This window comes from Motacilla alba, chromosome 8, assembly GCF_015832195.1.
Source record: "Motacilla alba alba isolate MOTALB_02 chromosome 8, Motacilla_alba_V1.0_pri, whole genome shotgun sequence".
Taxonomy (NCBI): domain Eukaryota; kingdom Metazoa; phylum Chordata; class Aves; order Passeriformes; family Motacillidae; genus Motacilla; species Motacilla alba.
Genome location: NC_052023.1, coordinates 12,103,318 through 12,247,496, shown reverse-complemented (window position 1 = coordinate 12,247,496; position 144,179 = coordinate 12,103,318). Strand labels below are relative to the sequence as shown.

The window sequence follows — 144,179 nt, the reverse complement described above, 5'->3', positions numbered from 1 at the left end:
GCTGCTTGCTGACAGTGCATGACAGTTCTGCAGACCATAACACTTTCCCAAATGCTCTGAGGCAGGCAATATATATTTTATTTTTTTGCTTGTGTAGTTTGAATTAACATGAGTTTGTCTGAGAGAAGTCCAGATGGCTGGATTGTTATTAGTCACCCACACACACTGTTCTCTTGTAGAATGAAAATTTAAGTTCTGAAAAAATAAGGACGAGGTTGTTTTGTGTTCAAGTCTTTTATTGGTGAAAATTACATCAATTCCTTGATGAATATGTTATCTTTCTTTAATTTGAATGAAATATTAGAGAAGCTGCTCTAGATTTATTCAGTAGAGGACCAGTCCCCTTCCTCATAAATGGTCATATGTCTACTCTCCTCAGCTGCCTTTAGATGTTTTTTGAATAAGTTCCATATTTTGATATTCCCTTAACCCTTAAAGGTTAGAGTGAATTTGCCAAGGAGCCTCTTGCTTGTTTTCCTGCCCTCAGGCAATGGTCTGCCTCTGACACCTTTATCATCTTCCTGCATCACCACCTGGGACAACATGAAGTGGCCTTGTTTCCTTAAAGCATGGAATAAATACCAATGATGGATTTTTCTCTCTGAATCCCACCAGTGTCCTCTGAGGCTGCCTTCTTCCCTCAGGTCTATTTCATCCCTTTTTTTCCTCTTTTTCAAGTCTATAGTCAGATTTTTTTTTTCTATTTTTAGGGTGTTTTAGGTGTTTTTTTGAGTTTTAAACATTATTATGGGGTCAAACAGGACAGTCAGCTGCAGCTGCTGGCTGCCCCTGCAGTCAAATCAAGTCTTCTGCCATCACATATTCCATTTTTTTTTTCTTTGATCCCAGTATTTGAATTCAGAGTTTATTTTGTAGTTTTTTAGTGTTGATGAGATTATGGAAGAGATTTTTCAAAGGCATAAACAAGACTTCTGTGCCCAAGCCCTTTGGCTTTCAGCAGGACTAGCTGGTGCCAGAAGCATTTTGTGCCCTTGACAATCTTTCCCTGTTTCTCAAACGAAGATGGTACAGATAAAAGGTTCTGTCATTTTAAAGGCATTTGTAGAGATCATAAATTGAGACTTAGATAGATAAACAATTTAAATCCAATATGCTTTGTGGTGCAGCTATGCCCCAAAGACCCAGAGCACGTTGGCTGCAGCAGCAGTTGGGACCTTTGCTGGGTGCATGCCCGAGGTGCAAGCCCCATGAGGATCTCCAAAGGCAGGCACTGGGGTGAGAGAGGAGCTTACTGGGGTGGGACAGTGGGAACCAGTGAGGGACTGGGAGGAGGGAGGTGTTCAGTGAGAGGAAATGGAGTATTTACAGAGAAACCAGACAGAGTAAGGATCTCTATTCCTATCTTGCTTCTCTCTTAATTTGGGGAGGTCTCTCACTGCAATACCTCATGACACAAAATGTGGCATTTGTGGTGACTACTGAAGGAGGAAACTGCTAATAATATCAAGTTTCCAGCAGATGAAAAAGCAATTGGACATGAGCTGCTTTCTCCACCTCTCACCTCCATGGATCGAAGTACTTAACTGTATACTATTCATTAAGTAAAATCCCACTGCTGAATTCTGTTTACCTGGTAAAGAGACTTTTTTGTCACTGTTCCAATTAATCAGTGTTTCCTGTGCACATGGAAAGAATCTCTAAGATCTGATTCATCTAGTGAGTCCCCTGCTGTTGCAGATAATAGCAGGGTGTGGGTGGGCATGGCTGAATAATATGCCTTAAAATTGCTTTTGGGTTATAAGCTCTTGAGGCATAATGACTTTTTAGGTACTCTGTCATATGTCACAATGTCACATCATATAATGTAAATATGACTCATGTAATCCAGTTTGATACATTGCCATTAGAATATGCTGAAGGGTTTTTATGCAGTGAAATAATCCACACAAAGTGTTTTCCCCCCTGCATTTTACTGTTTCAGGTGGCGATGTTTGCAGGAATCCAACCAATCCTTTCCGTTTACCCTAAGACAGAGGAATCTCAAGAGCCTTTTCAGAGTCTCTTGACACAGCAGAGTATGGCACAGTGAAAAAACTTACTGAAAACGGTGTAGAAGTGGCAAGTTTTGACCCTCAGGAAGAGAAAAATATGGCTATTTTAAGAGACAGAAACTCTTAAATCCCTCTGGTAAACAGCAGGAGATGCAGTCTGTCAGTGTCTCGAAGTCTCTGAAATCTGCTGAACCATTTGGCAGTGCCTTATAGTTGAAAATGTTTTTTCTTCTTCTTATAGTAGGAAAAGGAGAGATTTTATTGGGTTTCTTTGGTTTTGTTTTGTGTTTGGTTTTATTTGTTTTGTATGTAACATCAAGGACACACCTCAGAGTAGTAAAAAACTGTCCCAAACAGATTTTTTTTCCTACATTTACTTGCCAGGTAATCACAGCAGTGATTTGGCATTCTAGCTAACAATAGGTAAACACAGAAATAAGGAAGCATTTCAGCAAGCAGCTCACTGCTATCTCTTAAAAGTAGTGGCTAAAATAAATTTTAAAAAAGTTCTTCCATAAACCCCTAGAACAATAGATCATTATTTTCTCTCCCGTTTCTGTGGGGGTGGAGCTGCTGAGATGGAGCTGATTACCCCAGCTGCAGGGCAGTGTGGCATTGCACAAACAGCAGAGCACAGGCTGTGCTTTCCAAGGAGAGCCTTTGGATTGTTTGGAGTCCACCAGGAAGTCAACTCTGCCCTGGTTTCCGATGCGATTCAATAGGTTATTTTCCAAAGATGTCTGGAGCCAGAATAAAACCCGTCTAACAGGGCCATCAAGAATATTCCCATGATTATAAAACCACAGGGGGACAACTTGTTTTGGGAGGTGTACTGACAACGAACAACAAAACAGTGGATCCATTATCAAGCAGATATTGTGTTCTTGAATAAAAGACTGATAATGCCTGGGCACACAGGGCTGCTTTCTGCTCACAGCTATAAACAGACTACTCCTACTGACTTCAGACAGCTGCGTGTAACTTGGAGGAGAAACTCAAAGTTTTTCCTTTGAGGTGTACTTTATTTATTATTTATTTTGTCTGGGTCCTCCACATTTCAAAACTCACTTCTGCAGTGCACTCACTTCTTTGATCTGGGCTGTAGCCTCATGCACCATCCAGAAGGGGAGCACAGTGTGAGGAGCTTTGGCTTCTGAACTGTTAATTAATCTAGTCACAGGATAGACAGTGCTATTGTCCTTCTGGCACTGGTTTTCCCCTTCCTACATACTTCCCCTAAAGTAGTGACACAACTTAGTGAGGCATCACTGCCTCCACCCCACCCTGCTCACAGATGCCTTTGTCACACAGGGTGGTCACAGTCTCTCTTCTCACTTGCTGTCCTACCCTTTAAATTCATTCTAACCTCAGAATATCTGGGATGCTGGGGACTGTGCTTTTTCTTTTTCTACTGGTGTTTATTTCTTTTTCTTAGGATGCTTCCTGCCAGGTCCATGCCATTGCAGTCAAAAGGGCCGTGCAGATATGAGCATGTAGCCCTTGTCTGGAGTGAACTTTTGCTACAGAGTCATTGTCACAGAGGCACCTGTGACAGATGTACACAGATCCATCTGACTCAAGTGTAGCAGTCGTAGTCCCTTTTACTTTGTTTGCCTACTCAGCACCACTGAGTGATGCTTGTCAAGGGCTCCTCCTTTGAGCTGAGGCTGAATGAGTCCAAGTGTGTAACACATTTCCCTTGTTGGAGGTATTAATGTATCCTGAAATCCTTCTCCTTCCCCTTTGGGCACAAAAGGACTTAACAACTGCAGATTCTTCTGTGTATGATGGCCAGAGACACAATGATACCGGAACACTTAGGAATAGTATTCAGTGTCACTTTGTAATGATGCTGAATGGGAAGAACAAGGGTGTTCAGTTCATCTTGTAATTTGGAGACAGACTTCCTTACAGTGGGATGGACCAGGATTGCTTAAACAGCTGGAATATTAATTAGTGTCCATGAAACAACTTGAGAAAATAATGGTTAACAAGTGAAAGTGTTCTGAATTTCAATTTTTGTCAAGGACATACACACAACTCCCACTCTGAATAGTGGCTGTGGAAATAAAGAAGGATCTAGACCATTCATGTCCTTTATTGTGCATGGTGCTGAACACAGAGCAAAGTAAGACTCCTGCACCAGCTAAAGGCAAATGATGCAATTCTGATAGACTTGCTGGAGATACCGTACTCACTGTTTAATATTTCCCCATCTAATATCCTTTTTTACCAAATACCTTTGCGGCAAAATGTTAGACTGTTTCACTCTGTCAGTTTTTTAATTGGGAGAATGTGTTCTGTACTAATATCAGTTCTAAGAAGCACAGATAGGAGTTTAAGAACTTGTCTGTTGCTTCTGCCAAGTACTGCTTTCAGAGAGGAGAGAGAAGATATTTCATCTCTCACTGAAAGCAGTGGGAATCAGAGCAGCTCTCCTGAAATCACCTTCCTGTCTGTTGCAATGATGAGCAGAAGAGCAAGAGTGGCTTTTTAAAAGACTGCTGGCATATGGGCAACACAAAGGAAGCTGCACATTGTGACACTCCTAAAGAAAGAGGCAAGAGGTTCAATGGTTGCTTTATGAATCTCCAGCTGGATCACTAAGGTAGGAAACATAAGCAAGCTATCATGTCACTCTTGCAGGAATGGAGAAAAGATGCTCCTCTCGCTGCCTAGAGAAGCTGAGATGCTGCAGTACTTTTTCTAATCAATGCAGGTCATAAACAGTATTTCTGAGCTTCAGCTTTAAAAAATGAAACCACAAAAACGCAGTGTGCTGCAGCATGTGTGAGATTGTGCTTGGATTACAAAAGAATTTTGGATGAGTTTTTTTCTGCTAGCACACAACCTTGCTGTTGTGCATCTAGACTGATTTGGGAGCATTTAAAGAAGAAAAAATAAAAAAACTGCTTAAGGGTTTAAAGATTAATAAGCATGCAAAAGTTTCCATAACTAGGCAAGTTTCAGGTCTTGGTTCTCACATGTGTTTTCCGATTCTTTTTTCTAATCCTATTTCACTGCAGATGGATGTGGAGTGGAACAACGGTGTAAGATGTCAGGACAGAAATTATCAGTAGAAATTAGTTAAACTTTCAGTGTCCGCACTGAGCAATCCTTTCCATTCTCCAACACAAGACTCCCTTGCTGTTTTTCCCAAGGCAGGATAATGAGCATTACCAGCTGCACAGTTCTAAGTGATGGAGATATACAAACTCTAGGAGAGATATATCAGTATATTTTTTCAGGAGATTTCAGACTAAGCAGTGTTTTCCAAGTAATATGCCTCACTAAAGCCTTTGGATTTCGTGTTACTTGAGTACAGAAAAGACTCCTCTTTCCCTGTATGACTTGTATCTATGGGCTTGCACACAAACACGCTTCTCTCTCTTACACTTGCCAACCAGTAATATACTCGACAATTAAAATGTTTCACCCTCAAATTACTGGATGGCACTTTGATAGTCTTCCAGTATCTCTCTATTTTCATTCAGAAGAGCAGTGATGGCTTAGAATGTGCAAAGAAACAAAGTTGGCAGTTTTGATTTTTGTGTTATGAAGGAGATACTGTTTTATTAAAATTCAGACGTGGGGTTTTTTTTCCCCCATGAAAATACAAAACTTGTAAAGTGGAAAAATTATTTTAAACATTGTCTTAAACCATTCCTCATGACATGGTTCAGAGTTTTGTACCTAATAGCTTTGCTTTTATTAAAAAAGTGCAAAAAGCCCCATTGAAGAGTCATAATAGTAGTACTCAGCTTGTGTCTCTGAATGCTGTAATTAATTCTGTTCAGGATTTAGCAAATATCCGCCTCCAAAGAAATCAGTCTGTTTGAACTCAATTTAGACTACAGTTGATTTAGAGGGCTAATGCAAGGGAAGAAAAGGCTATGCTTCTCCACATCTAAAATTGTATAATATGTAAAGGCCCAGAGGCTTTTATGTTGGCCAATATTTCTGAAATATTCAATTGCCAATCAAAAATGTCAAAGAAATCATCTCCTAGAGAGATGTAAATATCTGTAGTCAGTTAAACTTAAGATACTGAGTGGGAGGCAGAGTTTCTGGATCTGGTCAGAGTTAGGTATGTGTTCATGTTGGGAATATGTACACTAAAGTGCTCACACAGAGAAATAAGAGTAAAAATACAGCTCGAAGGTTAAATGAAAAGTGATGGTGTTGACTTCTCTGACTGACCTTAAAATTCTGTGAGAAGGATATATAAAGTCTCCTAATGTAGGGAATGGTTGGACAGGGAGATGAGAAGGAGGTTAATGATGATGTGGAAAGGTGAAATGATGTGGAAGGAAATGCCAAACAGTGATTTTTAAGAGTATTTATAATTTTCCAGAACATGTTTTTTAGAATTCCTGAGGATTAATGAATTTGCAACATCAATGCAAACTGAGTCTGCTCAAACAAAATAATACTATGGAGGTAGTTTCTGTTGGGCTTTTTCTTGTTTGGGTTGTTTTTTTTATTCAGGGTGGTTAAACCAGATCCTAAGACTGACTCATTCAGAGGAGTTCTGGTTGGGGTGGTAGAAAAATGCATTGGAGTACATATTATGATGTCATTTTTTTGTGTTAGGCCACCTATCTGGCACAGTCACTGAAAATTTCGTGCAGGAGAGAGAAAACAGATATGATTTCCTGAGGAAGGTGGGATGAAAGTAATGTTTTCTGCAGAAGTTATGGAAACAAATCTTATGTGGGAATGGTGCCCAGGAGAAGGTGGGGTAGGGAGCAGGGCTGCAGGCAGGGGCAGGATGTTCTGCAGACAGTGCCCAACTTCCCAAAGGTCCCATGGCAGTGCAAGGGGATTCCAGAGCAGCCTGGGCAATTTTTGCAACCTCTTCCACAAGCTGCCCATTTAACAAAAGATTGTTTTACATAGGGATTTTTACCAGCTCTTTTCATGCAACTTATATACCTATTAGATGAGGTTCAAGTTTCACTTGCATTATGCTGCATCCAGACAACATGGGTAAACTGCCCAGGCCTACAGGCTGTTCTGCACATTAACTAAGATCCATAGCAGCCTAACAGAGCATGCTGGCTGCCTGGCTCCTACTTCCTATCACTTTCTCAGATCACCATGTAGCTATAAAGGGGAATGAATCTGTAAAAGGTACGTTTTTCTAATTGAGGGTGAAGTGTCCTGGCCACAAAGGAAGGATGCTACTGTGCAGAGGCTCTGTCTCCAGAGACAGATTATTCAGTAGAGCATTAATCCCTGGGTTGTTATTTTTTCTTAAACTTTGAATTCCTGCACTCAGTCAAGAAATTCAAAGTGTTAGGAACATGCTTCATGTTTCAGCAAATGTACAAGAGGTTCAGGGAACTGGCTACCACATTAAATAGTTATCCTGTGGCCTGCACTGTAAATGAGGAGGAATAACAGAGGTTATTGAAAGTTGTTCTACTTTGTCACAAACTACTGGAGCTGCCTGAGAAGCATTGCTTGCTTTTTGGAAACCCTAGAGGAGAATATGACCTAGGAACAATCACACCTTTGTAGTCCAATTGTTCCCATGCTTAAAAAAAAAAAAAAAAAAAAAAAAAAGTGAAAGGAAAAAGTGATCAGGGTAGCAATATTGTACAATGTGGCTATGTTTTAAAGTTACTCAGAAAGTCTATATATCGTTACATTGCTTTCAGACACAATAAAAGACCAGTTATTAACCCTGCAATTATCCAGCCTTATCCCTGTTATCCACACAGGCTGACTGAGGCTGGAGTTCTAGATGATATTGTTTTCATTACAGTGACCAAAGTAAAATTTAACTAGAGACCCATCTCTCAAATGGACAATTGAAAAATTTAAGGATTAGTAAATTAATCCTAATGCTTAATTACAATAAGCTATTTTGCCATTCTGGATGGGGGGTTTTTGATAGTCTGGGTAGCTCTTCTGTCAATTCACTCTTTAGTGGCTGTAAAACATGATTATGGAGATGGGGGGAAATGGTGTTCATGACATTAAAAAGCATATCCTTCCTGTCAGCTCTGAGCATGGAACAGGAATATCTAATCAAAAGGTTTTGCACTGGATCATATCAGTTCCTGACAGCAAACTCTAAATCCACATTGTAGGAGCAAGACAAAATGATCTACAGGTAACAGAAATGGAAAAAATGAATTGATAGGGAGATCAGACTGTGACTAAATGGAAGCAGGGAGGCTGAAAGGCAGCATTTTAATAAGGAAGGCTTTTGTATGGTTTTCAGGTACAATTGGGCAGATTTGTATGAAACAAAATTTCATCCTGGAGACCATTTAAATTTCATTGATAAGAATGCACTTCATTGCTTCATTTAAAAACTTCCACTGTGGCTTTTCCCCCCTTATTTCTTTGTATAAAAATAAGAACCATCTGTAGGAAGAAAAAATAAAAAACCCACACAACTTGTTTGTGTGACTACTTTGCTGTTGTTGTTTAGATTTCTAGGAAACAGATGCATGTTTCTCATTTGGGGAAAGCATACATCTGTTCTGCCAAATTCTCTCCAGAAATTCTTATTTTTCCAGTAAGAGCTCATTCAGCTACATTTGAAAATAAGAAACTCTCCCTCCATCATCTGTGTACACACAGATATGTTACAAGGAAAGATGGTCATTTTGACACAGTGAGGAATTGTTTTCTCAGCAAATCCATAAGTGTTTGCAAAATGCTATACAATAATTTAGGTGAGAAGGAAAAAAGAGAAGGTAGCAACAAATTTGCTTCTGTAATATGTGAAAGAATATTTGCACAGTTGGAGCTCTTAGAGTCTCATATTGAAGAGTGGCATACAATTTAACAAGGCTGAAACCAATAAGATTGTATAGAAATTTATGTGTAAGGTTTAATAAAAATGTAATTCTGTCTACAAATTACTTAAACCACTGAGTGGAATTCTATAGTAGGTGTATTATTCTCTTTCATGGTTTAAGTATTTTGTAGGGAGGTTATCATTATGTTCCATTTACAGGGCTTCTCCAGAAGGGGAGCAGGGGAAATAACTTCATGAGTTCTAAATGCTGGTCTACTTTTGGATCTACTTCAAAACATTACTTTGGATATTTTTCCATTTCTTCTTGTTTTGAAAAGAAACAAGAACTACAATGTAACTGGTAATAGCACATGACTCTTGTTCCTATGTGCCCATTTCAGGGTTTGGATTAAAGTAACTTGCATTAAGGTATCTTCTTTTGCCTAGGGGATTTTTATCTTCAGTTTAGAAATAGAGGATGAAAAAAAGCATAATCAGTAGTCAAATCCCAGTGCAGAAGGAATCTATGAGTAAATCAAGTAGAGCAAACCTATTAACTTGTTCACCTTCAGGGAGAAGATTCTACAGTACCAATGCATTTTGGAAATAAATTCTAAGCAGGTGGACAGAGCAGCAGGAGGGCAGTATCAGGCTAATACAGCAGGAGGGCAACAGCAGCCAGTTAGAAATATGGACTGTGGGGAGCTGCATATTAGAATTGCCAAACTGACTATTTCCAACTGTAGGTCTTAAATAAATTAGACCTGCACAGAAATGTGGGCAATGATATCTCCCCACATGGCACAAATAACAATGGAAATGAAAGCTGCCCGTGTGTGCTCCAGTTAAGCTCTGAATGCTCAGGTGAGGTGCTGCTTCAGTCCTGTTTAAGATTGTCACTGTAAGTGAAGCCTGTGGCTGGATGTAAATGTGCCCATAGGTATTTCTTAATGCTGCTGGTATTGTCTACATAGCAGTGAATTTCTTTCAGTGCAACAAATACAGCTCCTTCTGCTTTATATTCCTCCCTAAATCCAGCACTGATGCCATCAGGTGGTGGTGGTGTGGGACTGGTAGGAGATGAGAGCTCAGCAGGGAAGTCACGGCTTCCTGAAGGAATGACAGGAAGGGAGAGACATCCCTGAATATATTAGAGAGTGAGAAAGCTGTGGTAAGCTCCTGCTGCAGCCTGTCCAGTCGAGGCACCCTGCAGCCTCCAGACATCCTTTTCCAGGTCACAACAGGGACTCTGTTTTCCTTTGAGCAGCAGATATAAACAGCTGCCTTGAGTTAAAAGTGAGCCCCAAGTGGCAATACAGGGATGGAGACTTCTGCGCAGTGCCAGCCTAACCACTAACCCTTCAGAAAGGGGTGGAAGGGGTGGCTTTGTTCAGACACTCTACTAATGGACTAAAAATGGGCCTTGAGTGTACTACCTGGGATGCTGCTTGAAGCAGGAGCAATCCACTCATCCTCAACCTGTATCTGTCCAGAAGAGTCCCTGACTCCCTTGATTTGTCACGCTAGCTAATGTGTGGCTGCTTGCACTGAAGTGCCTCAGTTTGTTCATGTATCCACACCTCTGCTGCTCTGCTTCTGGAGATCTGGGCTGTTGGCTGGTGCTCCTTGGGCAGCTGTCGGCAGTGGCTCTGCCTGGATGTGGCCACCTGCTCATCTGTCCAGAGATGGCTGATATTCCGCCTGCTGTCACTCTGGCTGTAGCTTTTATATTTTTGTCTGTGGCAGCTGGCCTGGTTGTGGGTTGATTTGTTGCATGCAGTGTTTTTTCTCCCCTGACTGCATACCTTAGGCTACAAATTATACTCTGAATTTTCCATCCCACAAGGGTGCAATGGAAAGCCAGTTGAATGCAGAAGAAATCTCCCGCTGACTTCAATGGGACACTAATCATATTCCAAATCACTGATGCTACAGGGTTCATCATGAAGTTTAGCTCTTTGCTCAAAATACTGCACATTTGAGAGTAGTTTCCAGCAAATTATATTCTTTTGGAAATGTCCCTGCTCCCTTATTAAGGCTTCTTAGCATTTGTGCTTCTAGGCCTCACCTCTTCTTAAGAGCTACTCTTGAGAATGTATCTTTAGTAATTTCAGTCTGAAGAAAATTCTTCCTCCTAAAGTGTCCTGGTCTGCATTTCATTCCATTTAAGCAGTGAAAAAGGTTTCTCCCTGCGGAAGAAATTGTTCTTTCAAGGCAGACATCCTCCCTTTAGTATCCTGAGAATGGAGCTGAATTTTTGAAAGACCAAATTTCTCTGCTGCACTTTTTGAGAGTTGCTGGAGTTTCCCTGGGGTTCCTCTCTGTCCTCCCCCTAGATTACACATATTAGTGAGACACTCAGCATTTGTAACTCCATCCTCTTTATTTCACCACTTCACAGAGAAGCTTGAGATACTGGGAGTGTCTGCCCATGGCTGAGTCCCCATCAAGCTGGGGTCCCTTAACAGTATTTCACAGTTATGGGATTTGGTTATGCAATGTTGTACCATGGGCACATTTGCTATGACCTTCTTGTAAAATTCTTTCCACTCTAATTAGAGGAGCATTGGTATTTGGCTTCTAATGTGGATTTAGTAGAGGTTTAACACTCATAAATCATCATCTGAAAGCTGACAAGTATTTTAGTGCAGAAACATGCTTCTAAAACTTTGGTGTGATGAGTTTGCTGTGATTAGGTTATGGCAATAAAGAAATCAAACACATTTAGATAGGGATTTTTTCTATATTAATAAATAATAGAACTTAAAATCACAGTTAATTCATAATGCTAACCTTGGATCTTTAAAAAGGAAAAAAAAAGGAAGATCTCCTTTGCAAATAATTTTAATTAGGTTTGAGACTTTCAGTTGTTACAAGTAAAAGGTACATAGTGATTGAACAGAACAAAGGTGATCTATGCTAAATCAATTTTATTTTCATAAAAGCCATTCATGGATGGTCATTGTTAATCTTCCAGCAAAAAATGGCATGGGCTTTTGGCTTCTGCTCCCTGACCTGCTTTATTTTTTGGGGTAAACACAGTGTCTCAAGGTCATGAGTTTTAAAAGCTTTCAAGGGGCTTGTGCTGAGTGTTCTTCACAAGGTCTGGTTGCAAAAATATATTGACTGTGTCAACATTAGTTTATTTCCTATCATGGTAAGGTTTAGTTTGGGGCTTTTTTGCTTGACAGTTGGGGTTGCAGATTTTTTGCACTGCAAGGTTTTGCTGATGCATTTGCTAATTAAAAAAAAAGTGTGGTAGTGACTATGGCGTTAGGTAAAAGTCTCAACTCACATCCATTTTTTAAGATGGGAAGCACATTAAAAAATTAAGCTTCTACAATTGGTCTATTCTGAAGCTGATCTGGAGAATAAAGTTACCCATGGAACTGACCTACAGATGTCAAAAATTCCTGGAGGTTCTGCAGAGTGTGTGACTTCTTTGGCAGTTCCACAGTTTGAATGTGTTACCTCAGGAGAAAAGGGTCAGCTCTGCCACTTCTGTGAGAGACATTGGCTGGGAATCCTGTGGACACAAGCTCTAGTTCATCCATGCCAGTCAAGAGAAAAATTTGGTGGTATGCTCCTCAGACTAGACTAAGGAAATAGGATGAAGAAATTAAAAACGGAATTTACTGAGTTGAAAAAAAACAAAACCCCAAAACAGTTTAAGTGGAACCTGTTCTTTTTCATAGAGCTCCTAAAATCTAATGGGTGGCTGAAGGATAGAAAAACAAATTCCCTTTCTTCAGCAACAGGTTGACTTTATCGCTTAAAAAATACACAAAGTTCAGTGTAATCAGAGTCAGGTTTAAACTAGTTAATGTGCGTGTGCTAATAGAAAAATCAAACTTCCTGAAATTGCTCTTTTTCAAAAGCAAACTGCCTCCAAAATATTGATTCAATACTTAAGGGAAAATATGGAATTCTGAAAAGCTGAACATGTTCACAGGCTGTTTTAACCAAAGGGGTTAGGTATTCCCCTTATTTTCTAGCTATTCCCACAATGAAAGAGTAGAGAACAAAGGTGCACTACCATCATTGATGAATGAGAAAGAAAATCAAAAGTAGGGCAAGAAGTCTCCTACACAATTGATAAAAAATTTACCTGCTTCACCCAGCACTTCAGTGTTGATTTTACATAATGTGGAAAACAATCATAACAGAAATAGTCATATACACTAGCAGTAACAGAAAACAGCACAAATTGAGTGCAAACAACATGAAAAAAGAAAGTCACCAGTCCAGTTAGTCAATAAAGATCACAATTTTCAAGGACCATGCTCGAATCCCTGTTATTAATCAGGCTCCCAATTTACAACAGATGATATTGTGCAGCTGGTGATTGATAATCCTTCCAGGCATAATGTCAGTTCTTCCTTGAACCATGAAGACACAGCTTGTGTGTGTTTGAGATCTCATAGATTGGTGAGCTCCACAGTTCACCAGCTGCCCAAATTACTTTCTATTGAAAAATATGCTTTTATTTGGGGGGAGGGGGGGAACAAATTCATAATATTCCTCTGTTCTTTTATTTTCTTTTTTTTTTTTTTGCAGATATGGAGGCAAATTTGCAACACGTTGAACATAAAAGCGAAAGCTATTAGAAGCAATAATGTTGCTAGAACACAAACATCTGTCACTCATGCAGACATCATCCTGTAAACCCATCTAACTCTATCCAGTTTCCTTTCTGATTGTATCAGGGTAGCTTCTGGCAAGACAGTGATTTGAGTGACAGACGTCCAACCTGGAACAGAGCTATGCATATTTATATTTGTTTACAGGGCTTCATCGCTCCTGAAAGATGTAAATTTTAAAATTTTCTTTTATTGAGGAAAGAAATTATGAGGAAAAGCTTGTTACCTTGGAACACAGAGTCAAAGTTATTATGGGACTCTGGCTTTCATAAAAATTTTACCAAGTTTTTAAATTGTCTAATGAAAAAAGAGCATGAATAATTTAAATGGAGACCGCATTTTCTATATTAGAACCATACTATACCAACAGAAGAGACAACACTTGAGACAGCTTAACTTAATCCTCTTCCTCCCAGACTTTGATTACAATCTACAAAACTGCTGCAGAACCCCTATATTAAAGGCAGATTTCCCCCTATCTTCCTATTAAATTATTGTTAGATTATTGGAATGCAACCTTAATAATTTTAATCAATGATATTTTAACTTTTGTATGTGACCTCGGCAATATTATGAAAATTGGATAATTGTTTAAATTTTTAGATATAGACCACTGGAGAATTTTGCATTCCAAGATATTGAACCCTTTCTATGTAATTTTTTAAAACTTTTTTTTTCATCAATTATAACAAATTAATTCCCAATTCTGTCAGGTCTGTGAAGAATCAGAAAGTTTTGTTTGTGTTAAGGGCATGACAATCTAAATACTTACACTTTTAGTCCTATTTGACCATATCTATATTTTCTTTACAGTGTACCAGACGTAACAGGTCACATATCCCCTATAAACAAAGCTTTCTGCCCAGAGATCTGCAACGAAGGCAAAATATGATCCTCTGCCAACAAAACCGTGCTCTCTCTTGAATGATACCTATCTGTGAGTTGGCATTTTGCATTTTGTGCTTATTTGTCAAGCAGTAAATTGATTTGTTCAAGAGAGAATGAGAATAATGTGCAGCCTAATAATCCTGAACTACTGTAGGATATGACAGAAAGGTTTAGGTGCTTCTTTTCCAAAGGCCATGCTCTCATTTTAAATCAGTGCTCTTTGACCTGAAATAAAAAAGAAGGGGAAAAAAAGGTAATTTCTACCTGATCAGTGTTTCCCTATCCTGGGCCCTCTAATCTGGTGCCTATCATGTAACCAGCCTGATCAGATGACTTCTTTCAAAACTTCATCCATTTTCTCTTTCTTGCTTGTGGGTTTTTGCAGAGGTAGCCTGAGAAGAGCAGACAGAAGGTGAAGTGCAGGTGAATATCTTGGGAAGGATCTCTGGATGGAGTTTTTTACAGGGCAGGAGAGAAAGATGCCTCAATTTAAATTACTAGGAAAAAAAATTAACTAAATGAAAGTAATGCTTAATCAATTTAATTAGTCTTAATATAGAGATGTAATCTTTATACAGTGAACCAGAATATATCATAAGTATTTGCCCAAGATACTGGACCAACAAATATTCATAACTATAGCTGGCTATACCTTTTGTGATAACCACTGATACTGTGATAACAATGCTTGTTTTCATAGAAATGAAAAGTTTCTGTCTTAAACAGTTTGTCATTTTGAAGCCTGTGTTACCTTAAATCAGGTACTAAATGACTAGTGTCTGATTTTCCCATAGTAATAATAAAGCAGCCTCCTCCAGTGGCTTCCTTCTCCCCAGACCTCACTGATTTATCACCAGTTCTGGAGCACCAGTTTCTGTCATGTCTATTGCTTATTTTATTTCTTTTAAATTATTGTTCCTGTTGTGATAGAGCACAGAGTATCTTGTTGCAAACCCTATGGGCACTGGTTGGAAAAATAGAAGTGTTCCCTTTCCTTATAAAGTTTAAATTTATTCCATCTGAAGATAGAAACTGTGTGAGAAAAACTAAAGCTATTGCAAGAAATAATAGCATAATAGTGAAATGATTATGCTTCCCATCAGAGAGGTGGTCCAAAATGTGAAAATGTCATCAAGTATCTTGGGAAAGACATTTTTTGAAATTACAGCCAGATCTACACTCCAGCCAACAGAACAGGCAAAATGAGATGTACTCTGACTCTTTATACAGAGAAAAATGGACTTCTCTTAAATATCTGCTAGTCTGAGGTAGAAATTTTGGAACTGCAATTTTGTGATTGAATTAAACTGTTCCCATTCCTAATTTTATTACAGGCTTTGTCAGAGGATTGGCTGAATGTCTGCTTGTTAGTCCTCATCTCAATCTTTATCTCAGGAGACTTTTATCATAATTAGTGTTAATTCTATTAAATTAATTGAGATGTTGTTATTTTCATCTATGAATGGTGTGTATTTTTGATTGACTGGTCAATGACAAGTCTCTTTTCATTTTCTACTATAATAAGGCTATGAAAAAGAAAAGTGGAATAGTTGGCCAATTAAGTTATACAATAATGACAAGGTCAGGGCAAAGTACATTGTGGTAGTTTACAAGTTACTAATGCATTTGAGTTTTTCATGTTCCTTACAGAAATTGTAATGAAAATAAAAAGTGACACATGAATCCATTAACATGACAGGACAATAAAAGGGAGGAGAAATAATTTTAAGCATACAAGTATACATCAAAATAGTTTGACGGGATCAGAGACAAACCCACAAGAGAATTCTGACTCTTTCCAAAATAAGACAATACACCACAGAATATATACATTCCCCATTCCCTCCTAAACCCATGTCGTTCCCAGTTGATTTCCTGTATTTCAGGAATGTTTTTCCTTGCTTTATCTCTTCGATCTGCCCTACCTCTGAGTAAGACTTCTGAGTCATGCAAAGATGGCTCTATTCATTGAAGTCTTGATGTTGGTGTAATGACTGTGCTGCTTTGCCAAGAAAAGAGCAGCTCTCATTAAAAAAATGTGTGAAGCTGTGCCAGTAAAAAGTGACACATTTATAAATATGGAACAATGTAGTTGTATTAAACCTATGCCTGCAAACATCCTGCATATTGCATCACTCTGGCTGAACTGCTTTACCCAATAGACTTATGGAATTCATTTGCTGAAAAAGAAAGAGCTGGGCTCCTGTCTTAAAGTTTAGCAGAGACAAAAAAGTTTGGAGGAGGAGAGTTGTACCACTAGCTGTTTGCAGCATTTTTTGTGGCTAAGGTGGCAAGCACATTGTGTTACAAAACAATCATTTGTTCTGTTTTACTTTATAAAATAAGATAAAAATATTACTTCACCTGAACATGTCATTAAATGATGTCTATGACCTCTTCAAACACCTGGGGAACTCTAGGCTTTCTAACACAAAAAAATTTGTATTGTCATCATTTATCTTGCACAGTATCTGCACAGGAAACTCATGTGAATGGATGACAAAGATCCCTCCTAAATGTATTAAGAGCATGGTCAAAAAAAGATAAAAGGTGGGCTTCATGCTGACTTTCCCTGAGAATTTTACTTCGAATGAAGGTGATCCCTAAAATACATACGGAAGTTAAGAGCTCTTCTAAAGCCTGCTGGATGGGTAAGATCCTTCTGAGTCTGCTGTGCCCCACCAGCACAGCTCACTCTGCACCTGGCCAGAGCCTTTCTTTTGGGCCCACCCTACAATGTTCCCAATGACTGTGGGTGGCACAGCACTGCCTACAGCAAAGAAATCTCCAGCTGTCCTGTTAAAATAGCTCTTCATTCTCTTGGCACTTACGGCAGAGTACAAAGGAGACAGTCAGGGTCAAACTTCAACACTTCATTGCAGAATATTCTCACAGTGATGCTCAGTTTATGCAGGTACAGCAGGTTCACCTGGGGACCTTAGATTATTTTGCAAATCTAGAGCAAAACAAACTGTTCTATTTGCAGATCTTGACTCCATCTGATGCAGATAGGTTCTGCTTCAGGTGAAGCTCCCAAAGGGATCTTGTGTCTGCTTTTGCCAGGGACCTTGTGCTCTTGCACACTGCATGGTAAATGCTCCAAACAACCGTTGTTCTACCAATACTCTGGGCAAATATAATAATTTTCCCAGCACCATTCCTCTTTGGATGCCTTATGTAAATGTAACAAATTAGCCTTGCTGCTACTGTTGCAATGTTTTAATTTAACAGAATGCACAGCTTTCTGCAAGCTGAGTCTGTAACACGTCCCATCCAAGCTGACACATTAGGGTGTCAGGTTTCAGACTGTTCAGTTATCTCCTGTTCTTGCAATAGCAAATTTTGTGGGATTTTGACACCTTGTCTTTCAGTCTCTCTCTCACTCATCCTTTCTTGCCTTTTGGGAATGAAGAAGAAATTTTCCATCCTGTGTCTCTTCACAGATCAGAGCGGATCTCTGAGTGATTCCCTCAAGACAGCTCATGAGTTCTCTGACAAATAAAGAATGAATTAATGTGGATTTTTTTCCCTGGCCTAATATTAAAAGGAGAAAATACATCTATTTATGTTTCATCAGCAAAATTCATTGATTTCATCCAGATTTTGTGTGTCTTTTCACTGAACACAGCTGCTATCTCCAAATAGTATTTGATAAGTCTGTTCTTTAAGTAGATGGTATTATCTCTTAGAAAATGATATTAATGCACTGTCTTTGTCACTCATTATGAAGTTGAGAACCTTATAAGGGTAAAGATCATCAAACATCAAAGCTGCAATAAATCCTTTTTTTTTTAATCACCTAAGAAATTTCTGTGAGGTTTTTAAAAATGCATGGTAAGCTCTGGCCCCTTGATCACAGAAGAGCTGAGGTGGGCAGAGATGCCCCTCTAGAGATCACCTACTGCAAATACCTGCCCAAAGCAGGGTCAGTGAGAGCATGTTGCTCTGGGCATGGTCAGGTGGCTTTTAAATATCTGCACAGATAGAGAGTCTTAACCTTCTCTGTTTAACTTGTTCCTACTTTTGATCATCTGCACAGGAAAAAATAATATTTTTGCTTATATTTGAAAGGAATTTCCAGTATTTTAGTTCATTTGTCCTGTAGGCACAATGAAGACTCTGACTACATCTCCTTTACTCCCTCCCATCAGGTATTTTTACCCATTGATGAGATCCCCTTGAGCCACTTGTTCTCTAGGCTGAAGATTTCAAATGTCTCTTTACACAGTGGATGCCCCATTTCATCTGTCATCGTCATGGCTCCTTGCTAATATTTATTAATGTTAGGGATCTATGTGTCACCAAATGAGATACTGGTTACGATCACATCCTAGACAAGCTTACGTCTTCTCTGCAGAGAAAGGGGCATCCCTGGAGCTTTTTAGATTGCAGAGGACGGAATTTCTAAATTGAAATAGGTAAGTTTTCTCCTAACAACTTCCATGTAAATGTTATTCTTAGAAAACTATGATCTGTAATCTGATAAATGAATTAATCCTGTGTTTTCCTTGGTGTAAGCCTGGGCCTCATTAGGTAGTATTTTTACGTGTACCTTATTTGATTGTGCTTATAGAAGAGCATAAATAGTTTTTCCTCCAAACACTGTAAGAATAAGAGATGGATGGTAAAGTCAGCTTGCTGGGTTAAAATATGATTCAGCTGACAAAAGAGTTGGTTTGCAGTGTTCCTATCTAAATCATATACTGATGGCAATAATGATCTGTCAAAACATATATCTTCACAGTCATTTTCCCCCTACTCATTCAGATGTCAGGAACCTAACTCAGAAAGAGAAGGTATGAGTAGAACAGGAGGTGACAGAATCACTTACACAGCCCAAGTTTTCTGACCCTTAGTCTTCCAGATGGACACTGTCTTCTTGTAAACATTCTTTGAGTTATTTTTTCATAAATAATGTCAGGTAGATGCTTACTGAATACTCAAGTGTGTTTTCACAGCTACTGGACTGCAGTGAAGAATATTCTTTCTCCCAGGCAAGGAAGATAAAGAATGCAAAAAGGCAGCACATCTCAATTCTCTGTCACTGCTGGCATCTTGAGCATGAGCTGACACACACCATGGACTTTGAAGATACAATGATTGAATCTGTGCAGAGTGGAGGGAAAAGACATTTGAATTCTATAACCTAACATTCTCTTTAGCAGGGACTAATACAGGACATTAAAATTCACCACGGATGAGAATGCATGGTTGAATGTGTTGAAGCTTTTTTTCTCTAAAATAGCTTTTATAGGATCTTTTTCATAAATAATAACAGAATACAGCATAAAACAATGTTGCAAGGCAATGTCACTGTATGGTGTGAAGTATAATTGATGCATTGTGACAGAGAAGGCAAAAAGTATGCCCAAGGATAAGTTTCTCACTAAACTGACTAAAGGACAGCAAAAGCCATGGGAAAAGGAAGCTGGAAACATTGTTTATGAGAAATATTTTATTTATATTCAAATATGCAGCCACTTTTGTACTCTCACTAAGCCTACCATGCACAATATTTGCAAAAAACATCTGTTTCTCCCATACTTTAGCTCAATATTCTTTATTGCTATTTTCTTGTCCCCCATCCAATCAGTAATTTTAATTATTTCCATTATCATGTACTTAGCTAAGAGTTTAGTTTCAGTAGATTAGACTGAATCAGTTTGCTTTCATTACTTTCTATTTGTTCCACTTACTGCAAATTGTTCTCTTTGGCTGTTATTATTTTTCATTAAGTTCTTTGAATTCTTCAAATCCTTTCTTGAAACACCCAGCAACGCACATATTTAAACTAAATCTGTTTTCAAAAGTTATTTTATACTTTTAGTTTTCACTGCAAAAAATCCAGAAACCAAATCACAACATGGTCTAATTCCTCTATTCTAAAATCTAACATCCGGTATCCCTGGGGGCAGAGAGTCACTTTCCTTCCTCATGGAACTGTTTCACCATAATTATTTTTTCTTCTCCTCTGCTACAACATGATTTCTCAGTATTGGAGTAGCTGTCTTCCCTTTTAGCCTCCTGATGCAAACTTTATGTATGTATTACCTATCTTCTTCTTACAATGTGAAGTGACCCTCAAGATATTTATTTGGTTTTCTCAGCAGGGAAAAGTACATGTGAGGCTCAGCCAAAGGCAACAAAAAGGCAACAGAAGTCCCTCAAGAAAAGCAATACCCCTTCTGAGCACATGACATGTCCAACAAAAAAAGTAAAAAAAGCCATGTATATTCCACCTTTTCCCTTTTACCTGTGCAAGATACACAAATCTCCGTGGCTGTTGTGACTGTCCTCCTCCTATAGGTGACTGCCCTCTGAGCTCTGGAAGCCAAGTGGCTCTGCCTCTGCAGCCTCCTGCTGCTTCTGGAGTACAGGAGGCCTCTGCAAAGGTCTCTGTCCCAGCAGACTGATTTCCAGAGCTTGATGTCCCACCTTGTTGAACTATTTCAGGACAAGGGTGCTGAATCCCCTGCACTGTGGGATGCAGGCATAACTCACCACCCAAGGAGGAGTCTCTCCAGACTAGGCTGCATTCACATGAGAATCAGTTCCTGAAATCAGATATCTGTACACAAATTACTCTGCTAACTATTGCAACTCCCTTGCACATCTTATAAAAGATCAAGATTCCTAGCTTAGCTGGCAGGGTTTTTTCTCAGCACAATCAATTTCTTTCAGTCTGTTTTATCACAAATTTTACATCTACTATTTACGAGAGAATTTACACTACACAGGTTATTTGCATATAAAATACATTTTGCAAAGATGGATCCAGTTAGGTTTTTGGAGATAAATACTGAATCATTCCTTATTCTCATTCTCCAAGCACTGAAATTTTCTGTGAAGTACAAAACTCATTGCCACAGTTGTCATGGATTTCTGGTATCCCATACAATGGTAATTTAATATCTGTAACAAGAAATAAGAGGCAAAGATGCACTGAATGAACGTGTAGTGAAAAACACCTCAGAAATAATTGATTTAAGTGATTAAAGAAGTTGAAAGTGTACAATAGAAGTGCACAGCTTTGCCTGGCTTTAGAGCAGAGGCAATATTGACTGGCACAGCACAAGTCATCTCAGGTATATAAATAATGTATGTCACTGTTAAAAAATTATTTTCTGTGACAGTCAACAAAGTACAAAAGAAAAGAGAAGAGAGCAGATTCAGTAGCAGAGAGGCATTTTGAGGCAGAAATTACTAATGTTTTGATGTGAGGTAATTTCAAGCAACAGGTCCTGGGTATGTCTGTAATGATTCAGCCCAGTACTTTCCCTATCACACTGAAAAAACTGTGACAAGGAATGAGCAAATGACGGAACTTCCCTGCAAACACCAGTGAATCTTGGTTGTATTTTCATCTCACAGCACAGGTGAACCTGTGAATGGAGCAAGTCCTTGTAGCAGGCACATGCAGAACTAACTGCCCAGGAGCTTCTGTGAGGTGACTGGGGGAAGGACTAAATTCCACACATGTTGGCATTCTATTAATGTACACACAGAGGAAATATGAGATATCTTAACATTACAATGATATTCAGTACTTAATATTAAGAAGAATCTAAAATTTGGGAATAGGGTGCTTTTTCAAACATAATACTTCCTTTTCTTAAGCACAAGGCTGTCTTTTTCTCTGATCCCGTTCTTCCTCCTTGAAGGTCAGCTGCTACTTTTTCATTTTTCATTACCTTTTTAATTGTCTTCATCTATTGAGTCAAAAGCTGAGACTGTAAAACAATGGTCTTTAAATGTACAATACCTAACAGGAAAATTCATAGTAATTGCAACAGAAAAATCATGTGCTCATGGCGTAGCAAGAACTAGCAAATTTGCAACAATCGAATCAGGTCAGTTCTGCATAGCTGCATACAACACATACAACTTGCATCTCTTCTCCCAAGAATTATTACTTTGTTTGCAGCAACATGCACACAAGAAAACCTGATGGGCATGTGCTTGCTTTAGGCAGGTGTGCATCACACTTCAACAGTGTGCTGCTGAGGAGCATTGGATGGGTCAGTACTGTCCTGAAGGACCAGGCATAAAAATTAACCCACACATTTCCTAAGTGAGAAAAAAATAGATTGTGATGTACTAATTTACAAATGTGAGTTTTTGACAAGGCTTTCAACCTTGCCAAAAAAATAAGCTGTGCCATTAGGCAAGAAGAGAAACAGATGAGAAAGGGCAGGAGGGAGTGTTTAAGTTTCCATGACTCCACAAAGGGGAGGAAAGGGCAATTTAACTTTCAGAGTGCGCTAAGAGGGTTAATTCAGGAGAAGTTCTGCAATTTATTCTTCTTCTCCATAACGTTGGACCTTAGAGCTTAATGTAATGGAATGTGATTTAGAGTTCTGAATGTGCTAATTTTGTAATTCAGGTGTCCTGTGGAGAGGCTGTGTTCATGCCAGCTGTCTGGGGAATTAAATGCAGCTGATTTGTGTTGGGGAAAATGTGAGGTTTGCTTCAGGCCAAAACTGTTGTAAAATTTAAACCAGTGTATATTTCTCTCTCCTTAATTTAAAGTATAGGATACAGGTGGGCCTGGGGGGAATTACCAAGGGTTCCCACATACTTCCTGATGTTCAGTATAGAAAATTCTCATATTGTTAAATTACATCACTTGATAACCAACATAAACCAGTTTTATTTATAACACTGCTCTTCTGTTTTCCTTGTGCTCTGCTTTGGGTGTTCCATCTTCACCAAACACTAATTAAACTAGGATTTTGAGTCTCATGCTCTCTGTAAGGATGAGATGTCTATCTATGGCCAATTTCTTCAGAAGAAACTCTTGTGCTAAGTAGCAATTTGATATTCCTTCATGACAGAGATCTGGGGTGGGAAAGTGGTTTCCATAATATTCTTGAGTCAAACTGGGTATTTGTGGATATTGCTGTGAAATTGTGAGCTAACGGCGCCTGTCAGCCGTAAGGGCTGTGCTCGAGTCTTGGCTCAGCACAGCAAGTCAAGCTTGCCAGGTGGATAACACAGCCCTGAATTATTTATTTATTTCAAAACATATCCTCAGGATATTACAAAATGTGGTTCTGGAAACACAGGACCATGTTTCTGGTTTATGTAAATCAGAGTTGCTCCATTTAGTTCAGTGCAACTGTGCTGATTTATGCCAGCTAAAGAGCTGGGCCACTGCTCCTTGGGCTATGAAAATGCTTGTTGCTCTAGAAATGGCTCTGCATCTAAATGGCATTATCATACCACAACACCTGACCTGAGAGGTGAAACTGGTTACTTTTATTGAAATCAAAACAATTATATGTCTATCTTTACTGCTTTCCTTGAGCTGCCTCGGGAAAACATTTTAGGAAAGCAGAAAGACAAAGTTGTCTATGTTTTTGCAAGTGTACTGCTTTTTGGAAATACAGCAAAGACCTCTCACATAGGAATGTTGGTGAACAGAAAATAAAAGGTGTCTGCTTTCTTTTTTTTCTCTTCCTCCATCTTAGTCCCTTTGCAACACCTTTGTGCAGATAAGCATGAGTACAATCTCTTAAAATTATAAGCAAAATGCTTGGAAAACAGAAAACTAAAAGATGCTAATAGCAAAGCGCAGTGAATGAAAAGATCTACCCAAACCAGCATCTGGAAGTATGGCAATTCAGACATTCAGCATGTGATACTTATGTCCATCAGACACATATTACGATGTGCTTTTAAGCAGCAATGTTTTATATTTGTTGATTTTGCTAGAGGGGAGATGGAGTTTGCAGAAAATACAAAGGAAGCAGTATGCAGAAGTGATGTATATGCTCCAAAGTAATGTTAAAATCAATTTCTGTTATACAGAGAAGATGTATGAGGTGATTTTATTTTGTTCTGTTTAAGCATGACTTAAAATATCTTCTTCACAAAATCCTTTTAAGATGCCAGTGTGTGAGAATGTGGGCACATACTAATATTCCACTAATATCTGACAGATAAAATTTCATTTCTAAAAGGGCAAAGCCTGACACCATGGTGTGCACCTTATTTCAGAGTGGATAATAGAAGATGAAAGTTGTCCTTAACAGAAAACAAAATTACTTAAAATAGCAAAAAGATTGCACTCTGACTTGACCATGTTTCAAACTTCTGCATGTTGATACATTTAGTCCCTGCCTTTATATTTATTCAAAGTTCAAGAATTTTGTGATAATTCATCCACTTCCTCTTATATTGCCAATGACTGTTGAACTTGGTTTTACGTATCCTGGATGTAATTCTCTTGTTGTCACTTCCTAGTTAAATAATCCAGTCAGTAGCTAATAGGTTTCTTCCTGTGTCACTTTTGTAATGAACACCTTTCCCGGTTTTTTCATTGTCAATGAAATGGTTCCCCAGAAGTGAAAAGTCAGTCACTATTGAATAAAACCTTATCTGCATCACTACCAGAAAATTAATCTGAATTGGTCATTTAAATAGTGGAGCTAAATCACTTTAAGACCACTTGTATTCAAAATTAAATTAGTGTTAATTTGATTTTATTTCCTTCACTTCACAATATGATAACACTTTGTTGCACCACTTTCTACTATAAGTCTATCAGACTTTTTAAATGGGCAGAACAATAGGCTGTAGGAAGGGGCACCAGTTATTCAATACACATCATTTCAGCAACCAGTTGTAATTAAATTAAAGATGAAGAAAAGTATATGGGGTAATAAGCTACTGAATGTGAAAATGCAAAATGTGAAATTGAGGTCTTGACCACTTTGCATAAATGTCCATACTGCATCTCCGACGTGCTGTTGCTGTTTCCAGTGGAGAATGTATTCTTCCCACCTGATTAAACTTTTTTGGATTGTTTTTGAGTTTCACACCAGGGCAGTTTTATTTCAGTCTGTAATTACCCATTCTCCATTGTTTGCATAAGTGAAGTGATGCTTGTAAGTCATTCTGGTTTCTTCAGAAAAAGTAGCTACAGAAGTAGAAACTCTTACTTACCTCATCCAAGACAGACACTGGGCATCATGACAAAATATTCTGGCCTGTTTCTGACATGTGAGTTTATCAGAATATAATTGTGTTAGATGCTTCATCCGCAAATCATAAATTTAATCCAAGCCTTTTTTATTAGAGCTAACTTATTCTGCCTTCAGTCAGAAATTTGCTGTTACTACCACTGGTTATGCCCTAGGATTATTAATATTTGGTGTCAAGTTCAATTTTATTTGGTGACTGTAACAGAGATCAACCTTGTTTGATCCCTTGCTTTTTCTTTAGGGAAATTAATTCCAAATGATGCAGCCGAATTGAAGAACTGAGAATTTAAATTTCTCTTCTCTGCCGGGTGAAGGAGGATGCATATTTATTACAAGGATAGCAAACTCTACATCTTGGCTTTCCATATTTTATTACTTGCCACCGGTAGCAAAACTTCAATGCTCTCAGCACCAGCATTTCTAGTAGCTTCTTTGGGGGTTTTGAAAACTCTCATATCTAAGAATTAATAGTTCCACTCCAGAATTTGATAAAGGAATATTCTTCTGCTTTTATTAATTTAATTTAATCTTTCTCTTGAATTTTGTCATAGATGGGTGAAAAAGAAATTTGTCTTCTGTTCCCCATTATTTCTATCCGTTCTCCCTGCGTGGCTCTTCAAGTGTAGTTCATGTACTGTTTCTTCGCTTTGTCTATATGTCAGATATTGACACAGAATTCATTTGTAGATCTCTTTGAAGGCTACTAATGGAAAAAGACAACACTAAAAATTAGTTGACAGTGTTAATATTGCCTTATTTAGCCTGAGATATAAAAAAAATTTTGTTCAAGGGTTTTTACAATCTCCCCCAGAAAAGAACATTGTCTTCTTGTGAGCTGCAGCAGTTGCCTTTGGGTTAGAGACTGATGGGCTCTTCCACTAATCGCCTTCTTCAACCCCAGAGAGCCACCAACTTCTCTCTTGCCTGTCAGACTGAGCCATACAGAGCAGACATATGGTCTCACTTTCCAACACTAACTTTCCAAGTTAATTAACTTTAATTAACTTGGGTGTTTTGTATCTCCTCCATAACTTTTTCCCTTCGTCCCCTCAACCAAGATAAGGCATATAGTAAAAATCACTGTTTTACCTTCCTGGCACTTCTACTAACACAGCTTCTGTCAAAATTCCTGGGAATGTGTCTAGTGAGAAAAATGAGCCTAGTCAAAAAAGGCCTTCCTTCTAGCCTGTCTAGACTTGTGTTTTCTTTCCCACAATGACTCCCATGTTGAAAGCAGGATTAGCCACAGAGGTTAGAGGCCGAGTTCCCGAGCACAGCAGGGCAGGGGTGCCTCGAGCTTCTCCCAGGTGTGACGGTTCTGCACAAATCCCCTGCCCACGGGTGATCAGAGCTGTAGCTGGTAGAGATGGTGCATGACCCCTACAGAAAAGTTCTTCCATGCAAGAGGAAGAGGAGAGCCAGCAGCCTGGTGTGTGCTAGATGTTGGTGAAGGAATTTTGTTTAATGACAGCTCCCTTAGCACGCTCCTTGTTTTCATTTTAAATTCAGTAAATGCAACAATCTGTCCTGTCCTGACTCATCATAATTAGCTGGGCTAGCAATGGATACCAGGAATGAATTGTTACCAATGATTAGAATACTTTCTGCCACCTCCCCTCTCTTGGCAGCATCACAGGGAGAAATGTATGGTTATTTCAAGGCCTTTTGACATGGGGCTTCTGCAAGACATTCAAGCATTCTGAACAACTGACCCTCATCGTGCTTTTTTTCCACTTACAGAGCCAGTTTTGGTCATAACTAAAAAAACATTTTAAATGCCTATAAAATTGATAGGACATTAAAATGACATGTTTCCAAGGTGTCTTTTTATTATTGCCCTGTGTAGGCCATGGCCATGCCCACTGTGTTATAGAACTATTCAGCAGATCTGCCCAGATGATGATGATGCTTTTTCAAAAAGCACTGTGGATTTGGAATAATAACAACAATCTGCTACAAGACAAATGTTGATGAAAAGAGGATGCCAGCAACAGAAAATGTGACAGAGCTGGAATTTCTGTTAGCAAAGCTGTGTGTGCAGCAGTGTTATTCACACTTAGAAATGCAATCTCCTTCAGATAGCACTGCCTTCTGATATGCAGTGTGGGCCTGATCTAAAGCCTATTTAATTCAGTGGACTGATTCCCAATGACTTTAATGGGCTTTGGATTACACTCTAATTGCACTGATGTTCCTTTTAGTAAAGCTCTTAGTTATAATGAAGCTCAACAATGCTGTTTGTTTTTCCCTCATTTCCAGGTGCTAATATTTTCACTCCCACCATCTAAGCAAAGCCTCAATTATCAGGGAGGAGAAGGAAAAACCCACTTTTTTCACCGACTGCAGTGATCTGCTGCACATAGATCACTAATGCTCAGCGCTGAGTCACAGCAAGCAAGGTGATGATTATCATGTAAAGGTGGTTAATAAAAGCAAAAGTGCAGTGGCATTTCAAGCCTGATTTGACAAGAAATGTCTCCATGCGTGAATGGCCCACTCTATTGAGAGAACCCAGAGTACCTGTGAAATAGGAAATGACCAAATATGAAATGGGACCAGAGTTCAGGGGGAGGAAAGATCTTAAGAGAATCAATAAGGGAATTTCTCCTTTGCCTGTAAAAACATAAAGAAAACAGCACATAGTTCAGAGGGGCACTGACAGTTCCTAGAACTTTTCTCTAAAAAGTATAAAGAACAAAAATCCTGCCTCAGTACGCCTGTTTTGAACTGGTCCTCTAAATGCTGGGGTAAATTGCCCTTCCCTCCCTGGTGGGCAGCTCCCATGAGGGCAGGGCTGTATCCTTCCACTATAAACAAAAGGTAGATAAGATGTCATGTGTCTATTCCCATGATGTAAAGCAGGATTTTTGACAAAATACCAACATTTACATCATTAAATTCTCATCTGACAATTAAAATCATCTTCCCACTAGTGAGATGGGATACTCCTGTGGCAGCTACTTGCTAACTAAACATATTGACACAAGTTGCCTATAAATTAATTAACTGCTTAAGCAAATAAAACAGATGGAAAATGGGAATCAGCTGTGAGAGGGGGAGGGAGGAATGGACAGTCAGGGACACACATAGGCACACTGCTGATGACAGCATTCCCTTTCTCTTATTGTGGTCTTTTCCTTTCTAAATGGAGAATATCAAGTTTTGTTCATTTAATGAACACTGTGGTCCAGCTGAAGTCAAGTGTTAGAGACCAATGAAAGTGGATGAACCATAGCATTTGTTATAGGTTCTGACTACAAGCAGCAGATTTAAACAAACTGAAAATTAGAGAAAAAGTATAGGTCCACAAATAATGAAAACTGGAAAATGTTCCTTTTATGTGTTTTCTTCAAGATAAGGAATTTTTTTTTTATTTTACCTTGAGCAGAGTATTCTTCCTCATTTAAAGCATATTTAATTTTTTGAGCCTGTTTCAAATGAAAAATTAATTTCAAAATAAAAATTCAGAAATGTTCTCTTAGAAAATGTCAAAGTGAAAGATTTTGGTATTTCCATAAAGGAATATTTCAATTTCAAAAGATGTCAAAACAAAATGTTTCATTTTTTGAGTAAAAATATTTTCAGAAGTCAGCCTGAATTTGCTAATAAGTCTTCTTCTCCCATTTAAAAAGGAAGGGGCGGTTGTTTGTTTTGCTGAGTTTTTCAGCAAATTTGTTATTCAGAATTTTCTTTTTAGCTCCAGCCTTTATTCCATGTGTATAGTTCTTTTGATATGGAAAATATTATTTTACTTAAGGAAAAGTACACTTTCTACACTAAGGTAGAAAGCTTGATGTGAAAAAGAAAACGGATGAGATGGACCAACGGAACAATTTAATTATTAAAGTTTGAGCAGAAAACATCTTATGTACTCTGGCAGGTAACAAACTCTTTGAAGAGTTTGAATTTCTGTGTTCAGTATTTCAAAGCTTGCCCAGAAAAGGGATGTGCATTCTGTATACTATTTCTACTCACAGATTGTAAAACATGTTATTATTTCTGTGTACAGAAAAAAAAAAAAGAAATTTCAGAATCTGAAAACCTTAAAAAATGAAAAAGAAATTCCTTAAAGTACAAATTACTTAAAAATCTCCAAAATTAAAAAGTTTAATGAAGACTTATATCTTCAAAACCTTTATGGGACCAAAATTACCAGTAAAGGATGTTTCAGCAGCTAAGCATCTCTCTGCACAACTCTGAATCACTGCTGTTATTGTTCTTACAGCAGGAAGACACAGTATCTGATGGCAAAACCTTTCTGTTATTTTTGTGTTCCAGATAGCTGTTTTTAGCTGTGTGAAATGCCTGTATTAAGCTGTTATTCTGATTCAACTAAGGAATTGTATGATTTAGTAACAGGTTGTTTAATACTAAGTTTTTCAGCTTACAGCGTAGCCCAGTTATTCTCATAAAACAAATTAAAAATTTATTCATCAGTAATATTGTATAAAACTACAATAAACAATGTCTAAAAATTTGTTTCATTTTTACGCAGTTTAGAAAAGACACTGACTATCCTGTTTTTCATAGGGAATTTTCTATCTCCTGCTTTTTTTGCTGTATGTACTATGCAGTAGCTGTGTAAGCCATGCCCATCTCAGGGAAAGGTACTTCAAACTTAAAATCCCTCCGATAACACCTTGATATCTTAGATTTGCATTACTTACCTACTTGGGTATGCCACACCCTTCATGCACCTAATCCTTCAAACATTAAGACAACATGCAGTAGTTACTCATTTTAGCTGTCTCTTTGGCATATGATGCTGGACAGGAATTAAAATGTGAACCCTAGCCTAAATAAAGGCTTCAAGAAAAACCTATAGTTCAATTTCTGTTGCAGCCATAATAATTTTCAAATGTTTCCACCAAAAAAAAAAAATTAAATTAAATCACTATGGAAATCTTTGTTTTCAGTCCTATATCTAAATATTCATCACTTCAGTTGTCTCCTACTTTGCCTATACTGCATCACCGGGCTGCTTTCTGACAGTCACTTGCTTTCCCTTCCATGACCTGCAGCACTTTATTGTCATTTGCACTCACTTGAAGTGCACCGGTGGTGTCTCTTTTGCAGCCAGTTAGGGCTTCTGAATAGATAATTTATATGTTCCTTTGGTCTATGCTTGGCCTGGCAGCTTTTCTCTTTAAATACTGCTGTGTCAGTGGAAGCTGCAAGAAATAATCAAAGGCTTCCTACAAAGGGATAACTGAAATCTTAAAATTTCCATTTGCTTTTAAAAGCATGAAAATATTTAGGTTAGTAAACATTGATAAGCTATATTTCCAGTAACACTGAAATCAGTAAAGGGCCCATGGTGCATCAGGCACTGTTAGTATGGGTTTTGTTTGATCTTGGTCATAGATGTATTATTTTCTTCTGAAGTCTGAGTGTAATTTACTTGTCAGGTTGAATGGTCAGAGAGAAAGTTGTTCATTGACCCAAAGAAATGTATGGTGTCTTCATGATGATGAAGAACATAAAAGAGTCTCCTTCTTGGGAAATATTAGAGTTGATAGGGAGTGTTTGAAGAATAATGTGTCAAAGAGACTGACAGCAACATGGACAAAAGGAGGAAGGGAAATAGAAGATGAGAAGCTGAATTTGCTCTCTTTGGGATTTCACATTTAGGAATTTTAACAAAGAAAGGGTCATTATCTGGGCAGCATAACTTCCTGGACCCATCTTTTATCTCTTTTTGTCCTTTTATGTAATGGAAAAAAAGGGGTCTTTCACACAGACAAACAGTGGAGGAACTGGAGGAAATACGATGGACAGAGGAGAAAATCCCTGTGGCAGCTTTTCAGTGCTTCTCATGGGGTGGGATGTGGCAACCTCTCACTTGCACCCAAGGTTCACTGCTCTTTAGAGTCTCACTGCCCTTCTGAAGCAAGGAACTTTTTGTTGCACTCTTTTAACATTCTTCTCTCTCTTTTTTCCATTTTTGCTAGTTGCTAGGCTTCTCAAGAACTGTGCTAATTCTTTCCACAAGCTGTTTGATCTGAGGCTACTTGTTTCCTAATCCAGCACTACTTAATCAAAGAGAAATTCAACCCATTATTCATAACCCAATTGTAATATTATACATTTAACCTGATATTTGCTACACTGTGTGAAGTCCATACAGGTTAGTTGTTTGCTTTCTTTTCCATGGATGGGGTTATTGGATTGTACATCCCAGTAATACCAGCTATGAAAGGCAAATAAGCTCTGAAGTTACCTGATATTCTGCTGGCATTTGATTTATTATTTCTTTCCTTGGCCTCTTCCTTAACCCTACCCACCTTAAACTTAGTCTAATTCAAATCCTCACCTCTTGCCTGTCTTCAGTCTGGTGAATTTCTTCTGGCTTAGTACAAAAGAAACATCTCACATCCAAATGGTGAAGCACCTTGGATTGAGGTTGTCCTGCAGAGGGGATTTTGGCTGTTGGAATAAAAAAGGTGAGAAAGCGGAGGAGTTATGGGGCTAACAGGACATTTGCAATGAAAAGATTCAAAGCAGGAATGAAGAACTACATTATTCACTCAGATCCTATCCAATTTCACAACCTGATTTTCCGGTCCTTATGATTAGCTTTGGGTAAGTTCTCTAATTCTATCACCTTGTTATGCATCTCCGTAAGAAAACAGTGTTATTTTCCCATTACATTTATGATTGTGTCCTTTTTATGGATCAAAGTATAAATCATAAAATTCCACGATTGTAACAAGCACTAATACAAGCAGTATTAACAAGCAGTAATGATTTATATATGTGATGGGCTGCCAAGCTCCAGACAGGAAAAAAGGACAAGTGAACCCAAGGAACAAAATACTTGTTTTAAACAAAACAAGAGCCTGGACTAAGGGTCTCCTCTACATGCAGCTCCAGTAGGCTGGTTGGCTGGTCTAGCAAAACAGCATTTTGTTCTTCATTCAGAATTTCCAGAGTGTCTATGTTGGCAGTAATTTACCAGGTAAAAAATACCTGAAGGACTGTAAGGTGTGCACATACACATACATGCACTTAGGTGTTTGTGAAGTTTGCTGGACTTGAGGACTGTAAAATCCAAGAAAATGAGACACAAAAAGAAAGTTGTTTCCTTTGCAACTTTCATTTGCAAATATTTAATAACTGTGTAGTAAATATTTACTAAAGAAAGCAACTAGCAAAATTCTACTCTGAAGTTTACTGTGCCAAATTTAGGGACTACTCAACCATTAAAGTGTGAAATAAGGCTGTTTCAGCCTTGATTTAAATGCAAATCTCAACCCAATCTTAACTAGGGAGTCATTAGTAATATACCATTATAAAAGAAATCATTCAGTGTATTTACAGTGTTCAGTTTTCATGCCATCCTCTCTCCCTTAGGGTGCCATTCACCAGGAAGGAGAGTTTTCTACCTGATAAGGCACTGGAAAAGAGATGTTACTGGCCAAAATCCAACCCTCCTGTTTGTAAAGGTTTTACATTCAATTCTCCTGTTTCTTCCAGATAAATTTGTAACTGCTACATAGGACTGATAACATAACTCATGTTTAAAAGTATGTAACATTTATACCACCTGTGTACCTTTGGAATGGCTGATATTCATGCAAAAAGTAATTCACTTTTTAAGTGTGTGTGAGAAATATACAGCAGTTTTGCTACAACATGTTAATTCAGAAATGCTCATGACAGATGCTGAGCCCTTTCTTTTGTCTGAGGTTCTGGATACAAATTGTTTAGGGTAGTATTTTGGTTTGCTGAACCTTAAAATTCAGCTCCACAGTATTAAGGAATCCAGGCATTTTAGTTTCTGGTCCAGGTAAACGAGATGTGTTAGAACTCCCCTTATTTTCAGACTTGCTCTTACAGATCTTTTTTCTCATCTTAGCTGATCAATTAAGTGCAAACTCTTCTGACTGACTGCAAGTTTCCATTTATACAGAGATCCCTCATACCATTTCTGATGGTCTTGACTATTTGCAGTAGGTCAGTCCAGTTGTAAAGCCAGCTTGCATGAAGGCAAGGCTTTAAACATAGATTTTTCAGTTTAATGCCCAATCAATTTCATATGACACCTTAATTGGCTCTAGTATGTTTTTTAGTGGATAGAGGAGCAATTTCAAGGACTGTTCATGAAATAAAAAAGAAATACTTTGATCTTATGAGAGAAAGGGTCTTGATCAGCAATCTACAGATTCCAGCCCTGATCTGATGTACATGAATGCTCAAAGGTCTTCCATGAAAGTGGTTTTGGGGCTTAATTATCTCTTACAAGGAGATCAAAATGGTATCAAAGCAGGAGGGTCCAGGCAAGACAGATGTAAGCACTTAACACCTCTCTCAGTTTAATACCTGGGATTCAGCTCTTGTGAGCACAGAAATACCATTCATTGAAAACTCTGGGATGATGTAATTCCATCTCCCAGGCTGCAGGGCTGAGCCCTTAATCCAAGTGAAGTTTATAGAAGAAATGCCAGTACTAGTATGTATCTATGTGTCATAACACACACATACATATATTTATATATGCACATATGTAAAGGAAAGAGAATGAAAGGTGTGTCACCCAGTGTCACTGGGAATAGCTCTCAGTAGAGTTAAATAGAAACTTAAGGTAAGCATGTTGTCATCCTCAGACATTGCCTGCATTGGAATGTGGGTTTTGGCTTTTTTTATAGTCTTTCATTATTTGAACTTATTTATTCATTTTTAATCAGTGTGCTTCCCTTTAGAATAGCTTTGTACTTTCCCTCCATGCCAACACTTTGTACTTTATTTAAAAGTGCCTGATAGAAGTGAATATCTGATTATGGAAACCCACTGCAAAACACTGCCTGCTTACTCATTGTAAAAACAAATCAAACATCCAAACATGATTTTTAATACAAGCTTGAGATCAAAGGACAAAGTGGTTATGTTCTTCAGAATACAGCAAAGAATCCTTATTTTAATGTATTTGAATAGGGCAGGTGGCACCAGCAAATTACATTACAGTCCCTGGGTAATGCAACAAGGAAAACAAGCAATAAAATACACCTTATTGGAGCCCACAGCTACAGCGAATAGTTGGGTTTGTTTTAAAAAGCTGTGTCCCTGTCAGTGTACTGTCATTAAAGACAAAAGTTTCTTGGGACTTGCTCGCATCTTGCAACCTTTTCTTTTCAAGTAAGGATCCTACAAAGCTGTATCTTAGCTAAATCTTACTTAAAGATTTATTAGCAAGGCTTTCAGGTAGCAAGTAGATCACAGGTAGTGGTTTCTTATGGGCCCCCCAATTTGTTTTAGGTGTGAATTTTGACAGGTAGGGCTCCATGAGAGTTTGTAATAATTCCAATGGGATGTGTGATCTGCAGCAGCAGTGGTCAGAGACAGTGCACCACCTGCACTCCCAGAAATTTGGAGTCCACAAGAGTGACCAGATTTCAGAGAAGGAGACAGGAAGGCAAAGCATCCACCAGGTCAAAAATAGTCTGAATTGTTGGTCTTGATAGCATGGAAGTAGGAAGTCTGGGGAAAGGACAGAAGCTAGGGTGGTGTCTACAGAGGCATAAACTTACCTGGGTTTAGGTTCATCAAAGGAAATTATGTTCAATTTGTTGTAGGAAGAGTTCTGCTGGGAGACTGAAATAAAGACTAAATTATATCTGATCATTGTTTTTGCCATAACTCAAAATTCTTCATGCGTGGGAGAGACAATGGGTCCAAATAACTGCCAGAAATTACTGTTCTCTGGGGGAGAAGTGGGAATGATAGGAGGGCATGTCAATTTCATAACGTTTCTATAGCTTTTACTGGAAATGTCAATGTATGCTGCTCTGCTCCTGATCTAAAATTCATTCAGGTATACAAGACGTGCTATAAAAGACTGAGCTATTGAAATAGATAAATAAATAAATAAAAGGCATTGAAACTGCACTTGATAAAAATGGACTAAATCCAGAAAAATTTAACTTGACTCAGAGCCAAAACACTCGTATTCTTTGGATTTGGCTCTAATTGAAGATGAAAATAAAACAGATGCTAGAAATGTCAGTTAAACACATTTTTCAATGTTTTTTATAGTTTTTAGCTCTTTATACATGGATAGACTGCTGCTTTCAAATCATTACTAGAATTTTATTTTATTTTTATTTTTAAGTAATTTTGTTTCTCTCATGGAGCATGACTCAGTGTATACATGATTACTATGCCCTCACAAGACTCTTTTGCACATCATTTTCCAGCATTGAATAATTTCTTTTTTTTAATCTTATGTGTCCGTTAGAGCCATGATTTGTAAGTATTTCCAAGAGGGCTAGTGCAAATTACTTCTACCTCTACTGCTCACCTGCTTGCTGCTGTATTGTAAATATGAATTATAGAGTTAGACCCTGTAATAGTTGCTCTGAAGACTTATTGTAAGATGAGAACCTGAAGAAAATATACATAAGAGACTTCAAAATTTTCATTCAATTTTCACTTCTTATGCTATTTGAACTAAACAGTATGACCTGAGAAGTCTGGTTTATGTCTACTTGTTACATGTGTCTTGTGAGGAAGATTTGCCAGAGTTTTCTACAGAATTAGTAGAACAAAACCTTAGAAAATATATACAAATTGCTATTTTGATTTCTGGGGCTTGTTTTGAAGAAAAACTCTTGCAAAGTGTCAATCAGGGTCTGTATTTGATCTTTCCATTTTTCTGAAGGCAAAGTTTTCTTCTTTGGTAGGGTGGTTTGAAAGGTTTGATGTTCAAAATGTTTACAGTCTGGCAGCTTGCTGTGTAAAGACACAGCTGAATCAGGTGCTGAATTTTTGTGCATGGTCTGTAGTGCTATAGAGAGGGAAGAAGAGGCTGCACCTCCTTCCTTACACCACTCCTGTGGGCAAAAAGCACTGCAGTCACACAGCAATCCACCACACTGCCTTGAAGCTCTGGGGAGAATTGGCCTGGAACCTCACACTGTTATTTACAACACACCTGTTCACAGTTGGAATAGCTGTAGGTTGGTAAAGTATCCATGGATTTCACCACAAGCCTTTCTAGCAACCTTGGAGCATCTGTGAGTCCAGCTGCTCCCAGGTGTTGGTCGCGCATCCGCGGCCGCTCCGTCTCTGCCGCGGGTAACGCTGGCAGTGGCACGGCGCTCTCGGAGCGCTCCCGCGCACAGCTCTGCTCATTCCCAGCGGGAAGGATGGTCTTATTGGTCCCAGTAAAAACTCCCTACCAATGGTTTGGCTCCTTGCCAGTGTTCGCTGGCAGCTATTGATGTTTCAGTGTCAGCCATTGTTTCAGTCTAGTCTTTGCAAGCCACTCTGAAGCACACAAGGTGATTTTCTACCTTAAAAAAAGAAGAAGAAGAAGAAGAAGAAGAAGAAGAAGAAGAAGAAGAAGAAGAAGAAGAAGAAGAAGAAGAAAAACGAAGAAGAAGAAGAAAAACGAAGAAAGAAGAAGAAGAAACTACAGTGTTTCCGTTAGGAAGAAGGGAATGAACAAAGGCTGTGGAGAATTGAATGAATATCCAACAAATGTTGTTCAAAGCTTATCTTCAAATGAGCAAATCAGCTCCAAAGTCCTTAATAAATGGCCTTATCAATAAAACTCAGAAGTTACAATTTCTTTTTACGATGTGGATATATTTTAGGTTTTATTTAAAAGCTTTTACTGATAACTAAATCATAGTAATCACTTATTGTTAAGAAACACATCACATTCACAGACTGGTAAAAACTGTTTGAAGCTTTATTTAGTTGGTTCATTGTTAGACAAGGGCAATGGAAAAAAAGATCAGAGTGGAAAATGCGGGAGTGACTTCACACTCAGAATTCCATGACTTTTCAAGAGTACCTGCTGTTGTTTTCATTTACTAGCACAGGATATCTGAAGACTGTCATGTTCAGATAGGAATTCAGAAACTTAGGTGCTTTTCGAGGTTTCATTGGAGTCTGCCTAAGATCAAATCTGACCATTAATTTTTTAGGGTCCTGCAAGACACAGGGGAGTATTTCTGTTTCAGAAAACTTAAACAAAATTAATTAGTCTGTGCTGTTGATCAGAGAAATACGTGGTCTTCCTCTGTGTGGTGGAGAAGTTCTAGTTTCTCCTTGCACTGGAACAGAAACTTGTAATTTTATGATAAGAACTGCCAGGCCTGAAGTGTGATGGATTCTTACTTCTTCTTTAAGGGATTTTGCATTTGATGATGATGGAGTCATCATTTTCTTTATTTCCAAGAGATCTGCAGATTTTTTCCAAGGGAGGAGGTCACAGCCTAAATGTTAGTTCATTATTTAAGATGCCTTAAACTTCTCAAGTGGCAGTGACAGTGTAAAAGCAATTAGTGCATTAAAAGGTGGGATTAGATTTTCATATTTTTTTAAATCTCATTTTTCTATGGGTAATTTTATCATGGGAGGTGGCAGAATTCTCTTGTTATTCTTCTGTCTCCAGGGCAGGGGGTAGAAGAATAGGACACATACATCTTGTCTGATACAGCTTTTGAAAAGAGCCATCAAACACTGTGACATGCACCCTCTGTGAGACATATATTCCTTGAAACTGTAGCAAAATGGGAATGATATTTGACCAAACACTTAGCTAGGAAAGAGCTTTTTGCTCTGTTGGACAGAGACACTGTGCCACTGAAGTGAAGAGTTAGAATTTCCTATGTGTAACTTCTCTTTCCATATGTGACCAAATGTATCATTTTTTATTAGTAGTAGTAGCAGCAGTATTATATTCTTATTTGTGCAGGACAAGTTTACAAAAATATTGTGCTATTCATTTCATTCTGGACAGTGATCATCAAGTTCTTGTTGAGGGAATGATTACACTGAATGCATTGGTTCTTTACTTCTGAACATACATACCAAGTATCTTCTCTGTAAATATTTGGTATCAGCAGGAAGCACCACTGCTTAAAAAGAAAAATTCACTGTCACACATTTTTGGAACTCTGTTCCTGGTGCACATGACCCAAGAAGTGGCTTCTGTCCTTAAAGTTCAGAGAGAAGAAAATGACCAGCTGAGTAAAACCTGCCATGGTTTCATTTTTTTTAAATAAAAAAATAATAATAATAATAATTAAAAAACAAATAAACAAAAACAACAAAAAAAAACCACCAGAAACCCTCAGTCAGTGTTTACTGTTTTATTCTAGTTTTGCTGTAATTTATCTTTGATATTAGTATAACTAGATTGATTGGATCATCTCGGATCATCTAACAGGGAAGGGGATCTATTTATTTATTTTGAAGTGGTCATTTATTTCCTTTTCTATTCTTCGGGTTTATGTTCTGACCTTTCTCACCTAAAGGTTTTGCATGGTTTAGCTTAAGTCCTCTGAGGATTTCTTTTATATCAGTTTCTGTATCAAAGACAATGCTGGAGAATTTAAATCACTTTTATTTCCAAGACCTAGCTAAAACAATACGTTAGGCATATGAGAACACGTGCACTTGTGTGTTTCTCCCTCCCCTCCACCCTCCCCAGGTAATATTTCTTTTATACTGATATAAATGAAGATACTCTGTAAACATATAAAGGTATATTTTTTCACCATTATCTTGCAATGCGCTTTAGCGCGTGGGTTTAGCAGAGAAAATGGGAGCAGAATAGCTGGGTAGTGCTCGTGCTTTCTGCCATTAGCAGAGTCCTTCTGAGCAGGTGACACGCTGCCTGACACCCAGCTGGGGGCTGCAGCCCGATCCCCACCCTGCTGCTGGAGCAGCTGCGAGTGCTGCAGCAGCCCAAGCCCAGGGCAAAGCCCAAGCCCAGGGCAAAGCCCTGTCCAGGCTCAGCCCACAGTCATTCATGACCGTGCACAGCTGCAGCACTGCAGCTCTTGTCTCAAGACAGTATCTGGGAGAAGATTTTCATTTTTCTCAATGAATTAGCGAGCAGTTCTGTTCCATCCATTTAGAAGATGAGGATTAAGGGGAACATCATACCACAGGTATTATGAGACAAAAAACAATGAATATTAAGCCATTATTTGTGCATTAGCAAGTTTTCCCCAGGTAGGCTTTATCATTTCCAGACATTTTGGTTTGTGTTGTTCTTCTTTTTTTTGCCTAATCACCTCTAAAATTATGAACAGTCCAAGAATAAAACATCCTGAATAGTAAAGCAGCTTGAAATATTCATAACTAAGAATGCAACTGGTAAGGCTCATAAACAAAGTTGTTTGGAGACCCCTTTATTAATTTTTAATTTATTTTCAGTCAATTCCTTATTACTTCCAAATTCCTGTAGGGGATTCTGTTAATTAGTCATGTGTAAAATATTCATTAAAAACAGCTTCCTATTTTCTTCTTTTATTGCAAATTTACATTTCTAATCTTATAACCAAAATAAATGCCATTGGGTAGAGAGACCACATTAATTTTGATCAAACCCTTGAAATAGAAACCCAGAGAACAAAAGATATGGCAATAAAATCGTAGTTACATTGTGCTTTCAACTCACTAGAAGCAGGTATGCATATTTTAAACTATTGTCTTCCTCAGATATAAACAACAGATATTTTAGATTATTTTAGGAATTCTTGTTAGGGGAGAAAAAAATATACAACAAGCAAATGGGAAATCAGTCTCCCACTGGCACTTTCTGTGGGAACTTACCCTTCTGAATTTGATAAAGGTACTGGTTTTGAAATCTAGTCCCAAAATGGAGGAAAAAACGTTTCCAAACAAATTGAAGTTTTTCTTCAACCTCACTTTTTATCTAATGATTAAATAGAGGAAATGTGCTCTTGTGATTTAGTTGGATCTCAGAGGTCTGAATTCAATTTTTCCTCTGATATATTGTCACTTCCTGGCAACTGCATCCCTCTGGACCTCAATACTCTCCACGTAAACCCTGACTCATATTTCTGTCCCTGTGAGATCTTAGATCTTATACTCAGCTTTAAATATGTGATGTGGCCAGTGGAAAGGTTTGATTACTATTGGTAGTGTGCACAAATGTTTATAAGCCAGAATCTTTGTGTTCTCTATTTCAATGGGTAGGAAAAGGAGAAGTGTATCTATAAACTGAATCAAGATACGTGAACTGTGGTCCGCTGTGTTTGGACCACAATCTTGTAATACTGTGTTTATTATTATTATTATTGCATTTATATTATGGTATGCTATAAGTCCCTTCTGTGGAAGTAAGGCTAAAAGAATATTTCTTCTTTTCCCCATCTACTTTGGTCTCTGTCAGCATAAGCATAGAGGACTAATTCCAACAAACCTGTAAGCATCAATAAATGTTGTGTGTGCAGACCAGAAACCAAGCCCACAGCCTGGCATAGATCTCCATAAAATCAAGGGTGATTATTTCCTCTCAATGGGGCACATCTCCCACTGATATAAGACATATGGTTAATTTGCTAAAATAAAGCCAACTTGGTTTCTTTGTCTTTTTTTGTCAGGATGGTTGACACCTCCCAAATGTTATTATTTTCCTTCATTTCCCAGAGAATAGACACTAAAAAATCAGGGAAATACTCTGAAAATAGTACCTACTGTTGAGAATAAAATTCTGTGAAATAAATAATGGCAAAATATTGTCCTAAGTCGCCATCTTGACTCTTTTATCTCTTTTTACACTAAATACAGAGAGGCTGATCCAGTTTCCTGCCAGGAAGAGGAGCCAGGAAAAAGTAAAAACACATCCTGTTAGAGGTATGGGAATACAAACTTTTGTATGCAGAAAGGAAAAATCAAGAAAACATTGAACAACAAAGACTGTTATTCCAATCCCAGCAGATCTGAACTGGAACTGGAATGACTGATTTCTGAATGAACATAGTTAGGCAAATCAGCATAGCTTTGCTACTACCAGCATTTCTGGGTTTGAAATCTTTCTTCCCCCATCAAACCAATCTAGTTGTAATAAAGTAGGGCTGGCACAGAGCATTCATAAGGTGATCAGTTCTCTTATGAGCTGGTATCTGTCCTTCTACAATATCCTGAACACCAGAATAGTGACCAGCATGGGAAATAGTAAGACAAAGAGTCCAGAGGCTGTTCCATACCTGGAGAGAAGCAGCTAAGTCTCAGTCCAGAAGAAAAAATGACAGGGCTGTTGAATGTTCCCCTACTCAAGCGCAAATTAATTATTTCAATCTCCAAAGTAATGTACTTAGCTCTTCTCTAAATCCCAGCCTGGGCATTAACATGGAGGACGAAGAATAGGGCTATGTGGAATGGTGCTGCTGGCAGGGAAAGTAGAGCCTTTGTAAGACTGTTGTGGAGATGGAGGCTCAGTGGCATCGTGACCAGGGAAATTTCCATTTCAGGAACCACTTTTCCCTTTGTGATGTCATTAACAAAAAATCCACTGGACATAAAATGCATATTTTGTGGTATTCTAAATGTAATTTAGGCCATTTAGAATTGCTTTGAAGCTTCTCTCTGAATTGGGAACGCTGCTGACCTGAATTCTCCACTCAGTACCACACACAGCCTGTCACACTCCTGGAAGCAGTGAGAAACTGCAAGTGCTTCTGCTTGGTGGTCCTTTGTACTCAGCTCGAGCTGAATACACATTACTATGCAATAAGCATAGCTTATGTCCCCCTGTATTCATCCCAGGAGAAAACTGCCTTTTCAATGGCTATTTTATGTGTATTCTTCCCCTTCTTTACTCACTACTTTTCCCATATCACTATATTTGTAATCATTTTCTAAGTAACACTTAAAAATTGTTTTATAAATTGTGACTCACTATCTCTTCCATTCCTTGACATAAGAGCTCATAACTGCTGCTCCATCAATACCCAGAGTCCCCCTCAGATGCTTTTAATGTATATAGCAGTAACTCTAAGAAAATATTTATTGCTGCTTCCAATTCCAACAATAGATTTGGCCAAGACCAAATTAATCACTGCCTTAAAATCACTAGAGATTATGTAGTATAGTGCTGGCTGAGCTGAACCATGACTCAGCCTGATAATACTCTATCTGAAAACTAATCACCACCCACCATATCATCATCTTGAGCCAGCAATTCATCTCCATTATCTCAGTGGCTCTTCTGATTGCAACTAGATCAAAACATCTTGCTGCAGTCCAGATTAATTTTACCTCATCCTTTTTTGCCCAGCTCAGTATGTGGAAAAAGTCGATCGGTGATGTTAGCCTGAGTTCAGCAAACGCAAGCTGACTCTGCTGAGATGCTTTCCACTCCATCAGTTCTCATAAATTAATTCCTCTGTGATCCTTTCAGGTTCCTCACCTGGAACAAAAGCCAGGTTAAAAGTTTACATATCCTGGCCACTCATTCCTTCCTCTCTGTGTAAACTCGAGCGCTACGTTTTGTTTAATATTTGGGTGGTGGAGACTGATCTGCAAAATCAGTCAGATGCCCCCTGCTATTATCTCTGCTCGTCCCCAAGTAGCAAAACCTTCAGATCCTGAAGTATTCTTTGGTTAACTTAAGTACATGTTTACATTCCCTTCACTGAAGATCAGTTTAACATTTTCCCTTTGGTTTTTTTGCATTTTGTATCCAATACATTTTTTTCTTCTGTTTAATTCCTATTATAAGCATGAAGAAAAGTGTTTACACAGTAGTTTTGCCATGCCTAAGTCCTTAGTGATTGTTTCTCCTTCTCTGCTATTCAAAAATCTTACTCAGTCTTTTGTTTTTCTTTCCCCTGGACATTTTTGAAAATTCTGTTCTTTTTTCTTTACTATTACAGCACAGAAGTTGATAATATTTTGAAGAATTTCATTTTCATCCTTCAGTTCTTGACTGCTAGCAGGTATTTTAGATGTTGTAGGGGCATTTTTAATCATGCTCTCTCTCTTAAGAAGCCTTATGCAAATCTGTTCTGTACTTAATAGGCTTCTGTTCTGAAGAAGGTTTTTAATGTTCCAGTTAAAATTCTTCAAATACAAAACTCACAATACAAAAATGTTAGATAATAAAAAGTGTGACTTCGCATCACAGCAAAAGTTTTAACAAGGGACTTCCATAGGTCTCAATGAAATAATTAAGGAGCCATGGAATATATTATTCCTTTGGCAAAGTAGCAAAGTACATCTCTTTGGAGACATTGTGTAGGTATTTGCACAGAAACTGAGACAAGTTCCAGTTAGGCTCACATTTTGATTCCTTTGCCCTTTTAATCTGGTCAGCCAGTACAGGGACAAGTAGGGTTGAGGATGTAGGGTTAAGAATGTCTGCTTCAGCTCTCTGTTTGGAGTTTGGTGGCGATTTTCCATTTTTTCCATTTCTCAATGTTTTCTGTGTTTTGCTGTTTTCTTTTACCTACCTCTCTACTCTTGATTTCATACTAGTGTGCTAGGACGATAATTGTGCTGGGAATTTTATACAAAACACATGCTAATTTTTTTTCAATGATATTGTGCATATGCTGTAGGCTATAATTGTTTTGGAAGAATGCACTGAATTAGAAAGAGTACTTCGATTCAAAATGAGACAATATTGTGCCCTCTAGGACTCTCAAGATGTATATTTAGATCCTGCCTTGACAAAGACTTTGTACATAACCTTGCCATGTCCCCTCATCTCTCTGTTCTTCATGTTTCCAACGACCCAGCCGAGACAGAAATACTCCCCATCTCTCATCTCTTTGGGGTAGACTGTAGCATGCTCTGCACAATTTTTTCCGCAGAACAATCGCTTCGATTTTAGTGGCATGTCTTTGATACATGAAAACTGTGCCAAAGACAATTTTTTTTTCTAGCACTGGGCCTCATTAGATGCTTAAGAGGTTTATAAAGCTTTAGCCAAAATAATTTCAGTGCAATATGACATACGTTGTCTCCAACAAAACACTACATAAATTTGCAACTAATATGTCCTAATTAAAAGCTGTAATTGAATGATGTTACACTCTGAAATGAAAACTATCCAATAATTTTCTTATGAAAAGGCATAAATTTTGAGCTTTTCCCCTGTAAGCTTGGATCCTTTCCTTTAGCTCATGAGCTCACTGTCCAGTTGTTTTCTTTCACAAGTGTAGATCCCTGTTATGAAAAGGCATGTTATTTCTATCCAAAGTGCTTAATATACCATATTGTAAATACTTTCCCAAAAGAATCAATCTTCAGCCTTAAAGGTTATCTCACTTTAGTGTGCAATATACCACAATTTCTGCTGTTTGATCCATTTGAGCCAGGGAGTTGCTAAGATTATACATGGTTTATACTGCATGGATTTTTAATGTTTCACACATTAGCTTTTAAAAATTGCCTTCATATTCCCTATATTGATTTTTGTGGCTCCCAACATACAACACCCGCTGAGTGGCTTTGCCAAAACTCTCCTGATGAAAAGATGATATAGGAATCCTCAGCAGGGGCAAAGACAATCATAGATTAAAAAGTCTAGCATCCAGTTGACCATTTTTCTGAAGCCTCATTGTAAGATTTCTTCTTTTTTTTTTCTTCTTTCTATGATGGCATGCACAGTATAACTGCCTAAGGGCATGCTTATTATAGACTATATTTTAAAGCTGATTAAAAATAAATTCTCCATGCTTGCCTGAAACTTATTCCACAGAGAATCTTGTTTCATATCAGACAAGTAAAAGGATCTGTTGCTTATGTTCACCTTTTACCTCAGCCCACATTTAAAAACTCATATCAAATTTCCATTACACTTCATTTATTATCCAGTCTTTCTACTTTCATCAGAGGAAGCATTATAATGACTGTGACTTTGAAAACTTTTATAATTAATGTGTGCATGTGTACATATATATTTATATATTATTATATTTTATTTATACTCCATATAAAAATTAGGCTATCAAGTCTGACAGAATGATCTTGGTACCATAATAAACAGACCTCTCTTCACAATCATTCTGCAGCACACAGGACTTGGCAAACTGTCAGATGGCAGGATGAAGAGGTAAAGAGCAGAATCTGCAAATTCTGGCTGTGCACATGGGAATAGGATCTGGGCTTTCCAAGAACTTGTGGAGAAAATGAAACTTGGCAGGATCCATTCGGAAATTCATTTCATCTGTTTTCATTTTGCACTGTCTGTCATCTAGTTTTTGATCACTAAATGAAAAAGAAAAATGAAGTTCTGCCATATGCATTCTATAAATTTCAATTTAGCTATCAGGTGTCACACCTGCCACAATTTTGCTTTTTGCTGCATTTCAGACAACAGACATAATCATTTGTTTGTGTTACCGATGTTGGTTCAGGAAAGTTTATTTATGGTGGTATTTGCAGTAAATCTGCTCATTTCCAACCATTGCTGTCTAAACCTACCACTTGAAATATAGACAGTTATGTCAGCCTGTATAGGAAACATAATGTACAGTGTTAATGAAAGGGCACTATTTGTGATCTCTGCTCCTCCACTGAAGTGCCCTGAACCCTGAAACTGGATGCTAGGACATCTTGACCAAAGCCACACTCTACAGGTCTCAGGCCCTTCTCCTCTGCATGGGAGGACAGGTTTGCACGCCCTGTGTCTGCTCTGCTGCTCTGAGCAGGCATCGCCCCGCAAGGACAGGTGACGGCTGTGTTCGCTGCCCTCACCTCCCCGGGGACTCCTTTTCCCTGACCTCTCAGGGCTGGTTTGGATGAGGTCGATGATGGGCTCTTGGGGGTGTGGCCATTCCAAATTTCTCTTGCTGCTGTTTCTCTGGCCATGAAAGGCTGGCTGGAGCCTTCCCACATCAGCTAGCCGCAGGCGCCACAGCCCCAGCACGGCTTTGGGCTTTGCTCCTTTGCTGCTCCCACACCCAGGCAGCCCCAATGCACCTGCACTGTGACAAGTCACCCACTTCTCATTTAATATCTCCCAACTGCAGTGCTCGTACCTTAGAAGGAGGATTCTGTGCAGGGTAAATTTATGTTGTTATTAGCCAGCAGGATTAAAAGCAGCAAGTTATCTCTCCATGAGCTGTCAAATATATTTATGCTGGAACGTCTTCCCCAGTTGTGTTTATTTTTTTTCTATAGAAAAATATAAAAAGTAAAGTTGAAAAAATCATAAATAATCTCCTTGCCAAGTACCAGGAGAAAGTAGGGGTAGGTCAAGTTTTTTGGAAAACACTGATTGGGTGGTGGCAATGAATTTTTCCTTGGCTCCATTTCAATTTTTCTGAATTATTTGGGTCAAGAAGAGATTGATGGAAATTTAATAAAAACTGAAATAGAAGTCAAAGTGCTTTGCTCTGATTCAATATCTTGATATTCCAGTATTCCAAATTGAAAGGATTTTTCTACTTGAAGGTCTTTTTTCTTTACCATTTTAATTTTTAAACTGCTATCTTATGTTTTCAGGTAGTTCATGCTTTCTCAGTCTGACTCAGGTGGTTTGGAACTGTTTCAGACTTTTTGGAATTGCTGGAAAATCAGAAAAGGCTCATGTGGTTCTACACAGAGTAGAAATATAAGCCTATTGAATTAATTTTTTTATTTCCTCTTTTCATATTCTCTTCCTTAAAGACTAAATATTTGACCCACAAATGTGAGACCAGGTATGCAATGCAAAGTGCAAGAACTATCTATTAAATACTATTGCAGTAATAAAACACAAGCCATATATAGCAATCTTACTAATGAAACAGCATGATACTTTGTGGGTATTGTTATTTTGGATCATGGGAACATGGGTATTGTTATTTTGGATCATAGATTCATGAAGTCTTTTTCATTTTTTAAAGTTTGGGGGCAGGATGGAAGATTAACAAAAGTATTCTAGTTTGGCTTTAATTTATACCCTAATATTTAGTGGCATTTAATTTTAGGGTTTTATCCTTGCGTTTGGATAGGTAAGGAATTCACAGACTCTCATTTAATTACAGAGATTTTAAAAAGTGCCGATATATGTTCTGATAAATGTTGGTGCAGGATTTGAGAAAAATATAATTCACATTGAGGGAATAAGGTAGAGGATTCATAGGGTGACAGTGAACATCTGTAGAGTGACTTACTGGATGTATAATTTTGAAACTAACCTACTTGAGTTATAATGAGAAAGCAGCTGTGGGGGAAGTTGTCACGTTAAGCATTAAGCTTGAGCATCCTGATAAGCAGAGAGGCTGATACCCTCCTCACACACATACACCCATGCACTCTGTCATACTTATCTAAAGGGGGGCACATATCTCACTGCAGGATTCATACTTTTGTTAGCTTCTTAGAGCAGAAATTTGGAAAAATGGCGATGAAATTTAAACAGCAATTAGCCGGACTTCGTTTTTTTTTTTCTCTTATTCTTTCTCTTTGATTTCCTGGAATTTTACAGCCTGTGTTTGCTACAATTTATTGTAATTTCTTTCATGGAGCAATGGCAAACCTCTACATCTGCCTGGTCTTCAGTGACTGCCAGCCTCACTCCTGCTGCTGTAGAGCTCCGCAGTCTCGGCAGTTCAGCTGTGCCAGCAGAGCCAGCTCCCACTGATAGGCACACTCCTGCTCACCTTGTGAGTCACACTCTGTTGTGTGCCTTTCATAGGAAATCTACTGAAGTGTAAAAATATACAGTGTTTTATACCTGCATCTCTATGGAAGCTGAAGCACCATATAGCTATTAATAAAACTGTTGGGAGTCAAGTATATCAGAACGTGTATCTGGCTTTTTTTAGAAACTGACAGATTTAATCAATTAAACTCCAATGCTCTATTGATAGGTCGGGTTTTTTATGGTACAAAGATTTGCATTCCAATTAGTGCTTGCAAAAAATTTTCATGTTAACCTGATCAGTAGTATTTCCCCCTCCTTGGTGTCTATCTTATTCCATTGAGACTGAAGCAATGTGTCAGGAAGAGCATCTCTGTTACCTTCTGATTGAACAAAACTCTCTTAGGGTTCCTTTGAAATCTTGAGGGCTTGTCACTTGAGGCATTATTTTTTTAAGCATGAACAAATCTTGTCAGCCTAAGCTGAGAAATCAGCTGTATTTTATCAGCATTTTGGGATCAAACTTCATGTTCAGTATTCAGCACTGGGTGCTATGTGTGAGACAAATCTAGAGGTTGCACTATGCTTTAGGAAGACCACCTCTGGTGATAGGGGATGAGTTTATTACTGTTTCCAGAATATGTTTACAAAAAAAAAAAAAAAACTCAGATAGTTTTGCTAGTGTGCTATATAAAGTGCTTAATATCTTTCAACACTTGCTTATCTATGTAGGCATATTATGTTGAATTAAGTACAGCTTCTTTGACTCAAAGTGCCTTGAATACACACACAACTTTTTAAAGAGAATTAATTGGCATCATAGGTCTTTTGTAATTAATCCTCCTTAAGGCTGAGGTAATGCTGCTTTGCAGCAGGTCTATCACTTACCCAATTACTCACTGATTGCTGTGCACTCTAGTCTTCCATCTGGACATCTGTAGAACTCTGGGACTCAAATAGCTGCATGCTCAGTCCCATCTGGAAGGGTGTCACAAAAGCAAATGTCTACAAGATGTTGGAATAAATAAAACTGAGATGGTAATTCCTGCTCCTACTCTCTGTGCCAAGTCAAAGGAAAAATATTCTGTGGTAGTGACTGAAGACAAGAGAGGACTAAGCCTCAGTCAGTGCTCTCAATACCTTCCTGTTTTCTTGGAAAACAGAGAGCACTTTGGCAAGATGTTCTGTCACTGCACACTTCCAGTGTGCTTACCAACACACTGAAAAGTTTCTCAGAAATTGTTGAAGCCAAACAAGAACCCAAGAAAAGGTGAAAAATTCCCATGATGCCATAATGAGAGAAAAACAACCTTTCTACATAAATACTGAGATCTTACCAGAAGGAGACTTTTAACAGTGCTCATAAACTATATGACCTTGCAGACAATGAGAGCTCTTCATGCACATCATTTCTGTGCACATCATTTCTGTGTATGTGTTGTGGAATTTGTAAAAGTCGGGGCTGGAATTTCGCTCCCAAGACTGAACAGCGCATCTGTGCTATAGCACAGACAGAGAGCACTGGATCAGAAACACTGCATTGATGGGATAATGTTCAAAGTAGGAGGACTTGTAAAGAAATTTTAATGATTTTAAAACATTCTTTATACTGTGGGTGCAAAGCGAGATGTGTGGGAGTGAGTGTGATAAAGGACAGCTCATGGCAAAACAGACGGTCTGTTTTAGCATGCTCATTTCAAGACTGGCTTTATCTTCTGAATTGTCCAGGTCTTCTTCCATTTCTGAGGCAGTCATTTCTCACCCAGGGGAAGCACAGTATGTTACAGACCTAGGCAAATGTCCTTAATGTCTGTAGGGAACATTCATAATATCCAGTACATTCCCCACTTGTTGCTGCTGCCTTTCAGGCTTTTACTTCTTCAGTATTTTAGGCATGAAGGGTATTAAACTATAGGGAGAAAAAGGTTTTCGTGTGGATATTCTGTACCTTCAAATGAGCACCAAAATCTCAGTAGGATCATCACCTTTTCTGGCATAAAATTCTTCAGCAGTGCTTTTCCTCCCAGGAATTCATCCTACCAGACATTGCCAGCTTGCCAAGAAAAGCAGCAATGTCGCACTTTTTAAGTGCACTTGCAGAGAGAGGTCTTCAAAGAAAAATAAAACAAAACAAACAAACACAAAATAACAAATAAAAAAAAAACCACAAAACCAAAACTACCAAAAACACAACAACCCACACACTGCTTTTTATTTCACCCCAGATTTCTTTCTTCTGAAATCATAATATTGCTCCTCCAAAGCTACATGGGCAAATCCATCTGACTGCATGAGTGCCAATGCAAGGTATTATCCTGTTCATTTTAAAGACTGCTGGAAGTGAGCAGTGTGTCTTCCAGGCTGCTCTCATGGCAGTTTAGAAATGGAACTGGCAAAACACAGCTGAGTTATGGGAAAAGCATCGTGGCAGTTTAACACAGCCAGTCTCAGGCCTACTGCCAGTTGTAGGAGGCAGCTCATAAAGCACGGTGAGAAAAATCGCAAAGCTGACACGCAAAAATTTGCACTTGGTTCCTTACCAAAATTGCCAACTATGAAGTAAAAAAACCCAGAATCTGTAAATGAAATGGTTAACATAGGAATTTCTTTAAACCAGCTCTAGGTAGTGGAGTGGAAGCTCCTTCTTCTGTTTAACATAATCTAGGACCGACTTCTTTGCCTTATTCTAAAATTGCCATATAGACAAACCTAATATGCTAAAAAAAACCAAGATATCTTAAAGTATAGAAGGCATTATTTTTATGTAGAGTAGCATACTTTTTATTTAGAGAATATGTAGAATCTCTACATATTTTTTATGTAGAGATTAAGTCAGTTTCTTTTGGCCTTTCCTACCTTACATCAAAGGGCAAAATAATAAAAAAAAATATTTTATGTATCTTGAGCACACAGATAAAAACATATTTTAAAGAAATGCTTAAAACATTTTTTGTTTTAATGTAGACCAGTGTGAGAACCCTGAAAAAAGAATAAATTACAAGCATGTATAACAACCACATGTCAGTTTAAAAACCATGCAATAGCCAAGCATGAAGAGGGGAGTTAAAGGATTATATGTGGAAGAAGTAACTCTAAAATTTATATTATTTTAGGTTTAAGTCCCACCCTTATAATTGTTTTTAGTGGTGTTTTTATATGCTGTTGAATAATAGTTTGTCCACACCCTGGCTTTTATCGAAGGAACTGCTTGCACAGAGATTGTGCTGACAATAACCTCTAATAGAGCTATGGTCACTTAATTAAACAATTTGGAAGCTTAATTTACGTGACATTTAAAATTGAAATTTCAAGTATGTTATTCTGTCATGTTCTCTCTTGCTATTGTTCAGTAAAATACTGTATTCAAGGAAATCCATGAAATTACAATTCAAAGACTGTGATAAGAATGGATTATTTTTGTACCATTTTTAGCTCTCATTACAATTTTTGTTGCAAGACTAGGTCTGCAGATTGAATATAAAGTATATCAAGCTTTAAATTCGGTGATAAGTCATTGTTAGGACAGAGAATTTTGTGATAACACAGGCAGTAGATTAATCCTCTCTGATGACAGCCCTGCAAGTCTATGAGGAACAGAACACAGAGCAAGATTTATCCGTTGCATTGACAAGGACGGTGAGGGGAATGGGAATGGAACAAAATTAGTCCATTTGCATGACAGCCTAAGACTATAATCATATGGTTCCACTCAAATCCTACAGTAATGGAACATACAGAAAAAAGCATGAATAAGGCACGTCATTTAAAACTATATTGTACTCATCAACCTTTCCAGTGTCTGTAGAAAACATAATCAGAGAGGAAAAATTAATTTCAGCCTGCTAAATTGCACTGTAAATACAGAGGGGATACAACAGAATTGTTCAAACAAACTAAGTTTGTATAAATTCAATCTTCTCTGTATTCACTAAGATGAGACTATCAGACTAAATCTGCAGCTCACGTAAAGTAGCATAGTTCCCTTGACTTCAGTGAACCTGGAATCTCAAGATCTCCAAGGAAACCCTCCTCTTGATAGGGAAGCTTCAAAAATATTGAAATAAAAGATAATTCAAGATAGCTAGAGGAGAATTTTTTTAAATGAAGATTGACAAACGATGTTAAATACAGACTAGCAAATGTACACATTAATCTTCTGCATCCCTGTAGTTCCCTGAAACACACTGGAATTTCTCACCAGCATCCATTTGTGCACCCAGATGTTTCTAGGATCATGGCAATGAGGCTATAGGGAAGGGCTTTGTGAGCTGAAATCCAGCATATCATCAATTGAATTAATTAAAGCAACTGTGATTAGTGTAAGGGTTATAACATATCTACTGTGTAATGCATATACTATAAATGTGTAGTTGGTTTATTCTTTAAGTAATTAAACTGCAAACTAAGGCATAGGCACTAAGTAAATATGATGTCATTATTGGAAAGCTCTTGAATGCTTTGTCCAAAGGTCAAATTCAGAATTACATTAATTTTGTTGTGAACCTTTGCACTTTTTCATCTAAACAATGGAATCTCATTTTAATTTCCTTTCTTTTTCCACTTTAAATACAGGCATTTCTGTGAAGGAAGTTGCATATGACTATCTGCACGTCTCCTTTCCTGCAATCTTATGAAAAAAGCTGTATCATATGGTATAATAAGCACTGACTGGGCCACAGAAATACGACAGCAGTGTGTTTTGAAAATGTTTTAAATATTTAATTTGAAAACATCTGATTTAGTAAGTGAAGATTTCAGCGTACTTGTGATAGCCATTCATGAACAGACTTATTTTGCACCAGTTCTTTTAAAAAACAAGTCCTATAGCTACACATGAGCAAAATTTCCACTAAATTTAGTTTGCAGGCAGGAGTCTATTCAGGAAATGCCTGCCACACCTGGGTGTTCACAGACAGAACTACCTATGACTGAGGCAAGCACATATTTCTTGATGCTTTGTAAGTTCTGCAAACCATTCTGTCCTGTTTTTGTCATTATACTAATGCATGGAGCAGACCTTAAAACAATTTCGGCTAATCACCCAAAAGGCCAAATTGTCCACTATGAGTATGTGTGTGTGACATTGTGTTCACGTGGAGCTAAATGTGGAGCATAGATTTGAATTTACAGAAGCAACTGAAGGGGTTCTTTTCCTTATATGCACACTTAACAGAGTATACCATTTTTAAAAAATAAGTAATAAAGTATGGGGGCAATCAAATCAAACTGCTCACCAGCCACCTTCATTCAACCTCTTCTTGCCATTTGGAAGACAAATCAATTTAGTCACTTGGCTTCAATGATGTTTCTCATGCACGGTGTCACAGTATCACAGATTGCCTGCCTCTTCTGCAAGCCCTGCTTCTCTTTCTCTCTTTTCAGCATCTACATGGATTCCAAAGATAACCTTCATCTAGGTTAGCACTGCTGTGCAACTCATAACAGAATTGCTAACAGACTGGATGGGTTCTTAACTGCTGTTATAAAAATAGCTCATTCCTTTATGGTCTTCATTTATGACACATCTCATTATGTAGTTTCAGAAATGCATAGGGTAATGTTTAAAAAGGAGCTGTGCTTGGGGTAACCAAGCAGTGCAACCTCTGCTGTACAGGTGAGGGAGGCTTCTGGAAATGGCAAAGGTGGCCAGGGACCCACGAGGTGCAGTGACCTTCCCAAAGCTTGGTCTGTGTGTGCAGCTGCAGAGCAGAGCAGGGCCAGGGCCAGCAGCCTGTGAACGGCTCAGCTGACCATGGCCAGGCAGTACCACACTGGCAGGGAGCCCATGATGCCCTACCAGGCAGGACTGGACCAGAGTGCCAGGATGCATGGAATAGCCAATCCATAAGCCAAACCAGCTGGAAATATGGTCAGGAGCCCATGCAGATGGCAACAGAAGGCTGCAGGTCTCTGCCTGGCGTTGGGCGAACGCAGGTGCAGATGTTGAATGGGATGTGTCAGAAATGCAGTTCTCTCCTCACTTGTCTCGTGTCAAATTGTCTCTACATGAGAAAGGAATAGGTCTTTCAAATATACTCTTAGCTTCTGGGATTCTGTCCCCTTTCTAGAGATATCTCCTCTACTCCTGAAATGTGAATTTTGTCTAGAAACATGCAGGTGGAAATTTTTGGAGGGATTATTTGTCTACAGGAATAAAATGTGAATCTTCTGCATGCATTTACACGAGTAAATCTTTAGCACTCAGTTGTTTGCAGAAAGTGAACAAGGGCTGGTCACGAATGCTGTGAAAATGGGATTTGCTTTTAACTTTAAATGAATATTCATGAATAATTTCCTCCGCTATTTGCTCACCACTCATATTTAATGATATGGGAAATGGAATGAATAACAAGGTGCTGAAATTTGCTGACAATACACAATTATTTAAGTTAATATAAACCAAGGAGTAAAGTAAGGAATTTCAGGAGGAGCTAATAAAACCCGAGTGACTGACTAACAAGATACCAGATGAAGCTCACTGCAGACAGGTACAAGATAATGAACACTGTAAGAAATCATTTAAACTGCTTGTGCGTATTGATGGGGTGTGAATTAGCCCTAACCTCTGGGTTAGGATGGATGTACTATCCAGGAGCAGAGAGGAAGGAAAAGTGCTGTAAGCCAGGGGGGAGGGTAAGTCCAGAGCAGAAATCTCTCTTCAGTCCTACTCCAGCCATGAGCAGGGCTAAAGTAAAATAGAAATAGTAACCTCTAGACCTGTAAGAAGGAGTCCAAGCTGGGAAACAATAATCACTAGATTTATTTATTCATAATTAATTTCTCTTTTGGGGGAAAAAATTACATTAATTTAAGCTAAAAGGCAACTCTGAAAGGACAGAGTCAAACAATTCCAGGTGAGATGGCCACTACATGTGAGAAGATGTCTGAAGGATGCAAGTTAAACTTGCAAGTTTACTTTCAAAGTGAAGACAGCATCAAGAGCACCAGCACCATACAAAACATGCAACTCTGTGAGAGGCATATTTTGAGTTTCTTCAAGACATGCCACAATCCAATGCCTAACATGAAGGAACAGACAGAAAGTTTGAGCAATGAGTTTATAGGCTTGAATAAGGATGCTAACCATTTCAGCACACTCTAAGGCTCTAAGTCACTGGCCCAAACAAAAAATCTGAACTTTTCTGTAGCTGGTATGAACTCTCTGCTTTGTTGTACTGGGGTCCAGAGAAAGCCCTTTCTGGAGTCAGTGCACATGAAGAACATGCTTTACCAAGTGACTGGTGTGGTAGAAAAGCAATTGGACCATAGCAGGGTTGCCTGAGGACCTGTCCCTCCTGTCCATGCTCTCTCTCAAAGCATTATCCATCTGTCATTGAATGGAGAGGCTTCACTTACACTCTGTGTGCTACAGCCAACTTTTCTCCAAACATTTCAACTTCCCAGAAAATTCTCATGTTCCTGAAATCTTCAAGGAAGGAGATGATATCACAGAGAAGGAATATTACAGAATAATTGTTTTGCTGGCCCATGCACCACAGAGTACTTTCTGCCTGAGAAGGGATAATGCAAGAAGTCAGTGATTATATGATTGTTGTTTGTAATGCAGATGTTTGGGTTTGACTTAAAGCACTCTTGGCAGTTCATACTATGAACTTTCCACTCTCAGTCTTAAACGATCATTCATTATTTTCCTCCTCTGAGTATTATTTTGTTTCCTGTCATGGTCCTCAAGTATTTTTCCTTCTGCTAGAGTTCTCAGATAGGAAATGTATAAATTCTTGAGGAGTCACTGGGAGAAAGGATGAAGGGGTAAGGCAGTAAGGAAGGAAAGAGGGCAGGGGGAAGAGGGCTCTGGCCTTGGCAGGACTGTGAGAAGTGAGGCAGAACACGGCAGCAGCAGAGAGCCAGCAGTTCTCTGAACTGTTATCCAGGACATCTGTAATTGTGTGGGACTGAGAGGAATTGTGTGGGACTGAGAGGATGGAAAAGAGCATCTTCTTTTCCAGTGTTGTGCACACCTCATTCTGACCACAGTTCTGTCCATTCCTGTGGATAAATCTAGCTGGTCACACCTCCTCCTCTGCTCCCTTTGACCCTCATTTCTGCAAGATACACCCCCATGGCACATCAAGGTTCCTGGGAATGCAGGACCAAATCCCCATGTCCTAGCTTAGGATCATGTCATTCTTCAAAAAACATTGAAGTTAATTGGTAAGACCCCAAACCTATGGCCTAATTTAACCAGTTTTCACAGTGTTACCTGAGGACAAAAAAATTCAAGATGGCTTTTGTGGGGTATTGCTCTGCTGAGAGGTTGACTGTGGCATTGAGAAGGTGAACACCTGGACAGGTCAGGACAGGGACTGCCAGTCTGGGACTCTGTGGTAGGCAAACAAGAAGTGTCAGAACTCCTTTCCCATGTGAAAACCACAAAGATCATGGGCCTGTAGGACCCAGTCTGGTCATCTGGTGGTTCAGATGTTGGCCCTGCATTGTAAGAGCCCTTTGCTCCTGCTGCTCTGGGATAAAACGAGTGTATTAAAAGAAACTGGTAGTCTGGCACTTCACTGGTGTAATTATTCATGGAGTTCACTCTATTTCTCCTGCAGAAATGAGACTATTGTTACAATTTCACTGTTGCATGACCAGGAGAACACAAACAGACATGGAAACTGAATTACTTTATCCCTTTTAGCTGTGGGGAACTTTATACTCAATCTGTACATCTCTGCTGTATTATAGCAGATGCAGAAACAGAGCCCAATTTCTGGGCAGTTAATCTGGCTTTCAGAAACATTGAATTCACTTTAAATTCCCTTATTTCATGACTTCATCCGAGGTAAAACAAAGAGAAGAAAGGAACTGGCTCTGAGCACTGAAATGTGCCATTTCCTTCAGATGGACATAGCTACGCAGATTTAGGAGGATGTGTGCATGCATATGTTTATGTGAGTTTGTGTGTTTATTGCTTCAGAATTGCCTAGAGTTACATCATCCCAAGAGATCTATTCAGGCCTGTATGCTCAGATGGAATATGATGTTTGCACATAAAATGATAAGGATTTGTAAAGCACTCAGACAGGAAGGTGAGGTGAGACAGTTATAAAACAGATGCTGACACTTCTTTTGAGCTAGAGCCCTCTGAGATAGGCTGCCCTGTGATTGAGTGGCCTGTGTTTGAAAAATACTTTCCATGGATTTTTTTTATTTGAAAATAATTTTAACCAATAATGGAAATTCATTATTTTGATCTGACATTTAAGTACATTTTCAATTGTATCCAGATTTCAGTGACTAGAGGAAAAAACCCTATAATTGTCCTAGTGACAAGCATAAATGAAACATTTCTGTAGTATTATAATACCATCTAAATTTTTGAAGTGATAGGACTTGATTTGAAACCAATAAATAAATTTGATATTAAAAAACACAGCAAGCATCAGAGAAAAAGCTTTATGCAATGCATTTGTACATCTTCTGTCTGGTTTACATCATATTTTCTTTTTGGCAAGAAACTGGGTGACTCAACAGTCATTTGTCAAAAAATAAAAGCAAAGAATGAAAGATCATGATCATAATGATCATAATTTTATTCTTTGCATTAAATATTTATTATCCCAATTCAGTAACTGATACATGTATGTACTTATGTGATAGAGATAAATGCTTGTGTTGCATGCACATGCCTTTGGCTGTTCTGCACATACAGGTTGGATTATACTGGAGCACACTGTGACGGGTTAGATATTGGCATTTGAGGGGGCTGAAAATACACAGATCTCAACACCAAGGAGGGTGAAGATTTATAAACAATACCTGGGGCATTCAGGATCTCTCAATCTGGTACACCCTCTCACCATCTCCTTTGAGGATGACCTGCTGTAGTCTGAAAGTGGGGTCTGCAACCTATAGCAAACTGCAAGTTTGGTGAGATTCTTGTATATTCAGCTAGTGGATCAAATTTGATCACACCAAACAATGTCTTTAATACAGCAGATCATGCTTCTGCTCATTTAAAAAACACACCTAATGCTAGCTCTGTTCAGTTTTCGCTCCTTTGTTGGCACTATAGGCAATTTCTGGAATGAAAGCACTGCTCTGTATTTATCTATATTTATCTTTTGAAAGCTACATAAGATTGAGCTCTAGAAAGCCATCAGCTGTGCGTGTTATTTTCACAGCATTGTCTGCACAATCAGCATTCCAATTACCTTTAAAACAACTATGAATAAATAGGTTTTTTCATGATACAAAGCTTGGAAAGTACCCAGTAATTTATAAAAGCAGGCTGATGTCTTCCCATCAGTTCACCAGCAAAAAACAACAGCTTGAGAATTCTACAGTCACGTGTAAGATGTTATAATCACAGTGATCAGTAATCAGAAATGTGTGGTTTGAAGTCAAGCATGTTAACCTGTGTATATTCATTTACTTATGCCTTCCCAACTCAGTCTTGCAAAGATAAATGAGCCCATTTATAAAATGAGCAACACAGTTAAGTATAGAACTGGGGCTTCGCTCTCCATGGATAAGAATGGAAAGACTGACTTTTGAAATATTTCCACAAACCATTTATTTTTAATGTTTCTTAATGATGGATTCTGCAGTACTGGCATTCCACATTCTTGTACCCATTTTATTTAACTTAGACGTATGCTCCACTCTTTCAGGAATATGTACATTTGTGCGTGTCCCTCCTCCCTGCCTGTAAAGACAGGTACCCATCAATACTTCAGTTTTGTGACACCTCAATATTTTTTTCTCAGCATTTTTTGAAATTTTTGACAGCACAAATTTGAAAGTGTCTCCTTTTCATGTGTTCACTTGCTCATCTCCACTTGTTTAACTCCTGTCCCTGTATGCCAATAGATATTATCAGTAAATCCTTCTGGTTTAATCTCCAAAATGTCTCAGAAATCTCTTCTTTCCTCCTCATTCTCCCCATAAAATCTTTGTCAAGTCCATCCTTCTCCACATCCATTCCTATTGTGACCTTGCTGTCTTCAGCCTCTAAATGACACTCACATTAGCCAGTTTTTAAAGCAGTGTAATGCAAAAGTAATCCACTGCTCCCAGTATTGAGATCTCATTAAGATATTCCTAAATCCCTCTTCTTCACTGTCTCCCTATTGCCTTCTAAATCTGATCGAAGCTCCTTTTATCATCGAGTTGCTCTTGACCTAGCCTACCTTCTTCTGTCCTTGCTCTGTTCTTCCCCATCTTTCTTCTTTATGTGCTGCCTCCTCACCCAGTGGGAGTCACAGTGTAAACCCTGGCCAGCTGGACCTGTGCCCTGCCTTTGATGTCACCCAGGTACCTGTGAGTGCAGCGAGTTGGTCAGCAGCCCTATTCCAGCTGGAAACATCCTGACCTGATTGGCATAGTCCCCCTGGTAGGTTGGAATCATTGACACGTGCCTTTTTAGCAAAAAGAAAGAGAGGTATTTGTCTCCCAATTAATTGTAAGATTATGGGGTATTTTTCTGAGTCATCCACAATTTCTCCTGTATCCTTAGACCTTGAATCAAAAAAGGGAATTAAAGTTTTTTACTATAAATTTATTATCACTGGGGTTATGAAATTGCTCTCCAGTCAGTCCATCTGGACACCCCTTGCAGAATGTTGGTGTCTAGACAAAATTGAATACCACCCTGAGTGGTAAAAATGTGTTTCCAGCTCTTAAGGCCTGAATTTTTGGTTATAACTTCTTGCTTCCTGTTAAAATCTTTTAGCTTGATTTTGGGGAGTAATAAGACACAGAACAATAACATTTATTTTCTGCATTATGGGTTTTCATCTCCTCTTATTCCACTGAAGTTTAGCAGCAGGATTTGTAAGTTAGTACAGACCAGCTGAGCTTACAGTACATCCCAGCACAAGGGACAGGACAGGACGTGCAGATCAAAGCTGTCCTCAGGTCATCTGATTTTGTGTTCCTCTCTGGCTCCATGCATTAGATTATGGGAGAACTTAAGAAAACAAACAAATTCCTAGTCCCTTCCTCTCATACCCTTTAAGTCTTCCCCCAATCACAAAATCAAACAGGAGGAAGAAAGCCTTCCTACACCTGGACCCTTTGTTCATTATTCTGAAGTTCATCAGAAAGTAACATCCGGTTCCTGGAGCTTCCTCTCTGTTTACCAAGGTGCTCCAGAAGTATTTTGTACCAACCAGACACCTACGTGCTATTTCTACATGCCTCACACCTCCGTGGCCTGAGTAGAATTCTACCCACTGAACTCCAGCCAGCAGTGATCATGAGGCTGGAAAATGGTGGTGAGAAAATAATTCCCAAAATTTTAGAAAAAAATATTGCCAGTTCTAGAAACAATTCCCAAGAGCAGACTGACGCTCTCCCATCAGGTACTTACCAAAGTCCCAGCCTCTAGTCAGACATGATATATTTTGTCACAGCGACCTTCCACAGCCTCTTGTGTTTTATTTACCTTAGAGAGGTTCTCCATTCTCCCAGCTGCATGGCTGTTTGTGCACATCCCTCAGCTTGCATCTATAAGGACAGGCATATGTCATTGCTTCAGTTTTACAGGGCTTCAACATGAGAGTCATCATCTCCAGAAAGCTGGGAAATTACTGTCGGCACATTGTCCCTGGCAAGATTAGAGAAAATATTGGCATATCAATACATGATACAAGTACATGCTGAAGTCTCTTCAGGATGCTATAATGAGAACAGAGCTGCTCTCGAGTTAAACACAAAGACATGCCAAATGCTGTATTGAACATGTCTTATTACACAACCCATGAACTCATAGAAATTTGGTCTCCTTCAGTTCCTGAGTTTCCTGCCTCTTTCCTCCCTGCCTATGTCTTTGTTTTCCCCACAAAGCAGAGTTCAGTGATTTCCTGTACCTCCCTTACATCCCATTACCCTTAAAGCAACATTGCTTGACTGCAGTAAAGATCCATCTCAAAACTGAAGAGAGCAGTAAGAACAACAGCAGTTAGCCAAGACTGATTCCAAACAGAAAAATCTCGGGGCTCGCATGTACTCATGTCAGCAGGAAAAGGTGGAAGGAAGCTTGTAGACCGTTACCTCTGAGATCGTAAGCACCAAGCAAGTTACTATTCTCCCCCACCTCTTCCTCACCCTCCCTCCTCTGCTCCACCTGCTGCTCCTGTACTGCCAGCAGGCTGCAGTCACCCCTTCCAGCTTCACCCTCCCCCTGCCCCAGCCACTCTCCCAAACAGCTCCATGCTCCTCTAACCTCCTCACCCTGGATCCTCTCTGATATCCTCTGCAAGGCGCAGCCTCTTGTTTCCCTTTTGCTTTTTCATTGCTTTCCTACTTGCCAGAAGGCCAGGTCCTCAGCCCCTCCTGACCCTTCCTGTCCTGCCTGAGAGCCTCAGGAACTTTTGGAAGCGTGAGGCTTGGGACAAAGGGCAGTGTCAGGGCTGTGCCTGTACGGGACGTCGCTCTCCCCATAGTCATATGTGCGTATTTTGCACATGGTCAGATATTTTAAAGCAGGGAGGTTTTTTTCTCTGACACAGGGGCTCAGCACCAGGCACTGCACAGCAACGGCATCACCAATGAAACTGCTTCCATTCCTAGGTAGGTGAAACCTCTGTCTCCGGGGCGTGTGTGGCATGTGAGAAGGGAGTGGGATCTGACAAGGAGAAATTATTATATTGGGGGTGGCTGAAAGCTGCTGGGTACACAGGACTGTAAATCCCAGTAGTTTTGATCAGTACTGCTGCTGGATTTGGTAATTGCATGGTTAGTATCATCCCACAACCAAAGCCCAGAACGCCTGTCTTTATCACACTGTGGCTTCTGTACTGAAAAAAAAACCCAAAAAACAACAGAAACATTGTGAGTTTCTGTGCGTTTGATTTGGGTTTTTTTCTTTCTCTCTCTCCATCTGCTTAGGAAGTTTTTAGATTTCACATGCTGAAAACAGTAAAATGATAACAGAATCAACAGGTTTCTGTTTTAATCCCTATAGGAGAGTCTCCTCTCAGAACCACAGAGAAAATGTGAAATTTGTTGGTATCTAAATTGACTTGGATTACATATAATTATTTTTAAATTGTGAGTAATTTTAAGTCTTTTGAATTTTTCGTGAAGTCTTAATTTTTCCAAGAAAACAACATCTCTGTGAGATTTCATGCGGCAATGAAACTGTAACATTAGGCCAGCAAATATCCAGAATGACATTTAGGTAGGGAAAAGCAGAACTGCAGGGAAAGACAGCACCCAGAAGGATCTTTGTGTTCTGCACCTTTCACTATGTCCTGCTAACAATTTGTAAACTACAAAGTAAAAAACTTACTTTCCTTTCTGAGCTAAATGCCTTAAATCTACCAGTTGTAGGGTGTGTGTGATAGTACAGTGATCTGTAAGTTCTCTCAAAAGAAGAGATTCCTTTTTTTCTTTGTGTTGAAAACCATATGCATTCAAACAATGGGAAAGTAGTTATGGTGTTTTGAGAGATTAAATTTACATAATTTGCCCCACTGTAAATAACTTTTAAACCCTGTTATCATAATGATGTAAATATGTGACATTTCATTTTAATCTACCAAACCATGCCTCTGTGTTAGCTTCAGAAGAATGGGAGTGCTTATAAGAATAAAAAAGTGTGATCAGGGGAACCCTCTTTGGTATTTTTCCCTGTAGGCAGACATGTAGGGCAGTTTGGATTATGCTCCATGCATAATTCAGAGTGCAAATAAATGCCTGGGCTTTACTGGAAACTACTAGAGAGCTCTGAAAGCCATTGAAATGTTTCCCCCCAGTCACTGAGTGACTTCTATGCCATTTACCAATTTTATACTGGTTGAGCACACATTTAAGTTGTTTATCTGTGGTGTCTGCTGTTTTACCAAAGATGCCCCTGTAGCTGGTGGCCCTTGCCCTATCCTGCAGTACAACAGAGTCTGTGATGGTGTTTACTGGAATACACCCATTTTGTGGAAACCTTTGGCCCAGATCTCATTTTAGAGCTCAGAATAAAGGTATTAGATAATGAAACAAGACTGATTTTCCTTTGTTCCAGTTTTGATTTCCAGTCTGCTGGACTATGGCTGCACTTCTCCAAGCTGCAACATGACATGCCACAAAGATGCCAGGTGTGAAGTTCAGGGTGGGACAACAGGCTGCTACTGCTTCCAAGGATACACAGGAAATGGCATAACAGTCTGTAAAGGTAAACAGACTTTACCTATATGGGGTTTTTTTTGGTTTTCTCACTTGAAAAACTTACCCAAGAGCCCAATAGCTCAAGGATTAAACTTTATGTCACAGCAGTGTCCTACAATAACATGTCTTCAAAGCCAAAAACTTTAATATTTTCTGAGAAACTGTACAAATTATGCTCAGCTTGGTGTTTTGATACAGCTTCCCACGTATCTCAGTTGAGTACGACCTGTTTTCCAGCTTTTCTTTTCCGAGAGCTTCTTTGCTGATTTACCTTCAGCAATTTCCCTCGTGACTCAGGATTTCTGAAGTTAGGGCTGGTGTGGTGGCTACTGCACAGCCCTCAGCTCCCTGCCTCACACACACACAGCATTTGGCCACTCTTCCCAGCAGCTGATCACCGTCAAGTAACAGCTCCTGGGCTGCTCTAGGAAGACAAGGAAGTGTGCATGCCACAGAGACATGCCAGTGTTGATTTCTCTACTAGAGCTTCTTGCCAGGAAAATATGCCAGAAATCCTATTAAGCAATCTACTTTAAGATGACTCTGTCTTTCATCTACAGAAAAGGATATTTTCCACACCTTGATATTTGAGTTTTCTTCAACTATTAATAGCTCTAGTATTTATTGTCACTGTTAGTATGGCTATGTCCAGCTGCAGATAGGCTGAAATGAATCTTGTCAGTTTTCAGTATCCTGAGAAGTACTTAGGAGAAGTAACCATTTACCAGGTCAGTTTTTGTGTTTCGAGTATCTTGGGAAATTTAGCAGTTACTACTTAGTAGTAACCCTCTGGTTTGGTATGAGTGTAGGAAAGCAGCTCACAGTATTTTGGAGTTTTATAGTTTATTTGCCACGCTGTGCTTGGAAATATGTTTATTTAAGAAGATTTAGAATGCAAAAGTCTTTTTTCTAAGGCCTTCTTTTTTTTTGTTTTTAAGTTAGAAATGTTTAAAGAGAAATACAGATGTATAAAATAATAAAAAATGAGGAATCACAAAATCATCGAATAATTTATTTTGGAAGAGACTTCTGTAGGTCATCTGGTCCAGCTCCCCACTCAGAGCAGGTTCAGCTTAGAGCAGGCAGCTTAGGGCTTTGGCCAGCTGAGTTTTGAGTGTCTCCAGCAATGAAACCTGTGCTTCTCTGGGCCCTTGTTTCAGCATATGACCAATTGTGATTTTTTTTTTTTTTCTGATAGCTGCTTGAGGTTTCTCTGGTTGCAGCTTGTAACTTTTCCTTCCCATGTGCACTTACCACTGTACATTTCTAATAATAGTTTAGCTTCATCTCCTCCATAAGCCCTCATGACCTTCCATTAAGTACTGTGGGCAGCATTATTATTTGTCCTTTGCCTTCCCTTCTAAAGTCTGAACAAACACTGTTCTGTCAGTCTCTTCTTTGCATCAAGTTTTCATGTAGTTTCTAAATATATTGCTTGAATTTAATGCTAACCTTGCTGTGATAGGTTAATCATTATTTTTCTATCAAGCTGGTCAAAATAAAGTAAGAAATGGCCTTCACAACACTGGTTTTGTTCTTGCACTAGTTCAATTGTAGTACCATGAAAGTCAGCTGGTTTGAATAATAAGTGCACATCATCTTTGCAGAGTCAAGGGCCTACACTTGTGAATAATGCAGAGAAAGAAGAAAAAACAAGTCAATTTTAGCAAAACTGCCTGGTATACATCAAACTAGCATTTACTTTACCTAGCATCATCTGGTACCCACTGCATTGTCTGTACTGGTCTCGAAAGTCTGCAATTATGAACAATCAATTAAATTTGCAGTAAGGATACCTGTTTTTCTCACTGCCATAATTGATGTTCTTAAACCCATCCATTATCTTTGCACCTATTATAATGTTATTAAATCTGAATTTGTGAGGACAGATTTATCTTGCCTTCCATGCTCTTTTTTTTTCTCATACAATATCTTTTTCTTACTTTCCCTTTTACCTGTATTTTCTTAGAGAAATCAGCATTCAAATTTCATAAAAACATTCATTGAGCACTTAAAGAAATTTCAGTACAGTGAAATATACATTCGCAACCCTTGTGAATCCATTAATTGTTTATTAGAATTATACTCAGTGTTTGAAAACTCAGTCTTTTAGATAAAATTTCCAAAGTCAGTCCAGGCAAACAAGATGCTAGATGTATTTGTGGTGCATTGCAGTCAAGTGGCAATGGTTTGAAGCAAGTCTCATGTCTGGAGACCAACATTTTCTCTGGTAAAATACCTCAACACCCACCAAAGTCACTTACCCTCCAGCAAAGCAGCAAAGCTTATATCAGAACGGTGTGGCTGCCGGCCCTGAAAGTGAGACAATGTTTCTCTAGGGCAGTATGTAACAGGGTGCATTACTAATATTGTGCAGTAGTCCTCTAATAGCATAAAAAATTAACCAGAATTTTAATTGGGTAGGTTCTATAAAGGATTAGAAATGTAGGCTACACCCTATCATGAATAGTTTAAAGCAGTGAAGATGTAAAGCAAAGCCTCAGTTGTTTAATGATGTATGAGATCTTGCTGTTCTGTGTGGCAAAAGCAGCAGGTGTATCTGCTGTTCTAGAGATAGCTACCCATTTTTATTCAGTTAATAATCTTAGGCTTTTACAATGATAGTGCAGTCACCTTCAAAGGAGATCATCAATTATGTGTTAATACAGGCATTTTCGAAAGAGCCTATGTAGTACATTGTGTTTACATATTTGCCCTTTTTGTTATTTGGATAGGCTGTGAGATCATAATTACTGTCAACAACATTAGTAATTTTGCATAATGTAGAACTAACTTCTTCATTGTGGTTATCCTGGTAGACAATTAGACCAGAACAGTCATTGTTTTGAGATTTTCTTCTGAAACAAGCAATTCAAATTCTTCCTCCTTATAAACATGTTGAACAGAAAATGTTAGTTTTCAGGTTAGTCCTCTTAAGCTTTCATAGCTGAGAAACTCTTCATTATTATTTATAGGTACATTCTTACAGTGAAAGGTTTACATTTGTTTCTCTACTTTCACTTGCTTGTAACACCTCTTAAATACTTGTAAAAGTTATTTCTTGGCTAGCCCTGTCTTTTCACTGTGACACACTTAGACATTTTCCCTTGAGGTTTTTTTGTGCTGCAAAAGGCAATAATGTCCTCTTACATTTATTTCCTAGCACCATTATTGATGAATCATGAATCACTGATGTCAACATACCTTAGGAATGGGGTTTGTTAGTTTTGACTTTGCTCCCTCTGCCAGCTGGCTAAGTGACTGCAGAGAGCTCAAGATTATTGGATTTGCTGTGTATAGATAAAGACACATAGATATGAATTTAATTTCCTGGTGTCAAAGTCATGGCTTTTAAAATAATTATCCTTTTACAATCTTTCCCACAAGGTTTCAACCACTTTAAATTAGGTCATGTTTTGGACTTTCTGAAGGCATACTTTGGCCACTCTAACAAAAAGCTAATCCTCTTCATAATCTCATTGTCTTCAGCAAGAATATAAGCAGGAATGCACATAGTCAGGAGAATAACTGATTGTGGTATCTGGCTTCTTTTATATATTGGAATTATAACTTGCAGAGCAATAAATTCCCTCTGTACAGTATCTTCCAGAAAGCCATAAATGAGTCACCTTGTCAAGCTTTACACTTCTTAGGTACAAAATACTATCCCAGTTGCCTTACCTTTTCTTTTGTATTTATATTCCTTGCTTTATGTAGTATTAAATAAGAGAGAATGATCTCTGATAGTACATCTATTTGCTTTTTAGGACTGTTCTTGGGCAGATGTGTATTCTGCTTGTAATGCACAAGGCTTTAGCTTCACAATCTTACACACATAATTGAAGTAACATGGGCTAAAGCTCTTGGCATAAAAAATAAAGATATACCCAGAAACAACTGATTTATAGACGAGTTAACTTCCTCTGATGCAAAAATGCCACAGATTTTTTGCAGATAAATAGAATATATTTGCCATTTGTAAATGTATTTCCTTATATAAGAAGAGTTGGACATATAAATTAGGTGTTGTTCATAATTCCAGCTTTCTTCTGAAAGAAAATTAAAGGAAATGAACAAAATGTTTGATCTTTTAAAGAAGATAAGGGTAGAAGTAAAACTTCATAGAAGCCAATATTTTATTTTTAAAACAAAGGGGAAAATGAGTTGGCATCAGTGATGCTTTCCTAAGCAGCTCTGCTATTTCAAATGCTGGCTGCTTCTTGATTGCTGACTGCCAATTTGCTGCTTTGCTGGCACACTGCAGGAAATTAAAGTAAACAGTGTGATCACAGTGTTTACTTTAACTTTGTAAAATACGGAAGGAAAATGAAGCAGTGCTGTTTGTTCCAGGAGGGTAGGCAGGCAAGCAGGAAAAGCCTGAACACAATATCCCTCCCAGATATCCCTACACAATATTCTCTTGTAAATGTCACTTGCAAATTATACTGCAAGATTAATCAGTGTTACTTGTAAAATACTTACAGCTCTTCTAGAAATATTGAGCAAGGACTTAGGCTGTCGGAGAAACTTTCTATGGGGGCAAGGCAGTAACTCTGTTTCAGAAGTGCACTGTAGGAGGATTTATCATTTTACAGAGGTAAAAAGTACATCAGTGCAAAGTGGTATTTGGTATCAAAATACAGAATCCCTGTTAGAACACAGGGCAATTTGTATAAATCCAGCTGAATCAAATTGAAAGCACGGTCAATATCTGAACACAAACATATTTTCTTGTTTTATGGAGGGTCAAAATACCAACTCTCTGGCTTTTGCCAGCTATAAAAAGAAGTTTTCTTGTGAGACCTCAGTTCCTTTTTCTAAGATGATGTTGCTGAGACCCGCCATTGACTTTTATTGCAGTCACTGAATTTGTTTGGATTCACTGGTGTCTTTGTTGCCATTCTGCAGCACCCAATTTGTGTATAGTTTTTATGGAGGGAATTTTTACTTTCAAATCAAAATGACCCTGTAAAACCACTGTGTACAATCATTTTATTCTATCCAAAATTGTTCTTCAACAGTAAATTATTTAATTCAAATGTTGATTCACCAAAGGAGAATTTTTTTTTTTTTAACAGCAGGCATACATCACTGGATGTCACTTCTGTGTTTACCAAATAGTCTGAAATCACTGATATGGAAGATCCAATCCACACACTTCCTAAATTCGTTTCACTGCTATCAGTTACCACAAGCTATAAAAAGGCAAATTGCAGCTGCTCTAACATAGCACAGCAGGAGAAAGATATGCCTTAGCCAAACACTAACAGGGCTCAACTCAGCGTGTGACAGCTTGGAAAACTTGGGATGTGCTATACAGGGGGCCAAAGAAGATCACTAATTTCTAGGCCTTTTGACATTCTCTTTACCCTTTTTCCTTTCTCCTTCTCTTCCTGCACCTCCTAATCTCTACTTCTTTGCCTCTGTATTCTGCTGGAGCTTTCACATGGTTTCAGGGAAGAAGCAGGAGTCACCTTCAAATTCAGAATTCCTACTGCAGATTGAGGTAGTGGGCATTTTGGTGATCCCAAGATTTGTTGAGAGGCACCATTCTGCTTGTTGCACATTTAGATATTATATTTAACTTAGCCCATGGTTCAGGGTTCCTCTCCAGAGGACAGAAAATTTTCTTCCCTTGTGTCTTTTTTGGTAATAACACAGCTGAATGGTTTTTTACTTTTCCTAAAGTGCAGAGGTTGATTGCTGAGCTGTGAGATGTTACCCAGCTGAGGTATCTTGATTTCATATTCCAGATTAAACCTGTAGGCAGATCATGGAACTGAAAAGTCTGGATAAATTACTTGATTTTCTGCTGCATAACAGTCCACATGCCTAGGAAAGTGCTGGTGTTAATGTTAACATGGCAGGCTCCTGGCCTTTTGGGGACCTACAGCTTTATGTGTGTCTTTGCCTTTTCTTGTGCAAGATGTCACACTTTCTGTGAATTTGGGAAGGGCTTGATGGCTGTGATGTCCCTAGGCTGCTGGGGAGTAACCAGCTGTTGTATGGTTGCCTTCCAGCCACAAAGGATGGAGTTATGTTTATGTTCCTGAAAATAGCCATACCCTTGGCTAACAGTATTATTCAAAACAGCTTCTGCAGCCTTGAATTTATTTTTTATAGCTATATTCAAATTATGCTTTAGTTGAATTTTTTAAGAGTAGGTCAGGAATTTACAAAGGGAGCATGTGTTACAACAGTGTCTGGTGATGCATGAGAACATGAGTCAGGAAGAAAGCAGTGCAGGATGTCTGGAGTAACAATGCAACCCTGCTGAATAAGGCAAGGTGGAGGCTGTCTTACTCCAATTGTCTTACCTCTGTAAATGGCTGAGTGTGGAATCACATATCCTCTGAAGAGAGAGAGACATGGTTCTCCCAGGAAAATCTTGGGAAGCTGTGTAGAAGCTGTGGGAAACTTAGAGGAAAGAATTCAAACAATTATTATCTCTCTTTCTGTAACCATTGTCCATAGATATGACTCTCCAGAGTGTGCTATTCATAGTCCACCAATAGTGTGAGAGAAGATTCCTAAAGGCCAATCAGGTCTTAGGTCTACCATTGTTTCTATAAGAACTGTAGGTTTCTAATAATAAAGTGTCTTTTCATGCCTTCTGATTGTGGAGTCTCTGTATCACCTTTGGCGGTCCCCAATACCCCTTTGGTGAAAGCTGAGTCCGTAAGGTTTTGACTCAAAGTGTTTTACACATCCAAAATGTCAAATCCAAAAATGAAGAAATCCCTCCCAGTTTCCCACTCAAATGAGAGACAGAGGATCTTCAGAGAGTTAGCTCTTCTTCCTACTGCCAGAAAACACAGTTCACCTAGTCCAAAGCACAGTCCACAATAACTGTTTTTAAGATTGACCCTAACTTTTAGAAGCCTTGGACAAAGTCCATTTTAGGGACTTTTTAGATAGATTAATTACATTCACAGATTTGAGCCAAAAAAAAAAAAAAAGACCCTTCTATTTTTTTAATGTGTTTTGTTTACATTTTCTTGAAATGGTACTTTGAGCATGACTAAAATACAGTAATGCATTTTTGAAAGGCCCAGAAAGACACAAAACTTCCTCTTGTTATATCTTTAATCATAACCAGACTCTCTTTTAAATTAGTCCTGTTTGCATCTAAAAAGAGTTTTTACAATGTGTGTAGATTATGAGGTAGAAAAGAGTTATTTGTCTCTCTCAAAAATTTACTCAAACTTTTAGGCTGATCATCTGCACTTGGATGGTTTCTTACTTGTTTAATTCAAAATGTGTTTTAACCCTTGCCAAATAACGCTAATTTCCTTTCTTGAGAAAATACTCCTTTCATCCTACTTTATGGTACTAAGAATCAATATGTTACACATTCAGAGGACGTGGGAAAATTCATTTAAGGAGCTATAAACTTGTTATTTCAGAGTTTGCTTACTTTGTGTTTACCAGAGATATGATTCCCTTCCTGTGTGTCTAACATCTGAAGTAGTCCCAGGAGGTCCAACGTTAACAATATGTTCTTCTCACTTGCTGTCTTGAAGTAAAAGGATGAAAAGTATTTCCTAAACATGTATACTCATACATGTATATTAAATGCACATAAACATGTACACAGGGACCTGTGTATAAGTAGGCATGTGAATAAAAGCAGAATTTTCTATGAAAAAAAAAAAAGGGATTATGTCAAAATTGTCCGTTTTACTCATTCTGTGACTGTATAGTCAAAATTAGTTTTTGTTCAGGAAAGAACAGGATTTATTGTAAAGAAATTGCTTCCATACATTCCACTTCCTTGAGACTTCTCAACCTAGACTTGCCCATGGTAGAAGCTGCTGCAGCCATCAGACTGTGCAGCTTCCTTTGGGCTATGAAGTCAGTGTCACCCCCAGAACAAGGGATGCATCATCAGGAATTACACCCATGAGATGATGTCAGTTCTGCACAGCTCCATTGATTTACATATAATAATAGCCCACTAATCTCCTATACTCATTTTACTTTTTTGTTTGTAACTCTATATTGAACTCACAGAGTTCAATTGCAGAAAAGAGTTTTCTTCGGGATTTTTTTGCCTTTTTTTAATTGTTGTTTTTTATTTTCTTCTGCCAAAATATGCTGGCCAGGAGTGGTGAAGTTGTATGTAACCACATTTGAAATGTGTCATTTATCTAGGATGATATGCTGGTGCACAATTTCTCTGTGTATGACTGTGAAAAATTGCCGACTGAGCTGTTGGCAGAGGGAATATCAAACCCAGCTCAGCCCTGTGTGTATGAAAGAGTTTAAGAAGGTAATTGACACTTTGGACCTCTATTTGCCAAAGAAAGAGATAATGACGTTCTCCAAGAAGATTAGAATCTAACCAAACATTGTGCTCTAAATATAGAGCACAAAGCCAGGTGATGTTTGTGAAAACGCTGCTGGGCTGCAAGAGAGGGAGGGGGCTGAAGGACTGCAATTTTGCACTGTATATTTTTTAGATACACAGATTTAATTTAGAGATTATGGCTTGAAAATGAAATTTACAGTATGTGTGTTTTTCGGCGATAAGAAATTGATTTTGTGACCTTGGTGCACACTAATTGAAATATCTGGCACGGTGTTTTGCTGAGGTTAAAGGAAGCCATATATGCCTGGAGCCGCATTCTTCTTTCACCTTGAACTGCGTGGTTAATCACAGCCCCAATCACGGGCAGGAAGGAAGCTGCTGTTGCACTGGGGTACAAGGAAGCTGAATAATCTCTGCTCATTGTCTAAGGGATAGCTTGTTGTGTGATTACTTCTGGCTGGGCTCAGGAGATTCACGATTCCTTTAAAATGGAGAATTCTGGTGCAATTACCGTTCAGGGAGCGTCAGAGGCCAGAGTCTCAGCAGCTGCGCTGCCACAGCCGGAGCAAACACGGTGAGGGGCAGGGGGTTCTCCTTCCACCTGCCCACCACAAACCTGGCTGCTCCTTTGGGGCTGAGACACCTCTGTCCTGTGCTCTCTGGCTCTGTGCCAGGACAGGAAACAGGGAAAAGGTTCTCTGGCTGTGTCCTGCTGTGCGCTGTTCCAGTGGCATGGAGCACTCTGCCCCTGGACGGTTCCTCCTGTGTATCCTCCCGCTCTAAAGGCTGGTTGCAGCACTGAGGAACAGCAGCCACATCCCAAGGGACTCTGCTGGTGGGGGTTTGACTGAATATGCTTAATTTAACTGGGTTTCTGCCTTAGCTTGGACGTGTACAACTGTGACACTCTAAGATTGTCCACAAAATAGTGTGGTAGGGTGTCCCATTATTTTGCTTATTATTTAATGTTACACATTTGGTAGGTTGGCACAGGATCTTGTTTTTCAAAAAGGAAAATGAAAGCTCCTGAAAAGCCTTGACAATAAATGGTTATTTGTTCAGAACAGCCAAGTCTAATCTTTGTTTATGTTACTATGCTTCATGTAATGGTATTGCAATAAAGAAAAACAGTTCTTCAGGATATGCACTGGCTTTTATGTTTTATTTGTAATGAAAGCTAGGCACATAGGCAGCAATCTACATAAGTTACAGTAAGGGAGAACATAAGCTTGGATGGTGACTTGCATGTTTATTTACTTTTTATTTGTTGCAAAGTGCCTGAATCTCAATTTTTAAAAATGTGAAATTAGCCTGAGGTATTGCAGATTTTATGCCCAGAATTTTACCAGTGGAAGACAAAGAGAAAAGGTAAATTCATCCTATGCTAAGAGACCACTGCTTCTCTCTGCCCCGTCTGTGCACATGAGCTGTGGGTCTGTTCCCACCATTGTCCTGTCTTATGTTCAGTCCCCCAGCTGGGACAGAGTACAGCCATCTTCACTGCCCCCCTAATGTTCTAGTGAGTTTTGGGTACCCCTGAAGCTCAAAAGGGCTGAGGGTAACTCAGCCTTGGCTCACAGCTTGCACCAGAGTGTCATGGCAGGCAGGGAGATCTTGCAGCAATAATCTCTGCATCGCATGACAGCATTCATCACTGATCCCTGTAACACCAGAGGCCCTAAAGAAACACCAGAGAAGCTTCAGGGTGTTGTCATGGGCTGAAAGAGAAATTCAGTTAAGCTCTGCAGGCCTGAATAGGAGCTCTGAGTCCTGCATTTTTTCCTTGTGGTGATGGGAAAGGAGTAGGTGGAAAATTGTATTACAATGAAGGCTTTGCCTTACTTTTTCTCTTGAATAAATCATTTTCATGGGTAACATTGATCCTGAGGAAGCTCTACCTTTCCAAAATCAGCCTGTAAGGAGTTCAGAAGGGAGAGGAAACTGGAGGTACTCAGACAGTTTCAGGCCCTTTGTTCCTTTTCAAAATGTTCCATTATTTAGAGCTATGATGAAGCATGCATCAATTCATAAATATGACCCACTGTGCAATATAAAAAATATCAATATTTCTCTCCCATTGTGTCAGGGATATCTGGTGCATACAGAAAGACTTTCATCTCCTTAGCTACCACAGAGAAAATGGGAAAGGCAAGCAGCCTTCAAAAGTGACTCAAAAGCAGAGATGAGGAAAAGTTTCTAAAACTTAACACAGCTTTTCATCTGAGCAGACCAAAATAAAAACTGTGTAGGGCAGCAGTTGTAAACTATGCAGAACTACAATTTGGCTTCTTTTTCAGTGTTGTCATGCAAATCTTGGTATGGTGATTCCACAGCTCCTTCATCATACTCAGCTTTATGGTTAAAACCTAGGAAACTCATAGTAAAGCTGCCTTTAGAAAATGAGGTCACTTCAGGGATGCATCATACTGCATCACTGGTCTCACAGAAGTCAAATATTCAGTCCTAGGTGTGTTGGGACACAGCAGTGGGTTACACAAGTGTTGAGCTCCATTTATACCATTTTGCACACCAGGTCTGGGGTTTAGGTGGATGTCAGAGAGACTGGAATAATATTTACACAGCTGTAGATTGAAGAAAAAAAGAACTGTTAACTGAACTTTTTTATTTCCTATTGAACAAACAGGTAGTATGTTAGTACCACCAAATGCTTCTTGTTTGAGCAGGGATGTGCTATAAAACCTTTGAGCTTTATTCTCTGTTCTTAGAGAAAGCTACTGCAGCTTTCATTAGCTGTAAACTGCTCTTGAATTATTATTTAAGTTTTGGCCTTAGACTGATCACCCTACAGGAAACTTTTAACCTGGCAATGGCACATTACCCTCAAGGAATGCTGTGCAGACAGCAACATTCCATTTTGAGCTTGATATTCAAGCTAGTAAGAAGTCTGTGCTGCAATATGGACACCTGGCTTTGAGAGCTGCAAGGGAAATCCAAGAGCAGGGCTATTGCTGCCTCCACTGGCAGTGTGGTAAAAATAGACCTGCTGCCTCTGTTCTTGTAGCAGCAAGAAGTGGCAGGAGCACGGACGAGTACAGTCAGGTGTTTTATCAGAGTTTCCTGCAGGAGGGGTGATGCTGATGGCATTCCTCCAGCAGGGAGGTAGGTGGCTTACAATTGAGTCTTACTAGCCACAATGGCTGTTGGACAAAAAGCCACAGTTAGGGAAGGATTTTCCAAAGAAATATATGTTGAGGATTTTTGAACTCTCTGGCTCTATCTGAGGTGCCTAAAGGAGGACTGAGTTGTTTCAAAAGAATACTCCCAGTTGTGGATGCCAGGCAATTGAAAATCTGTCCCTGAAGTGCCTTTTATTTTCCTACCATCTGATGGCAGTTTGGGTTTTTGATTGATTTATTTCTTTATTTTTAACTGTAAAGACCTTTTAATTAGGGAGAGGAACTGTGTGAATGATCTGGAGCTGCTGGTGGTAGCAGCTCCTTGCCATTAGAGATTGGGTCATTAAATAAGTAGATAATATCCTCCTTATTGAGGAGATTTAGAAAATCATAAGGACATTGCATTATTACAGTGTTTAGCATTCACAAATAGAGTAAAAAACCCCATAATGGCAATTTTCATTAGCTGCCATGGATGCGGAGGGCTCCTTTCTTTGAACAGCCAAGCACTAAACAATTCCTAAATCCCTCCTTGTTACTTATGTTTTCTTCTTGGTGGTTAAAAACCCCATAAAGCAGAAATTGAAGACTTGCTATTAAAACACTTGCTGACAACTCCATTCAAAACATCCTTTCAAATAGTGCTATATCACATTGTGATTCATCTGCTATTCTGATGGAGTTGCTTTAACAAGTACCTTCCTTCTTGGTTAGCGCCCATCTCTTTTTACTGGAAAATTCTTCCTTTAAACACTTTACTGAACCTCTGCTGTAAACAAGCCTTTCTTTCTCTGGTGCTGTACCGTTTGTGCTGCAGAACACATGTAATGCCTAAAAAGCACAGTGACAAGCTTATATGGCATGGAAAAGGGAAAACTGCAAGAGAAATAAGTTTTTTTCCCCTCCTCACCTGTGTTGTATGGGCGCAAGCATCCTGTGAAATTAGCCCAAGACAGGGTTTCTGGCTCAGCATTGTGTCCCCAGGAGGGAACACTGCCCTGCAGGGCTGCCACACCCCCTGGCACCGCTGGGCAGTAGCTCTGCCAGGGCCAGACCCTGCAAAGCAGCACCACTGCAGCACCAGTGTGCAGCTTGCACCAGCTGAAGAGCAAACCCAGGAACATCCTGGGGATTAAGCGGTCCCCAGTGCATTTCACTGTTGAAGCTTGAAGTTGGAATTATTTACAGTCACTTTAACAGGACAACAGCTGCTCTTTACCTAGAGATGAGCCAAGAGCACTGAAAGAATTTGGATCTGAATTGCAGATGGATGGATTTCAATTTGATTCAAGTAGCTGGACTGCATGATTCTGTACTGTAAGCTCTCAAAGTCAGAGCTTGAGAGAAAAATCATTAATTTGGAAGCTGATACCCTGAAAGACTTTTATGAAGCAATATATTTTCATAGCAGACACAGATCAATTTAAAAGTAGTAATCAAGAGCCATGTGCTACGTGTTCACAGACAAAAAATGTAGGGAATCCAGCCAGAGCCAGACACTTAACATTCAGAGCATTCAGACTAGCACTGAAGATATTGCCTCTATGGAAAATAGTAGGGTTCAGAATTAAAGTATTGTGAATTTGTGAGATAATCACAATGCTGTGCAGACATAAAGATGCTGCCAGATTGCTGCCAGAAACTAGCTCAACATAACTTTTCCAGGCAAACTTGTGTTTAACTTCTGTAGAAACTTCAGAGAAAGGAAGAGTGTCTACAAATATTCGACTGAAAAAATGTGTTAAATTCTTGAGAAAAGAGAGAAAACTATAAGATAACCCATTAAAAACACTTTTTATCATATTTGAAAGGCATTCTCTAAATTTAAAGTCACTGTCCAAGTTTTCATCAAATGAGATTCAGGCCCAGGTCCTTGCCAGTCCGAAGAATTTTTAGGTGTGATATTTGCTTAAAAAATAAAGCATCCACACATTAGTGTTTTATGTCATGCAAGTAATTGCACTGGGTAAAAGCAAAATTTATATTTACTTGGATAGTCCTACAACTAAACTCCTGGAAATTTTAACTTTGCTCCCTTCGTAGTCTCTTTGGCAATACTTACATGAAAAAAATAGAAGCCACTAGCAGTGATAGGTATTTCAAAAGGTGGATTAAAATCATCTCTCGTCAGCTCCTCAAACATTCGGGATTTGTGCTTGGAGCCAGGCATGGTTTTCGTTCCTCTGCTGAAGTCATCCTCTGTCATGACTTAAAGCAGCCTGAAGAGACTTTTTTGTGTGTTACATACACTTTCTTAGGTTGATTTTGCTCTAGTTTTCCATATCAGTGTTTACCAGTCAGGAAGGAAAGTAGGAAATATTATAATCTTTGATGGATACCTTTGTTTTAGCTGACATGTTCAGGTTTTTGGTGTGTCATGGTTTAACTCCAGCCAGCGACTCAGCCCCACACAGCAGCTGCTTTGCTTTCCCCAGTGGGGCAGAAGAGAGAGAATCAGAAAAGTGAATGTAAGAAAACTTGTGGGTTGAATAAAAGACAGTTTTACAAGTAAAGCAAGAGTCATGCCCACAAGAAAAGCAAAAGAGGGCTTTGATTCACCACTCCCGTGAGCAGGCAGGTGTTCAGTCATTCCAGGACAGCAGGGCTCCTTCATTGGTAACTTAGAAAAACAGAAGCCATCCCTCTGAATGTCCCCCCCTTCCACCTTCTTCCTCCAGCTCTACATGCTAAGCATGACACAATCTGTTGAGGAATAGTGTCATATAGGTAAGCACTCTGCACATGTTGTCACTAAGATAGATAAGGACAGTGGCATATTTTCATGGGTGTTTCCATGGCACACAGATCATAGTGCTTGGAAAAAATCTTATTTTTCACAAGGAGCCTAGTCTAGTGAAAGCCTGCTCATAGCTGAGGGGTTAGAACTAGGTCTTTATGGTCCCTTCAAACACAAACCATTCTCTGGTGATTCTATGATTCTGTAACAGGACCTATTGGACACATGCAGAATTAATTTTTGCTTTTATACCTCTTGGCAGATTGGGTGCATTGTTTTGCTTGTGGAGAGTGAAATTCCTAAAAAGTCCTCTTTGTCAATTTTTACTACTTCTCATCATGTTGATAGTATACACAAAGAAGTCATACAAAGAAAGGAGTAAGATTTTTACCACTGGTTTCTCCTCAGAAAAGAGATATTATATGTAATATATATGTTAGATGTTATATGAAGACATATGGCTCTGTATTACATTGCTACATGCTACTCTGTAGCATGAAACCACACAAAATCTTAGAAAACTGCAAGCATTGAAATTTGTTGAGACTAGAAAATGAGAATTATTATCTGGCACTTTTGGGAGAAATGTTATAACTAATAATTGCCTCCTAGCTGATTTTGTTGTTATTTCTCTGCTCCTGCCTTTGACAGACCAGATGTAAGCTGCTTTTGGCTGGACTTTCAATGGCCTCCCATTATTATCAGCTGGTACATAAAACCCTTCCTCACATATTTGTATAGCTGAGTCTGGTCACAGACTTGTCCCCTTTCCATCCTCTCTGTTTTCCTTCTATAGAATAACTCTGTCCTGATTGATGTTAAAAGCATCTAGTAATTTAGTATCATCCACGAATTTAATTCTCAGAATGTTCATCTCTTTTTCCAGAGCATTAAGAACTATGTAAAATGAAACTGGGCTTAACACCAGCTCCTGGGGAAACCCACTGGGTACCCCTTCACAGCTCAGTGCAGCACTGTTTGTCATTACCCATTGTCCTTTATTTACATTCTTGCTGCCAGTTTGCAATCCCCATGACAGCACTCTTACCCAAGACATTATAAGATATTTTTCTAATAAGATTTTGTGAGCCACTGTATCAAATGCTGTGCTACATCCCAGATACGTTGTACTTTGAGCCATTGCTGAGATTCATCCCTGAGGTTTTCAGGAACAGGGAGTAGTAAATCCCAACTCATATACTTCAGCAATGGGAATCTCATCTGAGAAGTGCCACCAGAAAACGAGGAGTGGCAGGGAGGTGGGACTAGCTGCACTTAGCAGATACAGTCAGAAGGAAAGGACAGAAAGGCACAGTACAGCTGATAGCAGGGGAGGGCTGCCATGATGGTCTGAACAGAGAAAAGGAGAAGGGCAAGACAAAGAGTCTCAAAACTACAAATCAACTTGATGGAGGAATTCTGGAGCTGTCAGCTCTAAGAGATGATCTCTAAGCTGTCATTCATTCAGTGATTTTGTTTGAAAAAACAGGAGCCATGCCTTAGTCTCCTTCACAGTAATTCTTCAGCTGCTGTTTGCATCACATGCTGCTTGGAGGTTTGGGAAACAATTTCAAAAATATCCAGCAATTCTCTGGATGAATTCAGATGGGGGTATCTTGTGTGTGCACTGAGCAGTTTGTATCTGTAGGACATCTCATGCCATCGGAACCATGTGGATTGTTGGGGACAGGAGGTTTTGCTCTCATAGCCCCATGCTTGGGACTTGTCCCTTACTCAAAACACAAACACATGGACAGACCTTGCACTGGCTTTACCAAGAGCTATTCCTGCCTGAGAATGGCAAGATCACACTGGGGATCAAATCCTCTTTCTCAAGGGATTACACTTCCTGCCAAATATGTGACATGGTTCAGTTTCAAGCACATACAAAAAAAATCTCCGTCACGACAGACATTTAACAGTGGCTTAGTATCCAGGACTGTCACGGAAGACAGCTCTCAGCATCCAATCTAGCAGGATCTTCTGGCCAATGTCTTCAAGACCTTGGGATCTACCTCTCTAAAATAATTTATAGGGATAGTATCTAATGAAGCTTTTGTATTAATTTATATGTATAGCACAAGTTACATTTTTGGGGGAGATGACTTCTGAGAAGCCACTTATAAAGACACTAGTTTTCCTTCCTGTCAACTTTTGTCACTGCTTGCACAGTGACACTCTCTTTTTGTGTCACTTGCCCATGTTCTTCCTTGGACTTTAAAATGCATTCATCAAAGAGATAACAGATTTAGTTTTAGACATCACCAAGGATTATCCTGTGAAAGCAATGCTACTGAAAATATGTAATGGCTGATTTGTAAGTTATGTGTGGGCACTTAATGCATTATTATAAAAATTTCAGTCCAGCTCCTGGGGAAAAAAAAAGAAGCAATATAATCTCACTCAAGAGCAAGAAGCTCTTCCTCTTGCAAGAAGCAATATAATCTTGCTCTGTTTCTGGCAGTGGTAGGTGCTTGTTCTGAGAGCTCCCAAGAGTCATACTTCCTGTGCTGGGACAATCAGAGGCAAATGCTGTCATTTCCACCCTGGAAACTAGCTGCTAATATAGTTACTACCCTGCTCAGAACACTCACATAGGAAAGTATGGGTAATAGTGTAATGAGATTTTTTTCCCTTATGAAAATATGCAAAAAGAAAATAAGAAAGAAAAGAAAATATAAGAGTGTTTTAAACCAGATATGCCAGCCTTAAATATTTTGCACCACCTTCCTCCTACGGAAATTAAGAATGTTTAAAGCAGACTAACTTAGGGGTGTGTTGGCATGGCTATGTGATCCCAAGATCCAATCCATACTTCAAGATGGCACCAATTGGAAAAACACTCTCATGAATATAATAATATGGGATAAAGTGTTGTTTATGATTTCTTTTCTCAGCAGATTAGCTATGTACATCTTGTAACACAGGCTGACTTTGTGGAATATCAAGCACTTCTAGAAACATGTTTGAAAATAAATTACATTATCCAGCCAAAGCAATATCAGAAATGTCCCAGAGTCTACACTATCTTAATGTTGATTTAAAATCATATATTCATATTACCATTTTATGTCTAGTAAAGCAATGTGATGGGGCCTTTCTTTTGCCAAAGTTGTATTATCTCATTTCTCTGAGTTAGGTAAACTGTAATGTGTCTGCTTTACAGATGGGTAAACTTAGCATAAAGAGAAGAAAGCCTCTGCTTTGAGTTAAGAAAGCCTAAATGTAAGCACTTTCATCTATATTGGTCAGTCATAGTGGCAGTGGCTCCTAAAATGAGCCTCTTTCCATTCATTTATATGACAGATTATTTTACTTTAAACAATTCTTGGATAAAATACATTAGGTATCCCTAGGGCAGGAACCTGAAATCAAGACTGGCACATGAGGCATTACCTGCCCAGCTGGAGAGATGCACTCCTGGGCTCGAGGTGATTGAGCTGCTCTTGCCACCTGAAGTAGCCTCGGTAGGAGGGATGGGCTGAAGTTCTACTCAGGCACTGCCTGCAGCTGGGTGATTAGTGCGTTTTTCAAGACAAGGGGAGGGCAGGATTGTTTAGGACTGCCTCTAAACTCCTTCATGCTAAAACACTGCTAATGAAGAGGACACTGACACTACCTCCATGTCTTTCTCCTTTTCTTCTTCCTGTGTTTGAATAAAAGTGAGTGCAACTGTGCTGATCATAGCACATGCTCCCATAGGTGTTTATAGGACCCCAACCCTTTGGGAATGAGTTTTCAGTGGAATTTAGGCATCACTACAAAATAAAGGCTGCCCCACTTATTTTTGACAGGGTCAAGACAGTCCTGACCATATCAAGAATCATAACAAAGCATTTGTCAAAGAGCTTTTGGTGCCAAAATTATTTTTTGAGTTGTGATTCAAGAAGGAAGTAGTCATAGAGAAAGGAAATAGAGTACCCCAGTCAGTAGCCAGTCTTTTCCAGCCAGCATTTTGAGAAATGCTGTATAAATTACAGGCATGTAAATTACAACTAGTATTATGAAACATTGGACCTGCGGGGGGTTTTAGCCTGCATATATGGAGCAGCCAACATACTGTTTCCATCATTTTAATAACCTATATAGAGCAGGTGGCTGATGCAGTTAATGCTGGCATCATTTTTCTTTCCCTATGTTATTTGCTGCGATGACAGTTCTGTCATTTCATTTTGACTATTTAAGGCTATTAGGAAGCATTTTTGGATAATCATCTAGTACAGGTATTTTCAAGCATGCCTAAAGCATATAGGGTGTCATCAACTTTCACACTCTGTATTTCTAAATAAGTATATGATATATTGTTTGTTAATCAATGAAAAAACTATGGACAAGATCACCAGCTGTGATAAACTGCCTAGATTAATTTAGTTAGATGGAGTTATAGTCTTTTGTTCCAGATGGAGATCAAGTCCAACATCATACAATTGCAAACATTTCAAATAAGTGAAACATTTCTAAGATCATTGAAATACATATTTTGCATTTCAAAGATAAAATACCAATATGTCATCAAACCATTTAATTTTCTTCCAAGTCTGAAAGTAAATTGACGAGAGATCAGCAATTGGCAGGAGAACAAATGAAACATATTGAAAGAGCCAATTTGGTGATGTCGAGGGAGGCAGATGTGTCAGTCTTACATCTGCTTCAGCAAAGTCTTTGTTGTTGTTTTTTTCTCCCTCCACCTTTCAAAAAATATTTCATTATCTAAATGTTTCATTATTAGATAATTGAATAATCCTTGATATATGGCCAAGTAGCACTCTGTTCATTGAAGAGCCCCTTTTATCTCCATGCTGTGATTCAGGCAGTTGCAGTTCATTTGTGGAAGTTTCTGACTTTTTTTCTCAGAACTCATCACACCTGACATACACAAGGTTTCAATTGCAGCTGAGTAGTTTCCTGGGCCCCAATACTCCAGATGCCAATCTACTACCTCTCTCCTGAACTAGCTATTAAAAGGGAAGGAAGTGGAAACAGCACTGAGATTTCCACTGACAGTCTGTTTCAGGGTATAGGCAGACATGGCAGAGAGCAGCAGAAGGAAGAAAAAAGAAGGAAGGGTAAGTGCTTCCATGTTTTTAAATGCAGAAAGCGAGGTGGGATCCTTATACGTTATTTTCTCAGTGAAGCAGGTAGATAGATATGAGCTAAGTCTGTCAGCAGGTGTTAGTCAGAGGTGCAAGATTGAAGTGTGTCAGAAGCTGCTGTTTGAAGAAATATGTACAGGTAATGAAATGAGTGATTCCCTGCCATTGACTTTGCCTTGATTATTTGTTGGTCTACGTCTTCTTTATTGTTAGTTTATCATCTGTCACATTCTTGTGAAGAGGTTTTCAGAAATGCGTTAACAAAACAAGGAGGCACAGTTATTTAACTCAATATTTTATAAATTTTCAAGGGGTTTGATAGGCATTGTGCCCAGGGTGCATCTGAAAAGTTGAAAAACCAAAGAATTTCATAAGATATATAGCAGGATCACTGGATTTGCAGAACCTTTTTGCCAAGTTATGCATCTGTGAATCAGACCTCATGTAGGCATTATCCTACAAACCAGGAAAGTGGAACCATGAAAATATTTGACTTTCTATCATTTAAAATAGATTAAAATTTCTGTTGCTAGGAGCTGCTGTTACTTGGGGTTTGGGTTTGGTTTGGTTTTTTTTTGGTTTTTTTTTTTTGAGTTGTTAATGTGATTTCAGGAGCTAAAGCTTTAAACAGAAAAAATACTAAATGTTGTAAAAGCATTTATTTCATATACTGGGGGCATATCTAAAGACTGAGAACTTTAGCCTTTAGGAGCCAATTGATGCATAAAAATAACAAGTAAGAGCAAGCAATTCTGCTCAAAATAGACTATCACAACCCTATTTTTGTCTGCAATTTTGACCTTAGATTCTACATTAAAACATTTTTCCTAGGAAAAGGAACTTTTCTTTAGAGCAGGGTTTAGTCTGCTTGAGAAGGTTGCTGCAAGGAGGGCATCTGTTGACTGGGCTAGAGGACCTCACCTCTGTGTCTCCAGATCATCTCCAGTGCTCAACAAGGGAAACAGTACAGGGCTTAAAGACAAGCATGAGGAACATGTAACTTCTCTGTAATACCAAAAGGGTATTCAGGTTAAACCTCCCAACCACTCAAATCCATGACAGAATTTCCTTTTTAGCTCTGCTGTTTAATGGGGTAATAAGGTACCTTTCTAACTGTGCAACTTAATCTTGCACCATCCTTTGCTGGAAGTAAAAACATTCTGGAGAGCAGTGTTTGAAAGGAAGTTTCAGTTTGTTTCATTTCTTAAGATTCATTATGTGGTTTAAGCTTACCCAAACAAGATCAAGGTACCAAATGAGTTCATATTGCTATCAAAGCAAATGTGACCTTTAAGGGTTTGAGCTCATTTTGTTTAAATCAAAACAGACAAGGTAAATGAAAGGATTTGGTAGATGGGGAACTGAGACAAAGGCAGGCTAAGTGATTCCACAGGCTTCCATCCACAGTCTATAGGACAGTCAATAAAAGAAAATGAAATCTGTGAGTCTCTCAAGGTCATATAATCAAGGGTGCATCCAGCTCACAACCTTTGTTTGTAGAGGTGGCTTCAGGAGCATGTAAGGAGTGGAAAATCAGGAAAGGAGACTGCTGTGTAAAGGAAGCAGCACACCTTTTGCATTTGGGAATTACTTAGGAGCTGGGGAGGTGAAGACACGGCAGAGAGAGGTGTCGTTGTGTCAGGGCTGTTGGATAGAGCATCAATGGAAATGCCTGATTCTCTAGAGGCACGTGGCATGTGTGCAACTGGGAAGGTCAACAGAGATGCTGGTATTTGTCAGAACAGTTTACACTTGCTTACTTTGCTCTTTGTTATCGGGGCAACCCCTTGCTGAGTAGCCACCAAAGTTGAGATTTCCTGCTGAGTTAATGACTTTTAATTGTGCTGTTCCTGTTATCATTCCAACAACACCCCTCATCACAAAGTGGTGTGCTATAGCCCTGCTGGCATAAAAGATGTGGACAGTATTTGTCATGCAGTCCACTGGACAGTCCAGAGCACTTCCCTGTGCTTAGCATAAATGGGAAGTCTTCGGTAGCAGCAGGCAAATGTTGAATTATTAAATTACGTCTACAGCACTTCATATAATTATTGCCCAAGTGATGGTGCAGTGAGATAAGCCTGGTGTCGACAAGCAGGCTTTTCCACCTTCGGAGTTTGGTTAACAGACTTGCTGTTTTGGAATTCAAGAAAAGTCCACTCTCTCAGGAAGAATTTAAATAGAAAATTAAATGGGTTTGCATATTGCTCTGCATGACAGATTTTTTGTTAGCCTTCAAAGTCTGCGTGATCTAACCAAGCATGTGGAAGCAAGATACATATTTCTAAGTGCTATAATTTTTGTTATTGTGGAAAATTGTTAAAGGTAAGTAGTTAGCCCAAATGTTATTTTAATTCACTAAATATTCTGTGGATTAATAAAACTGTATGTGGAGACAGTGGAACAGGAATGGCTGAAATCATTTCTATGTGGCTTCTCAGCTGGCTGCTTTCAGAGGGACTTCACTCTCTGGTGATTTTTTTTTTTTTCCCCTCAAAGAAAAGTATTTAGAGAAGAAATAACTCCACAATTATGTCTTGGCTAGAAATTACTGTAGCAGAAGCTCTGTTTGGTCCTCCCATTCCTTTCTGATAAAGTGCAATTAGTACATCCCTTGACTCACTCTGTGAGATGCTTGTGGGCAGGGGTGTTGTGGGGGAACATAAGCTGCTACCACAGCCATTCTCTAAACATGCAGTTGGAAAAGACAGCTCTGCTGTGCTGACAGAAAACATCAAAGCAACAAAACATGCTATTTTATCTGATGGGGGTAACAATATCTCAGCTAATAAAATGGCTGTCATCCCTGCCTATTGTATAGATAAGGAAGCTGAGGATGTTGGGATGCTCTTTGTTGGTACGCCAAGTTGCAATTATCCTATGACAGAGCCCTTCTGGGCTATGATTGATGAAACATTTTGAGGGGGAAAGTGCCTCAATAAGTGAATTTCATTGGATTTGATGAAGATATTGCTTGCACAATGGTTGGCAAAAACAAAAGCATTTTGAGTGGAACTAGGAAAATGTGGCCTTATTTAATCTGCCTGAGATGTCCTTGCCACATTCATTTATTTGTATTTTATGTTGGATGTAAACAAGTCGAATTCTGAAGTTCTTGTGTTGACCTTTTCTGGCATTGAGATCAAAGTACAGTCTGCAATAAAGATGAGAAGACTTTAAAGACTTTGGTGGCTTGTCAGAGTAGGGTACGTTTAAACATAAAATATCACAACACAGCAGCCTTTGGCTAGAACAGGCACCAAATGAAGTTATAAAGGATTTGTTCCTCCTCAGAAAACCCATCATTATCTTGCAGTTTAATGGCCTAAAAGTGGAGCCTGCTTAGAAAACAATTTTTCCTTCTTGCCTGAGCCTTAAGTCACAGGGTGACTCTGCCAGTTGTCTCTAGCAGCTGTAACATGGATGTCACCAGCTAAGAGGAAAGGCATGCCCTTTCTTTACTCAAATCCCTGTGTAGATTTTAGGACTGGTAAAACACTCCTCTGAACAATAGTCAGCCATCTATAAAATATCAGCCTTCCCAAAGCATGGCACGCTGTCCCATCCCCAGCATGCCCTTCTCCCTGGCTCCAGCTGTTCTGTATCCCAGATCTTTCAGTGAGGCTCTGGAGGAGGTCCTGGAGGTGAACTTTACAGTGCCTGATCTGGAGCCAAGGCAGCTGGTGTAAGAATTTGAGCTCTGATATATTATTTTCTTATATAACAGCTTGACCATTTGAAGATAAATGTCTTTTAAAACACTACTTTTTGTGTCCATAGTCTGAATTTAGATTTGCAGTGTAAACCTACTCTAAGTGAAATGTTTAATGCTTAGAATAATGTAAAATTTGCAACAATTTCAAGCACAGAGAACATTTCCCAACAAACTGAAACTGGGATTTTCAGTATGTTGATTGTGTTAGGACTTTTGGAGCAAACTTGAGGCTATCCTATAGAACTGCCTGTACTGAGGCACTCACAGGCAGGTGCAGAGGACAAAAGGCAATGACTTCTTTTGATGAATAAGACATTTGATACATGATATAATAGTTTTTCTAGACTGAAAACAAAGTTACCATCTTTACTGCAGCGTGCAGCACTTCACCACATTTCTAATTAGATGGCCCAATTTTCAGGGATACTTAACATGCTGCAGAAATCTACCCATTGCTTCTGTGAGTTCAGTTGATTCAGTAATCATAATATTTATCTTGATTATTTTTGTTTGAACTTAGATTTAGGCACTTTGAGCGGTTTATTTCAATGTGTGAAGGGAAGGTTTTTTGTTTTGTTTTGGTTTGGTTTTTTTTTAGTGATTTTCTTGGGAAGCAAGTTTTTAGCCTTTCCAACTGAGAACTTTGAAGCTGAGTAATACTCAGAGAACAATACTGGTGAAAGTTTCTGCAGCGCCTCCCACTCAGATGGACCCTCAGCATGGCAGTTTGTGGAAATCTGTTGTGCGTTTATTCAGTACCTTATGACAATCCTCCTTTTCTCTCGCCTCAGTATGTAAATTATACCCCTCACTTTAGCCAGTGGCAGCAGTGTTTTCTCTGTGCTGTGTAACTGGGACTTTTTCTCCAAGTGTCTGCTGAGCTGAGGGAGCGCAGTGCTGGGTGAACCCGGCCAGGTGACAGCGAGCAGAGCTGGGGCTGTGCTGCCATGGCCAGGATAATAGAGACTGGATTTAAAGGGCAAATTAACCTGGCCAGAGAGCAGCACTACTGCAGCACCCCTGCCTGTGATGGGACACACCTCTGAGCTCGTGCAGCCCCGCAGTGTGGCACACATCCTGTCTCCCAGTGCCAAAAGGTACACAGTGTTTTTACAACACATCCACACTCTCCTGCCTGTCAGCACCCCCAGGCATAAAATGCACATAATGACACCTTGTGTGGTAGGTTGTGTTATGGTAGACAAACTTAAAAGTGTTTTCATCTCTGATTTGTGCCACATTTCAACTTTATTCCATGGTATAAATATTACTTCTGTCCAAACTCAGATATGTTTTTAATGGAATTTTGGTTTTTGCCTACTAAGTATTTTGTATCGTTGGGATAATAAAGTCCTTAGCCTCTGTTTCTGAGAATAAAAACCTTCACGAGAAAATGACAAATTCATGTAGACACCAGTGATTATGAATAAACAGAATATTTCAACCTAGGATGTATTAACTAATGAAGAGTAGAGTTATTAGTGTAGTCAGCAAGGGAAAAGTCACTTTAGGTTGATTTAGGATGCCATGTACTCCCTCACACTCAAAATTCATTAAGAGATCTGAGGTTAGCTCATTCTGCTGTTTGACATGAAGCTAAAATTTTCCAGATTTTATTAGAAAATAGATCTATATTTTCCAGATTTTATTAGAAAAAAGATCCAGAAAGAGCTACCCAGACTATTTGGCATGAGGAGACCAAGAGTTCCATCACTTCAAAGCTGTGTGTTTCAGGAGGGAGAGATGAAAGAGGAAATTTGGCCTTAAGACCAGTCTGGCTTTTGGAAGAGATCGCTACAGAAAGGAGGAGAGCTAGATGCTTTCCCAAGTAGCAAATTCCACTAAGATGATATTTGGCTATTATATGGGAAAATGATCATAATCATCCAAATACCTGCAACCTTTTAACTGAGCCAAGCAGTACCACAGACCTAACTCCTCCTAAGTTTTATCACCTCCTGTTCCACTTCCATCATTACATTTAGCTTTAATTCACATCAGAAGAAAAAAAAAGGGGGGGGGAGGGGAGGCTGTGGGGAGTACACAAGATCAAAACCTGTATGATTTTATAGTGATTTCTTTTTCTGAAATCATCCACTGGGGTCAGTCTCTGAGAATATCACTGTCAGTAGTTAAGATGTTTTGACCATGAAGTTAAATACTTGCAGCATTGACAGTAGCTGGAAATACTTCAGTGGTTATTGTTGTAGTCATTAGTCCAGCTGAAATAATGCTGGCATGTTTTCCCTCTGGGTAGAATTCCTCAGCCTAATTGTCTCCTCCTTGCCAGACCATATTTGATATCTTCAGGTTTGGAGACTGGATGTATTCCAGCAATTAATGGCCTTTCTCAGTTATAGATTGAAATTATTTCCTTTTGTGATTTAGTCTATTATCCAGAAGTGAAGCTATTGAATTCCAGAACATTTAAATGGGATAACTCACAAATAGGACTAATATGAAAAGCACAGCCATCAAGCCACATGAAAGCTATGTGGGCAGAAGATGAATATTTCACATGTAATGTTTTACTTTAAAAATAAAATAAATAAAACCATTATTCTCTATTGTAGTATATTCTTCTAATGTCCTAACCCTAATATTAGCTTAGAGCAATAGAGGTCCAAGTGTTTCATAGAGCAGGATTAGGTCTCCCCCTCTAACCTCCTGAAGAGTGGCAATCAAATTTTGTCAAGATACTCCTGTCTTTTGTACTGCAAGTTGGGTTTGACAAAAGTAAATAGTGATCTCTGTGTCTCTCATGCCCAGACCAGACTCCTTAAGGTACTTCATCCACTCAGAGCATAATTAGCCTGTGGTTTCAGAAATCAATGAGCACCGTTCCACAATGGAAAAAAAAAAATAGCTTCTGCAGTCACTGCTTTATGGCCCTCCATGTTGAGTTACTACTGCTCTCAATGAAATTTTACCACATCTTTTATTGCATTCTGCTTTTTAAATCCAAAATGGAGCATAGTACATATCTCAAAAGCAAGAAACATTCTTAATACTGTTTCAGATATGTTACAGGAAATTATCTGCAATCAATTTGTCCTTTGGAAGAAAATGTAATGCAATGATACCTGGGCTTCATAACATACTACCTGTTTTTAATCAGCAGATTCAAAAGCTGAGCACTGAGGAACCAAGTTGTCCTTTCTACATGTCTAGCTGTCCTTGTTGCCCAAAAAAAATCTTAATGCTATGGTTCTAAATATAGGATTTAGCAAAAGCCTTCTAAGTAAAATTCAGTTCCTCTTTTCTCTTCAAAAAATGCTGGTAAAATGGGAAATGTAAACGAAGAGAGTTTATTTTTTCATGGACCAGAAAGGTAGTCTGGAAATGCGAGATGTAGGAATTCATGTTGTGACCTCTACCTTTGTGTTTTGCTTGCTGTTGGATGGGCCATTGTTGAGGGAGCCAGAGAGATCACTGTCTCTGAGTGATACCCTCTGGAACTGTCTGTAGGAGACATCCATCTAGTAGCTTTTGGGATTTAGACGTTAACAGAGTAATCCTGCTGTGGTTACACTGTCTTTCTTTAGATACATTTAATATCTGTTGCATGCAGACCAGCTAGAACACAAGATTTGGTGCATGGTAATGCACAACCTCTTTGCAGCCACTGGAGAATTGTGTCTTCTACAAGAGTGTTTATGGTTCTGATGTAACATGCAAAAAATTCTGTCGTACTGAGTTAGTGTTTCAGAAAGTTCTGATGCAGAGTTTTGAGAAATTAGTGCTGGAAATAACAAGAACCAGGTGCATTGGTAATTGAACAACTTTGGGTCTTATTTTCCTTAATACTATTACACAGTGGCTATTGGAGTATTGGACAGTTATGTGTACACAGAATAAGTAAATACTCTGAAGAAAGAGTTCATGTAATCAAGACTTCACTCTCACATTCTGATAAATCTACTTTCATGGATGGTGCTGATTCTTTACCAGAATTATGGAAAATGCATTGGGAAATCTGCAAGAAATTGGAATGCCAATATTGTCTGGCTGTAGTTTGGTTTGAGTTTGGTTGGATTTCTGGTTTTCTTTGTTGGTTTTTGATGCAGTTGTATTTGCGGTGCTAAAACAGAACTTCTGCTTGAGCTCCTATTCAATTCTGCAGGAGGGGGAATGGTTATCTACTTGCAAATCCCTTTCAGTAGGGGCCTGCTGTGCTACTTACTTTCCTTTAACAAAAATATTCTGATTGTGCATGTCCTGTTTTACTTTTCAGTTAAAGGATGTTTTTCAGTGAAAACAAGCAACTTAGCAACAAAAATGAAAGCTAAATGGGAAATTAAGTAATTTAATGACAGTGAAGTCTCTAAAACACTTCTGCTGGTAGCATTCAGAAAAACACTGATACTTGCACACTGCCAGCAGTTCAAGTCCAGCATATCCCCATTCAGCTGCACTTCACTTTGTGTTAATTCCTCGTTTTTGAAGGAGGCGAACCAAGAAACTAATGATGTGTCTCAGTTACATTCTGTCTAATCCTGAAGTAGCAAGCTTAACACAGGGTGTTTGGCAGGATGTTGAGGTTGGGTTTTGTAATTAAATCAGTGTGCGTAAGGAAAGGAAGAGCAATGTGATCTTGATTCTTGACTTCTGCTCTTGGCAGGTTTTCCCCTTTGCTCCTGTAACAGCAATGGTGCAGGTTAATGGGAGTTGCTCCTTGGGCATTTGTGAGTTTGAGGTCAGGCCCTTTTATGGAAACAGGCTTTTCACACACTTAAACCAAACATGAGCATATTCACTTGGAAAGAAATGCAGAAACAGTCCTGGTATTTCTGAGCCTGCCACAAGGAGCAATGGAGCAAGTCAGCTAGGGGAAAGCAAGCTTCAGAATTAGATATGAACCCGAGCTTGGCCTTTAGTTCAAACACACCTGTCTGCCCACTGCAGGCTGGAACTCAGCAGCCTGGTCTTAATTTCTGGCTCCCAAATGTATAATATGAACCACCCCAAACAAATGGATCCCATCAACTCCAATTAAAACTACCTTTGCCAGCTAGCTCTGTGCCTGAGCAGTTATTTCATGAATCATTGCAGAGCCCCATGTATTTGCTCATTTGTGTCCATCACTGCGTGCCACCTGTGCAACGAGCTCACACACCTCACAGTGTCACTGATGTTAAATATTTGATACTGCCCTTTGTGCTTTGCAGAGGCTCCCAGAGCAGCACAGGTGCTTTTGTGTGCTTCCAGCCCCAGCTGCCTGGCACAGTGGGAACACAGTGCTGCTGTTGCCATGTGACATTCCAGACCCCAGGATGCAGTTCTGAGTGACTGAAGGATAAGCCCATATCCTGACATAGAACAGCACCATTTCTTCTCATAGCCTTTGCTGCATGTTTGTAGTAAGTTTGATAAAGCTCATCAGATAAGGCTCAATGTTCCACTGCCTCAGTCAAGCTGTGTTTTCTCTCAGTTTCTTCTTCACATCTTGCTCACCCACACTATGATGGCCCCACTCTGGATTTCAAATACAAGCTGTAAAGTGCTGATGCATTTCCTGGCTGTGTTTTCTGAATAAATATACTTTTTTTGTTTTGAAATTTAGGACAGTGTTGCCTGGAAGTTTTTATTCCCCCTTAATCAGAGTGTTTCCTAAGCTGCTTTCCTTCTGTCTAATCTCTTGTGTGGGACCAAAATGTTTAGATTTGAGCGACATCTCACTTATTCACATCCTGTCAGATGGGAGCATTGTGTTGTTTGAGTTCACAATATAACCAACCAGGAGCTGTATGGGACTGGAACTGAAATTAGGATTATTTTTTATCCACTCCTATTCAGTATCTTTTAACCAGTTTACCAAATAATTCACCTAGTCACAACTTCTCACCTCAAAAACCAGCCTTGGAAATCCAGCAGACCATCTTCAGCCTGTTCAGAGGCTTTTTCACACTGTACTATCTCTGACATTACTCTGCTACAATCTCTCTCCTTCTTTAGCACTGCATTTTAACAGCTCATGAGACCAGCTTCTCAGCTGGTAAATTAATGCTGTGTTCTTGGGAGAAAGACAGAAGGAGATCCTGGAGTACTCCAGATACAAGGAGGTCGTGGTCTGATACCCTGAAGAGTGAGTGGCAGCTCCTTGTCCCTTGTGCTGAGCTGCCACTTGCACTGTGCTCAACACCCACACCCCTGACAGGCTCCTGAGACCCTGCTCTCCACAAACAGGGGTGCCTGACCAGCTCCAAGGTTTGCTTACAGTAGAAAATCTTCATAGCACTTCCAGGTCTTACCCTCATGACCCAGTCAGCCAAGGGGTGTCAGTCAGACAATAAATAATGAATTTGTGGTTTGGACACCCAAACTGATGCTCTGCACTTGCAGCTCTGAAGTGTTCTTGCTGAATCTCTGTTGGTCAGTACAGCAATGAGGTCCCTTCTGGGAGGGTATTGATACTCTCCATGCGGGCTTCTGCTCTCCAGAGGTGCAGGGGAGGAAGTGATGGGGAAAAACTGTGACAGGACCACTCAGTATTTATTTCCTCCTTCAATTATTTAATCCTTCTTTTAGTTCTGTTCCACTAATTTAAGCACCTTGTTCCTTTTTGTTCTCAAATTCTTGCAGATGCCTCTCTGGATAAATAGTTTGTTTCCAGTCAAGGACTAGTACCTTTAATGATATATACCCCACCACAACCCCATTCTCCACATATGAGTGATCACAAAGTATAGATTTCCTTTTTCTGATGTTTCACAAGTGTTGAAAAGGCAGGACGTTCTACATGGCTAAAAAAATGACAACTTCATCACTGGCCAGATAATAAATGCTGTTCATAATTTAATTTATAATGTTTGGAAATATCAGCAAAAGATGAGGGAAACAGTTTGGATAATATATTAACCCCTCCAAACCTTGTCCATTCTCTGAAACTCGACCTGAGTGTGACTTCAATATACAGGAAACTTTCCTTTCCTCCTTCTTTTAGACTGTTCTGTCCTGTTCCTTAAACTGGGACTAAGGGAATTTTCTATTGTGAGGCCCTTTAGTTTATCCAGATGTGAAAGAACTGCTGATCTGAAATCATCCCTTTATATACACATAGCCTGTGAAGATGTGAGAGAAAATATTTTTTTTGCTGCACTAAGACCTTATAGGACATCAGCTAGTTGCAGAGCCACCAAGTTAAAACCAGTTGAAAACTCCTGCCAAGCTACAAAAACACCCCAAGAAGGCATTGTGAAAAGCTCTTGAAGGTGGTAGGGAAATGCGAAATCTTAACAAGGCAGAGCTTGCAGCAGTAAGATTTCCTATGCAGCAACTGCATGGTTCCCTGCCCAGGTGTAGGACAAAGATGAATCAGGCCCATTATGAAAGCAATTCATATTTAAATGAGATTTCCAGCCCAGTTTCTACAGTCTCAAGTGGTTATTCTAAGCATCTGCTCTTTCATGCTGATTTAGACCAAGCTCGAATGCTGAATCTTTGGAGAATCATAAACAAATTGTGTTAAATTGCCATTAATGGAAACAAATCACAAGAAAGGAAAGGCAAGGTTGTTAATGGTATTGCTGTTCTTAACTCGGGCTTTGATGGCAGTAGATGCAGTCCTGCAGCACAGAAGTAATGTATGTAAAATCACCCACTGTTCTGAGACCTCCAGACAGGCTGAGCACAGCAGGGGCAGTAGCACTGGAATTTGTTTTACAGGAAGCCTTTCATTTCCTTGCTTTTGAGGGGTTAAGTGAGGCACTTCAAGCCCTGTTCTCCCATGAGGGTTACACTAGGGAAGGGTAGTTTTCGTTTCCCCCAGGGGCTCCATAGCAGCTCTGGCAGCAGAGGCTACTGTCAGAAAACAGCGGATGCAATGAATCAATGTATTCCCCAGCCAGCCGGGCTGCAGTTCCTTCCTGACCACTGCTGTCCACCGCTCAGACTGCTGTGTCCGAGAGATACTGTGTCTATCTTGATAGATGGGCATGCCCCAGAGGCCTCCGGCCTTGGTTTCCACAGATAGGTTTGCGTGGATCAGGGGAAAATTAATTGTTGATGTTTTCATTGCATTAACTTTATGTCACACGGGGAACGCAGGAAATAGAAGGTGCATATATTGTAGTGTAAGAGCTGCTTGTAGTGCTTAGTCACATCAGGCTTCACTAAACTCCTGAAAATCACAGCATTGGGCCTACGCTTGTTCCAGTGAGGCTCCGGTTAACAAACTCAAGCTCTGGTCAGGTGTCTTTGACATTCTGTTCATTTCTACAAAAATCTCACTTTGCATGGATTGAGGAGGACTGAAAATGCACATATAATTCTGTTTAACTTTGGGTTTCTACCTTGTTTGTTACTTGAAGGGACGAACAATTTATTTAGAAATTTATAAAAAGTAAAACAAAAAAAAAATTCTGTGTGATTGTGAATCAATAGGACAAGTTTCACCCCACAACTAACTCTTCATATTACATGTCATCATATCATCAAAAAGTCTATGACAGAGATGTGTGCAGTGCAATGAAAATCTTTCATAGATGTTTTATAGATCCACTTCCAAAAGATTTTTCCTCATGATATTTTTCATGTAAATACACAAGCGATATTACAAAAATCTTCTGTCCAAAATTGATAACTCAAAGAATTTTCCAAAGCTTGTCACAAAAAAAAAGCAAATTATGTACTTTTGTAGCTGTTTTCCAATTGTAGGTTATTATTTCATAACCAGGCATTATTGAAATACCATATATTTACCATATATGACGTGGTAAATCTTGCACTTTAAAAGGGACATGGAATACAACAAAGGAAATGTTCCAGGTTTGTTTTTCTCCTCCTAAAATCTTACGATTCCTCTAGCTTCCAAGTGCATCATGACCCTCAAATCCACAAATCAGTCTTCCTTTTTTATATTGGTATGTTTTAAAGTTTCTAAAATAATTTAATGCTCTCTATACAAAAATGTACTCATATTAATGAACACAAGTGTTTGATAACAGAATTACGAGCTCAAATAAAAATGGAGCTCTAGAGGGGTATATCAGTTTTTCTTTTTTTTTTTTTCCCTTTTTTTTTAAATCTATAATACATTCTCAAGAGACTAGTAGAGGTATGATTACATTACATTGATTACTATAACAGTAGTTGATTCTAAAACAGTAGTTGATTCTATCTAACCATAATGACATTTATGTACAGTAAAATACATGCTAGCTGTAATTTTAAGGTAAAAATGGAAAATGGATTTTACAATACAACTCTACCATGTAAACATTCTACCAGAATTCAGGTACACATTCCTGTATCTCCCACATATCTTCGAGTTACTCAACACAAATTCCCTTGGAAATTATTTATAACCTTCCTTACATTTTGATTGGTAATGACAAGATTTTAGAGCAATCCAAATCATAGAACTGCCATGTAAAAAAATAACTAGCCAAAAATGGAAAGCAACCCAAAAAAAACAACCAAGCCTGGAATCCCAACAACCAGCTCCACGCCCCCACTGTCATTTCTCAAGAGAGTGCAGCTATTCAGAAAATGCCTTGTGTATCAAACAGACTTGAATGTAACATTACCATTTAGCCATGATAATTAACCTTGTCATTTGGCTAGTCGTGCCTCTGAAGTCTCCAAATTTTTCATAATTTACTGGAGACAAAAGATGTTTAGAGCAATGTGTATTCCCGAAATACTGCCTGCAGTGTTCAATGAGTAGCTGTGTAGCATTAAATGCACGTGCTGTAATTAAATTAGGTAGCAACAAAGCAGGTGGACTGTATGAGTGCTGTCACTTAAAGTATCCTTTCTGCCTAGGCAGAAAATTTTGTTAGAAAAACATTTTTTCATCTATAAATCTCATTGTTTTTTCCTGACATCCTTTAAATCACAAATCCGATGACACTATAAATCATGTAAAATTTGGAATATTACTTTAAGCCCCTGGGCTCCTCATTGGAGTGCTGTCTGAATAAAAAATTCAGGTTGTTTACACAGAGAACTCAATAATATTTTTGCCATCATTTTTTATCTTGTAGAATATTTTGTGTAAAAAGGAATGTTTAGATAGTCTGCATATGAAAATCCTCTCCGTTTTTTTCAAACTACTTCTCTTGCCTTCCTCATTAACCTAGTAGTTTTCCATAGCCTACTTACATCAGTAACTTTTATGTCATTTATTTCAATGCAAGCAGGATGTGGTCCAGTAAATTATCCTCCTGCACAGTCTGCTCAGTATTACTTTAGACCATGGGAATAGTGAAATGAAAGCTCAATGTGAATTTAACTCTTTAAAATATTCATCCTTGTGTTTCCAATGTAAGTTACTGCTGTCCTTCAATGTTCAAAATGTTCTTGTAATGATCTAAAAGATCTCTCAATAAGAAAGCTTACCGAGGCCATACAGTCACCACCATCAAACCCCTTGCAGACATCATAAATATTGAGGAAAAACACCAATAATCCAGTGAAGTTATTTAGGTATAATTCTAGAGAATTTGTTGATAACCACTGTATAAGTCATTTTAATATTGCTTATAATTCCTTTGGACCACGGAAAAAAGGCAATTTTGCTGGATATCAAGGACTACAGTTGAACTCCTAGGGAAAAAATCCAAACTAAATGTTCTTGCATGTGGCCTTAAGACTCCTCAGCTCTGTTATTCCTCTACTTTAAATCAAGTCCTGCCACCATCAGTGACCTTCTACTTCTCATTTTCCATCACTACAATCCCATGAGCTTTCCAAAGTCAACACATATTCTTTTCTAGAATCTGTAGTATTTTCCTAAGACCAAATTAATTTTACAACTAACTATGATAGGGCAGTCCACTCTTTTTGTGTTGTCACTAAATGCTAGGCAAATTTGGGTCGCAAAGGACACACACAAAATACATTCGAACTGGACCCTGTGATTAAGATTTGCAAAGTTTTCTGGTACCTGATCTTTGCAAAGCTACGTGACAAATGGGATTTTTTCATATTCTCATGCTTTTTTTTTTGAACTGGGATCAACATCACACTTTTTCCTCCCTATCGTAATTCCACTTATACTAATTAGGTTTTATTTTGGCATTCTTTAAGATCCAAATGATACACATTCTCTGCTGTATTCTCATGAATACCAAGGCTGTGGACTAAATATTGTTGACATGTGTTGGCACAGTGCTTTTATACTTGGATTCCTCATTAAATTACATTACATTTTAGTTTTAATGAGCATAATCCATTTGATACTGTTGACCCAAATTCCCCTGAGGAAAACTGCAGCTCTGAATTGGTATTTGCATGTCTGAATCAACTGAGTCACATTCAAAATCATGTCAGACTTCAAATCTCAAAAAATGTCCTGTTTGAGTTATGCTGGGGGTTGTGACTAAGTTTTATTCTAGAAATGTATTCCTGCAAGGGTTTGTGGCTCATGCTGTATTTTAATCTTGTCACTGCCCCAGCTTGCATGCCACTTTCCTTATCTGCATCCTATCTCTGTAAACAGCTTATGAGAACACTGACCAGCAGGAAGCAGGAGCACTTTTCTAAAGCTCATCCTTGGGTGTCTTTTCTGAAATCATATTTCTTCTCCCTGTCATGCTCCTAAATCATTTCTCTTCTGCAATAAATTTTTGTTTCTCTCCCTGTTAGAATTCTTTCCTGTCATTCATCATGTTATGAGTACCTTTTGATTGAGAACAGGAACAAAATCCCAGTACATTTCAGGAAGTCTTAACTTTTTTCCTTTCTCATGATGTAAAAAATAGAGAATTCCACTCAAGAGTGACACCTTCTTTGGGAGACTTTCATTGATTTTATTTCAAAGTTTTGGGGTACTTCAAAAAAATGGGCTGTTGGAAAGATGGATTTATCAGTACTGTAAGTGTTTCTCTCAGTTTGCTAAGAAGTATGCCTGGATATGAAAGCTTTTGAAATTTTTTTCAAGTTTAGTCTGAAAATTATTAAACAGAATAACAACAGAAACCTTGGAAGATTCTGGAGAGGAAATGGTTTTATTGAGTCATTGCAGGAGATCAGCTATGCAGTTCAAAGCATGAGTTTATGATTTTGTTTGACCTTTGACTGAGGTTGCTGGATCCCCAGGCTCATAATGACAGCACATGCTGAGGCTCTGCAGAGATGACAGTCTCAAACTTGTGTATATCACTCCTTTTCACTGTGTCATTGGAGGCCTGGGATTAGCCCTGTAAAATTGTTCATGTGAATTTTCAGGTACAAAAAATTATGACTTGCACAGCAATTGCTAAGAGGTAAGGCTCAAGACATGAATCTTGCTGATCTCTTTGTTAAGACCTTTGGGATAACTAAGAAAAAATAATATACTTGAAGACTCAGGCCAGTCAGTAGGATGAATGTGTAAGTATGTTTTCCAGTAATGCTGAGAAATACCGTAGAAGGTCTTTTAAAACAGGCCATAAAAAAAGTACATTTAGATATAGTAGTTTTGCTTTGATGTCAGAGAATTAAGGGGTGATTTCTTTATAGCCTTTTGACCTCTGTTTTTTATAATTCAGAATTCCCAGACACATCCTCAGAGTGAGCTTCTGCCTGTAGATTTTTGGATAGGAAAAAAAACATTACCAGTTACAACCATGGCAGAACACGCATTTGTCTCAATCCTTTATTTCAAGTATATATCCAATTCATATGCCAATTCATTTCAGCATCCCACTGATCTCTCACTTGTTGATTCACACAGGATGAGAGCAGATGAGTGCTGTTGAACACCTGATTACATCCTTGGCCATGGGAAAACTATATAGACAAATACCAGGACTGTCAGCTCAGCATTCAAGACTTATGCAAGTGAAATATCAGAGCCAAATCGCCAAATTAGGCTTATAGAATACTGCTTTCTTCAATCATCCAATGTAAATATATTTTTCCATCATTTGTCTTGCAGATGATAATGAGTGTGAAAATGCAACTCAACCTTGTGGAGAGCATGCCAATTGCACAAACACAGAGGGAAGTTATTACTGCACGTGTATGTCTGGTTTCAAACCCAGCAATGGTCAACAACGTTTTGTTCCTAATGATGGAACCTCCTGTGTGGGTAAGTTATTACTGTCTGCCAGAGAGCTTTACACTGTCACTCTTCTCTTATTGCTTCTCTTAATTACAGAAATCTAGCAAAATGCTCTCATATTTGTGAAGTTCGGAATTTGCGTACAAAATTTCCACATTTTGGACTGGATGGAACAGGGTTGCTTAATATTCCAGTTCCGGCCCACACTTCTCCCTGACTACAGAGCATCTGCCATTGCTTTCAGTGACACTTGCATCTTGACTCTGCTTGCAATATATTTAAATCCACATGTCACAGATTTACACAATAAATGTATAGTTAAGGCCACACAGAAACCACCAATTCACCAATTTTTGCTACTGTTTCACTGGTCTGTGAGGAAGGTGGTCACATTCTCAGGAGAAAAAGTGGCAAAATATTCTGCATTCAGATCTGGATCAACAAAATTCTCTATAAGTTTGAACTAGTGTAATTCAAATATCTTTCGTTTGGAAACTTGGTTAGGATACTTTTGGTAATTTTTCAAGTCTAATCAAAAGCAACAAGCAAGATCAGTGGTTATCCTACCTCCTGTGCCAATAATTAGCCTCTGGTTCTATAGCAGTTGAATGGAACATGTTCAAAATTACAGGGGAGGAAAAGTTCTCTGGAAAAATGTTATTTCTAAACAACCATGCAATCCTTTAGGATTTCCTCTGAATGGAAGAACTGCAACTATTTCTCTTTTTCAAACTCCTGGTAATTTTCTCTATATGTTGTAAAAGTCCTCAGGGGATGGGAAAATGAGAAATAAATCTATTGCCCTTTACACCTTTATGCTGACTGTGTCTCATTCTAGGTATGTCTCCTGTGAGCTTGTGAGTGCTGACAACCTCTCTTCTCACTGCTCTTAATATCAGCAGAGTGGTTGCATATTAAGCCAGAAAGTGATCTAATCGACATTTCTTGCCCATTGCTCACATCCATCTAAAAGTGCTCTGCTTTATCCAGCTGCTATGAATCATTCTTAAATTAGCTGGGATGGAGACAGTTAGCACATTGAGCTGTAAATATTCTCACCATTTCTGCTCCAGGTTTTGATTTTCACATTATGATATTTTCTCAGCTTCAGAAGTTTGTCTTCAAAGTTATTTCTCTGACTGGTTTTGTGTCACTTTAACTTCTTACCCTTAGCTTGATAATTTCTTCTTTTTTTCCCTCTTTACTGGGCAGATTGATCTTATTTTATCCTCTACTAGAGTACTTCTTTTTGAATATCCACGAGGAGCAGCCAAGAGCTTTCAAAACACACACTGAAATTAAAAAATTACCTGTGGCACCTTTTTTCATAAAACAAGTGTGCCAATTACTTTACCAAGATGTGAGTCCTAAACACAACCTTTTGATCCACAATTATTTTTTTTCCTTATCCATCAGGGAAACCATAATAGGACATTTTGTACCCAATGGTTCTGCTGCTACAGGTGGCAGATGTGACTTGCACACAAGTAGCTGACATTTGTGTATTCAGGGTGACAGCTGAAGCAAATATCAACATTTCATTTTAAATAGAGTGCAAGTTATTTAGTACAAATCACATCACAGAACAACCAGGTACCCATCCTACACAAGTATATGGGGCCCCACAATATATTTTTAGATTCTGCAAAGTCTTAAATCTTCTTTTTAATATATGTATATATGTATATATGTATATATGTATATATGTATATATGTACATGGCAGTAACTTTAAAACTAATGTTTGAATTTTGGGGAGTATGCCATTATGAACCCTATTTGTTTATGCCCTCAAACCAACTTGAGTTTCCAGTAGTGCAAGTGTGGCACATAACCATGTGTGTGCAAGTCACTTTCAAAGTCCATGCACATTCCTGTGTGTTCCTTCTTTGGAAACCACAATAAGCTCCCAAGTAAAAAGTGATCATGTTCCCCAAGGTAGTAAATCAAAAGAAATCTTGGGAAAATGGCTTTGAGAAATGTTGGGTCACCCTTAATCCAGTCAGAATGCTGAGGTTTGAGTTGAGGGTCAAAAGTATTTCACCCATGTTATCAGGTAGAATTGCTGAAGAGATGACAAAGAAAGATGCAGATAGAGGAGGAGCTGGACAGTAGGAAGAGAAAGAGAGAAGAAAAGGATAAAGGGAATAGAGAAGGAAAAAATAAGAATGCAGAGATGTGACATTTCTGAAGACATTTTTCTGCTGTCCTGAAAGTGAGCTATTAAAATCTATCTTTTGATTTGTGCAAAAGCCATACTTTTCCTTAGACTTCACAATTTATTGAAAGTTCAGCTGCAGATAAAAAAATGAAATAGAAACCTACTTTTTTCACCCCAATCAACAGAGTGAAAACATGAAAATAGCCATCTGTGAAAGTGACATCCATGCCACTCTGCTTTTTCTGGGAACATGCTATTAGCTCCCTTCAGGTATTTCTGAGAGCACTGGGAAGGCACCCATTCTCCATCCCATCCTTTGCTGTGACAAGGGAGCTGTATGGTGGATGGAATCTGGCGTTGGGCCACGTCGCTAACTTTTCTTTTGCCTTTGTCATTCATAGCCTTTTTCATTTCTACTTTGTGTGTGCTGCTGCCTTCCACAGTGTGGAGACACGGGGAGGGAACATCTAGTCCTTTGCAATTGGAGTTTTCAATCACTTGCAAGCTACTAATAAGCAGAAGGTATAATGTAGACATCAAGCTGTCTTGACTGGCTGGTGAAGAATCAAAGCGATGTAGCTACAATCCTGTAATTGGCAAGACTGAACATAATAACTGTTCTCCGTACTTTTAATTTAATTGGAATTTCCTTGCCTGCTGCAACAGATGAGGAGTGACAAAGCAAAGAAATAAAATAAAAGGTTATAAATCTATTTTCACACTAGCCTAAGTGGCGTTGGTGATATTATTTTTCTGATCGCAGCTATTATAAAAGCTTCAAAGTTCAGCTCCGGGATTTGTTTTGAATATTTACTGAAAGGCCAGGGCTTTTTACAGACCTGTGGCAAATGCTCTTCTGTTCAAAAAGCTGCTGTTCTTCAACCTTTGCTCAGGAATTGCTGTCTGTGAAGACTGCTCACACAGCCTTGGCAGCCCACTCCTGCTCCCACAGCACATCAAGGAGGAGAGTTTGGGATCCTCACCCCAAAGCTCCACTAAAATTGGATTGCTGAAAGCACTGACAAGCTGTTGTTTGTGTGTGGTCCAACAATTGCATATTTGGTTAAAAAGGCGTAACTACAAAATATAAAGAAACAAAAGCCTACAGCTACTGCGCACACCATTCAAAGCAGGAACTTAAAAGCTGCATTCTTGCAACTGTCACAAACTGTTGGCTGCTCCTGACAATCTCACTGATTTAAAAGGGATACGAAGCTGATTAGTACCTTGCAAGTTCAGGCAATATGCCTTTTAATTTTGTCATCCAGGAGTTGTTTTTTCTTCTGAAAACAGTAAATTAAATAGGCATGATATGGACCCATTCCATATGGACAACTCAACTGCAGAAAGTCTATTTGCATATACTCAATGGGGTGTCTCTATCAGACTTTAAATAGCAGTCCTGGTGCCAGAGATGTGCCAAAATACTTGTATTTCTGCTTTTGTTTTCGATAATCCTCTCTTCTCATTAAAATCTCCGTTACACTTTATATCTTATATAATTACAAAAAGAATTTGCCTGACTGCCCAATAATAACAAAACCATTATTTACTGATCTAAAAGTTTATAAAAAGAAGTGTCATGACAATTTTGAAACATTTGTATCAGTAAATCATATGGAAACCTGATCCTTAGTATTTTCAAAAGCATTCAAATATTACTTTTTTATTGTAAGTTTTGGCAAAGATTGTTGTCAATTGCTGGTGTTTTAGCACTGCATTACATGATGAATGGCTTGTTCAGATGTACATGCCCTCCATGTAGCTGACAAGGCCAAAGAAATCTTTGGTTTGAGGGTGATGGTGTTTTCCAGTTAGACAAACTGGCTTTGTCATTATTTTCACCCCTGCCACTTCATTCAAAGTCTCTCAGTCTTACAGAGTCACACAACAAGGCACTGACAGACACTCACTTGTTTCAAGCAGAGCTTTATAATTTACTGATGTGAGAGGTTATTTAAATGCCAAGAGTAAGAACTTTAGCCTTGTGTCTTTAAATGACAGCATTTAATTATGAGGTATCCTGTGTGTAGCACTACATCATGCTATTTTCCTTCCCTTTTGCCAGATTGGTTCATGTATAGAGTGGTTAGCTCTATAACTATGCATACTGAGATCACAGAAACCATACAAATATGGATAATGCAAAACTCAGCTCCTTGAAGAGAAACATTAGCAGTTTGGGACATTAAATATGGAAATAAACTATTGCCCTAATGCAGAAAATCATAACTTCCTGCTTTAAACTTCCATGCTGGCACCAAGCCATTTAAACACGTAGCTTTCTTGGTGGCTCTCCCTGCAGAGCAGTGGTGGCTGTGCTGGGGAGGGCAAATGCACCTCCAGTCCCACATCTCCTGCCTGTCTGTGCAGGAGTCTGAATGGCTTTTCCATGGCAGCTTCTGAGCTTCAGGCTTAAAGCACAGCATATCAGGTTCAAATCAGAGCATTGGCTCATTGAGGAAAAAAGATGTATGAAAGTGAGGTGGGACTTCAACCTTAAACCCCAGGGAGACCTCGGTCCAAATAAATAGATGGCCCTCAAGTATCCTTCATGTATTTTTTTGCATTCCCTCTATGAATCCATATGCATGCAGTATATCTTTCCATTTTTCAATAATAGCCTTATTTCACATGTATTGTTGCTCCTTTTTGTGCTCCTTTTTGAAAACCACCAATATTCTTGTGCCAAAAGTAGAGTGTGACACTAGTTCCTATATGCTAATAGTGTATTTCCAGCCACTCCAAATCTGTTTTCTGCTTGTCTTTCTTAACCAGTGGCTGAGCAGAGGCTGCCTGTCAATTCAGACAGCTCTTCTCCTCCACTGATCAATTAACCACGTCTCCTTTTTTCACCAATTTCTTTCCAAAACCAAGCATCATACTAAGCATCATAAAACTAAGCTCTTGACTGGAGCTGCCATCCTCTCTCCTCCATTCCCTGCACTGTCTTTCCTTCTGTTCAGTTCTCAGGCTGTTACTTTAAACCCACTCATGTACCACTTCATTTTTCAGATATACCTGTCCAAAAGCTCTTCATGTTTTTCTCCTTTCCAGCACAGCACTTCACAGTCCATTACTTCATTCGCCAGAATTATTTGGTATAGCTCCCAGTTTGCTTTCTCCATTGAGTTATTTGATCTTTATCCTTAGCCAGCCAAATAATGCAAAATAATCCCTCCAGCCAGGGATTTAGTACCCAGCTCTCCTAAACTGATCAATTCATGGATTCCCTTACTGGAATTCATTGGTTTTGCTCTTGGACTATGCCCCACCCAGTTACTGAACTTGTCTACGTAATGGCAATTTATTTAGAAGCACAAAAGACATTTTAGGCAAATGTAATTTAAATGTGAATTTAAAAATAAATTTTAAAAAAGGATACGCCAAGCACTTTAAAGGGCACAGAGTTTAGTTCTTAGATTAACAAGATGGACTGAGTGAGCTTTTACAGTGTCTTTTTAAAGCTGCAACTTAAAGGACAAGTCTGCAGGGTTTGTTTTTTTTTCTTATTCTAACTGAGCTGAGAAAATCTATTTAGTCTAATCTCTGAAAAATGGATTTCAGGTGATTTGCATCATGCCAACCATTTTGTTATGATAGAATTAATATGGTTTTAAAACATGAGCAGTGTAATATTATAGAGCAATAAAAGCGGTGGTATAAAAATATAATCAATTACGATTTATGCATCTAATCCTTAAGTATTATAATTGGCAGGGGTTTTGCCATTGAGATTGTGGGTTTAGTTTTTGCTTCTTTTTATTACATGAAATTTTATTATGAAACTGCTTGTAGTGTGCGGGGCTATTATCAACAAAGCAGCAAGGTGTTATTCTTTACATACTTAATAAAAATTCAATTTCTTACGATATTTGCAGATGTAGATGAGTGCAGCAATGAAGGAAGTGTTGCCTGTGGAGATCATGCAAAATGTGAAAACGTGGATGGAGGGTTTAACTGCTCCTGTAAGGAAGGTTATCAACCATCCACAGGAAAATTGCAGTTTAAGCCAAATGATGGCACTTCCTGCCAAGGTACATGATATTATAAAGGTTTATGTGTTATTATAGAGATACATCTTCTGAGAAACCCACCAGTGCCTATTTATCTTCAGTTAGATTAATCAGCAAGACATGAAAAAGAGGCAAGGCTGTGGCATCTACAATTCCGAAGAATAGAATAATTTTGTAAATGTATTTCTGCTAAACAGTGTGATGAGATCCATCTGAAATAATGGTTACCTCCTCACAGTTGTCAGATCTGTGCTCCTCTCTGTAAATTTGAGCTCTCTCTGCTCCACCTGTGGAAGTCCCATAAAAGGGACCAAATTCTCTACCTGAATAAAACAGCTCATTCCAATCCAATGCTATAATTTTGGCCAAGATAAAGTCTTTGTAATTGAAGTTTGAGAATGGAATGCTGTGGTTTATGTGCATAAATTCAGAATGCTGGTGGTTTGGGGAATGACCTAGACAAGCGCTTATGCAATTAGTGTGTATTGAATATTGATTGAACTGCAGTGTATAATTAGTTTCCCTTTTTATTTTTACAGAAAATCCAAAGGCCAAGTGTGAGTTATTCAAAGACTGTATAGCTGAACATATTAATAGAACTTTAGCCAGAGTAAGTAGCACTAGTTTGTAGATTAATTTCCAAATCCTTTAATTGTTTCTGTTTGAAACTGCTATTTCAATTATAATAGTTCTTAAACAGTTTTTAACAAAGGCTTGAAGCATACAATTGAACTTAAGCATGTTGACAGAAGGCTTTTTAATAATTCCAAATTATTTGAACTGGGTTGTATGTTCTACTCATGATAATAACTTGCTGGGAATCTGCGTGTTCTCTTTCCAGCAAAGTGAGTCATGATGCATGAAAAATTCAGAAGTGTGGTAATCACTCAGCTGTTTCTGTAATTTCTGGAGTTACACACTGCTGCATTTACTGATGTGCAATTATTTTCTTGTTCAGAAGGAAGGCAAGATAGCTTACCAAAGTAATGTCAACAAGTGACTAAATAGAAAAGGGAGCCAGCATCAAACCATGCTGGTTTATTTACTCCTCAAAGGAGAGTGTGTAAAGTGATACAGGATTTATAGAAACAAATACTCTGTGGCTAGAGTATTTTTCACCAGAAAATATTTTTTCACCAGAAACAGGGATTCCTGAAGCCAATTAAAATATATTAATGACTGCATTATCCATTATTCTACAGCTACAGTATTGTCTAATTTTAAAAGGATAAATGAAGCATAAGCATAAATAAATTAAAAGCAATTGTATATGTTTGAATTTGATATTAAGCAATTTGATTCAGTTACTGGATTAAAAAATATATTATTTTAAATAATTTTATTAACCTAGTATTACATATATAAAGTGTTAACATACTTCTTATATTTACCTGCAATGTAATGCATCATATCACATACAATACCTGCTTATCACACTTAGGTGCAAAGGCATGGTAAATGTTACAGCAGAATATTAGAGTGAGATTTTTTAAAAGATCCACTCAAATTAAACTTAAATTAATAATTGAAAATACTTTCTTGTAAATAACTGTCAGATTTTCAGTCTGTTTTTTAGTTCTGTCCAGTTACAGTCAAAGACAAAGCAAGCCCCATATAAATTGTTTAACAGCAGAGTAAAGATCATACAAAATCATATGTTGAGTGTTTTATTAATTGGATTCCAGTATTGTGAAGTAAGAATTCTTCTCTTATTCAGCCATGAGACTTAAATGCAGAAGGTTAATCTTCATCTCACACTCTCCTGCCTATATTTTAAACTAGCTGTTTTATGTAAGTGCATTTAGCAGTTTATAAGCTGAAGAGCTGAAGTACTGAATTCACTCACTACATGCTTTATAATTTGCATTTGAGAAAAAACAACTAAAAAAATACAAATACTTCCCATCTGCTCCCACCTCTTCAGTTAAATTTTAAAGAAAAGTCAATAGATTAATACAGAAGCAGCATAATCATATCATTGATATTTAATTTTTTTTTGCAGAACATTTACTAGTTCACTTTAGATCATCAAGATAAATAAAACTTATCTGCTGTAGGAAAAAAAATGTGTAATGATAGGACACCATTTTTTTGATTGTGGTTGCTTGCGAAGGTTGTACTAGACATGTGTAATATCAATAATTTATAGGCCAACCTGTTGATTGAGTAGGGGCATTTCTGCACATGTGTCTTATAAACTAGTATGTTAATTAACAGAAATTAGTCTATTGGGTTCATTTTCACGTGCAGAAATATGGCTTTAATTGTTTCATTAAGATACGAATTCTGGCATTTTTCAGATCAGTCATTTAAAAACACCTCTGGAGAAGCTGCAAGAAATTAATAAAAATACTTTGGGACCACTTTTACCTGTAGAAGTGATTTCGTATGTTGAAGCACTGTCCTATTCACCATGGAACGCCATGAGTGCCTCTGTCTCTGACAATGAAGCCCTCCACAACACCACCATTAACGTGAGTGGGTCAAGCCTTGGAGTTTGGGGTTTGTCCTTATTCCAAAGGTAGCGTGTGACTCTTCTCAAACACATGCTTTTACTTACAGGTTTTGGTCAACACTGTGAACAATTTTTTACAAAAAGACAAAATTACAGTCTGGGAAGCTCTGCCTGTAGATAACCAAAGGCGGAGCCTGACTAAGCTGCTGCACACTGCAGAGCAGGCGACACTTGTCATGTCACAGAGCTTCAAAAAGACAGCCCAGCTGGATGCTAATGCAAGTGACATAGGTAAGATAAAGAAAATTATTCTAAGGTATACTTTAGATGTGGATTAAACTGAGGAGGTTTTCAGCACAATTATAAAGATTAGAAATGGTGTTATGTGAAAGAAACAGGTGTTAATTTGTATGATTTTTGTAACTAACACCTGGCTTTCAGTGTAGGTATCATAGTTTTCAAAGACTAAAGCTTTGAGTCAAGAACAAAAAAATAACTTGAGAGTCTGCAGAAACTTGTTTTCATATGCTCTTTAAATCTCTCATTATGGCGATATTCACACAGTCTAGATTCATTTTATAAGCACAAAATTATCCTATGCATCTTATGTGTATAAAAAACGCAAGTGGAACAAAATTTGGACTTACTCTCTACAGATTTTTTTTACTCTTTTTGGTTCAGTGTAGGTCTTTTAAATGAACTTTGAATAAGAATTGTACCTAGTGAATTTAATCCTGAGTGGCTTAATCTCAAGAGGAATTTCTCATTTTAAGAGTAATTCCCCAGGAGAAGAATTGGTTAGTCTCAACTGCACCATTTTGTTCACCTACCTTCTCCCTGTGTACTGCTGTCTTCCCACCAATACCTGCTGATTTTGCTGTGGTAATAATAGTCTTACCATTCCTTCCACTGAAAGCAGGGTAAGGCTGACCAGCCACTTTTGCAAATCCTGATAAAGCATGGCTGATTCCTTTGCCAATGGCCACTCTTTCATCTTTATTTTTCTGAATGTCCCCAAACTGTATGTGATCTGATCTCTTATTTTAGATTTAGTACAGTCCTTCAGTGTCTCTCACCAGCTTGCTGTTTTATATGATGACTTGATGAGTAAGATTCCTCCTGTGGTCTCGAGGCAGGTCAAACCACCTGTTCTTCCCTCACCTTTCCAAAAATAAATTAGAGTGATGAAAAAGAAGGGAGGGATTTGTTCCTCAACATAGACTCTAGAATCAGACTCATGTTATTGCAGAGCACCTCTGGGTCTGCAGCAGGTGCAGAGCAGTGCCAGGTGCTGGCTGTAAAGCCCCTGTGCCCCCCTCCCCACACCTCCCTTGCTGGAAAGCAGAGGCTCTAATGACCCCCAAGCTGAGGCCATGAAAGTTCAGGAAGAGAGGATTCGTGTGCAGTCTCCAGTGGAACTGTAGGTATCAGTCACCAAGGTGACAGAAAAAGCTGATAAAGAGAATGGAGAGGAATTCCTATGTTGAAAGGTTAATGATTGTATTCCTTGGTTTTGTTCTAAAATGGTTAACTGAATGAGCCCATTTCCAAATTGGACCTAAACGCTCAAATTTTTTGTTACTGTTTTTCAGCATGAATAAATTTTTCACAGGTCTCATATGTGCCAGACACAACTACTTTAGGATAAGACCTACAACATAACCCCTCTCTCTCCACTGCTTTTTTTGGTGCAAGCTCTTGAACTATAAGCTTTTCAAAACTCCAGCCAAAGAAAACAATTTCTTATGCCCTTACAAACATTTTCTGACAGCTGGTCTATTGAATAGCTCATATTATTTTTGTGTGCTGTGCTATAAGCAATGCACATGGTCTAGCTTAGTGATATTCCTCCGTCAGTCAAGCTTTAGATTTCCTGTGTTTTATTTTGTTTTGCTTTGTCTTGTTCTGTTTTGTTTTTTTAAAAAAAAACCCGATTGACGTCCTTTTTTTCCCATCCTGGGTGATTGAAACCCAGCACCGTAATGAAGCAAGTAAAGAGCTCAATAGTCTCTAATGCAGTTTTTGTCCTAAGGGGTGATGCTTGTTTGTTTGCTTTCTGACAAGACACATCATTAGTTCATGGTGCAATGTGTATTTGGTAGCGTGGATAGATAACCATAAAATATATACTTTTCAAAAGTTGGCTTTTATCAAATGTTATTATTCAGTGGAGAATTTTGTGCTTTCCTTTTTATAATTGTGATTTGTAGCCCCTTTCAGAAATACATTTTTAATAAAGCAATAGCTCTTCCTAAAGTAACCTACATTGTTTTTTCCAGTACCTAATTTAAGGCAAGGTAAATAAGAGACTATATTTTTCATGGAAAGAGTAAAAAGTATGAGAGGAAAATGTATGCATGAAAATAAAAAAAATAGATATTTAAACAAACATGTTATATTAATGACATTTTTCTTGAAATATTTTGCACGAGGATAGAGTCTTAAAATTCACAGTAATTATGCAATCCAGTAGCACACTTACTAACCCAACTCTAAATTATGGCAGGCCATAATGGAGCCGTGATTTGTACAGTATTTTTCTTATTTTACAGCACTCAAGGTTTTCGCTTTTGACTCACACCACATGAAACACATCCACCCTCATGTATATACAGGGGGAGATTACATAAAGATCTCTCCAAAGAAGAGGAAGGAACCTCATCCAAATGGTAAGAAACAAAGGTTGAAGAGTAGGTGGGTTAATAAACACCTTACATAGACTTTTACCCACTAGAAAACAGCCAAATGTGCAGTTTACCAAGACTGAACTTTACCATTGCTAACTACAAAGAAGACAAGGTATTTTTATCACCCTTTCTCCTCTATTGTCTCAAGACTGATATTTCTAACATATCCAGGGGCACAGTGAGTGTCCAATGAGTTTTCACACCGGCCATTGGTACTACAGACCTGAGCTTTATGCATTTCTCAGCCATAGATCTGCTGTATAACTTTGTGCCAGCCTCTTCAACTCTCTGTGCTACTTCTCCTTCAAAATTTGGTGCATTTTTCTATTCAGAGAGAGCTCACTGAGGCAAGAACGTGTAATCTTTAGTACCAAAACCAGCAGGACCCAGATCTGGCTTGTACCTCAGAATGATACAGAAAGGGCTTACAACTACTGTCATCACTAAATATAAATGCATATCACTAAATATAAATACATGTGTTTAAACAGCTCTGGACTTATACCACATAATTTAATAAACATGGAAAATATTTTTTAAATCCTCATCTTCCATCTAATCTGTATCTCGACTCATATCAGTATCTAAAAATGTGGTTTATTGTGGTACCAGAGAGAAAGACTATATTTTTTTAAGATCAGCACTGAATCCAAAAATACCTTTTTTTTTTTTTTTTTTTCCATCCTGGGCCCAATGTAATGGAAGTCAAAGCAAGCCAGGTACTTCAGAAAAGTCCAGTATTTACTTCAGGTCAGGGACATTTTAGTTTATAAGAGTTGACACCACATGTGTAGCCAGTTGCAGAACAGCAGCAAGCATACATCACTCTAGGAAAAATACATATGCATATATCTAATTAGTATTGCCAGTGCAAACACCCATTTTTTTTTCTAATGCCAGTTACATTGTTTTAAATAAAGCTATATTTCATTGTCTCTAAAACATTTTTATAAGTATTCCACAAAGACTCCATCTGTTTTGCATATTTTATGCAATAGCAGCAATAATGTCTATTGTTTATTGTTTCCTTAATGCCTTCAATTTTGTTCTTCCATAAAAACCCACAAACTCCTAACCATGGTGTGTTTGATTGATAGGCACTGTAGCAGTTGTCTTTCTGCGGTACAGCAATATCGGTTCTCTGCTCTCCTCGCCCAAAAACCTCTCCTCCAAAGACCCTTCTGAGCAGAGACAGACAGTCAGCTCAGCAGTTATAGCTGTTGCAATTAGCTCAAATCCACCCACACTCTATGAGCTCGAGAAAATAACATTTACCTTAAAGTATGCCAAGGTAAGGGGTTTTTTTATTATCACCTTCAAGTAAAACAAAACATTAGCTAATCATTTTATGTGATGTAAGCATACTGCAGCATATGATGAACTAAGACAAAATTCTGTTGTTTGCTGATGTGAAGTTACAGTTTATTACTCTAATAAGAATAATCTCAAATATGACATCCTAAGTGCAATATACTAAATATGGTACAGAGGAAAATTGCTATGGGACTAAAACAAGGGCAATAATGCCATCTTTGCTGGGTTGTAGTACAGATAAAATGTAGATGTCTGAACCAGAGAATATCTACAGGATCTTGATTGTTCTATATTTAGGTGTGTTTTCTTTCTGAAAGTTTATCAGACAGTTAAGTATGTACACTAAAAAAAAGGGGAAGTAATTCTTCGAGGTTAATGCAAAAAAAAGGTAACCTGGAATTAGGGGATTTTGGGGCAGAACCCATAGTTTTGAAGTTTTTTTATTTCTGAAATATGAACACATTTATTTAAAACTGAGAGGTTTACTTCCAGCAAATACAGATTTTTGCTGGCTTGAACTGTATGTGAAAAATCACCTTACATGGCACAAAGAATCATCAGAAACATAACAAGAAAGCAACTCTGTAGAGAGGTGAGCAATGGGACAAGGTGCTAACCTTGGTTACACAGCTTTTAAATTTGTTACTTCCCTTCTGAGTTGGAAATCACCTTTATATAAATTTGCATATATTTACAAAGCCTATATTACAGGGGAGACTTAGTATTTGACTAGATTTAGTAAGCACTAACTGTAGTAAATAATACTAATGGTCTTACTCATCTCTGTTGTGTAGCAGGTGATATAGCAGGTGTGATATGACCCTGGCTTTATCCCAGATTGCTTTGTAAAATGCATGAAATAAGTCTCAGTTTTTGAACTGCTCATTTGGAATGGATAAGCAATGTGGCTGTAACCTTGGAGTCTACTCCATGTTCAGCAGGTGCAAGTGTATATATAACAATGTTTTCAATAGGTAAAAATTCCAACATCTTTTCAGGAGCCAGCAGGGTTCAGTAATCTGATTAGACTACATGTTTGGTGGGGTTTTAGCTGTGTGAATAAATTGCTTCCATCCCCAGCCACATTTTAATTGCTTGGAATAGGCCTTGCAGAATGTGTTTTTTGTTTCCCAACCTTCCAATGATAACAAGCATTTTTTAATGAATTGTGCGGTCTAGCGTAAGAAAGGTCTCTTGATGGGAAATATCCTGCCTTTTGCCATCAGCAGAACATCTTGTTTCTGTTCCAGACTGCAGATAAAGACATTAAATGTGCATTTTGGAACTACTCAGACACAATGAATGGCAACTGGGCTACAGAAGGCTGTGAGCTGACACATTCCAACTCCACTCATATCTCATGCAAATGTAATCATCTGACTCATTTTGCTGTTTTGATGTCCTCAGGTGGCTCCGTTGTAAGTGCTATTTTAATTTAGTGTTTTACCTGATGCTTTCTTCTGTTTTCATTCCTTATGTTTTTATTCTAGTGCAACCTGCATACTCACCCCTCTTTAGGTTGTCTCTCAGTTTTGTTCAGCAAACACACAATTTATTGTGCACAAAGCAAACAAAATTCCTCCCATATGTGTTTAAATTTCCTTATGTCCTTTCTGCAGTATTACAGAGCAGTGATGCAGCAAAGTAGCTTGTTCCAAAAACACAGTCTGTTGTGCTTATTTTTGGAGCATTGCATTTCATTTTACATCTCGCTTTAATACTGCTGTGGGATTTATCTGCCATTCATTGGTGGTCAGTAACCATATGGCCCTGAATTTCTGTCTCTCAAAATTTTGCCACCCATTTGTCTAACCTTGGCATCTAAAAATCTGCTTTAAATTCTCTCTGGAGAGTTTGCAGCAGCATAATCAATCTGAAGTTTACGACTATTAAACATGGACACTCGCGACCAGCACAAAATTGGGAGAATGGCCATTCAATTTATGTCCTTCTTATATTAAGAAGCTCCATAGATTTTCAGGGTCTCAGTGGGGATCTGCAGGAGCTCAGGTCCTGCCTCAGGAGGCAGCTTTATAAGGTATCAGAACTGACAGCAAGCAGAATATTAGCATGAATATACTGCATTGAGACAGTTCTCTCACACTGTGAATTTCATGCTGATAGAGGCTGTTTCCTGGTTGCTAAATAGCATCCTAAGTCTTCAGTTCAAATTTAAAACCTTTGCAGGTACCTATATAGTTATTTTGAAAAGAAAGGCTGGGAGGTGAAGAATCTCTCATCCTTTATTTAGTAAAAAAATACTTGGATACATTTTATGGTCAGCTGAATACGATCCTTTTGCTGATGTACAGTCATGTATTTCAGAGTTTCTTTGTTTAAACTGCAAACAGCAAAAGAAATTGTATTCTTACACAGAAAATATTCACGTCCGGTATTGAAGTATCTTGTGTTTCTCTGGAGAAAGTTCACGTTAAATATCTGGAATAGCATTTGCTTGAAGTGATTGTTATTTCAGAGTCTTGTTTTGATCATGTTGCAAATTCAGTAAGACAGTTATTCAGTTTTGCTTATCTAAGTCACTGCTGTGATAAGTCCTTTTATATTAGAAAATATTTGTGTCATATTAATACATGTCCTACTGCCGGTGTACTTGTCATTCACTGAAATGATCTGATTTTGAAAATCTTATTAGGAGATACTGATGTTAATAAAAAGTTTTGTTAAGAAATATCAGAAAATGCAAGAGCAGGAATATATACAGCTTATTACTAATTTCCCCTAGAATTGTATCTGTCTCACAAAAACCCAGTACTTTTTAGATTATCCAAAGTGTACATTTCCAGTGAAACTCTACAAACAGTTTTGATTAATATTTTGTAGAAAAGAAGAAAAGAGCTGTATTATAGAATGAGGTCTTTCTTGAGACGTTACAAAGCTTTTCTTTTAAATACTATATTATAATTTTCCCCCAGGGTGTTACAAATTATAGCATTCTTACAAGAATCACTCAGCTAGGAATAATTATTTCGTTGATTTGCCTCTCCATGTGCATTTTCACCTTCTGGTTCTTCAGTGAAATTCAAAGCACTAGAACGACAATTCACAAAAACCTCTGCTGCAGCCTTTTCCTGGCAGAACTTATTTTTCTGATTGGAATTAATATGAACAATAATAAGGTGGGTAGTTTTCACTTGTGTCTTGATTTTGTATTGCAAAATAAACATACACTATAAGATAAGATCTTCCTTCTACTCCCCGCACTTCCTATCTACAATAGTGACCCTGACTTCCCAGTACAGTAACAGGAAACACAAAATGGTCATTTAAAGAAGCGGGGCCTTCGTCTGAGCTGGTGTGTATTGACTTGGCTCTATGGGTTTCATTTAAAATTTGTCAGCTTTACTGAGACTATGATCTCAATGTGTTTAGCATTTTCACTTCACTGAGGATGCTGTATAAAGCCACGCTGGTGGCCCCCAGGATGACAGTTTACTCTAAAATCAGGCCAGAGCTGCAATCCCAAGCTGTCATCTGAGATATTGAGCTGTTAGCTGGAGGACCACATGTGAGGTCTTGACCTGTCCCTTTTACTTTTCAGAAAGCTAGGGTGCTGATTTTTGCGTCTCAGATTAGTTTTAAGAAATAAAATTGTGCATGAATTATCAAAATATGCTACTATAAGTAGCTGAATAGGATTTAAAATCACTTGAAAAAATATGAGATGCTATCCCTGAGGTAGCACTCCAGTATTGAAGGACTGAAAAATGTCATTTTACAAACACTTTTTATAACAAAAGTTATTTCAGAAATAATTCCTTGTGATGCCTAATTACAATGTTATCAAAACAATAAAAATTAACTTTCTGTAGATCAATCCAATAGACTACTCAGCTATAGCAGTAGGATCAACCTAGTCAAACCATTTATAGTTTTTATGGGAAGACACACACTAATTTAACAAGTTGAATTAGTCTCTTTACTTTACAATTTGCTAGAGAAAACACTAATGAGCAAATGTGCAAATGGGTGTAGGCCAAGTTCTTGTTAACCAGCATTACAGCTGGGCTGAATCCCCACTTTAAGGTCACTCAGTTACTGTGCATGTACGGTTATATTATAATACATGTTGATGAAAGCCTGTTAATAGGATTATGACTCCTGCTTTCTCTGATTGAATTTCTAGCTCTTCTGTTCAATTACTGCTGGACTGCTCCATTATTTCCTTCTAGCTGCTTTTGCATGGATGTGCATTGAGGGTATTCACCTCTACCTTATAGTTGTGGGAGTCATCTACAACAAGGGTTTCTTGCACAAGAATTTCTATGTCTTTGGCTATGTCAGTCCAGCCGTGGTCGTTGGAATCTCTGCTGCACTGGGATACAAGTATTATGGCACCACAGAAGTGTAAGTCACTGTGTCTGTGTCCAAATCATCGTACAGACAGAGACAATAATCAGAAAAGCACGTTTCAAGGCATTTTCTGCTGTTTAATTTTCAGATGTTGGCTCAGCACTAAGAACAACTTTATATGGAGTTTTATAGGACCAGCATGTCTAATAATTCTTGTAAGTATAATTTTAATTTTTATTGTAGTACATAAAGCCAATAATAAAAGGTGTTTAATAATCACCCACCCACTGCCAGCATAGCTGTGAGTGCTAATTATAGGGCAGAATTGACTAATTTAGACCTTTTTATAGTACCACTAAATTATTTATATGCTGTACATCTAAATACTAGTCTGAAAAATGAATGTTTGACAAAAAAAGTTCAATATAATATCAGAGGAGTTTTTTCTTACTCTCTTTTATCCCAACGGTTTGTGAAATTCTGTGAAGAATTTCTGGTTTTTACAGAGAAGCATCTTCGTATGTCACTGGCATCTCAGCATGGCTCAGCAGGAGGTGTTACACAGACACCATCCTAGCAGACAGATAATCTGGTTTTTCAAACGTTGTGTGACTTAATCTCTTATCAGTGATCGGTCATCTTTGTAAGATTAGACTGTCATCTTTGTGGTTTTATCATTCGCATGTACCCTGTCATCATCAAAGCCATTTTAAACTAAATTGCGACGTCAGAGAAAAGAACCTGCTATTTCACATGGGCAGACAAGTCAAGTATTGATAGCCCTATTTCAGCTGGGAAGAGGGCCTTTTTAATTCCTATTGGAAGTGGTTTCAAACCTGCAAATTTGGCAGGTATTACATGTTCAATTCTGAATCGAGATGTTTTTGGTGTCTCAGGAGCATTTCTAAGTGCTACAAAGTTTAAGGAACCATTCTAGCTGTAATGGGGCTTTATTCTGCATGACTGTGTTGACAGTGATAGCTGAGCTAACAGAAGGAGAAGGTGCAATAGTGAGGCCTCACAACACCTACGGTCAAGTCAGTTACAGCTGTGTTGCTTTTTAAGCTACTTGGTATAATGTGAGGATTTGTTAAAAAAAAGAAGTGGAAGATCCTAACATACAACTTGGTAGTGAAACAGTTCTATTTCAAGGCATTATCCATTTCAAAGCTTAATAAAGTAGCAGGTATAATTCTGGTCAAATTTCACGCCAAATTCCCACTGCATATTGGATACAGCTGGAAACAACCTGCCAGATATAGCTGCAAGGTTATGCCTTCCCATCACACCCTTCTGGTGAGCACAGCAGATTTTGAGAGGCAAAGCACCATGACCTCCCTTGGGTCAGTGCTTCTGGGTCAGATAGCCCTGGTATCCAGCAGGTTACTAAGATGGAATAAAATCATGGCAAGAAATCATCTTTTACTAGGAAATTCTTACAATTCTTAGGTTTAAGTTTACAATTTCCTATTTCCTCTTTGGACCTTATCTTTTCTTCCATGGAGGCAGCAGGGCTGGGGTTTTGTTGTTATTTCCCTCATTGCTGTTCCTCATCTGCCTTCAAGTAAAGATTTATGCACAGTGATGTCTCTCTGTAGGGTTAGCACGTGAAAATCGCATTATCAAAATACAAAATGCCCCAGGTGTAGGCATCTGTAACCTTGTTTTCAGCTCCAGCTGAGCTGTGCCCAAAGGGGATCTCAGGTACACAGCACAGAGGCAGAGCAGGTCTGCAGTGGCTTTGCTGTAAATCTGGCTGGCTGCAAAAGCAAATCCTGCAAGCTGGACTCTGAGGCCTGTAGACATTCTTTGAGCACTCCAGATCTTCCAGCAATCCCTGCAAATTAAAAGGAAAAAGGAAGGTGTTAGAAGTTGATCCAGGCCTGTATGCCAGTGCAGCCCTCCTATGGATGGGGAGAGCAGCCAGACAGTTTCTTTTTCTCTCACTCCTTTGCTAAAACCTGTAGCTGAACAGCAAAGAGCCCTGTGGTTGTTCAACTACTTTTTGTGTGTTACAGAAGTATTCTGTGCTAACTTGTTTTCACAGTATTTGCATACTTTCATTTATTGTCTCTTCATAACAATGTGTTCCTAGACCATGGGGGAAAAGGCATCTGCTTTCAGCAAGGTGCTTCAGCGGCTGCAGGGTTTTTTTGAGGGTTTTGACAGCTTGTTTTGATGGAGCAATAGCAAAATGAAGCCTGAACTGCAAGAGGGGTATTTTCTAAGGGTGCAGGGATCTAGGTATTTTGCCCATGCTTTATCCAGGTAGTAAAGGGAAATACGGAAAACCCTATGAAAATAGGCACTGACACTAGAAGATGAAGTTGGTGTCAGATGTCTCCTCCATGGAAAGCACATTGTAGGTAGCAATTCTGTTTCCATTGTCCAGCCCTCCTGTTGAGAACACTGCATGGGCTTCAACATGACAAAGATTAAACTCTTCCCAAAATAGTGCCACTCAGGCAATCCTTTTAATTACAGGAGCCAATCTTTTCCCAATATTTCCATTCTGCCCACAGCTAATTAAAGAGAAAGAATTTTAAAAATATTAATTAAGAACTCGGACAAGAAAATATCACTTTTGTTCTGGGATAACCAGATAGGGCACTGCAACCATCATATTCAAAGCTGAAAAATCTGGCAGATTCAAGTTTACCTTTAATCCTAAACTTCATTTAGTAATAGCATTGAATTAGCAGGTTTTCCAAGATAGTTAGGAGACCATGGGTACCAATTCTCTGGAGGGCTACTCACCACAAAATTCTTGCATAAAAACATGAAAATCATTGTCAGGACAAATGCCCATGTACCCAAATGGGGGTTTCCATTCCTGTGAGTAGGACCCTGGAGATTTGTGGTTTGGATTATACTGTAATATGCTTCTGAGACAGCATGTAAATGATGAACAGAACCACTCCTGTACCAATGGGTGAGCTGTCTCAGGGCACGTTGTTTCAAACATGTCCTTGGGTAATAATGAAGCATAGAGAGCTCAAGTGTTTATCAGGAGTACAAATTAAGTTCTCCTCTGATTGCCTAAGCAGAAACACTACTTCTGAAGGTGTTTGCTTATTAATACTAGGTTCTATTAGAAGTCTTAAGTGCAAAGCAATGGCCTTATTGATCCCATCTAAACATTATTATTATTATTAGATTGGTGACTGTACATGAAAAGAAGTGGGTCAGAAACTCTTTAGATGGACTTAGCAAAGAAAGAGCATTTTAAACCTTTAGAAAACAAGCTGCAAACTGAAGATAATTTCTACAACTTATTCCTTCCTCCTAATATTTGTAATCTTTAGAACCACAACCATTTTAACTAAAACTGTGCAGTAGATTAGATCAAAGCATACAAGTATGGAGAAATTATTTATAACAAGCATTTAAACTTTTTAATAGAAATGTGAGTTTATCTCAAGCTTTAAGGGACAAACATTCACACACATGGCAGCCAAAGACTGATTGAGGCAAAGACAAATATAAACCCCAGAGATAAAAGGTATGAAAATGGGGGAGGAAAAAAACCCGGAGAATAAAAAGAAGCCCTAGAAGACTTTCTTTTCTATTGTAATACACTCTTACAGTAATAATCTCCCTGTAATAAGTGTGTAGAATGGAAATGACTATTTGTCACCAGGGTGCTGTGGCTGCAGTTTTGATTAGCATGTAATATCTGTCAACAACAAACTCCTTCTCATTTTGGAGGATTTCAACATGGCTTTCCCCACCTCTGGCATCATAGCTTTTTGAGTGGGAGTAGACCTATGTAAGGGCTTTATTCTGCACCCCTGGTGGTTTTGGAATATTCATCTTTTAAACTCTATAGACACAGCATAAGTCCTTCCACTTGTACCTATTTTGAGGTTCAGCTATATATTAGTTATCCATTTGGGAGTGGAAATGATGTCTGGAAGGGTTGGCCAAGGGCTATTAACACTGTAGTTATGAAAGTCTATGAGACATTAAAAGGAAAATTTGGAAAAGAATCACTGCTATTCCAAGTACAGCTCTAGCCAACCCTTCTAATATACCTGTCTCCCACAACGTTCTCCCATCAAATCTGTTCAGCTGAGCTTTGTGCAGCAAGTTCAAAGTCACCCATGAAAACATGATTTGTGCCTTTACAGTATTGACAGAGTCATGCAGACTTGACTGTTGTACCTACTGTCACTGTTACAATAAATTGGCACACCTCTGTGAGGAACCAGGACTCAGAAGTGTGACGTGTTGTTACATTAATAGGTACAATTTGCCATTTGACAGTATAAATCTATCACTATCATTGGTTGAGATCACCTCTGTAATAAAAAAATACAGACTTGCTCTTTGAGGTTGGAACATTTCCAAAATTGAACATCATCCAAATAATCCTCTCTGTGGCTTTTATCCAAACATCCCAGTGCTGTGCAGTGAGGAGGTAGCTCCTGCACGCTATTCGTTGTTCTACTCCTCTAATGAGTGTTTTTAGGGACTTTGAAGGTGTCTGGCTTGGCTTCAAGTTCCAGTTTCTTGAAACAATTGGTAATTGTAGTGTTTACAACTATAAAAATGGCTTATACATGAACCCTGCAATTTTCAGAGCATTCTTGTGCGCTTGACTTAGAACGTACAAGCCAAGAATAATTCTTGGGAGTGGTGTCCCCAGAAAATCCAAGCTCTTTTTTAATAAATGTAATGAATAATCAACTGTAAAGTAAAAATATTCTAAGAACTTAAGTGATTGATTAACCATACTGGTTTGAACCTTTCTTGTATAAATGAATGGGTAAATGAATAAAATATACAATTGCAGTTGCAAAATGCAAAAAAGTGACATATGAGCGATGAAAGCAGGCTAGCAGTAGAGTAATGCTTTTCATTAAGGAACTGCCTGCATATTCATTAGAGCTAGTCGATTACTTAAAAAATACATTCATCAGATAATTTATTTGATGAATTTTACCATTATTTGTCAAATAATTTATTCAACAAAAAAAGGTAAAATTAATGGATTAGTGCATTTTTCAAATCTTAATGGACAGCTCTAATACTTATTCAGTTCTGTACATTTAGGTTGATTCAGGATTAGTAATACTGTTGCAATCAATGCAGAAGAATTCCTGGCAAATCCATTACTGTGCTGTTTTCTCATATACTCACAAATTTCATGTACTTAATCTAGACTATCCAAACTGAACATATTTCTTATAAAAAATAAATATTCAAAGAATCTAAAATATTACATTTTCCCAAGCTTCAATAAAGAACATGGTCTGACAGACCATTGTTACCATTTAAAAATAAAAATCAAAAGAAAAAAAAAAAAGCAGTCCCCTGAGGTGAGTCACATCACAGTGTTGTCAAGTCCACTGCCTCTTTGGGCTTCCTCACCTTATTATCCCTGTTCTTCAGTGAAACATTGCACAATCAGTATTCCTGACATTTCTTGATATTCTAAGAATTATTATCAAAAACGTTGCTTGACCTCTGACTTCCACCACAACAAAACATAGCACCATCTCACATTTTTCAGTGAATATTTATGCTCTGAAAAAGTCTATGGGGTTTTTTTTGTGATAAATGCTTCGTTATGTTTCTTAGATAGATGTGAAAGATATACTCTACCATTTACTGTGTGTTTTTCAGAAAATAGCAGTTTTAAACATTTTTTATATCTACTGTTACTTCTCAGTCTGCCTTTTTAGTGGAAATAAATTCCTACTGGGACTAGCAATGCCTTTATTATTCTTTTTTAAAGAGTAATAGTCCTCTTTTCATTAGCCTCTCAGTGGCTTCAGTTAAAGGTGTCTCCATGGCATTTCTTATGCCATTGTGGATAAAGTGGAGAGAATTAATTATATAGTGGCATTAAAGACCGAGTCTGCAACTTTGCTGGAAACAGATTAGTTTAAACCACAGTGCTCTTCAGCAACAATACCTGCTGTGCTAAATAATAACTGAGTCAGAAAATACTTGCCCTGTTCAGTGGACAGGATCAACAGCTTCCATATTGCCAAACCCAATGGATGCAATTTCTCAGCAAGACCAGAGCTTTCACATGAATCAAGGTTTTATCTTCCTTCTCTCTGCCATTAAAGCCCCAATTCTATGGTCCCTGGAAATACTTAGAAAAAAGAGTGTATGTCCATTAGTCATATTAGAGTAATGTAATTAGAAAAACTTCTTGATTTTATGTTCTTACATAGTAACAAATTCATCACAGAAGGCTGAAGGGTCCTTGAAGGATGTTCCAAACAAAAGTGTTTGTTTTTTTAAAAAACAACTTTAGCAGTTCGGTAAGAATAAGCAGATGAAATTCTCCCTTGCAGTCACTAGAAGGACACTAGACTCAAAATTCAAGCTTGTCCTCTGTCACCCAGAGTGAACCAAGCAGACACAGCAGGGGAGGGAGCACAGGTGGATGTCAAGGGAAAGGAGAAGAGCACCTGCATGTGCTAGCTGGCTGCAGATTTCCTGAGAGGTTCCACAACTCAGAGCAGATTAATGTCGCACACATCCTCCTTCGTTCTAGAAAGACATACTGTGCCCACTCTTTTAATGGATCCATGACACAACTGACTGAAATAGGTTGGTTTTGTTGTTTTGTATTTTTAGGAGTTTTTAATTGTTTAGTATCTTCTTGGTGGTTCTGTTATGTGCCTTGTTGTAAGCACAATTACTATAAACATATATGCTTACCCTAAATTGTTCACTGAAAGGACACCATAGGTTTGCTTCAGATAGTTAGCACAGACTGATGTTGTCTTTAGGACATTCTTAGCAATTACATAATGACTTCATCCACATGACATCTCACTTGAATCAGATTTTCTTCCACTATCCTACTGCCCCTTTGATTCATCCCTGATAGGTATTTAGAGAGGTGAACTTAAATTCACAATAGTAATTGTACAGAAATACTGTTCTTGGAAATCTTACTTGGACACTAAAAGAAGTTTTTGTGGTTTTGAATGAATCATGCCATGGTATTTTGTGACCATATCCACAGCAGAATCACAGATAGTTCTGAGAAAACAGAAGGCCAAATCCTCAAGAGGATTTGGCAAATTGTGGAAGGTATCGATAGCTTTCTGACAAATATTCACACCTCCAAAATTGAAAATACAGCTTGTTCTCAGACTTCACATCTCAGTCATGTTCCTGATACTTTCTCCTTCCTGGTGGTTCATCCAGTCACTGAAGCTAGTTGTACTAAAAGATGATGTACAACTGTATCACTCCTCTTTGCTGTGTAAAACTCCTGCTGGGGTCCTGCACGAGGCTCTTGATGCAGCCTAAGAAAGGTTCCCACATATGCAAGGAAACCATAGGGATAGGAGCAATGTGTAGTCTGATTCACCTTGAATCAGTTCATTAAACAGCCTGATTTATGTCACTCCCAACTCACAAGACAATACGTCTTCTCAAAAGCTTCTTGGAAAAGAAGAGTAAACCTGGGAATTATTTACACTGTGAGCAAAACAAACCCCAGTTCTACCACTGGATCTAACTGGAGTAACATTTATGGCTGAGGTCAGGTACAGCTCTGTTGGTTCATCCCTCCTGCCCTTGGCTGCAGAGCTGATGGCAAATAATGTGTTTGGTTTTGCAATCCAATAAGAAATAACATTGAATCCACAAGTCTGCAAAGCTGTTTACCCTGCTGAAAAGCATGGAAACCCCATGTATTTATTTATTTACGTCTTCTTTTAAGTATTCTAAAAATATAAAGGAAACACTTAATTGATTCTAAATCTATAGCTTGAAGTATGTAAAAGAAAACTTTGAAGTATTCATAAATAAAAAGCAATCCTATGTGAACTTTTTTTTTTTCCCCCGAGTCAGGATTTGTAATAAACTCATTTGGCTATGTTTTAACTTTTAAAACTAGTGAAATCATTAAAATCTTAGAAGCATAAAATTCTACCCCTGAATAATTGAAAATATTTCCCAAAAATACAGCCTAAAGGGGGTTCATTAATGTTTTTGTTCCATTTCCAACTCACAGATAAGACTGCTGTTGTATACTTAAAGCTTTCGAGAAGATATATTCACTGGGGATATGGTAATGAGATAAATCAGTCAGGAGACAAACCCTGACTGTTTGACTGCCAGCTTGTGTCCAATTTTATGCAATTAATATAGCATACATTTTCATTTTGAAGCTTAAACGGTTGTATTGTTAATAACTTAATTCCGTTCTCCCCTGACTGAAATAGCGATGACCCACTGAACGCTGTCGTTTTACCCAGCCATTAGCCATCCAGCCAGAAAGACAGAAATGGATTGCTCTCTGTGCCAGAACTCAGACCATCACAAGCTCATTAATTCAAACACTCGTAATGAGGGTCATTGTACAGACTGATACAGATACAGCTGCTCTGAACTTCAGACATTTTTTGAAAGAGCCAAATTCAATATGATATATGTAAAAAATTCAAGTATATGCCTAAGAGAGCAGCAGGAGAAATTTTCTCATTCTTTTTTGTGAGATCTGACATCAGCATATAGATGGTTTCATCAATTATTGAGACAGAGACTAAGAAAGGAAAAGGGAATGATTTGGGGGTTTCATTTTTGAAGTTTGAATGTAAAGTGCTCAGACTGAATCAGAACTAGTATGTCTGAGTCTTTAGAATTAGCTGCCTCTTTCTTATACCTTCTCTTCTTTGTAACACGAGAGCCTTTAAAGGCTGGTATTTGAAATATTTTAATAACTTTTGAAAGGCTGGGGTGTACCTTTTTACACAAGGATATCGTACATGAAATTTATAATTCCTTTTTCATTCTATAAATAATGTGTATTGGAAATAGTCTCAAAACCTCAGCCTCATATTAAACAATTGCAGCAGTGTTTAGAAAACAAAACTGTCTTTAGATAATCCTGGATGAGGAACTGTGGGGGTGAGGGAAATCCAGGTCTTTCTGCTCCAGTGAATATTTAATTATTTATATGGCATGGAATAGATCCAGCAGTAGCAGTAGCAGTGAATAACTACACAGAGCTGGAGAAACCAAGGGTCATAGCCTAGTCTGAATATTAAGTAAAACAGAAAATTGTGCCCCATGTCTCCAGCATCCTGTATAAATGTGCTGTCCACAGGGATCTTCATTGTTCAGGAGTGTCCTTTCTGGTTTTATTCAGAAAAGCTATCCTCATCAGGAAGCGTTTCCTGGTGAAAACACAGTCTAAAACAGTAAATGTCTCTTAGTGCTAATGAACTGACATTTTCCAAGAAAAAAAGTATTGGATGAAAATTTTTGAATGCCCTGTCCTGATCCATTTAATTTCACCACAAGTCCAGGTGCTAACTGAGCTACCGCCATGAAAGACAGACCATTCCCCTCTGAGCTTTCAAGTGCTCTTTGCCTTGCTTTACAAAAGGAAGGGAGGGAAGAAGGAAAAAAGATGTCTTAGTTGTCAAATTTGACAGCTTTCAGCTACCTTGATGGGGCAAAATGATGATAGATCACTTCACTCAGTGTCTTACAATTTAATTGTAACTAATTATGAAAGAAATTACAGCTCTTCAACATGAGTGCAAATATTTTTATTTGCAAGTTTTATTAAATTTTGTGTAGCTCATCCTATTCAGCATTCAACTAACAATAAATACCATTCTACACTGGGAGATTTTCATGAAGTGTGAAGCACTAACATCATATTTACTTGAGGACAGAACACTACAATACTCTTCCAGTATGTAAAATAGGTACATTTCAGAGTGGAATTAAGGACCTATTTTAAATATAGCTGTTGCTAGGCAATGTGCTATTAGCAGAACTCCAGCAGCCTGGAACATTTAGGATTTTAGGACCTACATGTTCTTATATCATTACTTAGTTTCTAAAATACTAGCAATCCACAGAAAAGTTGGTAATTTGCTTAGACAATAGATGAGATTGTTCCTCAGTGCTGTCTGGTGGGGCAGTCCCAGACCTGATAGGAGTGACAGCCAGAGCAGCAGCATCTTGCTCTGTCCATGCCCAGTTTTCCTTCCTTGCAGAAGCACCTGCTCAGGTAGTAGGGAGACAGAGGGAGGGATGCTAATCTGCAAGCAGATTTTCAGAGCTATCCTAGATGTAGATAGAGGTAGGTCAACTTCATACACTGCTTTTCCCATCCTATTCTAAAATACATATGATTGATTGAACTGAGATCCCTGGGCTAATTCCTTTGGCAAAGCCTCCTTATTGTTGACCAGATGATCAGGAGAGCACCAGGAAATTACTTTGAATTCTGAATTGCTTTTTCTCTCCTACAAGAGGACATTATCCAGATCAGTGCTGTGGGTCAGATCTGATCCTAGGAGTTGTACCACTCCAGATTGCTCTGAACTCTTCCTTGTGTGCCTGCTGGGCCAAACCCACCAACATCACAGTTCTGAACACGGGAACTGCAACATGGAGATCCCCAAAACAGCAGCAGGAAACGTTCACTGTCCTGCTCTTTACCACATTATGCATCCATGACACATCTAAGTGCTAAAAACTGCAGCAGTGTCCACTGTTGCCTGTGAATGTCTTGAGTCTGCCATTCTCTGTGGTGTGCAGTGATAAAGCCTTGACAATGCTGGTGGCAATAGGAATTTCACTATTTAACTGGCATTCTTCATATTAGCTTAATGGGGCCAGAATTCACTCCAAAACCCTAAATCCTTCTGACCCTTTTGATATGTGATGTCCCAGACAGAAAGATAACACCGTCCTTCTTTTAAACTTCATCTCAGGTATACAATATAACCCAGCTCCTGCAGGTTTGTGTCTCCTTAGAGACTATCCAGGGTTATAGAGCTGCATAAATATAGTTGCCCATATCTACAGAATCCTGATTTCATGGGAATCTTAATAATTGCTCTTGTTCATTGTCCGTTTCTTACAAATATATTTAAAGTTTTTCATTTGTTCATAAATATACCACAACATTTCTAGAATTTAAGAAGGCTAAAAATACCTTCACAAATATCTTTAGGGAGACTTGATTCCCTGAAGATGCTGTGAGTGGAGGCTTTTTCTGTATCAGTCCTTGACTTTGATTAACCACTTAAAAAAAAAAAAAAAAGGAATAGATTAATTATTAAAATTAGTCTTGTAGTGCACCTGAGCAATGATGACTGAAACATGATTCCCACTGAATTGCAGAGGAGGAAGGGCTGAGGATGCTCAGCACTTCAGAGAATTGCCCTGGTAGGGAGAAAGTCAGAGGTTTTCTTTGTAAAATGATAAGGACTGAGTGCACTGTTTGCCCAACAGCAGTCTGGGGTGGTTTGTTAAATAAATAAAATACCAAAAAATTATTCAGTTCAGGGCTTGGAATCAATGCAATTCCCCTCTAGTCTATTAGCCTTGCCGAGAAGCCCCTCTCAGGACACGCAGCAGTTTCCCTGACTGCTCAGCCATGTAATAGCGCTGCAAACAAAGGCACCAGAACCGCCGTGTCACACTGTAACATCGTAATTCACTTGATAAAACTGCGGCCACGCCACAAACCTCACGCCCTGGGTTTGCCCCATGCTGCAGACGAGCTGTGCTCATTATTCAGGTAACTTGTCCCCAGGCTGGCCCTGTGCAGAGCCTGTCCTGAGCTCGGTGTCACAGCTGCCTGCACATCCTGCTCTGCTCCAGCCTGCTCCCTCTCCGGGGACAGCATGCCTTATGTTTGCCATTTCCTTCTCATTCACCTTGCCTGGCACCTTAAGGCAGTCTTAATTATACTATCATTGAAGGTTTATTCAATAAGATCTTAAGACTGTGGTTTAATTACAAAAATGAAAACACATGATTACCAAAGTAAGTATAAAACAATATTTGGCTGTAAGGAGCAATCAAAAGTTTTTAGATGTTTCAGTGTCTCTCATCCAGAAGCCCCTCTGTCCTAGACAGAAAATTTGGGGATCCAGGACTTCTTGTGTACATCTGTAATTTAGATTACTTCTACAGCCTACTACCTTAATTTCTGCTTGTCTGAAACTCAGTTTTGGATATAAATTCAAATGTCTTAAGTGCTTGTACCTTTGGCTAGGCACTTTAAGTGATTTGACTTCTCATTCCATTTGTTGGAACATATAAAGCTCTTTGGGGATATCAATCCTATTTCCCCTTTAGTCCCAATAAGTTCAACTTATTAGTGTTCATACTCAAGTCCTGCCATCCAATATGAACTTTTTACTTTACATTTCCCAGAAATAGTTGAGGCCATTGGTATGTTCACAGCAAAGAACACGCAGAGTATCAGGTTGAAGCTGGATGCATTAAGTTTAGGATGCCTTTTGGGATATCTTTTGGATTACCAGTTTTCTCCAAAGGCCAGACTTGACACATTGTTTACATTAGCTAGTTTTTTTCTCCTGGATTTACCCATGAGTTCATGCTATTGTTTTCCCTCGCGTTTTGCTTCATTTCTGTGTCACAGGGTAGTTACTTCAACTTTGCTGTTATCCATTTCATCCCCCCTCAAAGGACAAAATGCAGTTCCAGAGGTTTCTAACTTAGGTTGAAGCATTGTGTACAACCAGTGTATGCGCTTTCACTTTGCTATAGAAATTTTTTATTAATGGAGTGCTTAAAAATGGGGCAAAGACCGACTTAAGACTTTAATAAATCTTGGAAACGACCGAGTGTTTCAGAAGTTAAGTTCACCTTCATTACCCTGTAACACTACCTCCTGTGAGGCTACCTGAGACATATTGTACAATAATTGTGTTCTGGCAGCTGACTCCAAGAAGCTGGTGTTAACCTCTCCTGCTCCCCTGATACATACAGATTATTCCCATTAGAATGGGTTGGTGAATGAAAAGATCATAGTTAATGGGTATTACTTTAATGCAGAAGGCCAAATCCTATTATCCTGTGAAACGGACAGCGCAAATAGTATTTGTGCAAAGGAGCCCCACTGGGACAAGGAGAAATGGAGCCTGCTGCCCACCCCATCCTTCCTCAGCAAAACCTTGCCAGTTCTGCAGCTGGTTTTGTGAGAAAGCGGGGTTGGCCCATGGAGCTTCTCACAGAACATATTTCCGGCAGTTTTTAAAGAAGTTGCAGTGTGTTTTCTATACTTCTGGTACTTTGATCACATTTCCCGCTACCTTTTTCAAATTAATAAGTACATTAGGTGGGTTATGCAGATTACAGTGTATGCATGAAGTTATTTGATATATTATTCACCAACAAATATAAGATAAAAAGTAAGTCTGCATATAATTATCCACAACTGCTGACTGACTCATAATTAACTTTGAAAAATTGCTGGTTTAGGAGATATCATAGATTACAATTTTAAATATAAGGAGCTTCAGAATAGCTCTCACGATCAGCACTAGTACAAGGTATTCAAGGAAGGATTAATTCCCAAAACTGCTCATCAGCTCTATCTCCTGTCTTATCAAATTGTAAATATATTATGCTGCATTAAACTATGAGCATGCAGCTAATTAAAGCAGAGACTGCTTTAATATCAGATACTCCCCCCTTGACACAAGAAAAATGTTCTAAGGACGTACCTCATGAGTGTTAACGAATGAAAGTGATTCCTTTTCAAGTGGTGCTGTGCTCCAACAGCTTTTTTGTTTTTATTTCAGAGACTTTTTTTTTGTTTGGGTTGGGTTTTTGATTTGGTTTCTTTTAAAGAAAAAAAAAAAAGCAGGGGGAAATCCATACAGTCTTTCTGGAGAAACAACTTGGGGAAGGCATTAATTCCATTCATTCTACAGCTGGAATCCCACAGGAACTGACCAAGGGATTGCAATCAAGGATTTACAAATAATACCTGAATGACACACAGCTAAATTTTGGTTCATTTATTAACATTTTAAATATATTCTGATGTTAAATGCTGCAAAGTAAGAAGGCAACCATGCACATTTTTAAAGGAATGCAGTATGAACTTAACTGAAAGATCAGAGAAGCCTAGCCAAGCCAAGAGAGGTTCAGAATCACAACTGAGCATCATTTGCAAAATTGCTTATTTTAGTTGCTTTTCTTTGTTTCAAATTCAAATCAAACTATGCCATTGTAAAAAATCAAGGAAAAAATACCAAAACTATTCATCTATGACAAAAACATAGAAGATATACAGCAAGAAGCCTCTCAGTAAAAGCTAGATTTTTTTAATTATTTGTGTAAGCATCTAAGATTTTTTGGTCACTTGAAAGTTTTCACACCTCAAAGAACTCAAAACATACGATGCTATTAACCTTATTTAGCAACAAAAGACACATATATTTCAAGATCAATAAAAACCCATAGAGGTTTTTGGGAGTTTCTAAATTTCTCTTTCCTTTTTTAAAATTCCTTTCCTTTCCTTTCCTTTCCTTTCCTTTCCTTTCCTTTCCTTTCCTTTCCTTTCCTTTCCTTTCCTTTCCTTTCCCTTTCCCTTTCCCTTTCCCTTTCCCATTCCTTCATCTCTACTTAGGAAAAGTAACCTCAGCAGGAAATCAAAGTGATTTACCAATAAAATCAATAAACATTTGCAGACTGTCGGTAGTGATACTGTTGAGATAAGGTAGGGCTACATCCCTGTTTGATCAATATTTATTTCAGGGCTCATATTTTTTTAATAGAAGTGAATCAGAACAGGGTGGGTTTTTTCCCCTCCTGGCATGGGATTCTGTAGATTTCAGATACACAGAAATTTTATCTGACTTGTTTCATTTAAATGTTTAACAGTTATTGGCATTCACAGGTATCCTGGTTTGAACTAAAAGTTTTTTCCTTCGCTCCCCCCAGGTTAATTTGTTGGCTTTTGGAGTGATTATTTATAAAGTATTTCGACACACTGCAATGTTAAAGCCAGAAGTCAGTTGTTATGAAAATATAAGGTAAGTTGCCATTCAGTACAAATTCTACCTTCTGCAGGTTTAAACACAGAGAGAGATGATAATGAATATTCAAAACTAACAGTTTAATATCCTGAGATTTGTAGAAAAATAAAGATTTTATTTTCTGTTATTACCCTTATAAATATTTGGATTTAAATTTTGCAATCATTATTCCCACTGAACCATACCTTGTATGATAGGCTGTGTGTGAAAGATGCACAAACAAGTGGCTCATATGAACCAGAGGGTAAAGGCTGATGGCAAAGTTAAAGAAGTAATTATCCTTTTTTCTTAAGTATTTTCCACGGCATTTGCCTCTATGCAAGGCAAAACAGAATTCAAATCTATGTCTGAAATGAGACCAAAATATTTGCCTTGAAGTAACAAGTGATAAGAGATTGGAGCCATTCACGTTACTTGGGAAAAGTCTGCAGTAGGACATTATGCTTCTGTGGCACTGGGGGGATGGAGCAGATTCTTTACTTTGCATGCTGCTATGATTTTTCCATCAACTCACTCTCTTTAAAACTGATTTATAGGGACCTTGAAAACCGTTTGTGCAGGAAAAGCTGAAGTGTACTACAGGGAACATTGAAAACAACTTACTGTTTGTGTTGCTTAGGAACACTCCTGCAGTTTCAATGCATTGCACTAGATTTATAGTTAGGATTTAGCAATTGTTTGATTGATTACTTTCTCTTATTCCTCACCTTTCATAGCTTCATGTGGTGACCTGTTTCTAATGAAGTTGAAAATTATTCATTTTCAGGGGAACAGTGCTAAAAATGTCAGCTGTTCAAAGGAAGTCCTGCAATGACTGAGCTGAGAATGAATAAGAAAGTAATCAGTGGCTTCATTTCCAAGACAACATGCTGTAATTTGTGCAAGTCTGTGAGCAGAGCTCTACAGCATCTTGGAAAAAAAAAATTGTAGCCAATCAGTTCCTACAATTTTAAGGCATCAATATGCTGACCCAGGAACTATTTGAGAGTACTTGTGTTCTAAAAGCAATTTCTTTTTTTCTTTTTTTTTTTTTTTTCTTTTTTAAGAGACAGAATTTTAAAAAGAGTCTGGTTTTACAACTGGCACCGTCCTCTGCAGTGAACCTGAGAGGCAGCCTGGGAATCCTTTGATGTCATGCACATGCACTGACCTAAGAGCATACTGAACATTTTTCTGGGTTATTTTTTTGAGGAAGATAGGGGGGAGGAGGAAAAGTGGGGGAATGCTTCATAACAGACATATGTTTTTCCTTGGGGAATTACACTAACAGTAGATTTAAATCAAATCATATGGTGCTGCGGTACACCAGAGAAAACATATCTGAAGATTAAAGAAGCCAGTGTTTTAAGGCCCTCCAGTTTTACTCCTTTGCTCTTCCAAAGTGATTATGTGACTTGGTTCATGCTACAGTACTACAGCACACCCTGAAGAGCAGCCTCTGCACTTGCACTTCTCAGGCCTTTGCAGCTGTGAAAAAATTTCCAAGGCAGCATTCACCACTCGAAGTGGAGGAAAAGGCGAGTAGCATGTGCCTGCATGTTGTTCACTATGTTTTCTTCCTGTCCAGATCCTGTGCCCGTGGTGCCCTCGCTCTCCTGTTCCTCCTTGGGGCTACCTGGATTTTCGGGGTCCTCCATGTGGTCCAAGGGTCTGTGGTTACTGCCTATCTTTTTACAATCTTCAATGCATTCCAGGGGATGTTCATCTTCATATTTCTTTGTGTGCTGTCTAGGAAGGTAAGTATCCTACTCCTTATGACTGTCCCGGTGCCCAGCCCTGAAGCTGAGCTTCTGCCTTCAGTGGAGGCAGAACCTCTGTCCCGTTTTTATGTTCTCACGCATTTTCTCCAGTTTTAAAACTGAAGTATGAAACATGGGAAAATAGGGCTTTTTAACTGTAAAACTGGTTACAGTGTCATTAACCTGATGAAACAATAATGTGTGCAATAAAACTTCCAGTATTTTCAATTAGCAGCAAGACTCACCCACACTAGCCCGGGATGATACTTTCTTCAGTGGTCTGTCCTAAAGTGGGGTGTCAGTCCCACCTTAAAACATCTAGTGACAGAAGCAGTACAAAATTACACATAGACCTATTAATAAATCTATTTCATAACTGAATTCAATATTTTTATTTCAGATTCAGGAGGAGTATTATAGATTGTTCAAAAATGTTCCTTGCTGTTTCGGCTGTTTGAGATAAAGGGAAGGAAAACACCCAAAAGCATCTCAGCAGAAGAAAGAAGAAACCCACATGGTGTTGTTATGGATATTACTGCAAAATATTATATTTTGAAAGTATGAAATGACCCAGTGAGCAGGCATATCTCTTAAATGAATTACTGGTTTTGTACATACATGTGCATTCGTGCAGAACATCTGTATTATTCTGTATACTAACAGTGTACAAAACAAACTGGATCATTGCAAAGCAAATATTAATATAGAAAAGGGAAAGAAACAAATTTCTAAAGAATCTCAAGACTTCAAGACTGAGGCTTTGTTTCTAATATTAAAAATATCTGCAGTTCTTGAAAGCAAGATACCAAAAACCAACTGGCACAGCAGATTTTATGAAGTGCTTTGCTAGTGGAAACACATTCACCATCCTTTTGTAGTAAAAAACTTCATACATTAAGTTGTATGTGGCCATCTGCAGGGAATGGGTTCCATTAAAGAGTCAATAGATAAAGATCTGCTTCAGCCTAGACTTTTGAAAACATTTCTTTTAATTTAAAGTAGATTAAAAAAGGAATTTGTTTAATATTATTCTCTTATCACTCTGAAATATATATTTGTATATTAATCAATCCTTTATTTTTATAACTTCTAAAGAACTGTTTAGATCTAAAGAGCTGAGGTCAGATCTGATACAAGAATGGTGGGACAGTCATTTTATGACTGAAAGATTATTTTGTGAATACTTTGAAAAAGATCTGGTTCTCGTTTTATTTAATTGCCAAAAAGACTGAGATCTGCTTAACTGGCACTATGATTTTGGAGGCTGTGGGAAGAAGATGCTTTCACAGGTTTGTCACTTCATAGATAGTTGGAATCCAGACTTTGTGGGATCAAATTAAAGTGGTAGAAATCACCATGCAGAAGAAGACAGATTTAAATTCGAGGTAACGTGGCTGTGTACCGTGAAAAATTCCAATTACAGCAGTTTTCTCATAGCATCTTTGAGTCAAGCAGTTGTCTTCCTCTGAGGCTCCTGGGTTTGAATCAATCCTGCACTTCACCTTAGGAGTATGTATAGAACTACTAAAATCAAAGGGAGTACCAAGGTGCAAGTTTGGCAGATCAGAGAATAAATACAATGCATCAACCATTCCACCTATGGCATCTGACTTATTTGTAAAATATGCTTCAATTTCACCCTTTTAGCACCCAAATTATGTGAAGTGCTGAGCAATTTCCTGTCCACTTTGCCTTCTCAGGAAGTGTCTAGGATCTCAGATGAAGCCCAGTATTTTTGCCAGTGAGGCACTGTAAATATGTAGTTGTTAATAAATCCCACTGTTGTGTTGTCTGTTAAAATAAAGCACTAGTCTGAATTTTATTTATATTAAAGGAAATCTTTTTTTAGTAATGGTCAACTTTGGTTTTTATCTTTTTTTCCTTATACACAAGGTGCTCATTGTATGCACTGCAATGATAGGCTTCATTAAGTATGTTCCATGCCTGTGTCAAGTTTTTTGAGAAAAAAGTGGTCTATTTTTCAAAAAAATACTAAAGAAATCTCCTAGTCCTTTGAATGTAAAATATGTGAATAAACTGGAGTGCTTTGCTTTCACATTTTGACATTTCCATTCATTTAAATAAATGCAGTGGTAAAAGTTCACATTGTTACATATCATTTGCCCTCAATTATTTGCTGTATTTCCTTTGCTGTTGTATATGTTCTTCTAAGGTTGGGAAATGCAGATACATATTACTTAAAAGAATATTTTTAGAAGGATATCTACCAGCTCATCATTTTTAATCTCCTGCAGAACTGTAACCTATAGTAAGCTGATCTGGACAAAGCATCTCTACTAACTATATAATGACTTCAGCATGCTCAGGGAGATTGAAAAAGTTCCTTGGAAAGAAAATATATCATAAATGTTTAGCTTACAACAGTCTTTGTAATGAAAGAATATCTTTTATAGGAAAACTGCTCTCCTGTCTCTGGGTCAGATCTTCATTGAAACGCTGTTTTCCTTACATACAAGGATGAGTTTTCATCTTTTAATACAGCACATGAAGGGCAGATACATTTTTTAGATTCCCTGCCTCAGACCCTGAAGGATATTGCAACTGTCCTTCCTAGCACATGCAGATGTACTGACAAGCAATTAAAAGGTTTATTTGTCACAGCCCTTAGTTACATGAACCCCAAGCCAGCAGAGAGAGAAGGGCTGACATTGGACATAAATTGAAAAAAGAGATGTTTCAACAAGATATGAGGAAAATCCTTTTCACCATGAGGACAGACAAGTGTTGGAAAGGATTGCCCGGAGAGTTCATACAATTGTGTTAAAATCTTTGGAGGTTTTTAAGACTGCATAAAGTTCCCAGCAACCTGATCTCAACCTGACCCTGCTCTGAGCAGGAAGGTGGATGAGATGACCCTCAGAGATCACTTCCAGCCTGGATTGTTCTATTAGTCTATGGTATCAAATCAGAAAAATAATAATCAGGCATTACTTACAATTTTGTTATGCATACTTGCACTCAAGTGCTAAGCAAACTGTTTTTCCGAAAGTAAATTCATGTGATCTATTTATCAGATCAACTAGCTGACTGGTTTGAAAACTAAGAATTTTGTTTAATACTTTTTAACATTACACACTTTTTAGAGGCCTGTGACATGTCCAGTGGGGCCAACAGGAAAAATAAAAAAGTAAAAACAAATCAGTGATTGACCAGACATACAAAAAGTAAAATGCTAAGGTTTTACTCTGAAAGTAGATGCTCGATGAAGAAATTTTTTTCCATTAAACCAAACAGAAATTTGTGTTCAGTGCTGCATTTCAAGATGTGTTTCAGAATACAATAAATAAGGTACAGACTTGTCTATTCTGAAATAAATATTCTCTCAAAGAATTACAATAGTATTTCAAAGAAAACTGCAATATTATTACCATAGCCATTGGGAGGTTCAGTTTGCTGGAGCTGTGCTAATAAACAGAACTTCTGTGCTCTTTACCTATTGGAATGAAGCAGGTGGTCATTTAAAACAAAGATAAATACTGTGCAAATTTATTTCAGACTTTTCTCCACTCCCCAGTTGTCACAGACCTTCAGCTCAGAACACGGGGATGCTCTGAAAGCCGGGACTTGAGCACCTTGCTGACCACACATAAAAAGCAATGCTGCACATGATTATGTGAATAATCACATAAATATTTTCAGGGCTGATTCCTCCAGCGGCTACACTTCCAGCATCACTTTTCTCATCAATAATTTCACTTTTTATATCTTTATCAGCATAGTTCCTTAAAGGCCAGTTCATAATCACACTCTTGCCATGTGCCAATTAACCCCAGGAGAAGCCCTACCTCCTTCTTTGAAATCTGTACAGATTAGACAAAAAAATCAAAACCCATGAAGTTAAAACTTTCTTTCCTCTGGGAAAAGAGGTGGTAGGAGGAGGGCCACTGGCCAACAGCTTCCTCCAGCCTGTGTTACTCTTTTCCCTTGGTTCTCATGCATTCAGGGCTGAGTTCTGTGAGATTAAGGAAGCAATAATGCCACCTCACCAAAGTCATCCTCCATGCAATTTTTATATAAAATTAAGCCTTTAAGATGGATGCAGACTTGAAAACAGCTGATCATCAATGCACTGATAGTCCATTTAAAAACAACCAAACTGTCAAGTGCAAAGTGCTAAAGCATTTTCACAAGTTGCCTGTCTCCCTGCCAGCTCAGCCCCCACGGCCGGCCGGTGCTAGGGGCAGCCTGTCCATGGAGCTGCAGTCACAGAAGGACAGGACTGCTGTTCGCAGCCTCTGTATCTCCATGACAACACTCCTGAACAAACCTCATGGAGAACCAAGAGCCCTCCACACATCCAGACTTTGCCAGGAGTCAGGTCCACGGCCACGCACAGAGCCTGGAGGCCCTGGAACTGCAGCTTCAAAACACACTGCAAGATGTGACTGATATGAAATACAGTAATGCCGTCAACTTTACTGCTACACAGCAATATTGACAGCAGCAGTCCTACTGGGTCAGAAGAACAGAAAGTATGAAAAAAATTCCATACGTGCCAAAAAGTAACAGTAAAACTGACTTTTGAGAATGTACTTTTTTTTTTTTTCAAGTGGAACAAAAAGTGCTTAAAAAGCACACTGAAATTATCCTGAAACATAAATTATTACTGATTCTATTTATGATAACAGTTATGTTTTCTAGAGGCCTTATTTTACATCTTCCCAATGCAGGGTTGCATTTTTCCCAGAATTCCTTTTCCAGAACTCTCCTTTAAATCTGGCAGAAGCTTTACTTCTACACATGCTGTTTTGCAGCTCCTTAGTTTTTTTCTTGCCTTGCTGGTAAGTGCTCATATTTTATTGTATTTATTCCTCTGGATTCCCAAGGAAAATTGTATTTTCATCAAACATAGGGGAAGCTCCCCTGTTTCCCAAAGCATTGCTGATCATTCTAATTAAAACTAGCTCCAATACTGACCATCAGCCTTCACTGCAGTGCAATAGGCACCTCCCTCCTATGTAAGCCTTTGTATTTATTGTAACTATTTATATAAATGCTGCAGTCAGCTCTGTATCCACATAAACCTAACAGCATTTATATTAATTTTGTAAGACTTTTGTGAGACTGTGCTGAATAATTTAGACAAATCCAAGTTGATTATAAACTGTTCTTCTTTATAATAACTAAGTTTGAAAACTATGTTTTTAAGAGACAACCCAGTTGATTTTGTTAAAATAAGTTATATTTTAATCGGGCAGGGATGTTTTCCTCCTGTGTCTGGCCCACCATTATTTGGTCTAATGGACTGAGTTAAAGGCAACAGTCTTCAAAATCCCATTCCTCTCTCTCTTTGAATGTTTCTGCACTATGCAGACTTCTGGCATCACCTTGGCTTCTGCTGGGTTTCAGAAATAATTGTTGATGATACAGTAAATTTGTTTTCTCTCCCTTGTGTTTAAATCCCAATCTTACAAACACTCATGTATTTGCTCAGTTTTATGCACGACTAAGCCTTTGGCGTTAATGAGGCTGCTCATGTGCATAAAGTTAAGCATATGTGCAAGTGTTGTATGATCAGGGTCTTAGGATGCCAATTTGCAGTAATAACAGATTTGCATAAACTCATGATCCCAAGCACTGGGCTTCCTGCTCATTATCAGTAGTGGAATTAATTTAGCTGTTTTTCATTCCATGATATTTATGAGCCTTTTCTTATTTTTTTTTTAGTGAACTTCAAGTTGTTTTGATTACCAGTCCTCAGCCATTTTTGATTTTGTCCCTGTCATTTAACATATGTGGGGTTTTTCCCTCCATTTACAAGTGCCCACCTTAGCCATGTTAGTATGAGCTCATTTATGCTCAAGATGAAAGATCAGGTCACAATTCTTAAGCTGAAAATATGTTCCATGCTGTGTAAGAGATCTGCAGAAATACCAATTGCAAATACCCAGCTAGGACTCATCAAAATCCTGTGCACAAGTCATGGCTTCTCTCGTCAAGGGGTTAGGCCCTAAATGAGGTGAGCAGCAGCTGTAACCCATTTAGTATGGATGCCAGCTAAGGGAGAGGCAGCTTCTACTCCTCTCTGGCAGGTGGGTCGCACTGAAGCAGAAAAAAGTAAAGTATATCCTCACTGAAATTACAGTGCATGTCCTACTGAAGGATAATCTCCCTTCTGATGCTCAGCTCTGCTTTGTCTTCATTATGATTGACACTTAATACCTATAATACAACTCCTAAAGACTCTGGGGCTTGATTCCTCATTCTCAGAAGCAGTACTGCATTCACTCCCTCTCTGAATGGATGGGGCAGGAGCAGGTGTCCACCCTTCCCCGGCAGGTACTGATGAGGACACACCTACCCTGAGACCCTCCCTCTGTGGTGCACCCAGCTCCCACAGCTGACCTGCAGTTCCCAGTACAGCTGAGAGTTCAGCTGAGTTCTTCCAGCCCCCAGTACAGCTGAGAAGGCTGGAGTGCAACATTTGGCTTTGGAGTGAGCAAGGGATAGCAGTGCTGCCATGGGGAAACAAAGGCAGAAACAGTGATACTTGGCGAGTAGCAAAACAGAGGCATGAATGCCTCCTAACCCTAATATTTTGAAAGAGGGGGGAGAAAGATAAATGAATAAATTCTGCTACAAAATAGATAGTTGAGAGCTATCCTCTAGAGAACCTCATGGTTCCCTACCTGAATAACTCTACATGCCAGAAGGAAAGGGGAGTAGTGCTGGCAAAGAGGAGGTGGTAGGACTCATAGGAGGCTCGGGGTGTGGGGGCAGCACAAACAGATTATGGATTATTGGGAACATGAGAGTAGCATCAAATGGTAATTCTGTAAGGATGTCTTCCCTGAAGCTAAACAAAAGTGAAAAAAAAATCAACTGATCCTTGAAACAACTCCCAATTACATCCTATATGTTATCTTTTTAATGAATTATTTCTGGACTAAAAATATTATGCATTAATGAATCAGACATCATAATCTTGCATGAAGATCAGGAAAAAGTTTACAGTAAGAGAGAAGAAGGGAAAGACCCTGTGGTTCTGCACAGCTTTCATGAAACCATGTGAGCCTGTGAGATCTGCTTATGCTGTTGCATGGCTTGAATGGTCTTGTTTAGTTGTTTTTTCTCCTTTAAAACTATTGTTTTCTTCAGAAAAACATTGTGTGCATGGAATACATGTGCTGTGAGCTACAAATGAGTAGCATTTTTCTGAATCTGGCAACCTTGGGCTGCCTCCATTTCAGAGATATTTTCTCTGCATATGTTGTGTGTCTGTGCAGAGAAGGATGAACAGAAATGTGCTTTCTGGTCATGCATAGTGTACAATAGTTACATAAAACCATGTCTTAAAGTAAACTATCCTTTCAAGGCGTCAGTGTTATCTTAACTACTTGAATGACCAAAAAGTTAGATTTTCTCTAGTATGTACCATCTACGTCAAGCCCATACAGAAATCATCCCATGTTTTGTGGCTATTCTATTTTAGGCCTCCTCCCCAGACCAAAATCAAAGCAATGCTAATGGAGGATGGTACAAGTGACAGTTGTACCAAGCCTCTTTTCTGCCCAAGAACGGCTGTGTGAGGTGAACAGTGAAGCAAGAACCTCTTCTCCAAGCCCAGCACAGTGCCAGTGCAGGCTGACCTCAGAGGTTTTACCTGTCAGGTTCTGCATATATGTGATAAGGACTGGTTGACAAAACAAATGTCCTCTCCTGGAGTGCAGCCACGTTTCAGGTCTCCCCTTTCTACATAAGACAGAGAGGAAGGGATTTTGTGACAAAGGCATGCTCCAGAGGTGGCTCTCAAGTATGTTGAATAGAGGTGTTGAAAAATTCTGTCCACTTTGATGACAAAAGCAGCGGCTGAGGTGTGTTCTGGGTCAGGTTATTTTGGGCACTGGTTGTAATAAAGGTACTGGAATAGCAGGGCAGATTCCAGGATAGAACCAGAGCCTGGCTGGGGCAGGCAGCTGTGCCTGTGCTGTCAGCACAGAAGGAGCCAAGTGGGATGCAGGGACAGTGCTGCCAGGCCCATTCCCAGTGTGCCAGCACAGCAAGGCACCATGCTGTGGGCCCTGGGGGAGCAGCAAAAGCCAAGCAGGAGGCTCCCAAGGAAAGCTGCACTGGAATTCTGTGACAAGGGGGAGGGGGAGAAGGAATGTTCTTGGTAATAAAGATGTTCTTGGTAATAAAGCTTCGTGTTCAGCATTCTGTGAGGACATGTTCTCTGTGGTCTGTACCACTGGCACTGTTAAGAGTGCTTCCACAGGTTCTTGGGATTTCACAATTCTTTACTTTAGGGACACTGCATTTCTAGTTGTAACTCCCACATCTGTCCCTAATGAGGGCAGCAAAACTTTGGAGATTTCTGAAAGCCAGCTGGAGCCACAGAGAGCAGTATCTCTGGAGGCCAGCCCAGGAGGAAGGTATTAACCCTCTTAGTGCTGGTGGAGAAGCAGGAAAGCCTGAAGTACTAAACAAATGAGTCTCTGTGTGGCCCAAACCTTAACTGCAATTACTTTCAGTACAGCATGCTTTTTTTGCCAGCCCAGGCCCTTGAACACACAGCCACAAGAGGAGTGCACAAAGAGGCTTGGCTGTCTCTTTGCAGGGGCTGGAGCACAGGTCTGCAAGGGCACAAACAGCAGCGAGGAGCATCCCATTGTGTCCCACCTTCTGCAAGGCAGGAACTCTCCTTTCTGGAACAGCTTTGCTCCCCTACCAGGGGCTGCTCTCTGAGGCTGCATCTGAGGGTGGCTTCCAAGCTCTGGCTTGGCTCTTGCAGACGCTATTCCTGTAACAGACAAGCTGCTCCTCTGCCACGTATTTGTTTAAATGGGTTCAAAAGTTCTCAGCTTCCTGACGACTTTTTTTCCCCCTTTGTTTTATACCAATCAGTTAATTTGCTAACATCACCCTGCATATCTTCTGATCTTAGGCAAGCTGGCCGGGTTTACTGGTGCCTTTATCGCCACATTACAGCCAGCAGGGAGGAATGCAGGTCAGAAGGGAAATAAGAAGGGACGGCTCTTTTGAAATGGGGAGGAACAAGGTCAGGGTTGTGGGGCAAACAGGAGAGGGTGGAAGTGCAGAAAAGGGATGTACTTTAAAAACAAACTCATGCTGCACTAATCCAACTGCTATTCAGCTTTATCCCCTTCTGCTTATACATTGCTAGATATCTCCTTTTATCTTCCTTTGTCTCTTTTTCTTATTCTGTCTATTATAAAGTCTTCACGAAACCACCTATTTTTGTTATACATTTTATAAAATGCTCTGAGTATTTCACAACACACTTTTATTAACTTCTGATCAAGAAGTCTGTTTCAAATGAAAACATTAGAACCGATCAGAAATGGGAACATTTTTCACAAAAGGTGATGGTTTTTTTGTTTTGAGAACACTTTACTTTTTAGTCAGAATTTTTGTCCTAGCCAACAAAGAGGTTTTTTTTATCTCTTTCCCAGTTACTCCAGATTTACAAGAGTGAGAATGAAAACAGACTGCAATTTTTGTCCTCATTACAAAAGGCACAGAGATTTAGAAGAAAAAGATTCATTGAGCAGTTATATTAGAATAAAATTGTGCTATTTGGCTTTGGTAGCTTTGTGCTTGTTTATATCAGTGGATTGATCAGAGACACTCATATTTTGTTTTTTTCCACTGCTCTGCATGTCCTTCTTGAACAGGACAGTCCTGCTTTATCTCTCACAATGTTCTTCCAGGTCATGGTTGAGCACAGAGGCATGACCATGAGGAAACTTGCCTTTACTTCTGCCAATCACATGCCAGTCGATAAAGAGAAATCCATTTTCTTTCTACCTAGCACTAAAGTGGAAAAAGAAAGGTTCTCTTTTCTTTTTTTCCTTTTTTTTTTTTTATGTGTGTGTGTGTGTATGTGTGTGCAGCAAAGCAAACAAAAGTTTAAAGTAAACTTTTTCAAATAACTTTTTCCTGGCAGAACTTTCTCTGCCTTCTGCTGGCTGAAGGGCATTGTAATTCATGCAATAAAAGGGGAAAAGATCTGCTGGTAGAGATTGTTTACTTTAAACTTCTGTTTGTTTTGCCTCCACTCCGGGAAAGAATGTAATATTTCTATAAAGCTCTGGGTTTTTTTTTTTTTTTTCTTCCTTTGACTGACTTGAGCACTGGAGAAAGCACCCGATAAACAAACAGGAAACCAAAGTACTTTTCATCCCTGTAGGACAGAAGTAGCATGAACTGCAAGCTGCTTTTAGCTGATCCTCTTTGGGAGTGAATGGATGTTACCTGGAAATAACCCATATACTTGGGTCAAAATTTTCAAACCAGTCTCCTAAACCCAAGCACCCCACTGAAATCTGTGATGGAGTTACTAAACCACTTCCTAAACCACTTCAGATAATTTTTTTATAAATTAAGATACATAAGCACCAAACAGTGGGTGTAATCAGTGGTCACCATTTGTGGAAATACTGCCAGTTTGAAGAGCTGGGTTTCAGACCCAGTTTCCAGGCTGACAGAGCAGATGTGCAGTTCTAGGAGCTGGTCCTTACATGGAGACAGAGGTCCATCAGAGGTGAAAGTGCCACACTGGTTGCAGACCACTAGCAGTGATTTGAGGTGCCTCATCACTTTGTGGGCAGCAGCTCACAAGTTGCCCACCATAAAGCACCTGGAAACTGAGTTTCACTTTTCCCTTGTCGCTTGCTGTGGACTCTGCGTGTGTCTGTCTATTTTCTCCTTACTGAAAGAGGCTGAGGCTGAGAACATGGAAAGGGTCATATGGTCAAAATGCTCAGTCCAGAGTGATGTCTTTTAGGGTGGTGTGGTACCTGATATATTTTTTTCTCATATATATGAAATAGTTTAGAAAAAGAGGAGCACAGAAATAGTCAGTCCTTTTAACAGAGATGTGATTAGGAAGACAATTACTATCATTGTGTGCTAGATTCAGCATTTCTGGGAGAGGTAACCTACACAGAGTTGCATAATAACAGAGCAAAGGTTGTTTTTTACACTCTTGATTCGTAGCAAACTGCAATGGTGACACTGATCCACTTATCCTGAAGTGCCTTGTAACCCAGAGCAGTGGGTCCAGGTAGCATGTGCTCCAGCTCCTGTAAGGATTCAAATCTAAACCTCTGACACTTTGGGAGTGTTTGCCAGAAACCTGCCCATGAGCAGCACAGAAGGGGTATGCTTTCCTGACTAATCTCAGCTGCTGAAGCAAGAAATCATGGGCCCAAGAGATGCCCAAATGTCTGTCCCTTTGGAAGTGCCTGAGACAGTAGGTGGAAGCCTGTGCTCTAACAGCTCCTTCCAAAACTTCCCCCACCTCCTCATTTATCACTGCTACGGCTGAGCAGCAAAAGAGCAGGAAGAGCGACAGAACAAAAACAGCCCTGAGACTGGAGACCAGGAGTCAGGGCTGCTTCTTGCTGCTGTCTCAACTGTGCAGCTTTACTGACAGGCAAGTGCTCCAGCTTTCTTACCCACAAAGATGTGTCAGGGAAGGCACAAGCAATTCTTCCCCCTCCCTTTCTCTTTCTGCTAGAAGAGTAAAGTTGACACTATGATGTTTTTGAGGCACTCTGTGCTGATGGTCACAGGTGTTCACCAGCCTCCCCCTTCAAACTGTGCCAGGCAGGGGACTTGGGTGCCACTCAGAAACACATCCCCATCTACCTGCTCCTCTCTGTGCAAATGCACAGGCAGAGCTGAAGGTGCCTGCACAGCTTGGATTCAGGCAGGAAGACATCTGGGGTTGCAAGAAAGTGCCGAGAGCAGATTTGGGGGTCCTGATATTGGGAGTTGATCTTTAAAAATCTTGGTTTACCTTAAGCTTCTGTAAGATCTGACCCTAAAAATTGATCTAGAAAGTGTTAGATTTATTTCAGCAATATGGGCTCCATCCCCAGGATATTCAGGAACATAGATCTTCAGAGCCAGAAAGGATTAAAAATTTCCACTCCTATGTAATGAAAAACTAAGAACCTTATCCGAAAATGTCTGCCTCAAGCTC

General features: G+C 38.7%; 1 protein-coding gene across 4 annotated transcripts; it reads left to right on the top strand.

Moving 5' to 3' along the window:
- The first annotated feature begins 60,425 nt into the window (after nucleotides 1-60,425).
- On the top strand, nucleotides 60,426-134,320 carry ADGRL4 (adhesion G protein-coupled receptor L4). 4 transcript variants are annotated; one of them, XM_038144151.1, is made up of 17 exons: nucleotides 60,426-60,609; nucleotides 61,094-61,154; nucleotides 62,602-62,751; nucleotides 98,600-98,752; nucleotides 104,767-104,922; nucleotides 105,441-105,511; nucleotides 107,202-107,375; nucleotides 107,464-107,647; nucleotides 109,909-110,025; nucleotides 111,141-111,334; nucleotides 112,608-112,775; nucleotides 114,291-114,494; nucleotides 115,502-115,722; nucleotides 115,817-115,883; nucleotides 130,375-130,466; nucleotides 132,037-132,205; nucleotides 132,609-134,320. In XM_038144151.1, the coding sequence occupies exons 1-17, from the start codon at nucleotides 60,586-60,588 to the stop codon at nucleotides 132,669-132,671; spliced, it is 2,268 nt and encodes a 755-aa protein (XP_038000079.1). In that variant the 5' UTR covers nucleotides 60,426-60,585; the 3' UTR covers nucleotides 132,672-134,320. The 4 variants fall into 4 exon arrangements, with proteins under 4 accessions (XP_038000079.1, XP_038000080.1, XP_038000081.1 ...); XM_038144152.1 differs by having other exon boundaries at nucleotides 60,517-60,656; XM_038144153.1 differs by having other exon boundaries at nucleotides 60,596-60,645.
- The last annotated feature ends 9,859 nt before the right edge of the window (nucleotides 134,321-144,179 follow it).

Bases quoted from the DNA above. Each gene is read 5' to 3' on its own strand.
- ADGRL4 (XM_038144149.1), top strand. From the start codon at position 61,049: ATGGTCAGATATTTTAAAGCAGGGAGGTTTTTTTCTCTGACACAGGGG. The intron at 111,335-112,607 runs GTAAGGGGTTTT...TTTCTGTTCCAG, and splicing joins TTACCTTAAAGTATGCCAAG to ACTGCAGATAAAGACATTAA. The intron at 130,467-132,036 runs GTAAGTTGCCAT...CTTCCTGTCCAG, and splicing joins AGTTGTTATGAAAATATAAG to ATCCTGTGCCCGTGGTGCCC.